The sequence below is a fragment of the Apus apus genome, chromosome 2 (genome assembly GCF_020740795.1).
Source record: "Apus apus isolate bApuApu2 chromosome 2, bApuApu2.pri.cur, whole genome shotgun sequence".
NCBI classification, from domain to species: domain Eukaryota; kingdom Metazoa; phylum Chordata; class Aves; order Apodiformes; family Apodidae; genus Apus; species Apus apus.
Genome location: NC_067283.1, coordinates 100540146 through 100684324, shown reverse-complemented (window position 1 = coordinate 100684324; position 144179 = coordinate 100540146). Strand labels below are relative to the sequence as shown.

Below are 144179 nucleotides of genomic sequence, written 5' to 3'. Positions count from 1 at the left end.
AGGGCAGGTGTCCTAAAAAAGAAGGCTCCTGACATTATTCTTGGCTGCACTTTTGAGTCAGTTTTGGTTGGTTTTTTTTTTGCTTTTGTTGTTTTGGGGTTTTTCTGTGTATGTTTTTTTGGGAAATAGTTAAGTTTTCAAGAGAATCGTAGTACCTTGGTAGAAGAGTGTTTTTGCAAGGTTTTGCAAATACTGTTGTTACTGTTAGTAGTACTACTTCTACTACTACCACTATTAAGCAGATTTGTTAAAGTACCAAGGTGTACATAGAAAAAAAACCACCAAGAAACCCACAAAAAACCTCAACAACAAACAAAGGTTTTTTTAAAAAATGAAAAGGAAAATTATCTTCTTTATAAACAATGCAAACTTGAATAATGTGCCTCCTAATTTAAAGTCAAGGAAATTAACTGAAGTTAAAGTGTCAGTGGTTAGTTCATTAAAATATGGCCATCCTCTGTTGCTTTTTTTTCTAACTGTGCAGCATAAATAATCAGCTCTGTAGCTAAGATTCAAGGGTGCTTTAATTTTGTCACTTTATGGCTTCATAATAAATGGGAGATCATTCATAAGGAAAAGGTTAGTTTGCTGTGCCTCAAAAAATGTATTAGACGTTATGTGGATAATGAGTGTAATCACCATACAGTGCATCTAGGTAATATTGCCTTCACAGATGAATAAACTGTTGCCACCTAAGGAGTAACAATAGATGGAATGAGTCAAATGATTATATATATATATATATATATATATATATTAATGTATTTATGTATGTACATATCTGTATACACATATCTCTCTGTATACAAAAACGTGAAATTATGCAGATACATTTACTCATACAGAGGAGTTTACCTGTTTCATAAAACAAATACCATTCGTTTGTCTTCTTGCAAGATTAAAATCTTGTATCCACTGAAGCTATTCTTCTACAAAAAAAAAAAAAAAAAAGTAAAAAAAGTAAAAAAAGAAGTGTTACATCATGATTTAATGATGGTTTTGTTAGCAGGAAAAACCTCTAAGCTGAAGGTAAAAATCTTTTTGGTAAGTGAAGTACTTCAATTCAAGGCAGAGGTGGCTTTAGTTAAAACAATCTGTTTATGGTTTGACATTGATTTATGAGGTGTAGCTTATTTATCCTCTTTGTATTGTATTTATCTCTTCTGGTGATCTGATATATTTTTAATATACTTTGTTTAGTTTGGGCAGAAAATTAAGTCCTCTGAGAATTAGTGGTGTGCTACACCCTGAATTAACTGCCAAAGATGCAATAATTTTTCCCTTTTGCTTAATTGTATTGTGGAAGCAATCAGTCATGCAGCAAAAGCAATTACATTTTTGTTTTTACTTATTTTATTTTATGATTATTTTGTTTTTAGCAAGATGCATACAGTGTTTGAAAACATGCTCTCTCTCAAGCACACTCTCTGTGAGAGTGAGCAAGCAAATTAAATCCAGTGGTCATTATATAAGTCTTGGTCTTGAGGTAGGGTACAGGCCTCTTCTCTGAAGTGAATAATGACAGGATGAGAGGAAATGGCCTGAAGCTATGCCAGGGGAGGTTTAGATTGAATATTAGAAAGAATTTCTTTACCAAAAGAGTGGTTGGACAGTGGAACAGGCTACCCAGGGAGGTGGTGGAGTCACCATCCCTGGAAGTTTTTAAAAGAAATGTAGATATAATGCTTAGTGACATGATTTAAGCAGTGAATGGATACATTAGGTTTTGGTAGGGGGATTTAGGTTATGGTTGGACTTGATGATCTTCAAGGTCCCTTCCAACCAAGATGATTCTATGAAATAAACTTTCATATGAGCAAGTTTTCATTTTCAAAAATGTTGCAGCAAGAATAAGATTTCACAATTTTTATAGGGTAAATTTATAATCTCTAAATAGTGTTTACAACAGGATTTTTAGACATATGAAAAACTGCCAAATTCAAAGAAAATTATATAAATCATCTCCTATTAAAATATCTTGAACAACAAACAGTTGTTAAAGCCTGTTTAGTATCCACAGAAAGAGATAAGCTCTACATTAGCCATGGAAACCTGATTAGTAACAACCCATTCATACACTATAACTCTCAATATGCATGCAAATAGTACCTTCTGTTGATGTCTCGAACTTTTAAACAAATTATAAATGTAATATATTTTCTTACATTTTGTATATTGCATTTAAAAACATCTTGTATACCTTATTTTTTTTGTACCATGGGATTAGATAGAAAATCTATTAATGCATTTACCAAACAATTCATTTGATAGATTTTACAATTTTTCAGAATAAGATATGGAAGAGTTTTTTAATTATTCCTTCAGAGTTTAGTATGTAAAATATTGCACATCTTTATATTATTGATTTTTTTTTTCCTCTAATGGAATACTTTGGTATTCAAATTAATATTAAATAACTTTCTTTAAAGCTCTTTTGCTCAACTCTTGAGCTTAAAAAGCTGAAATTCAATTTAATGGAGCAGAGAGAAGGGTGACTGAGCAGGGAGAACAGAATCACAGTGGATTTGGGGTGTGCAGTGCAGCTGTGTGGGACAGGAATGATGTTCTAGCACCTGGGTTTCCTCTTCCGTGCTTGGTGCACACTGTTGCAATACACTTTATTTTCAGGATGCAGCTGGAAAATGCCAAGTATCCAAAGCCATGCACAGCATGACTAGTTATCTTTTATATAGTTGAACTCACTGGCATCAGATTAAAATATGATTCTAACAAAATTTGTTTTAACTGCCTATTTCCTTAGAGAGTTAGGAAAAAGACCAGCTTGAGAAGCCACCTTTCTTCTTTCCCCATGCTTTCAAGATCCAGTTCTGACCAGAAGCCTAAAACAGCCTATAGCCTCACTGTACCAAAGAAGGTGATTGTGCTGCAGCGTCTATGAATCCAGCCTATTCCTGGGGTCTCCCATCCTGGGAGGCTGGCCCAGGCCAGAGTTAGGTCATGACCAGGAACTGGCAGATCTCTTCAACCTTGGGCAGGATACACTGGAAGACACATTCTTAAATAAGAAAATAGAGCCTGAAACAGATTAGGAAAGTGTCAAAGGCAAAGGTAAACCTGTCCGGGTGTTGTTTTTGCTCAGGGACCTGGACATACCTGGTGTGTGATGATGGAGGACAGTGAAGTACAATGGGTACCTCAAGGTAATCTGACCCCAGGGGAGAATCCTTAATTTGACAGCTGGTAAAGTACAGAGCCTATATGTAATATATGGTATGGAATAAGGGGTGGAATATCCTGGTTTGAGCCAGTATGAAGCCACTTTTCCTTTTACTGATTTTGTTTTTCCTTCCGTAAGCTGGGACTGACAACACCAGAATGTTTTTGTTACTGCCAGGACTCTAAGGTCACGTCTTTGTCCTGACAGCTCAGGCACTACCAGGAGACCTATGACCTCCCAGAAGGAGGCTGAATAAGACGGACAACAAAATTAGCCAGAGATATTCCATTCCATATATCTACGTAAGCTCAGAGGAAGGTCAGAGATCACAGAAGACAACTTCCTTCCTGCTTGTTCTTCCCTTCTCTTCTGTCCATGGCCGGCATCCGGGGAGGACTCCGTCCATCCAACACCATCAACCCCCAGGCTCGAGCTCTCCTGACCCTCATCACTCTGCTCTCTCCGGCAGCCCCAGGACTTTTCAGGACTGTTCGCAACTCAGGAGATGCTGTGGGAGTTGCTGGGGGTGGGGAGAGGCAATAGGGTTTTGCACATTCCTGAACACATTTGTATATAATTGTATATATTTTCTTATATCATTAGTGTTTAATTAAAGCTGTGTAGTTTAGTTTTCAATCCAGCAAAGTCTCTCTTTCATTCTCTCTCCTTCCCTACCTGGGGAAGGGATTGAGAGCATTGTTGTCAAGCCTGAGTCAAACTGTGACAACAATTAGTCAAACTGTGACAAGAAGGCTTTTAGTTTTGCTACTCACCGTTTGATTGGAATGCTCTGCTACATGCTAAAAATGAGGAAATAAATTACCACTGCACTTAAACATTCTATCTACCATCATGGCAGGAGCAGACCTGAGCTCTTGTCTGAAGCTACAACCAAAGTCATTCTTTGTTCATCCAAAGATTACAGAAATCACCTGGAAATCTCAGGTGCTTAAGACAGTGCGAAGAATAGCAAACGTATTCTTCACTGAAATGGTTTTTATTGAGCTACAACATTTGGAGATGCTGCAAAAGTGGAAATGAAAGGTAAACCCAATGTACCTCCGGAGAATAATGCAAATATGCATGAAAGATGATCTTATGCAGAATAGTAAATATGCCGCTAAAGCAAAGATCCAAGAGTTAATGAGTGTCAGTGTTGGTCAATGCATTGCTCTGCATGGGGTATGAATCAGGCCATACCTTGCCATGGTAAGGAAAATATAGTTTCAATTTGCCTCAAATGTCAACATGCAACAACTGTGAGGAAATATTGAACTTGTAATTACAATCACTGCATTTAAATTACTGAATAAATTATGTTGCATATAATAGTGAACTTGCAAATAATTTGCAACTTTCCAATGCTAAAAATAAAATTAACTATAAATTGAGAAAAAAAATAATCCAAAAGCATGCAAAATCCAAGGAAACTTGTCCTGTCTTGAAGATCATAATGATTCCGCTTAAAGCAAACAAGAGAATTAGAAAATTCATAACATGATAGACATGCTTTCTTTCTACTTACCTACCTTCTCCTCAATTCCTAGCTCAGACAGCCACAACAGGAGGGCAATTGGGATGACACCATCTGGCCTGTGTAAAACACTCAAAATATGAATTACATTGCTGAATAATATTTTTTCTCCTAGAATACCCATTCTGTAGTCTGAGCTAATACACTACTCTGAAAATTTAATATCTTTGCAATCATTTTAATATGGAACGGAACAAAACTATGCTGAAAGACATATTAAAAAAAAAAAAAATAGAGCAACCTAGTGAGTTTTTGAGTCTGAGATACAGAATGAATTGTGGGCCTGTGGCAACTTTATCTGAAAAGGGTTCAAAATAAGATTTATCTCTGAATTCTTGAGGGATGAAAAGAAAATCAGCAATGAAGGAAGGAACAGAGAAAGCTAGCTGTTTCACAAAGTAGCCAAACCTTTGTAAGGGCAGATCCACTGCATAATCCCTATTTACTGGAGTTTAAACTCTTGTAGGCAAATGTAAATATTCAGCACAAGTAATGTGTGCACAATGCAGACATTCTTTATTCCTTCAGAGCAAGGCCTCTTCAGTACAGCTCTCTGTCAACAGAAGATAGCTGTTTGTGCAGAGAAAAGAAAAAAACACATTGCTCACTATAAGCTCAAGTCTTTGCTCCAAAATGAAGGTTACTCTAAGTTGAAACAAGTCTTGGCATCAAGATATTTTCAGGCAATGAACATGTATAAACAAGCTCCTTATTATTACAAATTTCACAAAGGATTTTATTCAGATTTCTAAATAAAATTTTTAAGAAAAGCCTTTTTTGTGTGTGTGTTAAGGAGTTTCCACATTTCTTATGTCTGATAAAATTTGTAAAAAAAACACCTGCTAGGATTTCATTAAAATAATGCGGCATATAGAGACACTGTAAATTAATATGACCATGGGACATACTAATTTCTAGAATACATAACGTTTGGCAATCTTTTAGACTAAGCATTCTCTAGTTAATTGTGTTCATTCTGCATGTTGTCAGTGTGCTCAAGTGTTTTATTATTACAAAGTTTTAGTTAAGTTAATGGCCATTATACATCACGCAGTGTAAACAGCTTGAATGCAACAATAAGAACAACTGAAAAAAGGAGAAGAGGGGAAAAGGGAGGAATGTTTTAGAGCATGATTACTTAGTCATGTAAAAAGGTTTGTATGTCATATTTTGTCATTTGATAATTACGTGGCAATGCTCTTAGCAGAAATACTGCTTCCCTAGGTACAGATTGTCTGAATATTTCATTACTAACAGGAGCCTTCAGGGAAGAATGTCGCCTAATGAAATTAATAATTTTATAGGTTTACTCTTTAATAAGGTACTTTATAAGAGTTTGTTTCTAGATGAAATATATTACTGCAGATATACTGCTTTGACTGTAACCACAGTATATGAGAAAGGGATAGGTAGGAGAGAAAGAGGAAAGGAGAGGAGGAGGAAAAAGGGGAACAAAAGAGAGGAAGAGAAGAAGAAATAAGCTCTTCTCTGTCCCTTCCTTTTGCCTTGACATGCACTGGGAATCATTTGACCTCAGCAGATCATCTGACTATTGACCATGTGGTAAACAGGAGAGGACTACATGGCTGCAAAGTATGAAGACATATTCTACAGTGTTTGGTATTTTCTCAATCAGTATTGTGCCCCACAGGCTTCAATGCAAATTAGATCATCAAAAGTGTCCTGTTCCCATTTTATCCCTGAGAAGTTTTCAGGCAGATATCTCTATGCATATCTCTACGCAGGAGTCTTCTGGCCATTATTTTTGTTTTGTTTTTGCAAGATCAGGGAGCCATTGGTTCACTCATCTCTGCTTCAGAGTACAGGACTTAAGCTTTTGTTTGTTTGGTTGGTTGGTTGGTTAGTTTTGGTTTTTTAATAGTGCACTGTCTATTGATGTTGAGGTTACATGCAATGATGTCATTAGGAAGACCCTAGAATTAGAAGTAAAGCAATATAAATCAATTAATCCAACATTCAGGGTAGATAGAATTGCTTACAAAACCTAAAAAACTACTTCTGGTCAAGCTTCAGATCAGTCACTGGTGATGGATTTCCCTGAAAACTATTTGCTGATTTGCAAATATGTTTTGCTTCCTATCAAGTTGTCACAGACAGGAGGGGAAGGTCATAAAGGTTGCTCAAATAATCACTGACAAGGATATCAGGAAAAGGTGATTTTAATATGGATTTGTGAAAGTGCAGCTTAATAGAATTTAATGGTAAGGTCCACTCTATTACTTACTTTAGTGGAAGGGATGTGTAGGGGTTAAAACTGGATTGGAGTGATTTACCCAGTGATCAGAGGAAATTATTTATACAGGGACATGGGAGATTGAGTTTGGAATGGATTGGAGTGATCTGAACAGGGATCAGGGAAATGAATGAAGAAGGCTCTCCCATTGAGTCATGAGGTTGAGAGAGGACCCCCTTGCTTTCTCATCTTCTTAGAGAGAAGTCTAGGTGCAGATGTAGGGATTTCAGCATAGCCTTTGAACACCTAATCATGGGTCTGGTGTGATTTGAAATAACAGTAAATTAAGGTTGATTGACACTATTATAACAAATCACAAAATTAGATTATATGATTTTCTAGCATCTTAATCAATGATCAACTACTTGTGAAAATCAATACAGAGGTTCAGTTAAAAGCTTAATGGTGTTTCTAGATTGTGCACACCCAGAGAGCCACGCAGATATAGAGGTTAACTGATGTTATGATGTTAAATTTTGGTGCCCAAAGATGCTTGAATGGCATGAAAAGAAGTTGCAATATACCCCCTATTAACCCTATGGAATAAAATTATAACAACCTAATATAATTTGACCTTTACACTATATGTATGAGAAGTAGCTGGCTACTTTTTCAAATTGGATGAAACAACTTCCTTTATGATATGTGGGGCTGCAGCATGGTGTGATCCCAGGGAGCTCCAAAGAGCCTCTCTCATAGGTCCCATATTTATAGGGTCACAAGATGACTGACTTTAGTCAGTATTTTTCCATGAAGGCCGGGATTTGTATTAGGTCATCTTTGGCAATTTTCAGGGTGAGCTTGTGACCTGGGCAGGAGGGGTCTCAGGTGCGTTTCACAAATAAGAGTTTCAATTAGGGAGTGTCAAATTGCTGTGTTTGCACTAGAAATAAAATGCAGCCAATTATTTTGACTCAACGCCCCAGTAAGCAATGTAAGAAAGTTCAGGATTCTCTCAGCCTACACCACTTGCTGTTGAAACAGCAACAATGTTTTTCATGTTAGACAGTCTTAATGGAAAAAGCATATGGTGGACTATTCATTCTGTCCATGAATAGCACCTCTTGCAGATACCTATTTTTTTCTTTACTTCAATGTTTGTTCACAGAATTCACAATAAATGAACTTGTGAAGTGAAAACATGTTATACTCCAGCAAAGGCAATATTATGAATTTAACATAAAAATAATAATAATTAAAAAAAATTAGACAATACATATGAAAGGCCATGACATTCCACTTGGTGATACTGTTGTGAAACTAGGTTTAATTCACATAAATCACCTAGAGAACCATAGGCTTGGAATTTTTCTCAGATAAAGAACACAATCTGCAAAAGAAAGAAAGAAAAAGCAATTATTTTTGTGACCATAAACTATAAACAATCAAATTTTGTAATTTGGACACTAGCTCCACTCTGAAGCTTAGCCAACATTTTATAATTTAACAAGTAGCCCTGATAATCCTCTACACTGTGCACAATCATTGTGCTATTTCTAATTAAAATTGAAAAAAACCCTGAAACTTCCCTATACAAATGTGACAAGTTCAGAATAGCTTGAACTGGTTAACTATTTGGGATTGTACTTTTTAGAAGAGAAGCAACAATGTATAGAAATTATAAAAAGCCTGTGTAAACCACCAGAAAATCATCATAGACTTCTTATGATTATGTGTAAATTATGCTTACAAGACCTTTACCGTATAAGAAAATGTGGTGAAAGCACTATTTGCTCTCTAGGCGTGATAAAGATACTTTATGATGGAAGTGGGGTGTCAAAGAAAATTTTTGTCTCATATACAGTGTGAACAGAGCTGCTGTCTGGATGGCTGCTTGTCTGTTAAACTTTAAACTTCTGTTGCAAAATACAGTGTGTGCTAGGGCTCTTACAGACGACCTACTTAATCTTGATTGAGGCAGTGCTGGACCGCCTAATAAAAAGGCATCGTTTGATACCTCCTCCTCTCCTGCAATGAGACAGCATCCTTGTAGTGCAATAAAAGAGTGACTGGAGGGTGATGTACAACAGTTTGTAGATCAGGAAGCCAGAACCCTTCAATCTTCATCTGTACATTGTGGCACAGAATTCTGACAGTCCTCTTTTCCCTAACTGTTTGTGATCAAAGCTAGTTGTGTGATACAACTTATTTATAGAAAAATATCTTCACCTCCTTGAAGAGTTGTGCTGGTTTAGTTCGGTGTTTTTTTTGGTAGCGAGGGAAGGGCCCTAGGAGTGGCTCTGGTAAGAAGCTGAGAAGCTGCCCCTCCTTCAAAACCAACCCAAGAGCCATTATAGGGACAATAGATGCGCCTCAGTGATTAACATATGAAAGAACTGATGTTAACATCTGAGCAGAGGAGCCCTTCAAGAAAAAAGAAGAGGCAGAGTGGTGCTGGTGGTTGGTGAGAAAGAAGAAGAAAGTGCCCAAGCAGAAGTTTCCCTGCAACCCATGGCGAGATGGCAGCTGTCCCCCTGCACTTGTGGAGGAACGTGGTGGAACATTCCCTGAAGGCGCCAGGAGGGGTGAACTTGGCCAGTGGACTTGGATCTTGTGGCCAGTGGATTTGCTGCCAGTGGACTGATTGTGCAGCTTTGGAAGACCCCAGTGCCAGGGGAGTTCCCAAAGCAGCCCGTGACTCTGGGGGAAACCCAGGCTGGAGCAGCTCCAGACCTCGTGGGAAGGACTCATGAAGGAGAGGTTCGTGGAGGACTCTCTCCCATGGGAGGCACCTCATGGGGAAGCAGGGAAGGACTGTAAGGAATCTTTCTTCCTGAGGAGGAAGGAGCAGCAGGAACCACCAGCCTGTGAACTGACTCTAAACCCCATCCCCTGTCCCCCTGTGCCGCTGGGGGGATGGAGGGAGAGAAACCGGGAACAAAGTAACTTGGGCCCGGGAAGAAGGGAAGGGTGGGGTAACATATGCAAGCCCTGATCTGTGTGTTGTCTGTGTAGTGTGTGTGATTAGTGTGAAATTAAATTATTATTTTTTTTCCCAAGTTGAGTCTGTTTTGCCCGGGACCTTAATCAGTGAAGAACCCTCCTAGTCCTTTGTCTCAACCCATGAGCTTTGTCCTCCTCATCCCAGAGTGTGTGTGTGCGGTGGGGGGGAGTGGAGTGGGCAGCCATGGGGCTGTTCCTTTGTGGTCGTGTTGGGCCCAAACCACAAGAGTGCAGTCCTTAATGACCAATTTTTTGATGAAGAAATTGAAACGGGGGAAAAATATGTTACTAATATATACATATGCTGTCATGTGAGACAGTATGCATTTTGTATATTTCAGGAGATTAATTTTTCCTGCAGCAATGCAGTCCATCTCTGGAAGGTACAGAGTAAACTTCTGAGACTATGCATGGGTGAAGGGAGAAAGAGAATGGGGAAGAAATTACACTAAAATGCAGATCTGCACCTATTAGGGGTAGATCTGGGGGGTAGATCAAGGGGTATGTACAGATCCCCCCTATATTAGGGGATTTCTGGAGATAAATGTTGTTAACATCCTTACAGGCAGAGTACTGAAGCAGCTTTTGTAGAAACCTTTCATTCTGGAAAGAAAGTACATTTTTATTGCTAGTGGTTCTCTTCTGCTGTTTGAATCTACAACAGGCAATGCAGAAGCCCCAATCTTGGCTAAGATACCCATCTTGTGTTGTAATACACATATAATATAATAAAATGCACATGTTCAGTTTTAACGCAACTGTGTTCTTTGCATGTATGAGAAATTAGGAGATTTGTTGAAATGTGTGATTTTGCATTCATACCTTTAAGGACAATGTTAAAAAAACAACCAACCAAACAAAAAGTATTGGTCAGAATATTTGCTTGTGGTTTCTGAAAAGACTGATTTTTCTCTATTTTGCATTTGTGCCTTCACATGTGAAAATGAGGGCTAGGAAGAGATTTCTGTTTCCTTGAGAACCTAATGACAAAGAAATTGATTCAGAGAGAAGAAGATAGAGTTCTACATGAAAACTTCTGTGATTTAGAGTGAAGAAAATAATTGCAAAATAATAAAAAAAGTCCTTTCTCTGTTGTTGCTTCCTGATTTTGTGTGTGTGGTTTTATTTCCTGTTATAAATGAGTGAAGGCGGGAATTTTGAGAAAACAACTTCTGTTTGTTACTTTGAAACCAATTTACTTGTGAAAAGGAGAAGATACAAAAGTCCATAAAAAGTTATAGACTCTCAGATTTCCTAGTGCAATAAAATGAGTCTCTTTTTTATACCTGTTATTCCTTTAGACTGAATAATGCACCTGACCAAGCCTATGCTTTCTTATTTCCATCTTTGTTGATGAGATACATGAACAGCATTTATTTCCTGGCTGCCCTCTCCTTCACTCCCTCTCTCCCTCTCTTCTCAAGTACTTGGATTCATGTGTAGCATATTTTGGCTTCATGAATCTTCTTGCATGATGAAGCATCCGCCTGCAGTGCCGAAGTTACTGGCAGTGCCTGTGTTTGCCCCAGAGCACACTACAGATGGCAGTGTCATTGCAGATAATGATAGCCTAATATACTCACGGTTGCAACAGGGGACAGATGCTGTTTTTGTTCAGTTTTCAGTGGCAAATCCGCCCTGCGGACCAGGGTGGAGAGGGGAAAACACCTCTGAAAGCAAGCAGAGCTGACAATTTAGGTAATTGCCACTGGGTGGGGCAAAAGTGCACATCATAAAAAAAAAAAAAAAACCGCGGGTCATCTGTGGGAAACAACGGGGGAATCAAATCTTTAGGGTGGCCAGGAGATTCTCAAATATTTGAAAAAACAGTTACTACATATGAAACGCTAGACATTCCTCAATACTCTTATTACTTCCACAATAATCTACATCAAATTACACAGGAAACCATTTAAAAGCGTGTTGTCTCTCAAGACATGGATGTGAATAAATCACCCCTATAATCTGCCATCACCCCCAGTGTTTTTTCCAGGCGGTTTACACTTACCAGAGACTGAAAGTGTCTAAATACATCTTTTTATCTTTTGCCTTTGTGCAGCATAATTGGATGAGGAAAGCCTTACCAGACCATTAAGTTAAGTAGGAATTTAAATTTATCACTATTTTTATTTAGTGTAATAGTTTAACAAATTGCATTTGTCTTGTTTCTCAGTTTAGTCGCTTCAGATCCTAAAAGAAAATTTACTCTTTTTTTTTCATTATTAATGTGATTTTGGTGCAAAGCAGATTTTTTTCCTCTTCTAGTTAGCAACACTGAGAGCACGGACCTCATATTATCCATCATCTGCAGCCAGTGTATCAGAAGCATAGGAGGGAAGCCAGCAGCTGAGAAAATAAAATAATTAAAAAAAAAAAAATTACTCTGTGCATTAATTTAACTTCTTGTATATCCTTTTACTCATACTGAGATCTGCAGTGTTTTTTCTGCCCCTGAATGCTGACCTTGAAAAGACCTCTTCCCATAGAACTGCTTTTGTCTCAGTGTCTTTCTGTGAAAAGGAAAATTGTTGGACTGATTTCAACAAGTCCTTAAAAAAGAATACATAAGAATAAGAGAGGAAGCATTACAAACATTTCTAAAATTTTTCCCCAGACTTATTCCTGAAAAGTGACTGGAAAATAAACAAATAAACAAAAGAATCCCCATAGTCTTTATCATACAACTGCCATTTTCTGAATTAGCAAAGGAACTGATCTGCATGTGGTTGTTCAAGCACTAAAACCAAGTTGGACTATTGCCTTTTCTCATTACAGAGGGCCTTAAAAATAGATATGTATCTTTGTTTTTCCTCTGTGTCGTCCTACTTCTTCATGACTGTATCTGTCTATAATTCTAGAAAATCTCTCCCATGTATGAACTCGGTAAGTGTTATTACTTGTGTCATAAGGTCATTTAACAGGGCAGCTTATAACACACTATCATTTTCTGGTGGGAGAAAAGAACACTGTATCTTATATTCTGTGAAAAGACTGAGGCAAAGTGATAAAAGCCATTATATTTCCTCAGTCATTTAACTCCATGGCTGGTACCATTTTTCACTAACCTCACAACTCGCTCTCTTTCTACAAGCATCCCGATTAGAGCTACTTCTGTGACTAAATCAGATATTTCAATGCTGTGAGTCCTTCTGTTCCTAGAGAGCACTCTTTCACCCCACTCTTTTTAGAATAACTGACCCCCTGAAATGCTTTTAAAAAATGTCATTACTGATAGTACTTAATACTTAAAGGATTAGCCAGTGTTGTAGTACAACCACCAGTCAGACTGTATCTAGTTCTCATAGAATCAGAAAAGCTTGGGTTGGAAGGGACCTTAAAGATCATGTAGATCCAACCCCTCTGCTTGGGGCAAGGGCACTTCCCACAAGATCAGGTTGCTCAAAACCCCATCAAACCTGGCCTTGAACACATCCAGACGGGTGGCATCCTCAGCCTCCCTGGGCAACCTGTGCCAGTGTCTCACCACCCTCACAATAAAAAATTTCCTCCTAATGTCTAACCCAAATCTCTCCTCTTCCAGTTTAAAGTCATTGCCCCTTGTCCTATCACTACATGCCCTTATAAAATGTCCCTCCCCCAGCTTTCTTGTAGGCCTCCTTCAGGTACCGGAAGACTGCTGTGAGGTGTTCCCTGAGCCTTCTCTTCTCCAGGCTGAAGACTCCCAGCTCTCTCAGCCTGTCTTCACAGGACAGGTCCTCTAGCCCTCTAAGTCATCTTAGTGGATCTCCTTTGGACTTGTTGCAACAGCTTAATGTCCTTCCTGTGTCTGTCTTTGGTACAGTTGGCTTTCTGGGCTGCAACTGCACTTTGCTGGCTCATGTTGAGCTTCTCATCAACCAGCATTCCCAAGTCCTTCTCCTCAGGACTGTTCTCAATCCACACTCTGCCCAACCTATAACTGTGTTTGGGATTTCCCCTACACAGGTGCATGACTAGAGCTGCATCTTTTCGGGAAGCATTATAAACTGAAATATTTCAAACATATAGGTAATCATGCCCATACACAAATGAGGAGATTGAAATACAAAATTGGGATTTTCCTTCAGGTAACTTCACCACTACAGTACAAAGCAGAGTCTTTCAAATCAATTCCATTTTGAGGACAAATCTTGCCTTGAGCATACAGTAACTAAGTTTTCCAAGGTATCTTCTTCTAAGCATTACAAAGTCGTGGGTCACTTCTCTTCCAAAAATCAGTCATGATCTCAGTCTAAAGTAGTTGTAATTTCCCAGCCTGCACAGTGAGTACAGTGCAGATTTACATTTAGATTTTATACCTCATTGCTTCCCATCCTTGCCTTAGACTACGGAAAAACTCTACTTTTCATAATTGTATTGGGAATTAAATGTGTCAATGCATTCAACCTGGGTTTGGTATTCAATAAACTATTGTCAATAGCAACTTGAAATATTCATTTAGGGCCTAAGGTAAATTTGATAAAAGTTGTATAAGAATTAATTAACATAAAACAGCCAAACGCAAAACTAATTAAATAAACTAAAATAAAGTTCATGTTTTAATCAGCAAAGTCTTGTTGCTTAACAGCTCCTCCAGGCTTAATGTTCAGCTTAGTTTCTGGATCACATTCTTTCAAATTGCTCCATAGAGACATAAATCTAACTGTAGCTACTGTATGCTCTTGTGAAAATGAGTACATGTGTATATTTCTGCGTGGGAATTTAATATACAGTGTCCTGGTGCACTGCATGTGAATTAATCTTTTCTGTAGTAGGAAAAAATAGATTGCAATATTTTTTTTTCTCTTACAGAATGCTGTCAAATATTTTCAGCTTTCTTTTGTTTGGGTTATGCCAAAGAAATGCAAGAATAATGTTAGACACAATTAGACTGTATGAAAGCGGAGTAATTTTATTGAACTCAATAGAATTCTCTTGAATAGGCCTTCACATGTTCAAAATCTTATGCTAGCCCAAAGTTTCCTCCTTTGGAGTGCCTTCACTGCAAAATTTTTTTTCTCCAGATGAAATTAAAAATATTTCACAGTCTGTTAATCTGCTGTTCCAGGACACGTTTTTCAAAATGGTGTCCAAACTTACACATAAAACCATGCAACTAGATAAATTTTCCAGATTATGCCACACGTTAACCTGCTCTGTCTGATCTGTTATGCCTTATGGTGTAACCACCTAAATACTGTGAACACAGTGAGTGAAAATGCAGTTAAAGCTGTCTTTTCTCTCTTCATTCTCTTACTCAAGTTCAGAAAAACTTGACCACAACAAGCTTTAGGCAACAATACTTCACTCTACTTCTGCTAAAGACTTCTATTATGTAAGTTATCTTTAGTTCTCGTTCTTAATTTTCCCTACCTGTAAAATCATAATAGTACTATTCTGTATCACAATGATTGTGAAATTTAATAAAAGTGTCAGGAAGTGTTTTTTGAGCCTCAGGTGGAAAGTTTCACACAAGTGTGAAGTCTCTTTTATTTTCTGAATTCTACAAATAAATCTGCACCTCAGAGCAAGCTTATGAAAAGCAGTTCTCTGAGGCAAAATAGTTCACGTGATCATCTTGAAGACAAGCAGGTAGTTTCTGTTGGACTTATATGTTTCAAGTACAACTAATTGAATTATTGATTTTTTTTATGTGAGAGCAATTACTAAATTAAGTCATGATAATATTCATAATTAATATTAAGCCCAACTTTTTTTAAGCAGTACTGATTTCAAGTATCTTGTTAAATGACTGGAGACCACTATTAAAGAGGATGCCCCCTCACAGGCCGGTAGCCATCAGCACTATATCTGAAAAGTCATGCTTGAGGGAAAAAGGCCAGTCATTCTTCTACTGCTGATGTGATTTAGAGAGTCACAGCATTAAGTTTTCTAGGGTTCAATGGAAAAGATTTTTAAGGGAGAAATGTAATAATGTATTTGACAGCTGGGAAAAGACAGCCCCTCAGGTACATGTTTGATTTTAAACAAAGTTGCTAAGATACAACCTTTTGATGAGTGACATTTATAGTTTGAAATCTTTTATTTGGGACCAACAACTCTGCATCAACATTTAACTGCTAGACTCACACAGTAAAACTGATTTGACTTTGATCATGTGGAGGAAGATGCTCAGGCTTCTTTAGATACGATTTCCTATAGCTTCTCTTTGGTAAAACTTCCTAAAGGAATGAGGCCTAGTGGGTAAGCAAACTGGTTTAAAGGCATCACAAGTCACAGAAACATCATGAACAGCAAAGACTTTCCCTGCCTTATGCCCACTTATGTAATGTGAGTTGTTCCAGTAGAATCTCTTTTGATGGTTTGGTGGAAACTAAGATAAATAACATTCTGCCTGAGATAATATTTCTTGGGAAATTTTTGTTGCCTGACCACTGATATTTCCCATAAACAAAAAGGATCCTGTTTAAGGCATCCAATAAATTTTGGCAAGGGCTTAAAGTCTATTTTAAAGCAATTACATGCATTGAAATAGAGCAAGAATATCAGCCCAGGACCTACACATTGTGCACTCTCTTCATTGAGTTCATACACAGCATGCTGTTGCAAAGTGTGGCTGTGAATTTGTCAGCAGAATGCCCCCAAATCAATACAAAAATAAAGGTCAAAACAAAAGTGAAAGGGAAATCAGTTATTGAGTAATATCTAAAGAAAATGAAGGACAGGTTGAATGCAGTATATCAATCCTTTTTAAAGAGGAGATTCAACAAATTTATGGAGCTGCAGTCCTGATTCCTGGACTCAAGCAAATGAGGGCTGAGTGGAGAATACATTTTCTTCATATCAGCTTTAGCTGTTTTGCCATATAAAACTGATCCCATGGATGACTTGAAATACAGTTCTAGCAGTCATCAGATCTTTTGATTGGTCTGTTACTTTATCTGGGATCTCTGCCCAGTAGAACGTTGTATGTTTTGAGAGATTGTTCATTTGTTGTAAGGACACTTATTCAGAAGGAAGTGGGGAATATCTCTAGAAAAGAAAAAGAGGCCAATGTGCCAAAATATGACTAAATTTAAAACCTCTAATATCTAAGTTTAAATGCTCCCCCATCAGAAATAGCAGGGGATTTCTGAGGAATTGCTCTACTTGCAGAGTTTTTTCAATATACAAATTGCATATAACTCATTCATTTGAGAAGCTATATGTGCAGACTTGTGAATGCATGTTGTTATTCATAATGTATTCTAACTTAACCCTTCAACACTCATCTTCATAGCGCCTGTGCGGATTCAGCATCTACATTAATTCTGAATAGTCTGGTTTTATTGATTTAACTTGTAATGTCCCAGAAGATCAGTTTGATGCATTTTTTCCTCCAAACTAAGTGAATTGACTTGAAAACTGAATTTACATTTTGCTTTCTGATTATATCTCAGAGTTACTGACCAATATTAGATGAACCAAACAACTAACATAATTTGTCTGATTCTTGCACTCCTTATTTTCAGTGCATATTTAGATTCTGGGTTTTGATACTACACCTCCCAGATACATAGAATCTACTTTAAGAACTAAAGGTAGAAGAAACATAGTATTTAAATTTTAATACATTTATTTTTTAAAATTTAATAAATCAAATACTGTTTGCTTCTTTACAAACCTGTAAATCTTACAGTACTGCCATTCTTACTATGTCATCTGAGCATGGACAGCTTTGTTAGGGACAGATTGTCTGTACAAGTTTAAGCCTAGTGTTCCACATAGTTAAAAGTAGTTTTAATAATTATGATCACTGCACAATTTCAGCTGTGTGCTGAAATGCTCTTTCCAGCCAGCTATGAGGCTGAGAGGTGTAGTAGTGCTTTAGCGCTTTTCCAGTTTCCACTGATTATTATTTTATAATTAGGAAATTAAAAATTCACAGTGGATATTAAGGGGTTTACTTCTACACAATAAATAGAGAAACGTTAACTCAGACTCACTTTTTTTTTTTTTTTTTTTTTTTTTTTTTTTTTAAAACAGGGGGGTTTTTTGCAAACACAGACCACTGTTGGCTATTTGTTTACTGCACTGAAATATCTTTTTATCTCTTCAATATATCGCTATGCATATTTACTCCTGGTTTCTTCATTCCACATTACAGCAAAATAGATGACTGCATTGAATTACTTTTTATAGATTTTAGTGTCTGATAGATTACTAAGATTTTCAAAAGTATAGAAGGCATTTGATATCCAGTTCAATTCCTTCATGTGTCTAGGAAAGTAGTGATCTCACCAGACATCAGTTCTGTAGACTGTTTCTTCTTTTCATTTGAGAATAAATGCTCTTTTATAATGTATTTTCTTTTGAAGGGTCTTGTAGCAAGAAGTAGTGGATGCCCTTTGTCATAGTTTCTCTAATTAAAGCTCATCTTGGGACAAAGCTACCCTGTGTATTCATGGTATTTCTGAAGAGTAAATTAAGTTTGCATGGTATTTGGGACTCTTTCTGTGTTAAGATTGCTGTATTTACTGAACATAAAACAATTAGAAAAAAAGACTGTTTAGGTACTTTAAAGCTGAGTTTTTTTATCAATGGAAAATAACCATTAAAGTTAAAAAAATCTAGTAACATTTTAGCTCTTCTACTTCATACAAATACATCTTCTTAAACTCTATATAAAAATAATTTAGAATTCTCCTATATATTTCTTCAGTGACCAAACCCCAAATCCTGAATTCAATTTCAGGGAAATAAACCTGAAACTTATCTTAAATGCGTTTAACTGGATATGCAAAGTTTGCATTTTATTTTTTAGGACTTTCAAGTGATTGTGACATGATTAAACTATGGCTTATTCTTGTTGCCTTTTGATAGTTTTCTCCTGCTACATTATGTTCTACTATTCACATCATTTCTTCTGTGCTATTTTTCAAAAGGTAAGGACTGCTGTTAGACCAAATAACTGGACTGCTAAAGACCAAAAACTTTTGGATGTTACATTCAACCAGGTGGCATATCTTCAAGCTTAAGTAGCCTGGACAAGTTGGGGAACATTTCTTTACAGAACACTATCTTGGAGAGACATCTGTATCCTATATCTTCATTTTATGACTAGGACAATTCTTCCTGTCTTCACTGAGAGTTTTGTCTGTACAAGTGGCAAAGGAAATATTCCCATATATACATACAGATATATATATATATATATATATATAAGCACATACACACACAGATGCAGAGGGAAACATATATAAATATGGAATAGGCAAATCTCAAAATATTATAAATAAAAAAGAAGAAGGATAAAGAAAAAATAAAAATGCATGTCAGATTTTAAAACTGGTGAGGGTATCATTTTGGCTGCCAGGTAAGAACTGCATCTAAATTCAGCAACACTGAAATCCTTTTATTTCAAGATGTCATTGTTATTTTTTCATCAAAAAGGAAGGTGAAGACATTAGATGGGGTTTTACAAGGAATTTTTAGCATTGCTTTGCAGGATTGTTCAAGTAAAAGAGGTAAGGATAATTCACAAAGGAAAAATGGTGTTAGTATATGCTCTGTTGAGTAAGTACTAATTAGTTCATGCTTATAAACTGCTTTGATACACATTATTACATAAAAGGAGACGTATTTTCTACTATAATATCATGCAATTCCTCAAGTTATTTCCCACTTTCACAGTATATAATTTTAAGTTGTTCAGTAACTAATACAACCTTCCTTGGACAAAACTTGCAAGAAAGAGCTCATTGTTGGATTGTTCTACAAGGGTAAAGAAGAAGTGACACTATGTTAACATTAGATACACTTAGAAATATTCCTGAAAAGTAACAACTAGTTCTGTGACTGTCTTATTCTATTCTTACACAGGAATTGCAATGCTGATTCATATCTAAGGCAGAATGTCTCTCTGAGAAGGTGACTGGTGTCAGATGCTTTAAAGTCCTGGAGTCCTTTCCATAGGTACTTTGTGTCACATAGTCTGTCCCCATTTTTTACACTTTTTTGATTGCAAGCAGAGATTTAACTCCCGAGCATTACACATGTTAATATGTCTCAATACACAAAAATATAACACTTGACAGCTTATGTGCAAAAACCCAAAATTCTCCAGGTAGAGGTGAATGAAGAAAAGTTTTGGGCAGTTGTGCACAGAGGCAATTGAGTAAACCTGTGAGAGGATGCCATAACTCTCATAATCAAGTGAGAGATGTTCAAGGAATCATGTCGTGCGCAGGCAAACTCCAACCCTTGGATATTTTTAATTCCCTAAACCATCATCATCTACATTATCCAAAATCTCATTTTCAGTGAACTAATTTGCATCTATGTTCTTGTTTTACTTCTCTGACGTATTATTGCACTGTCTGGGGATCATAGTATCACAGAATCATATCATAGAATGGTTAAGGTTGGAAGGGACCTAAAAGATCATCAGGTTCAACCTCCCTGCTATGAGAAGGGACACCTTGCATTCGACCAGGCTGCACAAGACCTCATACAACCTGACCTTGAACACCTCCAGGGAGGGGGCATCAACAACTTCCCTAGGCAACCTATTCCAGCACTTTATTATCCTCATGATGAAGAATTTCTTCCTGATGTCTAACCTAAATCTACCCTCTTTCAGTTTAAAACAATTACCCCTTGTCCTGTCATTACCCTCTCTGATGAAAAGTCCCTCTCCAACTTTCCTATAGTCCTCCTGGTACTGGAAAGCCACTGTAAGGTCTCCCTGGAGCCTTCTCTTCTTCAGGCTGAATAGCCCCTACTCCCTCAACCTGTCTTCAAAGCAGAGGTGCTCCAGCCCTTAGATAATCTTTGTGGCCCTTCTCTGGACCCTCTTCAACAGCTCCATGTCTTTCCTGTGAAAAGGGCTCCAGAACTGGACACAGTACTCCCGGTGCGGTATCCTCAGGGCTGCTCTCCAGCCATTCTCCCCCCAGCCTGTATTTGTGCCTGGGGTTGTGCCAGCCCAGGGACAGGACCTTGCACTTGGCCTTGTTGAACTTCATGGGGTTGGCATTGGCCCACCTCTCCAGCCTGTCAAGGTCCCTCTGGATGGCCTCCCTTCCCTCTTGGGTGTCAACTACTCCACGCAGCTTGGTATCGTCAATAAACTTGCTGAGGACACACTCAATCCCACTGTCCACGTCTCCAACAAAGATGCTGAACAGCACTGATCCCAGTATTGACCCATGAGAAACACCACTTGTCACTTGTTTCCACTTGGACACTGAACCACTGACCACAACTCTCTGGGTGCGGCCATCTAGCCAATTACTTATTCACTGAAGGGTCCATCTGTCAAATGCATGTCTTGTCAGTTTGCAGACCAGTATTTGCTCTCAGTGAAGCCATGTTGGCTGTCATCAATCACCTCCTTGCTTTCCACGTGCTTTAGCAGATTTTCCAGGAGGATCTGTCCGTGATCTTGCCAGGCACAGAGGTGAAACTGACCAGCTTGTAGTTCCCTGGGTCATCTTTTTTCCCCCTTTTTAAAAATAGGGGCTATGTTAACTTTTTTTTCTAGTTGGCAGGAACCTTACCAAATAGTCATGACCTCTCAAATAGGGTGGACAGAGGCTTAGCAACTGCATCTGCCAGCTCCCTCAGGACCCATGGATGGACACCATTGGGTCCCATAGACTTGTGCACCTTCAGGTTCTTTAGGTGGTCCCAAACCAGTTCTTCTCCTAAAGTGGGGGGGCTTCATTCTCTCACTTCCTGCTTTCAGCTGCTGTGACCTTTGCAATGAGGCTGGAACACTTGCCAGAGAAGACTGATGCAAGAAGTCATTGACAACCTCAGCCTTCCCAATCACCTGTGTAGTTAGGTTTCCCATTTTCTTCAGGAGAGTGCCTACATTTTTCCTTTGTTGTCCTTTTATCTCCAAAATACCTTAGAACATTTTCTTATTGCTCTTTACATCCCTGACAAGATTTAATTCCATCTGGCATTTGGATCTCCTTACTTGATCCTCAGCTTCCTGGACAACTTCTGTAATTCTCCCAGGGTACCTGTCCTAGTTTCCACCCTCTGTATACTTCTTTGTTATGTTTGAGCTTTTCTAGGAGCTGCTTGCTCACCCATGCTGGCCTCCTGTGGCTTTTACCTGACTTTCTTAGTTGGGATGCATCAGTCTTGGACCTGGAGAAGGTGACCTTAAACATCAGCCAGCTTTTATAGGCCCCTCTGCCCCCTTTTATCCCGTGACACTCTCTCAAGCAGATCCCTGAGGAGGCTGAAATCTGTCCTGAAGTCAAGGGTAGTAAGCTTAATGTGAGCCCTCCTGTCCTAAGGATCTTGAACTCCACCATTTCATGGTCACCACAACCAAGGCTGCCCTTGAGCTTAGCATCCCTCAGCAGCTCTTCCTTGCTGATGAGAACAAGGTCCAACATCACACCTCTCCTTGTTGGCTCCTCAATTACTTTGAAAAGGAAGTTGTCATCCACCCACGCTAGGAACCTCCTGGATTGTTTGTGCTTTGCAGAGTTGTCCCTCTGACAGATATCAGGGTGGTTAAAGTCCCTCATGAGTACTATGACTTGTGAATGTGAAGATGCTCCTATCTGTCTGTAGAGTGTCTTGTCTATACTGTCCTCTTGGTCAGGCAGTCCATAGGCCTATAACTTTCTGTATATGCTAATCTTCTCACTCACAAATTCTTTCTTTATTCTGGACTTAAAATTAAATCAAGATAAAAAATCTTCATAATATTTTGGTCTGTGTTGCATTTGGATAATTTTTTATAGATCTTATAGATACTGTTCAAAGATCAAAAGGATACAGCACAAGTAAGAGTGAGTTGTACTCTCTTTGACAATATGACTGGAATTGATACTAAATCCTTGCTTATGGTCCTAATTTTTCAACATTTCCTTCTCTATTCATCGTGTCTCTCATCATGCTCTTTTAAATTTAAATTTAAATAAGATGGAGGACAGTGGATTCCTGCGCAGTAAAAGACTTTTTCTTTTGTTAAGAAGTTAGTTACCTGAGGCTCCTAACTTCATTAGGAGACTAACTGGAGTTGGTGGCCTCAAGGGCCCAACAGAATGAGGCTTGTCAACTAAACTGAGATAATGAGCTCTTATGGGGAGTGTGCTCTGCTGCCGGCATGGTGTTACATGGATCACCCATCCCTTCAGCATGGCCATATGTAAATAGGTATCAGAGGTTCTGCTTAGCAAATAATCATTTCTGAATGGAGTCCCATGAAAGGTTAGAAATGAGCACAATTTGCTCTGAAGGGCTCCCATGGATCCATAGTGGGCTAAAATTGAATAGTTGTTTAGTCTTCTTTAAGGTCCTTGATTTGCCTGAGATTGCCCACCTCCCTGAATTGTAGATGCCTCACATAAACAACAAATTATGCAGGTGATCATCTTGCATGACAACTGCATTTGGTGAAAACTGTGGCTTCCACAGGGAAAGAAGCCACTTCAGAGCTGAATACTCCCCTTTAGTTTCCTTTAGCTTTCTTCAGGTAGAAAATGAAAGACCATGAGAATGTTGTAATTTCCTTATAATTTCTTCCAGGTAAATATTCAAGGACAAAACTATAACACACTATATTCTTTGTACTGGAACATCACTGTATACCCAGTCCTACTGCAAAGGAAAGAAGAAAGATTTGAAACTGTTTTATTTTGTGTTGCCTTTTTTTTTTTTTCCTCCCTTTAATTTGCAAGGATACTGGAAAGCAATGAATGCAGTTTGGTACAAATAAGACTTGCTCTGGCACTGCTGTGGAAAGATACTCACTTCTGGGTTGTGAGCTGGAATACATTCCTACTCTGTTTTCTGTCTACTCATTAGTTTGTATTCCATAATATGACTGTGTATCATCACCTCTCATTGCTTGATATCCCCAAAAGAATAATTTTTTCAAAAGGCTCTTGAAATTCTAGATTGGTTATACTTCCCTGCCTCTGTTGTATTTTGTTAGCTATACCAAGAAGTACTAACCCTTTAACAATGTAAAAATCTCAGTTACAATATGCTTTGTAGTTTTTTTCCTTTTCATGTTGTACTCATCAGAGATTCTTATGTACCCTTGGTCAGTGATACCAATTAGAAGTTATTCACATGCAGCAGATCAGACTTAGCTGTGCACAGTTCTTCCCTGTTCCTATCCGTACTGAAAGTGTCTGGAGTACAATTAGTTTTCTATGGATCATACCCTTATTAAAACATGGCATAGCAATAACCATCCATGAATTCTTTCTAATGGTGAGGGTTTTAAAACTTTTTTATTTAGTAATGTACAATCTGCTTAAATTTTAAGGGCTTGAGTATTTGTGTTTTAGGCTACATTTTTCTCAGGCACATTATATATATATATATTACACACATACATATATATATACACACATATTTATTTGTGTATATATGATACTTTTTTTAAGATATCACCAAATAATTTGTGCACAGCAAGTAAGATTTGTTCCCTCAGAGTTAACATACGGGAACTGATTAAGGTTTTTGAAGAGCATTTGCTACCCAGAAAGGGCAGGCTTTTGGACACTCAATATTGTTCTTACTCACAGGAAAAAAACTGTGCAGACACCCAATTGACAGCTTACTTCCTCCAAAGCACAAATTCATTTTCTGTTCCCTGGTGCCTAGCTTACTGTAGTGCATATCACCTCGGACAACTGGCAAATGCCCACACACACACAACTCCTCAGCAGTCTTGGACATTGTCAGTCATTCATTCCTGCCTATGTGCTGTACAAATCCAGCAAGTGTATGCAGAAGCACACTGAAGTGACTTTGATCTTTCTTGTCAGATTAATCCCAGAAGGCCCCATTTCCATCTCCGGAACTTGCCGTTGAAGAGCTTGGTAATGTTCATTCCTTCCACTTTCTTGTTCAATATCTATATTTCAGGAAACTATGACTTGGCAGAGGCTTAGGAAAAGACCAGCAAGAACATACAACCCACTAGCAGAACAAGATGAAAAAAGACAACATAGCAGCAGATGTACCCAAATACGTTTCATATTGAGCTTCCCAGTGAAGAATGTACAATGTTTCTGAAGGAAACTCAAAGTGCAAGTTTAATTTTCTTGCTTCCATCCTCTCATGCCTATTTTATGTTCAGCATAGTTACATATGGACTTGCGCTGTAAAGTTGATAAGGGAAGTGATGTATATTAAAGAAAATTGATTGGGAACTTCTCTTTTTATTGCTTGATTCAAGCTGAAACATTGAACTGATCTATTTTACAATGTAGCCTTACACATGTGATGTCACCCCAGTTGACAGGACTATAAGTGGCAGCCAGGGGTATGAAGGAAGGAGAAGAGGAATGTACCAGCTGGCTTGGTTGCCAGTAACACTGAAACACACAGTTCAGTCCCTTGCCTAGCTGAAAACCATGTCTTATAAATGGGAGTGAGTTTTCAGATGCAGCTCTTCAAAAACTCATACACTTAGTACATCCAGTGCTTTAAATAAAGCTATAAGAATCTCTTTGAAGGATATTTCATGATGCACATCTTTATTTACTGTATTTATGGAAAATTTTCTATTGAGGATGCAGAACCCTGCATGGTCTTTTGTTTTAAAACATTTATTTAAACACACAGAATTTCTTTTATATTTTCTGTGTAAAAACAGCAGCAAGTAATACTAATAAAGAGAAAGTGAGATGCAGATCAGTTTTGTGTCTGTAAATCAAGGAATAAAAAGATTTTTTGTATTGTTTTGTGAAGTAATGTATCAGAGACTCTAGCATACCATTTGGACACTTTCTTTCCTATATTTCAATGTTTCTGAGTCAACAGGCAGATTTTTACATATATTTTCCCTTAGCTTCCATTTCTATACCTGCTAATTGAGTAAATAGTAAGATCTTTTTCCTTTATTCTCCAGCTTACTAAGCTACCTCACAGATAACTCTACTTCAAAGGCCACATGTTATACCCAGTCATTCCATTTAAATGCAGAGACAGAGTAAATGCTTTAATTCTTAATTTCCCCTGATCTTAAATCCACGGTTTTATGAATTAACATAAACATCCATTTTTTGGCCAGCCTGGTGAAATTACCTATATATCCGTAGAGATTTTGCTCTCCTTTCAGAGGCATCAAAGGGTGCTTCCTTTTGAAGTGCTAAGTGCTTGGTATCATGGCTTAATGCAGTACTGTATTGTTTTGTTTGGCGTCAGCCTCACAGAGCTGTTGGTCTGATCCTTCATACAGCAGAAAATACTGTGATCTGGTATCTGGGACTGAACCAAGTAATTGTAGGAGCTTGGCTGCACCAGGGGAGGGTTAGGCCTTCATCTTTCCATGCTAATTCCTGCTGTGTGCTCTTATCTCATTTGGTAGATTAGAAAGAATTTTAAAAGTGTACTTTTTTATTATTATTTTTTTTCTTCTAATTTCCTTTTTATTTTCCCTTGGATAACAGCTATGTAGCAGCTTCCAGTCTCTGAAGTGGGTTGATCATATGGTAGGAAATGGTGATAGTGATTATACCTTTCTGTAAATTGATCTCAGAAATAGTTTATAGAACTTGCAGACAATGTTTCAAAGAATATTGTGGGAGGGAGGGGACAACTGATCTCTAATCATGCTTGCATCAAGAATATTCTGCCAAAGGTTAAACAGCGTGATGTTTTCGAGCCTGAGCTGTCAGTGTTACTATTTTAAATGTTCCCCAATTAAATAATTAGGTGTAACTTAATAAATGTTTGAACACCATTTTCTCCCTCCTTCTTTCAGTCCAACTGTCTTGTAGTTTATGTCACTACGGCCTACTTTTCAGCAAGAGCATGTCTTAATATTGAGTGTATCAAATCTAATCCTACGGTTTATTGTGGGCAGCCCCAGTTGGTCCTGTTCTAAGGCTTTCCATCCCTTTCTGGTGAAAAGCACATGTACCATGGCCCTGCTGGTGGCCTGAATCACCTCAATTTGTTCTAGCAATCAGAGGCAGCTGTTCCATGTGAAAGGAGTGTGGACCACTGAACAGAGCATTAGGACTGACCTCAGGCTGAATGCAAAAGGCTCAGCCTTTTCTGCAAGGCCAGTCGAGCATGTGCAAACAGATTTGCTGATGTACAAAATGGTCCAGTGATTTAAAGCAAGTTTCTTCACTCTTTCTCTCTTTTTTCCTTTCAGAAATGAAACAGGATAGAGGATAGCCTGGGTGCAATCTTAGCAACATCTGTTGCCTTTCACTATGGTCTTGGCCAAGGACAATATCTATTCAAAGTGGTACTGACATTTTATTGAAAGGGGTAAAAAGCCTTAAATAGAGAAGCGTTTGGACATGTTTCCCAACACACACAGTTAGGCCTTTTTATGGGTCAGAATGCTTTTGTAGAAACACTTTTTCTCCCCTCTTTCTCCCTTTACGGTGAAAGTGTCAGAAAACAAATCTTCAGCAAATTACAGAACTGAGTGGCCTTATAACACTGAAGAACAGTTAAATTTTCCTTTGTTTTATTCTCTCTGAACTAAAGGGTGTTTTATAACCAAAATCTTAACGACATTTAATAAGAAGTGTGAAGGAATTTATGCTTAACATTGTATTGCATCTGCTACTATTTAATTTCCATATTTATTTATATTTTAAACCAACTATTAATAGCAGTGGGGCAGCTGAAGCATTTTAGCGCTATTGAGATGACTGATATTGTATGAAGATGCATTTTGTAAAGTTATTTGCTATGTTTGTTTTCCTGTGTGCTTTCTCCCTCACTATAAACATTAATTTCATCCAGCACTTAGGAAGAGGCAGTTACCTGTTTCTCTCTCCCTTTTTTCCTCACATACCTTTTCACAGACAATTTTGCTCTGTCCAACCATGACATGCCTTCATAAAAATGACAGATGAAGCAGCTGAGTAACTGGTGGGTATATTATACTCCTGCAGGCATCTGCTGCTCAAAAGGCACGTATTCTTTTGTTGGCCTTGAGACTGAGGGTGTATATTGCATTCCATATGTGAAGTCATTCTTATCAGCTCACCACTGTTTTGAAGGTAATCACAATAAATTAAATAAAAGCTACTCAAAATAAGTCTAGAAGAGTTATTCAATTAATTATATTAGCAATAAAGTATTATATAAATATAAAAATTTAGACAAAGAAGGTAGTGCTAGAATCCTCAAGAAGAAATCTGGTGGTGGTATTCCAGTTTTACTGAATTTTAGTTGATGAGGTAATGGTCATTAAATTCAACACAACACAAATACATATGGAAGCACACAAACTCCATTACATGAGGTGACTTAAAGTAGCTGGCTTATGTGCATATTGTGTGCATCATTGTTTGATAAATTATTAATATTTACCTGCATGGTTGTGCTACACAATGAGATCAGGGTGATTATGCCGTGAGTCCCATGATTGACCTAAAAAAAACCTTGTGTCAGAAAGTTCATAATAGAAATACCTGCGGCAAACTGCAGTGACAAAAAACCCCCAAAGCAATACTTCTGTCAAAAAAACAAGGCATGTAGGATAGTAACACTAAGGTCAGTGTTGCTGAATGATTAGACACAGCATCATAGTGACCCTTGTCTGATGTCTTTAAAGGTCAGACTGGAGGAAATAAGACTAAAAGAGAGAAGGGTATTGAATGGTGCCCTAGCATCTTGGTTCTGATGCTAGGGCACTATACCATTAGCCTGCTAAGTGCGGGAGGAAGTAGGTTCCAGAGAGCTGCTAGATGCTTTTGTATGCCTGCAGCTGTTTTTGTTGTTGTTTTTTTTTCCCTTACACATACAGGTAGGGGTAGAAGTAGGAGGAAACAGGAACTGATAAACCACTGTTTTTATTCTTATAGCATAACCATTGGTGTAAAACCTTGAGACCTGCATCTTCAAAGCAATGGGCAAAGATTTCTAACACCTTCTGTGGAAGTGGAGCAAAGTGCTGTGCTGCACGCTCTAAGCTAATTTTCTGCACCAAAATTACTTAGATATTTCATAAACTTTATTATTATTACTGCATCCAGATCTAGAGCCACCAACACAAGAAGGATGTGGAGCTGTTGAAGCATGTCTAGAGGAGAGCAACAAAAATTATCCAAGGGCTGGAGCACCTCTCTTATGAAGACAGGCTGAGGGAGTTGGGATTGTTTAACCTGAAGAAGAGAAGGATCCGGGGGTACCTTATAGCAACCTTCCAATACCTGAAAGGAGCCTGTAGGAAGGCTAGGGAAGAACTGTTTACTTAGGGAAAAACTGTTTACTAAGGCATGTAACAATGTAACAGTGAGACAAGGGGTAATGGTTTCAAGGTAGAAAAAGGTTTATTTAGGTTGGATATTAGGAAAAAGTTATTTAATAAAAGGGTGGTGGATCACTGGAACAAGTTACTTAGAGAAGTGGTAGAGGACCTACCTCAGAGACATTCAAGGTCAGGCTAGATGGGGCTTGGACCAATGTGTTCTAGTGTGAGATGTCCCTGCTTATTGTGGGGGAATTGGCCTAGATGACCTTTGAAGCTCCCTTGCAGCCCAAGACATTCTATGATTATCTCACTGAAGATGTTTTTCCACTGATTTTCATGAAGGCAGAATATATCCAAAGAACAAGTAGAAGCTGGATAGGATTAAGGGATTTATAATGTTTTAAACACTTTAAGTATAAAAGTTATGTCTGAGTTGTCATTCCTAAGGAATAAAAAACCTGATGGATACATTAGCTGGGTGGAAAAACTGACATATTGAATTATGTCTCCAGCACTCACACCAAGTAATTGTGAGAGTGGGCAGATCAAGATGATGAAGATAGTGACATTTTTCCTCTACCTCATTTAGAGGATATTTCCATCTGCTTCCTGTACAACTGTTTAGATGCCAATTTAGAATTATTTCTATATAAATATTCAGGTACAGGAGTTTAACTTTTAGGTTAACATTCAGACATGAATAGTTTGATTGCCTGAAGGTGAAAAAGAAAGGTTGTCAGTATGCTCCTTCCTTGTAGTTTTTCCTGTGCTTATAATGCTATGATTGTACATTTTGTAAATGTTTAGTGGTTAGGGGCTAGGGGTTCTCTTGGCTTGTTTTTGCCTTTGGTTTGGGTTTTTTGGGATGTTTTGTGTTGTTTTTTAATTTGGTGGTTGTTGTTGTTGTTTTGTTTGTGGGTTTTTTGGGTTTTGTTGTTGTTTTGGTTGTCTGTTTGTTGGTTTGGTTATTTTTGAAAGAGAGAGCCAGCTTGTCCAATTATTGCTGTGGTCAAGGGAAAAACATACAAATACATACATTTGCCAGACTTAGCTAATGTGTTTACACAGGGAAGGTTATGAGCACCTTGAATGCCAGTCATGACTTAGGCATGTACATAATTTGAGCCAATTATTCAGAAAAGTCTTCTAAAATTGCACCTGTAATCTCTGGTTTTGTTCATACAAGTATTCAAGCTTGCTTCGACAAGCTACACTGGAACACTGAGATCTGGTGTGGGTTTAGAGGTCAGTGGAGGATTTATCTACAATAGTTTTGTATAGTTGATGCAGAGTATAGAGTCTGACTTGAAATGATAGATCTTGCTGTGTACAGGCATTTACTGGTGTCTTTGTGTATATATTGGCATTTTTAACTGCAGATTTTCAGATGACTGCTGCATGGTAACAGCTCCCTGAAGCATGCAAAACTCCCTGAAGTCAATTGAACTTCCTATGTACAACTTTTCATAGAATCAGACAAATGGTTTCAGTCTAGATGGCAATTCCCTTGAAAAATTGACCATAGTTGTACCACAGTGTGAATGCCCTGAAGAGCTGAGCTTAATATCCACAAGAAACTTATCTAACCTAATTTTTTTTCTGCATATATCAGAAAAAAGGGAGTGTTGATTATAAAAATGGTGATAGTGCTTCTCTGCCAGCAGGATTTTGCTGGAATGAAACATTAATCTGAGACCCAATGTTTGTGAATTTATTTATTCACAATTTGAACTATTGTGTTCATCAAGAGAAACTCATAATGTAGCTGTGTGAGGTCTGTTACAGAGCTACTTTTTAACTTACTCAATACAATTACAATGTTAGTGAAAGTTAGTGACAGATGTACAAAGAGTTGGCACTTTGCACTTCTCAGAAATTCGATTTTCTTCTGTTCCTGTCCTGACTGTGCCTTTCCTAACATTTTATAAACATTCTTCTTCCCTTGCAATTTTCTGAAGTTGTGGCAGGGGAGGTTTAGATTGGATATTAGGAAGAATTTCTTTACTGAAAGAGTGGTCAGGCACCAGAACAGCCTGCCCAGGCAGGTGGTGGAGTCAGCATCCATGGATGTATTGGAGAAACATGTAGATAAGGAACTTCAGGACATCTTCTAGTAGCCAAGATGGTAAGTTGTGTGTTGTGGTGGGTTTGTTTGTTTGTTTGTTTGTGGGTTTTTTTGTTATTATTTTGCTTTGTTCTTTATGTTTGGACTGTGTGACAACAGAGGTCCTTTCCAACCATGACTATTCTGTGATTCTGATTCTGTCTTGTAATATCTCATTTCCTAGCTGTTATTCATAGGGTTTGGGGGTTTTTTACTCTATTTTTAAAAAAATAAATATAATGTTTTTATTCTCAGCACCCTTCTTTGTCTACTGCTGATTTTTATTTTTTTTCCTTCCCTGTTGGTAATCCATGCTTCTAGCAGAGGACTCAGTGCACAACAGTGCCAGCTTGGTGCATCCACTTATAATAGGATTAATAGCATCTGGAGCCTGGCCACACAGTCTATATTCTGGTTTTAGAGGGTTTTTAAGCCATCTACTCATGCTTGTACATATAGCCCATTCCTGTATGGCCATAATGAAATTTTCTCTTTCACTTTTCAGTCTCCTGACAGTCTACCTGCTATTTACCACTGTCTTCTTGAGAGGATTTTCAAAATTCTTTCCATGCAGTTGTTTTTCCATTGATTTCTCCTTGTGCTGTTCTTACTGCTGTGTGACTAATAAGCTACCCTCAATGGTAGAAATCTTTTAATTTTGCAGCCTCCTTATGATTCAATTAGTCTATCTACAACTTCTTAACTTTACAGGCTCCTTTCCCAAAACTCCCTCTCTTGCTTTTCCCTGTTCTTCCTGACAACAAAACCTCCATTTTTATCTGCATTCATAATACCTCAGGCAACGGTAACTTCAAGAGAAGATACAGAGGAACAAGAAAGAAACAGATGGAGCTATGATTGTAATGTTGAATTGACAAGGTAATTCTTCCTAAATTGAATGGGTGATTGTGGATAAGTAGAGAGACCTAATAAATTGACCAACTGAATCATCATCATTATTATTTGCTATAATTTAGTTAACACTATAATGTCTTTTGGGATGCCAGATTTTTGGAGGGTATTCTGTAAAATATCTATAAAGAACAGGTTGTTGAACTTTTGGGGACCATTAGGTATGTTCCCATATTTACTGTGGCTCCATAGGGAAGGGGGAAAAACTCCTTGAAAACAGGCAATGAGGTAGTTGCCTCAAAACCTTGATTTAATAGGGGATTAAGTCATAACTTGTAGGTCACAAAAAGGCAGAGACATTCCTGTGTTGAGTATCTTGTTAAAGGCAGAGAGATTCATCTGTTTCAATAGGGCTTCTGCTATTTGCAGAAGTGAGAATAAAAGAAGACTGAAGACAAGCAATGTTTGGTTCTAGATTTAAATCAGAGCTACTGTAATTGACAGTAATTTTCCATGTGATACAGAAGGTGAGAAATGTGCATCAGAATTACAGCTACCAGTAAATAATATCTCTGGAAAGCAGAAATCCCTACCTGAGAGTCACTATTACTTGTATAGGGAAACCATGTGCTAATGGTGGTGTTTTCATTTAAAAAAAGATCTTAAACTGCAAGCTCTCCTGCCTGCCTCATGAAAGCCTAATGTCCATATAAATTTTCAGGAAAAATAAGGGAAGGTTAGCCTTTTGACTCTGAGTGTAATACATTCTTCTATTGAATGCTCTGCAAGCTGATACTGAGTGCATAATGGAAGTTACTTCTGTCCACACAGTCAATGAGTTACCAACATTCAGGTAGCACTTACCAGATATTGCTTTTTTTTTCCCTTTTTTTTTCAGGATGTATACTTTGAGTGTACAGGTAGAAATGTTAGGGTTGAGAAAATATCAGTGTATCAGGAGTTCAAGGACAACTGTAAAACTTCTGTTTTCTGCCTCAGGTCAAAATCCTCCCTAGTATTGGCCATGAAAGCTGTCATGGTCTAAGAAATATTTGAGAGTATGTTTCAGAGCAGGTTTTGTGATCCTAAGTCTGCCTATGGATCCACTATACCAAACATCATCACAACTTGTACTGTGAAAAGTCATCCTTGATGCTTTAAGTCAAAAGATGGGAAAGGTGCCAGTACCAATGCACTCTCTGATTACTGCAGTCAGTTTTTACAGGGCCTACCTAAGAGACAGTGTAGCATGGTTCACTGTTTGTTTTTACAAACCATAGACTTTCCTCCAGAAATGGTACACCCATACCTTTCAAGATGACTTGAGGCACTACAAAATGTATTAGAAAGAAATACCACTGCACTGTAAGTGTGGATTACAGCCAAAATGATCCAATAAATGTATTGGAGTGGACTGACTCATTGGCAAAACCCCACCACTAAGACAGTCAAGAACAAATTGTATTAAAAAATATACATTTGCTTATGTTACTAAAAATGGTAGATTGCCAAATGTGACTAAGAATAATTGCTTCTTTATATTTCATTCTGCCAGTGCAACAAAATTACTTTGGTCTGCTTAGTCACACTTTTTGCTTGGAGCCACTGGGCTGTTGTGCTCCCATGAAAGTCAAAGGGTTTAATTCACTTTATTTTGATATGACAGCATAAACATTTAGAAAAATAATGAGACAAAAATATCTATCCTATTTTCAACACAGTAAAAATAAGTTGAAATGTGTTCACAGACATACAGTTTGAAGACAGGTTTTGCTTGAGAGGATACGGATTTTTGGAACACAAAAAACATCCTTGAGAGAGAGGTCTGTTAATTTAGTAAAAACATCATTAAACACTCTGTGAAGGTCTACATATGAAAGCTTTTTAATTGGGTGGTAATTGACTATTCCAATTCTCCATTAGTAATATCTGGATCAGAACAAAGACTAATGAGAAATAATACTTCCTTTGTAAAGATTTTAACCGATGGTAAAACTATTCAGGCCTATTTTGAACATGAAGATCAAAGAAACAGTTTGAAGATGTTCGGTAAAGTTTATAAAGCTCGTGACTTGTTGCAGATTATTTTTGTATCATCATTTGTATCATCATCATTTTGTATCATCCCATTCCCAAGCAATGATACTGTTTCTCTCTCTCTCTTATCTTTTTTTTTTTTTTTTTTTTTTAAACTTTTCTGTTTTCACTTTTGAAATCATAACTCTTTAATTAAGCAGGAAAAGATGAGGTTTCCAACTACTGGATACATCTCAGAATCAATTTAAAATAAGATAAAGCAGAGGTGTTGGTGATATTCAGTGATGAACGAAAGATAATCTGTCCTTGAACCTTGTCCTTTAAGGATCAGTGCAAAGAGCCTTATTTTGATTAACTTGTGAAAATGAATTAAGGATTGGGAGAAGGAGGACAAAGGAAAGAAGAATCCTTAATTACAAGCTTAAGCAACTGTGTGCAATCATGTTTCAGGATTTTCTTGCCTGAATACATCTTATTAACTTGTAACCATGCACTGGAGACATTTGGTAACTTGGAGAATGAAGATTGCTTCTGGTTGCTCTCTTTATACTACTTCTTCAATTCACAAATGCCATGATGTTGAATTGCCCCTCTCTGATTAGAAGGGTGACACCGGAAATCACATCTGAAAACAAAGCTAAAAGACCCGGAACACATAGCCATTACATATGACATATTAAAATATTCACGCATGCTTGCACTTGTGTATTCAAAGGCTACAAATAAGTCCAGATATTAAAATTATCTAAAAACCCCACACTTTTGTGAGCTAAACCAGTTGTTAGGTGGGCTGTTGTTTTGATTTGGTTTGTTTGTTTGTTTATTTGTTGTTTTTCTTTGGCTGGGTGGGTGTTGTTTGGTGGTTTCTGGGTTGTTGTTTTGTTTTGTTTTATTTTGTTTTGTTTTTTTTTAATAAGTGAGTTTATCCTCACATTACTTTTTTACTGTTAACACCACACTTCATAGTATAATGTATGAAAGGAATGAAAATCATTGCAAATGCACTTTAGTAGTTTGATCATAGAATGTTGAGAATGCTTTTCTGGTAAGGCTATGAATCAAAAGACATTGTCCAAGGCTCATTTCTTGCCCTTGGTAAGATCCTTTGTTCTAAAAAAAGTAGGTGTTAAAAATATTTTTGTCCGTGGAAAATGTCAGTTCAGCAGCTCTGCCAACACTTGGAACCTCTGCCTTTTTTTGCAGGAGGCGTCCTGACTTCTGAGCGATCATGTTTCAGTTGTAGACCTGTTCCATTCTGCAGACACAAAAGGCTTCAGCAGTGCCGAAATGAGGCAGAAAGTTTGTGCTGCCGCTTTCCCAGCCTGACCGAGTCCAAACAAAGCAGGTATTAATTTCTCAGAGCGGCTTCCCCGAGCAGCTTCGGGGTTGCGGGGCTGTGCGCAGATGCTGCCAGGCACCAGACCCAGCCTGATACTGCGCCTTCTTCCTCCTGCTGGTGCGCTGAGCCCCGCCACGGCCGCCTCTCTCCGCTGTTTATTCTACAAAGCACCTGGTTTATTTATTCTATGCATTTATTTACTTTTTTTTTTTTTTTTTTAATCCTCTCCTGCCCCCTTCGCACTCACACAAACACACGGTTTCCACAGGGTGTAATCAGGAGGGACAGCAGCACTGGGGAGGCGGAGGGCAGCAGGGGTGTGGGGTTTTAGGTCCCTTGAGCAGGTCGGTGGCAGGTCTGTGCCTTGCCCCAAGAAAGCCTCCCGCGGCCCTGGGACTTGGAGAGGGAGCCCCGGCCTGGCCCGCTCGCTGCCCGGCATCCTCAGCTTCCCCATCGCCGGCCAGGCGAAGAGGCCGGGGGAGGAGGTGTGGGTTTTATGAGTGGAAGGGAGGCAGGCTGGGGAGACTGAAAGGGCAAAACTGCAAAGTAGGCACCCCGCGAGTTCGGATTAGTTTTGCGACTTTATTTTCACGCCTCAGAAGCTCAGTTCATCGCGGCTTCTAGGACAAGTTGGGGGGGGGGGGATAAAAACAATTCCTGAACTCTCTCCTTCAGGTCCGAGTTTCAAATGCAAATCGGGAGATAGATTGACTCCCGCCCCACCCCCTAGCCCGGCTGCTGATTTTTATCCAAAGGACTCCATCTGTATATCCTGTCAAGGAGGAGAGGCGAGGGGGAGTGGGGCTGGGCAGGCTGGATGCTCCCTGGATTCCTTTTCAATAGCCACCGCTGGGTCTTCGGGAGGTACAAAGAGTCCCGGTGCTTCCTCCGAGCACCCTCGGAAGGAGCTGGCAGCCGGCTCCGGCAGCCGAGCAGTGATATCCCCTGCCCTGAGTACCATCTCCACCTCCTCTGCTTTCTTCCCTCCCTCCCCCCTCTTCCCTCCCTCCTTTTTCCTCCTCCTCCCTCAGCCACGATCCGCACCCATTCAGAGCTGGGCTTGGCACCGGCACCCACTTCTCCCACTGTGTGCCCAGCCGCTGGCCGTGCCGGTGCCGTGCTGTGCCGCGCCGCGCTCTGCTGCGGAGGAGGAGGAGCGGAGAGGCGGCGCTCCTGCCTCCGCGGCTGCGGGCGAGTGCGCGGGCGGGCGCGCATCCCCCATGCCAGGCGGGCGCCCCGCTGTCCGGTCCCCGCCTGGGAGCATCCCGCCAGCACTTCGCCGCGGAGGCAGCGCCCGCCTTGGGATTAAAATACTGCATTGGGCAGCCGAGGTAGAGCAGGTAAGTGCCAGCTGCACCTGTGCCTTTACCTCCTTTCTTTTCCCCTGTACCCTTCCTATGAAGGCAGAGGGAGACGGGAGTAGTTGCAGGGAAGGGCTGTGTGCGGTTCGTCGCCCCCGCCTTGCCCCTGTACTGCCCGTGCTGGGCAGCGGAGCCGCGGCCCTGCGGGGTCAGCAGGGCGGCGTGGCCCCGGGTAAGTTTCGTGTTGCCCCTGCTCGTGGATGGCGGGGAAGGGGCCGAGGGGGCGGCCCGGGCGGTGTCTGCGGGCGGCCGGGCAACGCGACTGGGAGCGGCGGCACCAGATGTGGCAGGGAAATCGTGGGACGTAAGAGCACTAATGCTATACGCGTGTGTCCACCTTCTGAAAACTAAGAGAATAATAGCACCTTTCTGACTCTTTGAAGAAGTCTCACAGGCAAGCAGGGAGGTCGAGTGGGGGAAGGGAGGACCACGGACTTCTGTAAAATAAAGGCAGCACTTAACTCCTATCTCAGTCCTTTCTGCCAAACCAAAGCGGCTGTCTTGCTTGATCTCAGAGTCCGGCACTGCTAATACAGAGCACAAGACTACTGAGGCCAGGAAATTTCCTGAGTTATTTCCCAGAGCTTTCCTACTTCTATGTCAAGGATGTTCTAGAGTTTGCAAATGTTGAGATGATGGGAGTTTATTTATTTGATTAGTATTCAGCCGGTAAGGCTAGCTCTGCAGTGCTTGGCTGTTTGATACTGACCCTTCTCCCTCCACCCTCTCTCCCCATCTATCCACATAATCCACACATAGGCATGTACTGCTTTCCTATAATAGGCTGTGTGCACTGATATCAAGTGGCTTGTGATCTGGATCCTCAGAATTCTAGTTTCTACATGGAGGAAAAATTATGCCTTTTTCAGATAAGATTTAGCCTTTATACTCCTGCTTTTGAAAGGTGAAGTAGTTCAGGTGAGCCAGGATTCTGCAGACGATGTCTTCCCTGGCAAATTGGGGGATTTAGAGAGGGATGGGAGACAGACACTAGAGAGACGCTCTGATTTTGGGAACTGAAATGTTGATACTTTAATCTTTTCCATTGCAAGGATGAAACCTTGTGTTCTGATAGATAACTTCTCAAGTCAAAGGAGGGACTTGAAAGGGCAGCATATACTTTATAGTCTCTCTAGCAAGACATACTGCCTTGCCATTTTTCAGCTAAAACTGAGGTGATTGTACAGCTTTGCAGACAATAAATCGCTTTTCCAGGACAAATAAGCAAATGCGTTCTTAAGAATGACAGTTTCTGAAACAGTCTCTCCTTGGCACTGATGCGTGACTTTACCCTTCTACCCTTATTACATTTATTATTGTGTCTCCGTTACATTACTTGAAGTTTTCAGGGAATTGTTTCTAGTGAAAGCTAGATACTTAACACTGTTTCTGAAAAAGATAGGTCTGCATAATCTCACGTGAAGAGCTATTGAGATGGGCAATAGCATGAAAGTTCCATAAGTAAATTAAGTTTGCTTAGAAAATAGCTTCTGAAGGTACAACAGGTCAACATATAAAGATTAGTTGGGAAATTATACTAGTTTGCTCTTAGCAATATTGTAACATTTTTTTTAAGATGCAATGTGAAGTAAGGATGTTTAGAAATAATACAACTGTGACTCATTAGAGCTAGTGTGATGGGTGTGTTACCATCGTTGGGGAAAAAAGAATAAAAAAAAACCCCACTTAACAAATCTAAAAGAACTATCTAGGGACCAAATGTGACATCCCGTTTTAAGTCCTTGTACACACTTTTCTAGCTCTCCAGCCTGCAACTACCAGGGGATCTAATCTAGACACACTTCTTTTTTAGGGTCATGATGAAAGGCTAAGCAAGATTAAAAAAACATTGCAATAAAAGCCACAGCAAGAGGGGAAAAGCAAAGGAGCTAAAGGCTGACTCTGACAACTTCTAATGTTAAGTATGTCAAATATATTTTGTTTGTGGACTTCATTTAGGTTAAAAACTACCTGGAATATTAGTGAAATATCAAAGATAAAAATCTGAGCTTTTGCTGCATGTTAGAAGCGTGCGTCAGTTAATGTGAATAAAAATACTAACATTAGTAATATAGACTATTTTCTTGAAAAAGCCGTTAAAGACTGAAACTTTAATCAGAGGGCATTTCACTCTCAAAATGAGAGACTTTACTGTAATTAAAGGCTGATGTAGGTCATTAGAACTGTGTTAAGAGTGAGATGGAAGCCTTGTAAGTCTCTTGTCTACTTTTTTTTAATTTAATAGCAAAGCCTCTTGATTATTTGCTATTGATTTATTAGCAAAGTGATTTTATCCTTCCATATAAAAGGGTAATTGTAAAGCATTTGTATAATTGCAAATTTTCCATGAACTGTATGATAAGAAGAATGGATATCACATCCATGTGATTTTCACCAGTCTTTTTTCAAGTACAACTATGTGCATGTGCGTATTTTGTTCATATCTTTGTTTGTCAACAGTCAGAGACCTGACTAAAGAAAATCATTAGTAATGCAAAACCTTAGGTTGTCCTAAGTCAAAGACCTACTTTGCTATAAACCTGGCTAAGCCTTTTCTCAAAAATATTCAACTCACAAATTGACTCCAATGTGCAATGAAAATAGGAAATATTTTAAACTTCAAGTTTGTAGATTGATATGTTGCTTGGGAGTCAGATTTAGTGACGGGTTGGTTAGTAAGTTTCTGTATATATTTTTGGCTGTTGGCTTCAATATCTGATGTGTTCAGCAGTTCTTCAATGAAGGCCTTCCTTGGGCCATTCAGTGCCCTTTAGATTATCAGGCACTTTTATTTTATTTCCCCACCTCCCCCAGTGTATGCTTTTGTGCTACTACTGAGAATTGTTTTCTTGTGGCAATAAAAATCATTAAATTCTATCTGAGGAAGAGTGCATAAAATAGATGATGGTTACTTCAGTTCTTCCTGCCAAATAAGGCTTAACTCTAAGCAGTAATGCAGGAGTGCCTCATCCGGGAATTAAGTGGTTCTGCAAGGAAGTCATCCCTTGGTATTATGTGAAGTTCCTCAGCTTAAATGCGGCTGCAGAAATTGAGCATGTGGAAATTTAAATATTTGACTTGATTGGTCACGGATATACAAATATCTAGTGTTTCTTTTCAATAACGGATCAAATTAGCATAATCTTTTCCAGCAATTTAGATCTATAAAATGTACCACAGCAAGGTGTAAAAAACAACAAAGAACTTCTACATGGAGGAAATGATAATAATTTAAAAAATGTCTTTCTTCTAATTTTTCTTGAGTGAAAAAAGAAACCTACCAAAAACCTGAACAACTGAGCTCTCTAGTTGCGTACAATCTTACGATCAGCTGTAGAGCAGTATGGAAGACCAAAAACTATTGTTTGGTTTTCTTTACACATTTTTTTAGCCATATCATTTATTGAAGTGTGGCTAGTGTTTTTCTATTGTCTCATCAGGTTCTTTCACCTGAGTCAGAGGGTATTGGAGCCAGTATAGTGTAACAGCACCATATGTTTGGAGCAGTGATAGGTTTTTGCTTGATAACCAGATGCGGACTGCAGGATGTGCACTACATTTACAGATTTCCCATGTGAATATTTAGGCCAGTTAGCGGCAGAAGGTTGTGGTCTGTAGCTGTAATGTCATCTGGCACAGGGAGTTAATAGGTTTCCTCATATCATCGCACTGCCTTGACTCGTAGAGCTTCATTTCATGGAAGAATCTCCACCTCACTTTCTCCAAGGCACCTTCCTTTTTTTCCTCTTTTTATTTTTCATTTTTTCTTTCCCTGAAAGAAATGATAAGCAGACATTGCAATCTACACCATAATTAGACAAGTTATCTTCTCTAAACCCTTTGTCTCAAGGATCACAGAGTTCCTGTGACTGTGAGGAAGTCTCCTGTGATAGTTAGGATATGTGACACAGAAGAGATGCAGGCTCATAACAAAAGGGAATTTTCTCTGCCACAGAAAGTGACAGGCTTTCCAATGGGCACTGTAAAACTGAATGTCAAAACATAAATATTTCAGTAAGGGTAGTTCAGCTGTCAAGGGGCTCACCTGCTGATTCCACTGTGTTTAAGGACTGTGGTTCAAGATCCAGTGGCAACAGTCACCCACAGAATTATATGAACACACAGGTTCCTATTTTATTGAATGACTAAAGTGGAGAAAAAAAACCCCACAACAAAACAAACATGCTATAGTTGTGCACTATTGACCAACCTAAAGCAAGATTTACTATCAGGTGTTGTGGGGCTGTACTTTTGGAGACAGTGAAGTCCAGGTTTATGTTGTAAATTTTACAATGGTAAAAAAAAATGAAACAATCTGATGAGAGGAGAATAATGGAGGGGAGGAGGTGTAGGGAAGGTAACAGGAGTGGAAAACTCTTCAGTTACACTTTCAGTAGATGACCAGAACTGACAGTGAGATTTCAAAATAGAAAAATATTATTCAGGATGGTGGAGTTTAGTAATGGAGAAAGTTTTGTATTTCCACTTCTTCCTGCTGAATTTTGCACATTGGAAAGACTTTAGGACAACATATGGTGAAAACTAGAATTCCCTGCTGTGTTAAAGAGGTTGACAGGAAAATGATATAGTTCATAGATTCAGCTGGCACTGTGACACTGTATGAGTGGAAGTCTGCAGAAATTTGTAGTTTGGCTGTAAAGGTTATCTGGTATGAAGCTGATCACAAGAGCCTTCAGCAAGGTTGTGGAAGTCTCAGGGGTGGGGAAAGAGGGCTTCCATGAGGATATCTAGGGAGCTGAAGACATGTTTTGCCCATAACTAACTGTACACACAAACAGCAAGGACTAGTCTAGATGCGTTGTTTTAGAAATTATGGAGCAAAGCAAAATATTCAGAGAGATTTTCAGTGGGTGTAAATTATCCTTAATTGCTTGCAGTGAGGGGAACTAGTCGTTACAGCTGAGGATCTTATTCCTGATCTGAATGTTTTCAACAAATCAAGATTGCCCCTCAGAGACAGTGCACAATAGTGTCTTTTTGACACTAGCAGATTGTTTTGGTGAGGGAGAGTAGTAACATTTTTCAGATTAGAAGTGCTCACCAGAACACTTCTGCTACTAGACTGTGTTTAAATATAGTTCTATATCTATGCAGCAGATGGGAGAAAAATATAAGTTTTATGGTATATACTGGATAAGGAGGTTATTATTTTTTTTTCAAATGTATATTCTTCAGTCTGATGTTCTATATATCAACCAGCTATTTAAGAACACAAGCATGAGAGAATAGATATTTAATGGATATTTTGGGGGGAAGATAGTCAGTATGTTAGTGCTCTGGTAGGACATACTATGTCCACAGTCCAGACCACATAACATACTTTTTGTATTACACACCAGTTTTTATGTTTATATTCTTCATATTTGTGATTGTCAAGACTATATACAAAGTTTACAGGGAATATAAGCTTAGATGTGAAAGGTAGAGTCTAATGATTTAAATATACCAGCAGACAAATTCATTTTATTTTTAACTCCTAAATTACTTTTTATTTAGGCAAAGCATGAGTGAAGAGACTTGATTGCATTTTGCTCCATCGATTACAAGTGCAAATAATTCTTAATTCTGTGTACTCTGATTCCTGTTTGTCCAGAAAGTGATTCCATTTTATCAAAGAGCACCTTTAAACCCAAAATACAAAATGGTTGCAGGTCAGTTTTGCCTTCACTTCACACTCAAGCCTGTAAATGCAGATGACAGAGAAGGCACTGGAATCAGAGCACTGCATTGCCTCTATTGCTGTCAGTGTTAGTCATATCCACTGCTGCAAGTGCAACCCTGAACACTGAAGTTGTGCCTTGATGAGGAAAAAAAGCCACAACAGTGTCTTTAGTTTTCAGCTTTATGAATGCTGTGATGCTGCTTATGTAGACTGCAGACTTCATACTTATGGACTTCATAGAACTAGTGATGTAGAAGTGCTAGTTACACTTGGAAAGAAATAGAATATTTTATTATTCTTATTTTTAAAATCCATATAAATTTGTATATCTGTATCAGTAAAAAAGGCAGTGAAATGCAATTTAATAAATAATTATTCACCAAACAGAAAATATTTTTAAATACCAGACACTTCTGCTTTGGGAAGTATCATATTCAATGTGTTGAAAGAACTATAAATAAAAACTAAAAAGGCTCTAAGAGGAATAGAAAGACTTATCCTGAAGAAGGGGAGGAAGGGAGGGAAGAGAGTTTCAGAGCAGAGAGTGCTGCCATGCTGCAATACAGCTGAGTAAAAATAATTGGAATTGTGGAGCCTGTGTTGTGAAAGTATTTGAGAACGAGTAAAAGGCAACAATTTTATAAATATACATATTTTTTTCAAGGGGGTGTGAGTATTCTGCTTTTCATCAGATTGTGCTGTCTAGCATATGGACTGTTCTTCACTTGGTATTTTTGGGTGCGTTTTTCAGTTCTGTGCTGTGGTGTGTGGCTGGGGACCATGGTACTCCATATGGTAGCTTTCATAGTTTCCTGCAGGTGTAAAAGAAAGGATAAAAGAGAACACTGTTCTAGATAAAGGTTAGAGCAAATCCAGGTCTGAAATTGTCTGTTCAGGGCAAGAACAAGACATTTCAAACTGCTTAGTATTAAGAGTCTAACATATTGTAAATGTTTTACCGAGATTTCTTAAGAAAATCCATTTTGTATTTTTATCTCTGTTAAATAACAATCTGCTGCCTCTTTTAAATAAAGTGACAGTTTATCAATATCAAAAGTCCTTAACCTGATATAATTTAGACACAGAGAGGGAAAGTAAAGTGTGCTTAAACAGTCCCTACTACAAACAACGCTTAGCTTATTTGAACTGAGTGATAGGAAGCGAATGTATCACTGAGGAATCACGTATCACCTACTCTCCTTAACACTCATCGCAGCCCTCTCTGATTTCCACATTACATGGTCATGATTTACCCAAAGGGCCAGATCAAAACTGAGCTATGACTAGTTTGGATTAGTAATTTTAAACTAGTGAGGATGACAACTGTGCATTAAACCTGCATTAAAAAGAATCTTGGTCCATGTTGTGGAAATTAGGGTCTTTAGGTAAGACATTGCCTATTATCTTTTTTTTTTTTTTGCCTGTAGGGAGACACTGGATTTTCACATGTGGAAGCTTTCAAATTGCTGCTGCTTAGCAAACACGCTCAGTGGGTTTGTGGTTTATCCCACCAGTCTCTAAGCAAAGCCTTTCTGATGCAGGGCAGTACCGCAGAAGGGATTACTATAAAAAGGCTTTAAATACACTCTGTAATCAGAAGAGCTTTTTATTTGTTTCATGTTTCTGCCCTCTAGGTACCTTTGGCAGCACAGTGCATAGGTGTTCTGCAGCTGGAAAAGCCTGACATACTGAAAACAGCAGAGATCACATTTCCCTCAGTTTTAATAGTAGTGGGTAGGGATACAATGATAATCTATCTAGAGCATTTAGCGTGTATGTGATTTAATGTCTAGTCTTTTTAGATTAATTAAATGCAGGAAGGATGAAATCTTCTTTTTTCAATGGCTTCCTAAATAGTAGCAGATCATTCCAAATGAATACCTTGTTATCTGTTTTAAATTCCTTCTCATTTTCACCTGGTGTTTGGCTCTTAAATACTTCTTGTCTGCCTCTCCGCTCATTCAGACAAGGAAGAGGCCTATTTCAGAGACAGCATTGCTTATCTTACGGGGTTAATGCAGCTGATTCCTCAGAAAGGAAAAGCTATGTTTGGTTCTGACTGATAGAACTTATACTTTTGAAAACATCATACTAAGTACACATTTCCGCTTAGCCAGAGAAGGCTTTTACAGTTGTAAAAGACAGAAAAAAAGACTTGTTTAAGTATTGAAAGTTAGGAGGTTTTTTGTATTTTATTTTTTTTCCTAGTGAGTTCTACCAGATTTTGAAGTAAAAAGAGACAAGATGCACAAAAAGATAAAACCTGTATGTATTACTGCTGAAAAATCATTCCTCATTAAATGAATGTTTCATTGAAAGCACAAATATCACATTATCATCTGATCTTTCTCAACATATTTGTGTATAAGTATATAAACTAGTCTAACATGCTTCTTACCATGCCTGACACTTGCTTTAGGAATGTATTAAAAATGAGTGGGGAGACTCAGGGTTTTTTAACAGGTCAGATTTAAATCAGAACAAATCATAACATCTGGTGTCCTGTGACTAAGAATCAATCTAATTGGTCTGATTCATCCTACATGCTTTTATTTTATTTGTCAGTTATCTAGAAGAGAGTGAAGGTAGGATATGTCCTTGTCATTGATACAACTTTCTGCCTGTAGCTGATTTGTAATTATGTCATGGTAATGGCAAGTAAAACAGATTGTAAGAGACAGAGGAGGAAAAATCAGACTAAGTAACTGAATAATTACACTTTTTTTGATTATTTTAAAGAGAAAAAAACATCAATTGTACTAGGAAAACCGGTGAATTAAGAGAACAGTCAAGAGAAAATTTTATAGCTACAAATACCAATGTATCAGTAAGAGTGATGCCATCCAAAGAATATGCTCTAAACTCCGAGATTATGACATAAACTCAACTGTGCTGCTGATGAAAAAAGTAATAAATAAACATTTTTGATGCATTATGAAAAAGCTGCAAAGAATTTACATTCTTTATGAAAAGAGGTTCTGACAACATCTCTTGTCATTCTCCTGTGTAGGTACCTGTTACACCATTTCTTTGGTGAAGGCTATTCATCAGTGGTGACTTCTTCCAACCAACCACTCCACAAATTATCTCTGGACTCCCAGCTGCCACCCTGCCGGAGGCTAGAGCTGCTGAGACAACTAGAATTCTACCCTCTCTCATCAAGGTTTTTTCTTTCACTGGAAAAAAAAAAAAAAAAAAAAAAAAAGGATGAAGTTGGGCGCAGTGGAGTTCTGCCATTTTCTGCAGATACTAGCTCTTTTCATGTGTCTTTCTGGGATGAATCAAGCAGAGCACTCAAGCTCCCAGTCAAAGGCCTACTTTCAATCAGGGAGGATGAGAACCAAACGCAGCTGGGTGTGGAATCAATTCTTTGTGCTGGAAGAATACATGGGTACAGACCCACTCTATGTAGGAAAGGTAGGGGATTTAAACAAATTTTGAAAGGTGCAGATGCTTGCTTTTTTATATGTTTATAACGGTGCAACTCAAAAAGTGTAATTCTGTCAGTGTGGTTGATTTAAACCAGGATGAGACAAAGTTTTTTAGTTTGAAAAAAAAAAAAATAGCACTTCAAAACAGCAACAAGATTACATTCCTGATTCATCTTGCAATTTTCTGTGAGACCTGTACACATTAGCTATGCTTCTTTAAAGTGATATAATCATGAAAGTGTTTTACCACCATTAATGCGAAGTCCATATTCTGTTACTCATATTAGATGTATTTTTTTATATAGGAATAGAGAAACACAATTATTAATATCCTTTTATAAGAGCTACCAGCTAGTCCCAGAAAATAGAAGTTCTGTGTTATGTTGTTCCCTCCCTAAAGATTGGCACTACTGAAGGCAAGAGAGAGAGAATCGGGAATCTGGAGGTGTGACAAGTAAAAAGGAGGGCATGTCTGCCCTACTGCTTTGTTTTGACATTGCCTGCCTGGCAGATTGGTACCTTGGGGGTTTCACTGCCCTCTGTGCATCCCACAGCCTTGTGGCTGTACCTTCTTTCTGATGGGCACCGGGCCAGTGCAGAGCAAGCTCTTTCATCAGGGCATCCCAAATGACTCTTTACACATGCCTGTTGCTGCACACGGGGCGCACTGAGCACAGCTGTGAATCCAGGCCGTAGCTCATCCACTACCTTGTGCTGGTGGGTAATACGCTTGCTTCAGCAATTATGAAAAAAAAACCCAACAACCCCAACCACCCCAAAAAACACCTCTTAGGTTTCTATGTGGCATTTGTATGTGATCATCTTATTGAAAGAAAACCGAGTTTTTTGAGGTAATGCCAGTATCTTTTCTCATTACAATAGAGCAAATGCATGCAAAACAAGTGAGTGAAAGTATTTGGCAAAATGACATGTTTAGAGAAAAGGAGATGAAGTAATCTGAAATCTCCTGCTTCAAATATACAAGCGCAATGAATATCATCTTACTTAATTTGTCCTACTGAGACAAAAAACTTGGTGTTTGTGTTAACATGGTTAAGCACTTAGGATTTAATCATGCCAACTGAATAATCAAGTTAAATGGCGAGCTGCTCTCCTTATTAAAGTTATAGTTGTGTTTTCTTTTCTGATCTGGAGCTGCTACTTTACACAGCTGAGCCCTTAAGAAGAAGAAATTTAATATTTTATTACAGTAATCCTAAAAGGTTTTCTTAAATTTTATGTTATTTAGCAATTTTCACTCTAATACCATGGAGCTGCACCTTGGCTTTGTAAATTTTGTCTTTTAGGCAAATTTGTTTTCATGTTGGAGCTTCTCTTGTGCCTCTGGAAAATGGCATGTTTGGCATTGTTGCCCAGTGATAAGAAGGGAAGTGTGGCTGACAAATTAGCATTTCTCTCCTGGAAAAGAAGTGTCTTTAAATACTCAACTGAAGACTGCTTTTGATCTGTAGCAATTCTCATCCTCATTCAGTTGCTAAATTATGGCCAAATATGCCGTGGTAGCGCTAGAGTACATGGTATTTGAATGTATGTCGCTATTTTTAGCTTTGCAGTCTGCTCTTTCCTGTCCTTTACAGGAGTCCTAGCATTCATAAGCAGATATCTCCCAAAAAGCAAACCCTTTTTTTCTGAAACAGTCTGTGCCCAGCCTACTTTTATATCAGCAGTATGAATTGTTGGCTCAAGAATTCACATTTATACCAGCAATTCATTTTGTAGGAAAGCAGAGAAAAATTTGCACTTGCAAAAGGAATCCCATCTTCCTGGAAACAGAGCCCTTGCTGAGCATCTTGTAAGATAAGATGTGCCCAGTTCCTAACCTTCTCACTGGAGAGGCTTTTAACTGTGTGGTTCCTGGGGTGCAATCATAATCAAAGCTGCATTCCCACGCAGGGGAGCAAAGACGTGAAGAAGTGATTTTCTTTCTGTATGTTAACATATAATATGTAGCACCATTCTCAAGTGAGCGGCAGTTGCCTTCCTCCCCCTCTTCTCCTCTGAAAAATATTACTAGTCTTGTTTCAAATCCTTTGCAGGCAGATAGGAACTGAGAAGACCAAGATTTGGATAGGAAGGTTGCACCTTTTTTTTTTTCTTCTTCTTCTTCTTCTTTCTGTTTGGTGAGGAAGATACAACAAGCAAAGAGCTGGCATAACTCTCATCAAGTGAAGTGGAAGCAGCAACCAGACACTGCCTCGTGTTCTGCAGAGTGCTCTGCTCCTAGGGAGGTCAGTCCTGAACTGCCTTACATTCAGGGTGCTTTGCAGGGTGCCAATCTAACTGCACATCCAGGACTGAGGAACTGTCCTCCAGATTTTAAGGGCTGTGAGATAAAAATGCTTCAGAAACACTCAGGCAAATGGAGCTTCAATAGGGAATATTTTCTCCTCCTCTCTATTCAATTTTACAAAGCCCTAGGCAATTCTGTTTGGAAGGCAGCATTCAGAGAATGTTAGGGTTATATGGTAGATCGTTAAGAGTCATGTAATACCAATGTTAATTCCATGTTCGGTGTTAACTCTGTCCTCCTGGGTACGTTCGTTCTGACATTTCAATTACATGATCATGCAGGGTAAAATCCTGTTCTTTTAAATAATGTAGCTGGGCTCCTATTCACTTCAGTAAGATGAATCTGTCACTTAGTATAATTTTTCAATGTTTTCATGTTTTTTTAACAAGACTTCATATCCATACTTGAGGTATATTGAAGCCTTCCTTCTTGCACCCTTGATATCCATTTATTCACAGAATGTTTTTTGTCTTGTGTTGTTTTGTTGCTGTTGTTGTTTGTTTTGATTTGGTTTTAATATCTTTATTTTCTTAAGATAGCAATGGTCTTTTTCTCATGTTGCTCTGGAGAAACCTCTGGAGGACTTCCATTACTTTTACACTAATAGGAGTCAGAGGTGACTGAGGGTTTTTTTTCTTTTCTAATGTAGGTCTTTCCTTTCCATGACATGAATTTTAATCATCTTGGATTCAATCCTGAGTAATTCTGAGGGCCTCTTGGGAGGTGCTTAACATGTAATCAGATTGTGGACTGAGCCATATACAATTTCTTTCTGTCTGTCAGCACAGCATATGTTATTTTCACTTAAAGGGCTGAATAATTTAACTATTTAAGCCATTTACCTGTTTGGGTAGGCACTGTTACCTTACAGAGATGCCATGTACGAGATGAGGGAGTTAACTATGATGCTAATTTAGCTAGAAGTATAGGTGGCTTCTGTTTTCCAGAAAATGTTTGCTGTTGCTTGGTGATATATTTTGTGAAATGATTTACTTTGCATTTTCCATATAAATGGCTTAAATGGAACCTATTTGGGCATAAAAATAACAGTACAGAGCAGTTTTAAATTATTCCATGCAGAAAAACTTAAATTAGGAAAAAGTGTATGCTCTTATATTTAATATTTGAAAAGCTGTATACAGTCTTGTAATAAAAGTCTGTATGGGTACACAAAGAGGTGTAGTTAAAGCAGAAATTTAAAATTGAGTTGATATCTTTTTTTTGGTTTTGTTACCTAACTATCAGACATCCAGTGTTTTGGTGTTGTTTGTTTTTGTTGTGTGGTTTTGTTTGTTTTTGTTTTTTTTAATTGTGTGGAGTTTTTTTCTTGCTGTTGGATTTTTTGTCTTTTGTTTTTGATTTCATTTTACCTACTCTGCTGCAAGGGTGTCAGTCTCCTCAAAAGCATTATAATGACACAAGTGTCAGTCAGTTATCCTGTCATTTTTCTTACTACAAAAAAATAATCAACAATCAAAAGAAGCCAAAAATAGACCTGAAGAATTGTTATAAGGTTGTGAACTCCATGAGAGATGCTGGCTGATGCCTGGCTTCACTGTTTTCATTTGGATTCAAACCAAAGCTCTTTTTCCAATGGCTCTAAATTTAGGTATAGTTGAAGACAGAGACAGTTTCAAGCTCTTTGCTGAGTTCAAACTTTTTTTTTTTTTCCCTCACTAAGATATGAAGGACTGAAAATGAAAAAGACATATGCTTGATTGACCCCAAACCCAAGAAGTCAATATTTAACTTTGAGAGGAGCACTGGTACTTCTCAGAAAGAACTTAGAATATGCCCTGCATGTATTTGTTATTTATAATGTATGGGGAAGGAAAGTATAAATCCTAACTGGCATTTTCTAGATGGTAAAATCAAGAAAAAAAAGGTTAAATAAGTGGACTAAGGGTATGTAGCTTGTTAAAGCCCAGAGTCATTGCCTTTCAATTTCTTTTCACCTGCCTCTTCATTTTTCTTTTAAGATAAAAAGACTTGTTGGATTCAATTTTCAAATATGTACCAAAGTACATAAAGCTAATATTTGCATGATTTTTATTTTCTACAGTAGAACAGGAAGAGTGAAGCATAAAAATACCTAAATGCAGTGAACTTAAAAAAATTCCTAGAAAACTGGTTCGTTTAAGAGAACGTACAAGTTTGTGCCAAGCTAGAGTGGGGAAACAAGAAGCATATGTTATTGTCAGCATAGGGAACAGGTTATTTTTTCCAGCCTCTTCTCTTTGGAGTGAAGGAGGCTGGACTGGGGAAGCCACTGTTGTTAGGGTTTTTTGTCTGTGTGTTTGGGGTTTTTCTGTGCTAGGGTTTTTCTTTGTTGTTTTTCAAAGGTGTTGGTTAATTACTCACATACGATATTTTGCTTTGGTGTGACCTTCTATCAAGCCATGCACATAATGAAAAGTAGGGCTCTTTTTCTAGATTATAGCCTGACACTTTGAGATGCATCTGATGGTTTTTGATTGACTTGGATGATAAGTGTCTTTACTAAAATATTTTCAAGTGGTGAGTACTGTGGAGGTCCTGGCCACTCAGTCAAACTCAAAGCCATACGAGGGAATACCAGCTGCTGAGAAACTGAAGGAACTTGATAGAATCATAGAATGAGTAGGGTTAGAAGGGACGTTAAATACCATCTAGTTCCAAGCCCCCTGCATGGGCAGGCACACCACCCACTAGACAACGTTGCTCAAAGACCCTTCGAACCTGGCTTTGAACACGTCCAGGGAGGGAACATCCACAACCTCCCTGGGCAACCTGTTCCAGTGTCTCACCACAATTACACTAACAAATTCTTCCTAGTATCTTACACAAATCTACTGTCTTCCTGCTTAAAACCATTACCCCTAGTCCTATCACTACACACCCTGGTAAAAACTCCCTTACTAGCTCTCCTGTAGGCTGCTTCAGGTACTTGAAAACCACTATAAGGTCTCTTCAGACCCTTCTCCAGACTTTCATCTGTGATGAAAGAGCTGAGGACCTCTGAATAGATAGTGCAAATAGCTTTTATTCTCTCTAGAAACTAGCTACAGCAGTTTTACTGACACCTTAGGAAATGGAGAGTGGATGGGGTGAAATTACAAAGGCTAAATGTAGGTAAAAAGGACTGCTCATTTGCAGATAACAGAGCAGGATGTGTGTTGGGTGCAATTCCCTGGATGGCTCTGTCCCTCTTGCTGCTTCTGGAGGTATCCCACTGGGACCAGCACTCTCTGCCCAGCCTCAGCCTGGAGTCTTGCCCCTCCAAGTGTCCAGTGCAAGATAAATATTCACATCTGTTTTGCAGGTAAGCTCCTCTCCAAGGGTAGCTACAGTTCTGCACAGATTTCTTTTTTTTTCTTCCCCCCCCCATTTATTTATTGGGAAATAAAAACAAACAAACAAAACAAAACCAAACACAACCCAAACCAAACCAACTATTCTTCATTTGTCTTTGTAGACACTGTGTGGAAAGCAAAGATGTCAAAATAACTCAGAGGGAAGCTTCCCCTTTGTTATGTTTTTTGTTCCTTTTCTATTTATATTATCTTTACTTTTAGTATAATCTTTGAAAGAATACTGTTTTATATACTCCCAAAAGGCCATTTATGAAAGTGAAAAAGCAAATCATATAAAGTTCTGATATTTATCCACCTCAGGAACTCTTTTTTTGTTCTGTGCTAATGCAAATTGATAACAGCTGACCTTGTGAATAAAACGGGACATGCAGTTCCTGTCAATGTTTTACTACAATAAGTGCTGTAAATGAAACAACATATGCAAGCCAAAATATTCAAATTCTGCTTACCTGTTTTGTGCATCAAATAGGTTTTGGTGAAAGAATGCTTGAACACTACAGCAGTGGTATGAATTTACCATCTCAGCTTGTACTACGCTGTCACTAGTAGCACACTTTTCTTCACTGGGTAGTTGCTGTGGGCTTTGCAGTATTTCATGCTTTACTTTATTTGGATTTCCCCAAATAATTGAGAGCTGACTGACAATCTGAGTGTTTCCTATTTAGCACGCAGGACTAAATTGTCTCTGGGGAGAACAGTGAGATTAAGGCACACAGAAAGAATTATCCAAAGGTGTAACCTAAAGTCTACTGCCTTTTCCTGGTTGATTTCATTAGCCTGCACAGCTATAGTGTAATTTCCTCTTTCTCTCTTTATAGGAAGTCATCTTCTCACACAGCTGAGTAGATACAGAAATGGGTTTTATGCTGCGGATTTAAAGTCATGACAATTTTACATGCTCAAGCACTAAAAGACAATTTGTATGTAATTTCATTATTAGAAGTGATAATAGAGAGACTTATGATTGGATACTAAACCAGAACTTGCAGCTTTTTGATCCTTTAGTATAATATAAAACATTGATCCTTAACATGTGACATTACAGAAGAGGAAGGTTATTGAAGGTGATGACAACATCCATAAATTAAATAACCCTCATAACAGCTTTTTATTCGATGGTACTGCCATGCTATTTATGTAATCCTGTAATACCAGTTCTGTATTTCAGTAGACTAATAGGCTCTACCTGCAGTGCTCTACTCTGAATTTCCTTTGTGCATTATTTAAAACTACATTTTATGAGTCTCTGACAAAATACAAAGCAAGAGTAAAAGCTAATTTTACAACAATATGTAGATGCAAGTCTCCTGTATCCTTGGCTGGTTATCAGAAAATGCCTTCTTTCCACGAGAGCATGAGATTTACAGTTTTCATGTCAGTCAAGCTCATGGTCCTTCAGCTGACTTTCCTTAACCATGTTCTAACATTCCTTCTCCTCATCCTCGTCTGCCAAGTTTCTTTTTGTCCTCTAGTTCATGCCATTGACTGTCACTCAAAATCCAGTTTTATTTCACCCTCTAGTCTCACAGTTGTGTATTAGTGACATTGGAAACAGAGCACTGTAAAACTAGATCTACCAAGAACTGTGAGTATTTGCATTATTCTAGGGCTAAGGAAGCCCAGTCATGAACTGAATTCTCACTGTGCTAGGCACAGCGCAAATAAACACAACCCTTGCCCTGAGGCAGTGGTCTTGTAAGACAAGAGGCAATAGCAGATTAAGAAGCAGTGACAGAATCCAAATAAATATGGAGATGTTAGACGATAGTTCACTATTGTTCTTTGCTATGAAGGGAGACTATTATTGGTTCTGAAAACTAGAATCATGCAATGTTTTTAAACATTATGAAGAGATAACAGGAAGTTCTTTCTTATATTCATTTTCCATCTTTTATGGATGACAAGTTAGTTGAAATTCCTAAGTGCAGATCTATCCGACATCTATGTTATGTTAGTACGAGGCTACTTCTTTTAGATCAGTGAAGTTAAAACCATTGTTTCCAAAAGATCAAACTTCATATGCTTTAAAGTTTTACATCTTGTATCCTGCTTTCACACTATCTTTTCAATGTTGCCTTTTTTCTTATACCTGTACTGTTAGACATAAGTATCTGTCTGCAGACTCATTTGGCATTCATTCCATGTATTTAGTATTTTCCATGTGTCACAGGCTAAAATGCTACCAGGACTATTGCTGCTGAATTTCTTCTCTGCTCCACAGTATTGGGATTTTTTTGGCATTTTTGTTTGGTTGATTTTTTAGTGGTTTTGTTTGGGTTTTTTTTGTGTTTTGTTTTGTTGTTGTTTGTTTGTTGGGGTTTTTTTGGTGTGTTTTATTTTTGCTTTCAATATCTCACTGTATTTCTTAAGTGGTTTTTTTTTTAGTAATCACTTAATTCAAATAGTACCTGTGTTCACATGCCAGTTTTCCAGTACTAAATTTACCAGTTAAGGGAAGTACATGGGATAATACAACTGGAGATTCTGAAAAAAACAGGGATGGTTCCTTCCTGTCCAATAAGTATACTGGTGATAAGTTCAGGAAAATCTCTGTAGTATAATTTATTTTTTTTTTTCTGTCAGTGTTATGCATTGTCCTGGAAGAGGTGGCTGAGCTAAGTGCTAATGATGGAAATGCTGAGAGATGAAAAGAAGTTAACGCACTAGGTTGCTCATTTCTCTCAGAATTACTATTAGCTATCTTTTGCTACCAGCATCTTCTCTGTCACTTTTTCACTGGAAGAGAGATACTTAGTGTCATGTAAACTAGAGACAAGTAGCTCATAGAAAAAGCAGTGTCATTTATTCTGTTAGGAGAACTCTCAATTCTGTCCCAACTGTCCAAACTATGGTTGTGGTATAAATACCAGCCTACTACATAAGCAGAAGTTTTAGAAGGTTACATTTCTTAATCTCTCATAGCTTCAAGGCTGTCAAAAAGAATATAAACCTTTTTAAAATTGTTTTTTTTTGTTTAGATTATATGAAAAATATGTTAACACATAACTATAGATTAATTAACCTCCATCTATAAATGGTAACAGCCTTAACCTTCTGAGACTAAGTGTAAACTTCACCAATGAAGAAACTCCATTGGCAATAGAAGAATATAATGAAAAGATGCCTATCACCAAAATAATTAAATATACTCATATAAGTATACAATATAATTAGGATGAATTATTGCAGATATTTTTGACTGAGATAAAAAAAACTACTACTGGCAATAGTTCCTTCCCTATTAGAGTATTTACTGGTTCTACAGCCCCGTGCTTTTGCAAAAGTAATATTGTTATTTACATGGGTGTAAAGCACTCAGTACAGTAGTAGTACTCTATAAATTATAAACAATATAACTAAGAATAAATATTTTTTTTTCTTTTAGATAAATAGGAACTCCAAGACAAATATAGCTCTTTTGCATATAGTTGTTAATCTGCAATTATACATGTACCCAAAAATACAAAATATGTCTTGCTGACTCAGTCTCAGGCTTTCTTTTTCAGGATGCTCCCCTGGGAGGGGAAGGTAGTTCTTAGTATTTGAGAAGTCAAAAGTTTTTTAATATATGCTGTTTATTAAGTTTTGCTGTTCATAGAGTAACTCAAGGTTTAATCCAGAGTTCTGAGATCAGTTTTATTTACCCTAGTAGACCATTTGAGAATACTAATTTTGGAATGTAACTATTTTGAAATTCAATTTTTTACTGATATTTTATTCTGTAGGTTAGTAGAAGAGGAATACTGAGGACTGATTTAGAACAGGTAGCAACGTATTCCATATTTTGACATTTCAAAAATAGTGCCTTCCTTTCAATCATACCTAGTATTCTTGGAACACTGAAAGCCTGCATTATGGTGCTTCATACGGATGAATAGAGTATATGTTGAGAACAGCTAAGAGAGGTCTGACATAATGTTCTACCTATATTGCAGGAGATTCTTTGGCCCTCTCTGAATAGAAAAAAAATAAATTTAATGTAATTTTCTAGGTGATTTAATGAGAATTTGCTGCATTAATTCCACAAAATATTCTGTAGTCATACTGTCCCATTTAATATTCCTGTTTCTGTAAATCGTGTGAAATTACCTTGGGGACTATAGAGACATGCAATTTTGTTGTTGCGGAGTGCATGCAAGAATTGAGCCCAAAGAATTGTTTTCCATTTGAAATGCTTCCAAAATACAGAGAATCTGGTACTTGGATACATGTGTAAGGATGATAAGCTGCTTAAACACTGCACACTGAGGTACCAAATCATAACTGTGCTGAGTAGACAATCAAGTAATTCATTTTTCTTAAAAGGTAGGCAGGTACTGTATTAGGCAAACTTTAGCTTGTTATTCTGTAACAGTGAAAAGTTTTCAGACACAGCTGGGAAGAGCAGATGATAATTTCTTGTTTCCAAAATCATGGCATAAATGCAATGCCATAAATTAGGAAATTGCCTAACTTGTCTTTCAAATATAATTTACACACATTATACGGACAGAGTAGACATTTAAGAAAGTACTTGGCTTATTTTTATCTTGCTTTTTTAACCTGCAGTATATAACGCTGCATAGTATTTATATTAAAAACCATTACATTAATTCCTCTCACTCCTCTTATGTTAATATGCATGCATATGTAAACTGTTGTCCTCCCCACCTTTTACCTTTTAACACTTAACTGTAGCTTAGCTAAGCAATACTTATTTTACAGTTTTAAAAGTTTTCCTCATTAGTCAGCAGTGCAGTCCTGTGTTAATCTTTACAGAGCTTTTATTAATTTCCTCCATTTTTTCGATATTTTTATGACCACTGTATTAAACCTTCAGATAAACAGGAAATAAGCCAAATTAAACTTTTATTTCCTGTTTCATTTTATGATTCAAATTGCACAATTCATGTTTGTTTCTTTTTGCAAGCCCATGGCCATTACTACTCTGAGGATCTTAAAGCCCTATTGCTTTTCTGTTGTATTCTTTCTGCTGAATCAAGTGTACTCCTGTGTGCAGCTTAATCCCTCTTAAAAAATTTGAAAAGCAAAGGAAATAATAGTTGTTTAAAAAGTTATTTCAGTTTATCTGTTTATGAAAAGATAATTTACATTAAAGTATAACAATAATAGGTATATGTCTTGATTCCTTTTACTAAAAATGCTATATGCATGTATAAGGGGCATACATTGGCTTAAGTCATCAACCCACCACCTGGGTTTGCTGGAAATAAGGCCTTATAGGTAGTAATGCTAGCTGACTTAGTTATGTTAACACAGATGGGAAAGGAGGGTACTTAGTCAGAGATCCAGTAAAATCCAGGTTTGAGACGTGGAGAAGACTATGTCTGTAAACTTACAGATGTTGTTGAAAGGGACAGAAAGGTGCGTAAAACTCATTTGTAGTTAAAAGAGGAATAGTTCATGTACAACAAGGTAATCTATGATACAAGACAGCAGCAAAACCAACTATCATGAAGACAAAAACTAGTAGAAAAGTGATTTTATGTTTCTTTTCTGGGAACAGGTTGCAAAGGATAGAAACATTAAAAAAAAAGCAAAATTATAAAACTTAACTGGCAAGGGCTAGAGAACTCAGAATTTGTTCAAGAAAAGCCTAAAACATGAGCAACATGGTGCCAAGCAACATAGAACAAGAAAAAAAGGCTTCCTTCCACAAGGTTGCAAGAATTACTCAGTCAAGATAGAGTATGGATAAGCAAAAAAGCCACATAGAGATCTGGAGGAGTCCAAGCAAGTTTGACCTCTCAATAGATGGACGAAAGGGTGTGAATATTACAGAGCAGCAACTGGGCCATGTCCAGGTCATTTCCAAACTCAGAGCTGAAAATCAAAAAGATTAATGCTCTGGTCTACCGCTAAGGAAGGCAGCCTGTCCATACCTTACAAAGTGAATACGTATTTGGAGTTAAGGGGATGAAATAATGACACTTGGGAGTTTTCTAGTCTTGCAGAACCTCAGTAGACACTTTTCCTTCTAGACTGGTATTTCTACATTCTTCATTTCATGTAACTGCTTCCTCTCATCTGTTTGCAGGCTACATGGGAGTTCTTTCCTACAGACTAATTTCAGTGTCCTGTCAAAATTTGTTTTTGTTCCATACTGTGTAAGCCACGGTATCGCATTCAACAATTTCCCTTCATGTATTATTTTAGTAAGCACAGCTGGGTAGAAGATGATGGTCCATTCTGTTAGTCTGATGGCAAAATCATCTTTCCAGAATGTTTTTTTGCCAATTTTTTTCTTCTAGTAGCACAAAACTAAATCAATTACTGCTTTTCATATGGGATGATACAGAGCTCAGGTGCTTTGTCTTGCTTCCAAAATATCCAGCAAGCAGGAAATGAGGCTATGAAGAAGAAAGAAAGATTAAGATGTCCACCTTGATGACAGATCCTTCTGATACCTTGAGACAAATAAGGGTCTGTATCTGCAGGCTAGACTAAAAATTCAAGATATTTACCTTTGTTTCTGAAATAATTTTATCATCTTCTGTGTTAGATACAGTGGACCACCTTCCAGTTTGGATTATTTCATGCATGCTTTGTACTATGCTTAAAATGCAAATATAAATTTGGAACAGAGTTTTGGACTGTAGCAGGATGAGCTAACAGGTTGTGGATCAAATTCAATTCTCCAGAAAATTACTTTGTAAGGTAATTAACAAGATACAGGGCAAAACATGTTGCAGCTTAACTATCAAGGTCAGAAGTTAAGTTTATTGCAGTGAACAAAGTGATCAGCAATATTGCAAATTTTCCTGGAGTCAAACACTCTGGCACCTGTGAATAACTTTTAATGATAACAGAACTCTGACTGAACTGGTAAGAGTGCCATTGTAGAGAGTAAGGGGTGAAACCAGATCTTTTTTTTTTTCCCCCATAATTACCTGCATCTGTTGGAAATGTAAATGCATTTTCCTAATTTATTTTCAAAGCCAAATAAGAGTTATTCTGTTCTTCATACTCCTGGAATTGTGTGCCTCATTATTCAATAGACCATTCCTGACATTTTGTTTTAAACTTGGGCTCAAGAAAAACATTCAATACTGTTAATTTTTTTACCTCAAATGAAAATTTAAATGCCTTCAGGGTGGAGTGTGGGGCTGCCAGAAGAAGAAGCAGTTTGCTGCATGGAAGAGAAAGCTCAGGGCCATGAGCCTCCACACTGGCTTTGAAATCCTAGGTGTCTTCACTAAATACAACACCATGGTCTAATATGTGTCTGATTCTTTACAGAGTACCAGAAAATTTGTTCTTAAAAGTTACTGTATAAAATTATACTTTGTTCCTCAGTTTTTCAATGTGTGAGTCACACCTGCCTGTTCTGGTAATATTTTTTTTTCCTACTTATTATTGCTATTAGTCCTGCTGAGCTAACACAGCTGAGAGACTGAAAACTGCATTTTATTATGTCTTGAGTGTCATCCACAGATGTGTTTGTTATGTTCCGCTGACTTACACCTGCACAACCCATTTATAAGCTACAAGACCATACATTTTAACAATGAGAAAAAAGTCTGTAGATAGCAGGGGTTTTACTTACTTATGTAACCAGAGGCATAATTCTTCTCTTGGAAACACATAGGTTGTCTTTACAAGACTCAACCAAGGTTGCAATACAAGCAGCTTATGTTTGGCTTGTCCACTGAGTCTATTTGAAGTGCAAGTAACATAAAAGCACTGCTGGTTTTGTACTACCGTTTTCTGTCTTAATGCCTTTTTTTTTTTTTAATGATCAAATTGGTTTACTTAGTTAATTCAGTTAGGTTTTCTGCCACTTAATATCAGATTCACTAGATTCACCTATACTGTCATTTTTATGTAAATATGGGCACAACAACATGGCTCTATTGCTGAAATGGCATACTTTTTCTTTGATAAAAATTGGAGAATTTAATAGTAAATTTTGGTTCCTTCCTTTATTCTCTTATACAGCCATTGTCTTTGCCTTCCAGTCTTCCACCTGTTTTAAAAGTAGCTGCAGAGCAGACTGAAGGGTATTCCTTATCATGTACTGTTGTGAGCACTGACCACTGGTGTTTGATCACTTCTGTGAACAACATGCTTCAAATTTCTCACAAATTAAAAAAAGAAAAACCCAAACAGTGTTTTTGTCTTCTCATAAATTTTGTTAAACAAATACCAACAGAGATTCATGGACAGAACAAAAGAGGAAGAAACAAACAAACAAACAAAAAACAAAAAGGATGGAAAATAATAAAATAAAATAAAATAAAATAAAATAAAATAAAATAAAATAAAATAAAATAAAATAAAACAAACCAGTATTAGTCAACCACAAACCCTCAGAAGAGCAGAGGATCTGTCAGATTTTTAGGAGGACAAAGAATTTGCCAGTTAGGAATTTGAGGAATAGAGTACAGATGAAGAAACACAATTACCTTTGAAGATGTATTTAAACTAGAAACAGGTGGGAATATATATTCCACCTGTGAACTACAAATGAGATTATTAAGTAGCACTTTATATTCACTTCAGAAATTTCAGTTTGAATATTTGAAATAAATACATCCTTATTCTCATTGGTTTGACTGATCTTGTGACTTTTCTTTGCAGAACTTTTATTTATTTGTGTAATTTTCACAACCTGGATTTCACCTATTCATAAGTAATATAACTTTTTACTAAACTGCCATATTTAAATATCAATTTGACTATTTTTAAGGGAAAAAATACAGAAAAATAACATAAATAAGATATTTCTGTTTCCTGTGCCAGAAGAGTTAGTATTTGGAAAATGTTTACTTGATTAAAAATAACATTTTCCTTTTAAAAGCCATGCATTTTTGGTAGTATGTATTATTGGACAAGGCTCAGATCTTGAATATGGATACAATTAATTATTTCTTTTATCTTAAAAATATAGAAGCAGATCCTCAATGAATGAGAATTGCTTTCTCCTTCTAGTGCACAGAGCCGTGCTGATTTACACCAAGCTGTATAGAACCTCCCTGGGGGGGGATATTTAGTACAATTTGTTAAATTAAGTGATCTTTTTAATGAACCACACAGAAGGTGTGAGACGAAAGTGAAAATGCCTTCAGTATGAAGTTCTGAACTTGGTGACAGAAGGCCGATCAATGAGACAGTAATCCTATAAAAATACAGAAAGATCAGATTGCTTGTCAAATTATAATTGCTTTAATATGGATGAATGCAAGGGGATAGCAAAGGAGCTGGAAACTTTCCATCTGCTTTGTATACAAAGTCATTAGATTGTGATCACTTAGGCCAAGAGGATAGAAATGATGCACAATTCTGCCAGGATGAGACATGCAAATTGGATCAATTAAGCTTTGAGTGTGCTCAGACAATCTGGTAGAGAAGTTTACATGCTGCGTCAAGTGAAACTCAGCAAAGATCAGTCTTGAATGCTGGGAGCTAGTATTATAGTGTTTTAAACTCTAATCTCCAAGAGTAATTCATTGTTTTCAGATTCGGTTACAAAACCTATCAGATACTATAATAAAACAATCAGATACTACAATAAAAGATTCCTTTAGGAGATGTTTGATGGCATACACAAGAAGTATGACAGATGAATTAGTCGCGGTCATCTAAGCTGAAATATTTGAGGTAGATAAAAGTCAATTCAGATGACTGACCTTGTTTGCAGTTACGGGATACACAATACTGATAACTCTGGTACCTGTAGGTTGACCACAATGCATCAGAAGCAGGGAGCATCTCATAAAGGAACTCATTGTGTGTTCTATTTTTATTGAATGAGAGCTCACTCAGAAGGGGAACAATGTGAAAATTATAATTAGATAAGAGTGCTCTAATTTCATCCATGATCATCCAAGAATTTGCATTGTGTACCCTGTGTGGCATCTTTTATACCTGCAAAAGGACAAGTTGTTTTAGATTATCAGAGGGGACTTTATGTAAATCAGAAATTTTCAACACATGCATGTGAAGCATTGGAACCTTCAGAAATAAGTTTCTGAATTAAGACCTTGAACACTTTAGTAGAATGCAGATGGTTTTCAGAATTAGAAACAGGTCTGCACAATTTGAATTTTAATGTAGATTCAGCAAGTATACATGACCAACATAAAATGAAACCTGCCATTTCAGTATTTTCTCATAATTTGTTTATCAGTGGAACATAAATTGATTATATTACCAGCTTTTAATGACAGTAAAAAAACATCACCACAAAAAACCCTCCAAAAAAACAACCCAAAAAACAAACAAACAAAAAACAGACAAAAAATCTGGGGTTGGTATCAGCATTGTACATGACAAAAGTCCTACCTATGTTTTGTGTTTTTTTTAAGAACAATGAATGAATTTCAATTTTAATCCATAAATATCTCACCATTTGAAATGTCAAAATATGATTTAGAGCAAACAAGGTGTAATGACTGCATGGGAATCTGATGAGATTTTCATTATTAAGCACTCATCATTCTCACCAGAATAAGAAAAGGCACCAAGGGACCACTGCCTTTTACATACAGCCATTTAAATCTTTCTTAGCTGGAAGGTTTTACAAAGAACCTAGTATTGTTCATGTTAAAGCAGTTAAAGTATTTATTCGTGAAGGATCGCTCTAAATGAACGGAACAGTTTAGGGCAGACTTTCAAATATTCGTATTTACTGTGCATGCTCAACTTCAGCTTGTTCTGAATACTGAACAGCTACAGTGTGAATTTATGTAATGGAATCACTTAAGCTTTCAGTTCTGCTTCTTACAATTAGTCTATGTGATGCACATTGCTGTTCATTAAAACACCCTTCCTTTGCACAGGGATTAAGGCTCTCTTTCAGAAAGGCGCTTAGACATATGTTTAGTACCAACTTTCATGACCATTAAGCAAGTACTGACATACTGTACATGAATAAGGACGATTTTTGTGACTTAAAGAATTCTAAAACAGAGATTTAATTTGATGTAGCAGAGGGTTAAATTTTCCCTGTTTTTTGGACTGCAATGGGCTGTTAATTGACTAGCTAGTCTGTACAGGTAGATGGATATGTATTTTAGAAACAGTTTTGGGTGATTACCAATGTGATAAACCATCTTCAATGAAATACCAAAGAGTAGGGGGAACAAAAAAAAAAAAGGTTTTCCTATAGCTTACTGAAAAAAAATAACAACTTATTTGCTATTCAGTGTTTTACCCTTACTGAATTGCCGTCTTACTAATTGGTCATAGTAGTTAATAGAAAATACTACAGAATAGTTAAGGTGCTTAATCAAGCCAGACTAAAAAAGGAGTTCTAAATTAAATGTAATCACACTGACAACAGTAACTTATGTTTTAAGATAAGTTAACCAAGAGATTCTTCTCCATTTAAGTGAACTAATTTTAAGACACAAGTATCTACAGGAAGATAACCAATACTGCACTTTATTTGGGCATGCATTGGTGATTCAAGTTATATTGCCATGCTAGCAATGAAGCTGTAATGCTTTGCTATGGATTTTGATTGCTGTCCTTTTCATATGAAGTAGTTTGCTCATAGTTAAATGTTATGGTAAAATTTTACATTCAAAACTCTTTGTTTGTTTCCTTGACCCACTGTAAACTCTTAATAAAGCCTTTGACACTGTTTCCCAGAACATTTTCCTGGAGAAACTACATATGGCCTAAACAGGTGTACACTTTGCTGAGCTAAAAACTATCTGAATGGCTGGGCCCAAATAGTAGCACTGAATGGAGTTAATGTTGGGGCCAGTTCTGTTTAATATCTTTGTCCATAATTTGGACCAGATGATTGAGTGTACTCTCATTAAGTTTGCAGATGACATCAAATTGGGTGGGAGTGTTGAACTGCATGAGGATGGGAAGGCCCTACAGTGAGTGAGATCTAGACAGGCTGGATCAATGGACCAAGGCTAATTGTATGAGGTTCAACAAGTCCAAGTGCCACATCCTGCACTTGGGTCAGAACAACCCCATGCAGCCCTACAGGCTTCAGGAAGAGAGGCTGGAAAGCTGCCCAGAGCAAAAGAACCTGGGGATGCTGGTTGACAGCTGTCTGACAGAATCAGAGAATCTTAGGGGTTGGAAGGGACCTTGAAAGATCACCTAGTCCAACCCCCCTGCCAGGCAGGGTCACCTAGAGCACATCACACAGGAACTTGTCCAGGCGGGTTTTGAATGTCTCCAGCAAAGGAGACTCCACAACCTCTCTGGGCAGCCTGTTCCAGTGCTCTGTCACTCTCACAGGAAAGAAGTTTTTTCTGATGTTTACATGGAATCTCCTGTGTTCCAGTTTGCACCTATTGTCCCTTGTCCTATCATTGGACACCACTGAAAAAAAGCCTGGCTCCATCCTCCTAACACTCACCCTTTACATATTTGTAAACTTTGATGAGGTCGCCCCTCAGTCTCCTCCAAGCTAAAGAGACTCAGCTCCCTCAGCCTTTCCTCATAAGGGAGATGTTCCACTCCCTTAATCATCTTTGTGGCTCTGCACTGGACTCTTTCAAGCAGTTCCCTGTCCTTCTTGAACTGTGGGGCTCAGAACTGGACACAATATTCCAGATGCGGCCTCACCAAGGCAGAATAGAGGGGGAGAAGGACCTCTCTTGACCTACTAACCACACCCTTTCTAATGCACCCCAGGATGCCATTGGCCTTCTTGGCCACAAGGGCACATTGCTGGCTCATGGTCATCCTCCTGTCCACCAGGACCCCCAGGTCCCTTTCTCCTACACTGCTCTACAGCAGGTCAGCCCCCAACCTGTACTGGTGCATGGGGTTGTTCTTCCCCAGATGCAAGACTCTACACTTGCTCTTGTTGAATTTCATCAAGTTTCTCCCTGCCTAGCTCTCCAGCCTGTCCAGTTCTCACTGAATGGCAGCACAGCCTTCTGGTGTGTCAGCCACTCCTCCCAGTGTAGTGTCATCAGCAAACTTGCTGAGGGTACACTCTGTTCCCTCATCCAGGTCACTAATGAAAATATTGAATAGTACTGCTCCCAATACTGACCCCTGAGGGACTCCACTGGTCACAGACGTCCAACTAGATTCTGTCCCATTGACCGCAACTCTCTGACTTCTTCCTTTCAACCAGTTCATGATCCACCTCACCACCTGATCATCAAGACCACACTTCCCCAATTTATCTACAAGAATGCTGTGGGAGACTGTGTCAAATGCTTTACTAAAATCAAGATAAACCACATCTACCACCCTACCATCATCTATCCACCTAGTTACTTCCTCATAGAAGGCTATAAGGGTGGTCAAACATTACTTCCCCTTGGTAAAACCATCCTTGATATGCCTAGAGATAGTGCCAAGAACAAGTTGTTCCATCACCTTTCCAAGGATGGAGGTGAGGCTGACCGGTCTATAATTACCTGGGTCCTCCTTCTTGCCCTTCTTGTAGACTGGAGTGACATTTGCTATCCTCCAGTCCTCAGGCACCTCTCCTGTTGCCCACGACTTACCAAAGCTGATGGAGAGTGGCCTCCCAATGACCTCCGACAGCTCCCTCAGCACCCGTGGGTGCATTCCATCCAGACCCATCGATTTATGGATGTCCTGATTGCTCAACTGATCCCTAACCCAATCCTCATCTACCAAAGTAAACTCCTCTTTTATCCTGACTCCTTCTGGGACTATAGGGATCTGGGGTTCCTGGGGAGAGTCTGCAGCAGTAAAGACAGAGGCAAAGGAGGAGTTCAGTACTTCTGCCTTCTTTATATCCTCTATCACCAGGGCACCCACCTCATTCAACAGTGGGCCTATATTGCCTCTTGTGTTTGTTCTATCTGCAATGTATTTGAAGAAGCCCTTTCTATTGTCTTTGACCTCACTTGCAAGATGAAGTTCCAAGGAGGCCTTAGCTTTCCTAATTGCCTCCTTACATCCTCTGACAGCAGTCTTATATTCCTCCCAAGTGGCCAGCCCCTCCTTCCATGATCCATAGATTCTCTTTTTCCACTTGAGTTTGCCCAGCAGTTCCTTGTTTAACTGTGTGGGTCTCCTGGCTCCCTTACTTGATTTCCTACCCATTGGGATGCTCTGATTCTGAGCTTGCAAGAAGTGGTCCTTGAATGTTGACCAACTATCTTGAGCCCCTTTACCACCTAGTACCCTTTCCCATGAGACTTCCCTTAAAAATTGTTTGAAGAAGCCATAGTTGGCCCTGCGGAAGTCCAGGCTTATGGTCCTGCTAGGTATTCTGTTCCTCCCACACAGGATCCTGAACTCCACCATCTTGTGATCACTGCAGCCAAGGCTGCCATTGACCATCATCGCTTCAACCAGACCCTCCTTGTTGGAGAGTATGAGATCCAGCAGTGCTCCTCTCCTTGTTGTTTTCTCCACCACTTGTATCAAGAAATTATCATTGATGCATTGGAGGAACCTCCTAGACTGTGAATGGCTGGCTGTGTAGTCCTTCCAGCGAAAATCAGGGTAGTTAAAATCCCCCATGAGGACCAAGGCCTGTAATTGCAAGGCTGCTTTCAGCTGCCTGTAGAAAGCTTCATAAACTCCTTCATCCTGATCAGGAGGTCTGTAATAGACCCCCACAACTGTATCATGCATGCCAGCCTGCCCCTTTATTTATACTCACAGACTTTCCACTTGCTCCTCATTGGCCCCTGTACAGAGCTCAATACATTCTAGTTGCTCTCTCACATAAAGAGCAACTCCACCACCTTGCTTCTCTGACCTGTCTTTCCTAAAAAGGACATAGCCATCCATGACCACATTCCAGTCATGTGAGCTGTCCCACCATGTCTCTGTAATTGCCACCAGATCATGATCCTTAGACTGCACACAAACTTCTTCTAACTCCTACTGTTTGTTCCCCATGCTGCCTGCGTTAGTGTGCAGGCATTTCAGGGAGTGAGTTGAGCACACTGGTGGCAACCTTGGGAGGTGGGAGGCCTTCTGGTCTTCATTAATACTAGAACAATGTCCCCTAGTTCAAATCCAGCTACAACCCTCTCCCACGTCAAATCTACTTTAAAGCTCTGTGAATGAGCCCTGCTAACTCCTGCCCTAGGACCTTTGTCCCCTGTAGGACAGGACCTTCCCATCCAATGCCAGCAGGACCACTGTCCTGTACATCAAGCCATTCAGGAGTTTTCTTCCCTAACTCCTTCAAGTCTAGTTTAAAGCTCTCTCAATGAGTCTTTCCAACTCCTGGCCAAGAATCCTTTTCCCCCTTGTTGATAATCTAAGCCATTGTTTGTTAGCATACTTGGTGCCCTGTAAACATCTCCATGATCGAAAAACCCAAATTTCATCTGACAGCACCAGCCTCTAAGCCATTCATTAATCAATTGTGTTTTCCTAGTCCTTTCAGCTTTTCCTGTCACTGAAGGAACTGAGGAAAAGACCACCTGTGCTCCTGATCCTGCAAACATTCGGCCTAGTTCTCTGAAATCCCTTTACATCACCCTGGGACTTGCCTTGGCAACCTCATCAGTGCCCACCTGCATGAACACTAGTGGGTAGTAACCAGAGGGCTGCACCAGGCCTGGGAGTTTCTCAGTAACATCGCTAACCCGGGCCCCAGGGTGGCAGCAGACTTCCCTGAGGGTTGGGTCTGGCCAGCATATAAGGCCCTCAGTTCCCCTTAAAAGAGAATCTCCCACAACAATTACCTGCACTCCAGCAGGTCAGCCCCCAACCTGTACTGGTACATGGGGTGGTTCTTCCCCAGATGCAAGACTCTACACTTGCCCTTCTTGAATTTCATCAAATTTCTCCCTGCCCAGCTCTCCAGCCTGTCTAGGTCATATAAGCCAGCAGTGTGTCCAGGTGGCCAAGAAGGCCAATAGCATCCCAGCTTGTATTGAAGACAGTGTGGCCAGCAGGAGTAGGGAAGTGATTGTCCCCCTGTACCCCGTACTGGTAAGGCCACACTTTGAATACTGTGTTCAGTTTTGGACCTCCCATTACAAGAAGGACATCAAGGTGCTGGAGAAAGTCTGGAGAAGGACAATGAAGTTGGTGAAGGGTCTACAGTTCAAGTCTTATAAGGAGGGAAGGTTGAGAAGAGAACTGGGGTTGTTCAGCTGTGAGAAAAGGAGGTTGAGGGGAGATCTTCTAGCTCTCTACAGCTACCTGAAATGAGGTTGTAGAGAGGTAGGGATTAGCATCTTCTCCCTAGTAACAAGCAATAGGACAAGAGGGAATGGCCTCAAGTTGCACCAGAGGAGGTTTAGATTGGATACTAGAATAAACTTCTTCATGGAAAGCGTAATTAAACACTGGAACTGGCTGCCCAGGGAGATGGTTGAATCGCCATCCCTGGAAATGTTTAAAAGACATATAAATGTGGTGCTTAGGAACATGATTTAAACACTGGACTTGGTAGAGTTAGGTTAATCATAGGTAGAGTTAGGTTATGGTTAGACTTGATGATCGTAAAGGTCTTTTCAACCAGAAAAATTCTGTAATTCTTTGATTATCATCTGTGTACATTAAAAACAGAGATGTGGACCAACATGTAAATTCTGCTTCTTTTTAACTGTTTCATAAATTTTATTTAAGAAGTCCTTAACTGTTTTCAGGGAATTATAGGTTAGTGTGGCAGTGGACCCAGTTAATTACATTTTTTCTGCATTGTACAGCTTTCATTATTAAAATTATCAGATCGTGCTGTTTTCTGTAGTCCAGTGTTTTCTAAGCTTCTGCAGACACTATTAGTCACAGAAGTTACTTCAACTCCTTTACAGTTTCCATTGTCTTCTAGTGTCTCAGTGTTCCAGCACTTTCCACAAACGTAAGTGGATTTTTAGTAGCATTAAGCTTTCAAGAACAAATGAAATTTGAGGAATTGATACAATACAAAACCAAACAAAAAAAACAATGGAATAAAGCTCTACACCCTCTGGGTATCTATTCCTTGGTGCTAATGTTCTTGGGAATCAGGTTCCTATGAGAAAAATCATTATCAATCAAGCAATGCTGCAAACTCTTTTGGGTAGTTGAAGCAGAAACAGGATATTCAGTCTAAACAATAGATCAGTGGTTTGACAAGGAAGAGACTATATAGGAGGTAAAATTTCCACTTTAAAGTAAAGAGATTCAGTATCAGTACATATCTCAGAAAAGCATTTAATAACAAATGAATATTTCTTTGTAAATTTGCTATTACAGATATGATAGTCAAACAGGAAGTGTGCATGATTACTTTTCCCGCTCTGTGCTTTTACAGATAATTCTTTAGATTACAGAATTAGATATAAAAAAAACAGATCCTATAATATTCTCTCATTTTCTGTTCTTGAAATCCTAGGCCTGAATTATCAAGGCTAAATAGAAAAAGCAATATAGGAGAAACAACTTTTCAAGTATTCTTTTTTTCTTATTTTAATTTCATGAACAGGGAAAAAGTAAAAGAATTCAGTTTGCAGTATTGCAGGTATACAAATTCTGCCATTGTCTTTCTTGCTTTGTCTCCCCTCTTTTGGTACCATAAAGCTAGGTGAATACATTAATTCTCTGCTCATGAAAATAAACAAACAAACAAATAGATAAATAAGACTTTGAAATAAAAAAAATATTAACAAAAGGATTAAAATTAAAAAAATTATAAAGTGGCATAAGAAAGAAAAATTTTCATAGCATTGTAATTATATATGTATTCATGCATACATACATACATGTAATTAATTCAAGAAAAATGTATACTCGGGAAGCAGTTCTTTACTGTATGTATATTAATAATATGCAAACAAAGACTTTTTCATGTTGAACTAAGTTTGTTGAAGGCCCTGTTTCTGTAAGCTGCTACAGGTGCATAAACTTTTCAAGTTAACCAGAGATATTTGTCTATGAAGTATGAAGGGTTCAGGGATTATGTCTATGAAGGGGTTTTGGTATTTATTTTCCATGCTAAGTCTTCTAAGCCTGATCACTTTCACAGAAGCTGTATGTGGGGAAGGCAGGGAGAGAGCACACTCAAACAGTTTTATTACACTGCTGAAATATAAAGTAGTGACTTTAAGATAATTTTGTCTTACAGCTTCAGTGATTCTTGGCAACAAATAAATTGAATCACTGGACCAGTAAATATGTTGGTTTAGTATATAACAGCAAGTAGTATGGTGCAGTATGAATAAATATGGATCATGTGAAAATACTTTTTGTATGGAAGTCTTGTTCCTGGAAAACAAGTAAGTGCAGAAACCCAAATACAGTTGGTAAGAATAGGCATTTAGGGATTTGTAAATAGAATTTATCTCCAGTGGTATTTTCAAATGTTTTAGTTTTTTCAAGTGCTTGTATAAATGAAGTTTGAGTCATTGGTATGTTTAATCAAAAATTAAATGTAATTGGGTAAAAACAGAAGCAGTTTTTATATGGTAAGTCAAATAGCAAATCCACTACTCAATGGCTTGGTTTGCCAGTTACACAGTTTTGCTAGTGAAATACTAAGAATGAGTACTCCAAGGAATAAATATTGATGGACTGAGTGGCTTGGGGAGAAAAAAAAAAAAAAAAAAAGCCAACAGCAAAATCTGAACAAGCAAAAAAGAACAAAACAAAACAAAACAAAACCAATAAAACCCAAAACCCACAAAATTGAATATTGAACAGTCCTGTAAGGATTTCAGTGTGCCTATTGTTTATAAACATTCTGTTCTGTTTCCCTATTCTAAATTCTTGCAAGATAATTTCTGAAAAGCTTGAAGTATATGTGTGAGGGGAAAGCAGGTCTCTTTTCTATTCTGAACATGTCATGTTGCCTGCAGGCTCTTGGTGGTGCTACAATACAGTATTGCCATCCCCCCGCCCCCAATAAATATTATGCAATTAGTACGTGATGATGCATAGTATACAGATGGCTCTTAGCTCCCAAAGCTGCCAAACTGTCTTTTTAAGAGTGTGAATGACAAATAGTAATTTTGGAGACTGACATGTCATGATGATGGCCCATTAAAACTCCTCAAGAATACATATGCCCACTCAGCTCCATCTACAGCAGCAGCTGCTTCTGTGTTCCTCCTGTAGCTGAACTAATCTTAATGGGCTGCCTGCACAATTCCCTGTAGCCACAGGGCATTGTGTGTTCTTATTAAAACTGGGGGGAAGAAGGCACAGATTTTTGAGTATAGCATCTGCAGAGAGGAAAAGAAGAGGACAGAATAAGGAAATGTGCCTCTGTGCGTGTGCGCACATGAGTGTGTATGTATGTATACATACATACTTAAATGCATGCATATATTGTATACATGTGCAATCACTGTATGTGGTGTATATAAAGAGCTAAATATGTACAGAGAAAAAAACTATAGACACAACAGAGTGTTATTAAGAGAAAAAAATGTCATGAAAATGTGACACGGTTTCTCTTATCACATCCGGTTTTCAGTATTCCCTATTAATTATTCAACTCACTAGCCTTTAGATTACAGTATCTCTTATTCCTAGAGAAACATTTCATCTGAACTTTGTCTTCCATTTTACTTATATACTAACTGGAATGTTATGAAGTGTAAGTTTTATAATTATAGTACTTCTGTTTTGATTTTTGTTTGAACAATAACCATCAAAGAACTAAATAACTTTCACTCTTCTCTTTCCTGTTTCACATTCCTTTTTCAAAAGTCTGGGAAAATTAAATATTCACTTCACATGGGTGAGGTGATACGTTTATTATCCTTCTGGAACACTGATCAGTCTCTTGAAAATGTAACAGATATATACTTTTTCACTAAAGTCTTCCACCAACATTTCAGAATCTTTTACTGGAGAAACAAGACAGGGAAAGAAAAGGATAGTAAAGCCTAACAGTGTATTCCAAGTTTCATCATGGAAGATAATAAGTCTGAGTAAATTAATAAAAAATCTTATTATTTTAGTTTATTCAGCACAGAAACATAAGTTCTGTAATAGCATAAAAAAAAGGTTCTGAAATGACAATAGGGAAAATAATGATTTATTTTTTAAAAAAAGAATAACTAGTTCATTCAGAACAAGCTGACACTTTTGCTGCTCTCCCTGCCCATCATTCATGTTTCTTGTATTTGCTTCTCTGATTCCAATACTTTTAAAATCAATTACAATATATATTGCACTCTTTTATTTATTTTTTTTCCTCTGCAGAGTAGGTTTTTTGGGTTCTTTTTGTGAATTTGGAGTAGTAGAAAGTAGAAATACACACACTCAGCAAAATTAAATCTGACCAGATTCAGGTTATGAGCCTTTCTAATTCCTGTTTCATTAAACACAGCATGAAAAGAAGATTCTGGTAAAGTTATACAGCTTTACTTTGAAATCATGTTCTTGCTTAACACTATCTGTCACTGAAGATCCGTCCCACTTACTACTTCAGGATTTTAATTTCATTGTTACTTGTTTTTCTTGCTGTTTCCTCCTATTTCAACTCGTCATTCTTCCTCTTGCCTGTCTCCTTTTGTCTTCCTTTTGCCCCATCTGCTCTCCATCATCACTTTCATTGGAGCACTTTCATCAGTCTGCCTCCTGTTCCAGTTCTCTTCTGGTCCTTCAGACCTGTCCATGTTCTCATCCATTTTGTCTTTTTGGTTTTTGAATATTTTAACCTTTTTTTTTTCTTTTTTTGGTTTGTTTTTGGATTTTTTTGGTTGGTTGTTTACTTGTTTGTTTGGGGGCTTTTTTGTGTGTTTTTGTTTTTGTTTTGTGTATCTCAATTTCCTCTCTTCTCTCTTTATCTTTCTTATTTGTTTTATCTCTTCCCCTATTCTTTTTAATCATGCACCTGGATGAATACCTTGATTGTAGATGAAGCTTCGTTCTCACTAGCTTTATATACACTGTTGAATATGAAGATCTTGGAGGTCAAAATACATGAAACTACATACAGTTTGCCTGTGGAAGGGCTAATAGGGACAACGTGTGGGGTGACATAGCTGGTACTCCCAAAGAGATGTGCCCTGGTTTGGAGGTGAAATGTGCTCATATGATAGGTAATCTCTCATCTTGTTGCCTTTGTGGTGATCCTGGGTAGATATATTGGCTTGTGGTCATTTGTAGGACTCTGGTATTAGCTGAAGAAAGACAAAAGAGGATTTGGAGACACTATGAATTCAGACAGTGTGTAAGAGCAGTGTTAGATGTGAAGAGATTTCTTGGACCTCAGTTGTCTCTGCAGCTCTAAGGTCTTTTGTCAGCTCTGAGCACTCTGGACAAATTTTTGGGCATTTTAGATCAACAGAGAACAGAAGTCTTTTCTAGGCTGACTGGGTTTTGAGCAAGCCTGTCACCAGCTGCTTGCGTTAGATAAATATAATGTGGTTATACTGTGATCTACAGCATGGGACCTTGTTGTATTCCCACATGGCTATCTCTGCACTTGCCTGACAAGGAGAAAGTCTGGAGGCAACAAAACAGTGCATGAAATTGTTAGTATGTCAAAGTGGCAAATTGTGCCACTGTGGCACAGTTGTCTATGCTTGTTCCCTACTATGCTGACAACATTGTTGAGACAAGGAAACTCTGGCAGCATTACAAGCATATTTCTTTTCAAACTCTACTTAAAACTGTTAAGGTCTTGGGTGTAGCCATTTGTATTTACTTAATCTCTTGTGCTCAGCATTATCTGTTATGCTGAAAGCACATTTCCTTCTAAACCCAGGCCTCTACTCTAGTTTTACATATTTATTTTTTTTTCTTGCAAAAAAGAAATATATATGAAAAACATTACCTGCTGAATAATACTTTCACTAGTGCCTGAGTGTGAAGCCAATTATATGAATCACTAGCCTTTGCTGACATCAACAATCGGTTTCTGTCTCACATGAATTTTGTAATGAGAACGAAAAGGAAATTTAAAAAAGATGTCTCAAAACTGTTGATGTTGAAATCTAGTTACAATTCACAAGAGTGAGAATTTCATAGCTCCCTCTGAAATTAATTGTATTAGTAACTAATTGTTTGTGAGACCCTTAATTATTGCAGAAATGTGACATGTGGACGTTGGATTTTACTTAAATGTTAACTCTACTGACTGTGATAAATTTTAAACATTAGTCATTATTTGCATTGAAATTGTTCCAAATTAGCAACATTAAACCCTTAGTTATCCTGATAGTTAACAAATACAGTGTTATATTTAAATAAAGAAAAAAGAAGAAGAAAAAGTAATACAAATATCTAGGACTTTATGAATCATCACAATTCAAGCCAATTAATAGCAGTAATAATCTAAGGGGAAAAGAGATTTCAAAATTTTCTGGGTGCAGCCACAGTAATTACTGAATCCAAGAAAAGACGAGCAAGATTTAATAGAAACAGCCAAATTAAGTCTTTGTTTCAAATCACCCACTTTCTTTCATCTTCTGGAAATAACATGTTTAATCTCTATACCTCTGACAAGTTCCCTTTTTAAGTCTTCCAAGAAAGTGGAAAGGCATGTTGTGTATGTAGACAAGTGTATTCCTCTCACAATTAATTTTCAGGATTTTTTTGATAGCAGCTTGTGATTATAAAATGGACAAGAAGCTTGCTCCTGGCTTGTTATTTCTTCTTTTTTGTCCTTTTTGACTTTTTTGTCCCTCCTTCCTTTTAGCGAAGAAGTACAGTGAGAAGGCAGGAATAAAGCTGCAGTTAGTGTCAGTTCCATATCATCAAGAACTAGTGATGCCTGCACAATCATGAAGAGGCAGCTTTCATTCCTTTCCTCCCTCTATAGTTACCTGCTCAGTGAGAAAGGAAAGGGTGTAGGCAAGGTAGTTCCTCCTTGAGAAAACTTACAGTCTCAGGGAGCTAAAGAGCTAGGTTGTATTGAAGCATCTCTTGTTTGCTCTGTCGGTTTCTTTCTCACCATTACCGTTGTGATCCTGCTGGTACTGAAAACCTGGCAGCTCCTGATGTTCTCCCTGTGCTTTTCCTCTTCACCCAGAATCTCTAAACTCTGCAACAAAACGTTAGCCATGCGGCCACAGGGAGGGCATGTGAACATTGCATCTGCATGAACTGAAAACAAGAGAAAGAGCAAATCTCTAATTCAAGCCTCAAACAGATTGGTGGTGGCCAGATAAAACTGCGTTTAATGCAGGGCAGTCCCTCTTCTTACCGATAAACATTCTTCTCTATTGAAAATACTGCATTAGCATACTTTAATGACAAGAGATACAAAATTACATAATGTTTAGTTGTACAGATCTGTACCTACAAATAGACAAAGTCCAGAATATATTGAGTATTGAAGATCTTGAAGGAAATGTTTTATTTAAGTTTCCCTAGAATACTCAGCATTCTAAGGGTCCACAAAAACATGAATGCATTAGTCAAGACCCTATGCTAAGCTACATGACTGCAGAGCCAAAAAATGTGACTGAAGACAAAATTTAATTAATTAAAGGTGTTAAGGTAATAGTGCTTTTGCTGCTGAGTGAAGCTGACTGCTTCTTTCTCTCACATGTATCCAAACAAGCACTTTAAATACAGAGAAGAGTTTTAGGAGTTGAGTCTAGGGTGATATAACTGCCTTCTTTTTAGGCTGAGTTCAGAGACAGTAGTGAGACTTAGTAAATTATCTTCTAAAAATATATATATGCACCGGCCCTCTCAGCCTCCACAAGACTTTTGTGGGTTTTCTTATGAGATTTTTTCACTCTCTGTGAACTTCCCTAGAACATCAAAAGTTGTCCTCCTGTTAAAATTGCATCATTTCTCTGCAGATGCTTGCTGCTTCTCTTTTCTGTTGTCATGTACTCTTTCTTACACGTAGTGTAATGTAGGGAACCCAACACCAAAACTAAAAATCTTAAAGTTAAATGTATGTGGAATGTAACCAAGAAACTATAGGCTTAGCATATAATTATTATTAGATCATGAATCTCATGCTGGAAACAATCTCATGCTGAAACCCAAAGCAAACTGGAAGGTGGCTGTCACGGACATTGTGTAGAGGCATCAATGGATGAAAGGAATTGAAAGTATGCAATCATGTTTACCTTAGTATTCCTTCTTCAGAAAACAGAGGGAGGAATTTTATGTACAATATTTGTTGCAAACTACTTCTGAATGAAAATTTGTCTGGGATATTCCAGAATGGGATCAGATCAGATTTATACAGTGAATCATTGAATCCTCCATGTCTCTTGAAAGAGTAATTTTACACTCCATTTGTCTTGATCGTCTCTACTTCTAAAGTCGTAGTCCCCATGTGCAACTACATATGGAGTTGCAGTTCTGTCTACAACATGCATGTCTCTGTAGAAAGTGTGAGGAGCGATGGACAAGCTAGTAGATGGCATCTCCATAGGTGTTTTCTGGAGCCTTCCTGTAAAGTTCCATTGTCCTGAGGACTAATATAATTCTATATAGTTGTTGCCAAATTAATCATAAGAACAACTAAAAATCCCAAGTTGCATTCTTAAATGTACTTCTTCCTAAAAAGATGAGAGGGAGGGAAGGGAGACTCACACTCATACAAAACCAAACCAAACCAAAAAACAACAACAACAAAAGAATGTTCAAAGTGTTTTCTGAAGCAAACATGAGAAGGAAAATATTATTTTTTCACTTCCTAGAAGGTTAAACTAAATAGCTGTCTGTATAGGTACTTTGAAGTCACATTTAGTAATAGCAGAGCTGTAAATATGGTACAGAATTGCTGCATTACAAATTTTGCAAATCACTGATGCCTCTATGTTAATGACTTTGAAGATCTCTGGAAGGATTATACAGGGTGGAACTGGACTGAAGGTGATCTGAAAACTGGACCAAACATACATTGAGATTCTAATTTATTTTTGCATTGTTCTCTTGTATTACACTTTAAAGTTATCTCAGATTGACAGTAAAATGCACATTAAAATATTGAAAAAAAACCCCAACATTTAGAATGCTTTACACAGAACTGATGGTGTTACAGTGTCAAGGATAAACTAAACATTGAGCTGTATCACCTTCCTGGTGTAAGTAGGTAGAGAATGGTCTTTTACTAACTTGAGCATGGGCCAGGATTGTGTTTTAAAGGCTTAGTAGAAAAGTTTTAATAAAAGATACAAAGAAGTTTACTCTCTCAGAGCCTCAACCTTGGAGTAACAAAGGTTATTTCTAATAACTTTACTAATCCATGCAGTAGCAGTTTTCTACCAAGGCATTGTTCCAAAAAGTGGCTTGTGTTCAGCATTTCACTGCAGGGCACCAACCACTGTACTGTAATACATTAAGAGATTTATGGACCTCAGAGTGGGACTCTTTAAAAAACAGTGTCTTAATCAGAGAGCCACTGAGTGAGCAAATGGGAAATGCTGAAGCTACAGAATTTCTTCTTTCTCTGGGATGTGAAAGCCTGACTCAGCACATCTTTGAGGATTTACACTTTTGGCCTCTTCCGTGAAGGTCTCTTTTCTTTTAAAACAGTGCTAGAAAGTTATTCAAGGTAGAACGGGATCTGAAAACAAGGTGAAAGGGAAGATGTGCAGCCCTATGGCATAAGCTCTGGGTGTGAATGCTACACTCCGGTGTGCTGATGGGCTCGACTTCACCCCCGTGAGTGAGCTCTGTGTTGCTCTCAGCAAGCTGAGACATGGGATCCCTTCCCTTCTCTGCCTGAAGACATCTACTTGCACATCTCTAACCTTCAGAAGTGTCTCTGCATGACAAACTGCTGGGTATACTGGTATCACCTGCTTTTCTCTCATCCAGCACATACTTAAGGACACCACAAAATGTGTAATAGCTTTCACAAGAAGAATGGGAGAGTCTCAGGGACCACAGAAAAATGAATGCTCTTCTAGAATATGGGATATGGAGAAAAGTTAATCACTTGAAGAAGACAAAGGCATTCAATCTTTGTACCCCTTAACTTCAGTTCTTGGGTAATGCGATGCTTAGCATTTCAGTCTAACCTGTAGGATTCTGGCCATGTAGGGGGACCCACACAATGCCTCTGTAGCCCACAGAAGACTTTTGTACCCTGAGGTAGGCCTTAGAAAAAGTAAAAAGGGTGAAAAAGGTAAACCAGAATAAAACACAAGCCAGACAGGCCACTGCTTCTTTGTAGGGCAGAGGGATATTTCTTCCATCAAGCTTGAAAAAGCAGCAAGAGCCCCAGCTGCCAGATTTGTGAGGTGGACAGAGATACAGTTTATTGAATAAAACCCCAGCCGTAAGGGGTAAGGAATATGAGGTGCTGCAGATCTTGAAAGAGCCTGGATATGAATCCCATTTTATCTTGATCAGCTCACAGTGTCAGCATTTGCTATTCCTGAGTGTGCTGAGAAGTAGGACTTTAAATGTTCAGGGAACTTCACCAAAGAAATCTGAGGCTTGTTTGGCTGCCTCAGGAGTTAGGTAGCAGCAGAATGGGGTTAAGCCATATTTTAAAATAAGGTAGCTAATCTGATTTAGGCACCCTAGTTCTGTTTTTTGATCCAGTCCAAAGCTCAAACTCCATTTCTGTCTTAGAAGAGAGAGGCAGTGCATTGTAATTGCAAAAGTATGAGATAACCAGACAGTGTAAGTGAAATAATGTGTAAGAAGTAGGCAGCTCTTTATCCAGCTGAAAAAATTCAAAACTGATCATGAATACTTCCCTGCTGAAATAGTAAAGGTTTTGCAGCTGTGCTAAGTTATGCCTGAGATAGCAATTTTCTGCGTGTGTTCTGGAAGTGATTACTATCTCAGTGATATTCCCAGCGGAGAGGAAAAAGAATTTGGAGAAAATTATGATGATGACAGTAGGGTAACCTCCAAACTCAGTATGACATGGAGTTAGGACAACTACAAAGTAGGTAGTATACATAAAGTATCTGAACATCTTGAACAGTTTCCTCAGCTATTTACATGTAATAATCCACCTTTCAACAAAGGGCATGAGTGCTTTGAATTTTATTGATGTTGTTTAACTTGTACCATAAATGTATCCTGTGTGTGTGCATTACTTTAATATCCAGATGAACTACATTGGTGACACAGGTGTGAAAAGTATATGAGAATTGTTTGAGTCAGTGTTCTGCAGAACAGAGCAGTTACAAAACCTGTAGAATCTTGCTCCATAACTTAAAAAGCTTTTGTGATGAGGAAGAAAGTTTCTTTCTGTAAATCTTTCTTGCAATTCTAATGGAAGATACATTTTGACCTGCTGATCTACATTTGTTCTCTGCCTGCTACAAGGATTCCCAATGAAACTACACCTGAGTTTCAATGCTCTGTAGTTCAGGGTGCTTCTTGTTTTTTCTCAATCTGCATTTTCCTGAAGCTGGATAATGGAAAACAAGATATGGAAATGAAGTTACCACCCCATTTAAATCTATCAACTGATCCGTTTCAATTAACTTGATATGTTTTACTGTTTTACACAGTAAACACAGAGGAATTCTGTAGGTCATTTCCCATACGTACACAGGAGCAAGCACACACTGACATTAAGTTCATAGTGACATTTGTTTGAAGTCTCACCCTTCAGCAGGATAATAAACTGAAAGTAACAAAACTTGAATTCAAATAGGAATAAATCAATGGTTATAATCTTGTGTGCGTGTGTGTATGTGTGTGGCTATGTAAAACTTGGGTATGAGAAGGCTGTAAGACAATATCAAATGCATTTAAAAATGAGTTTGTTTGCAGGAAAGAATGAAATTATCTTGCTCAAAAGGGCAAGCTGACAGATTCTAATGTTCCTCACATGCTGTGCATGATAAACATTCAGCTTATCTTTCAAAGAACAATAAAATTTCATGTACTGGTGCTCGACATAAGAATTATTTTTACATATCTCCATGCCACTGACTCTCTTGTAAGTTAATCTCATCTCTCATCAATTTTTCACCAGCTTCACTCTGATGTTGATAAAGGAGATGGTTCCATCAAATACATCTTGTCAGGTGAAGGGGCAAGTTCCATTTTCATTATTGATGAGAACACGGGGGATATTCATGCTACAAAGAGACTGGATCGAGAAGAGCAGGCCTACTACACACTCCGAGCACAAGCACTAGATAGGCTGACTAATAAACCTGTGGAACCAGAATCTGAGTTCGTCATTAAGATTCAGGACATCAATGACAATGAGCCAAAATTTCTGGATGGTCCTTACACTGCTGGAGTTCCTGAGATGTCTCCTGTGGGTAAGTGTAAAATACAGTTTTGGTGTTGTGGGAAATTTGTTCCTATTGCCTTTCTAAAAATTTCATTATTTTTTTACTGCATCACACTAAGCTACTTAATTATCTATGGGGCACCTGCAACAGTTAGATATTTCAAGACTTAACTGGAAATAACATGCTAGATTAACTATTTACTCTTTCAAGAATATTGTGAAACTGAAATAGCTATGTAGGGATTCAGATAAGCATTTTATGGTGTATTTCTCATTACAGTGCCCAGAGGCTTTGTTTTATAATTCTCATTAGCAATAATAAGTTTCACACCTATCCTGTGGTACTCAGAAGCAATAGTATATAATTTTGTTCAAATAAAGTAAGTTCTTAAAAAACTCTTCAAATTTCTGCTTGTGCATACTGTAGTTCTTTTTGTAGCGTTGCATATATTGGTAGCAGTTTACTTTGCATCTTTCTTAATACTGAAATGTCACACTCTGGGGAATACATGCAAGCGTCAGGGACTGGGGTACAACTTGAGACAGTTTCAAAATTCCAGTGGAATCAGAGAAGAAAGGTTTTTAGAGGCTCCAAAAGGAAAGCATCCTGCATTTGAATTATGGAAGAATTTCAACATCAAATCCACTAAGCCTTAATTTTAAAGAGACTAAATGCTGATCTGTTGTCAGGTGCCACTGTTCTTTGGAAGCTGACTGATTCAGACCAGATAGGAGTTTTGCTCAGACAAATTTTTGCAAATTTTACATTAATATGAAAATATAAATGCAAGCATGAAGCTCAAAAAAAGCACAACTTGAACTACTACAATGGAAATGTGTATATGGGAAGTCTCACATCAGATTAAGAGAGATATACAGTAGTCAAAATTAGGAATTTCTTTGCTAGACTGATTTTAAACCACAATAAAGTTTGATATTCTTACAGTAAGACTGCCCATATATAATTTGATATAGTTTCCTCAATACCATCTCCTGTGTTTCTGGCTTTTAAACAGTGTCTCTAAATGAGAGATAGAGAAAAAGAATCTTCCCTGCCTAAGTGCCCTGCAGCAATCATTAGTCAACATTGCTTTTATATTTGAAACTCAGTTTAGGAACCAACAGAAGATAAGTAAAACACTGCTAATTAGTTTTCTATTTATTAATTTTACTAAGCAGTGAGTATAGACACTATTTCTCATTTGACACTTGCCATGATTTTATTGTCACTTGAACAATATGTGAATGGCTGAAGAGGCAATAGTATCCTTGGAAATAAAGATTTGAGGAGTATCTGGGAGGAGATGAAGCTGTGATACATTGCTGAGAACTTTTTACTGCTGCACTTTGTAAAACTAAATATTCAGCACTTTAAAAATATATTCTGTAAATATATATGTATATTTAACTGCTGTTTTTTTTAGAATTAGATTATTTAAGTGAGTTGCAGCATGCAGCAATTACTTGATTTTTGCACTATTGTCGTTTGTCCTGAAGAGCACAATCTCCATATTTTGCTTTTGCATGAGCTACCATATCTTGTCCTATGCTGGCATATTGACATAATGACAACTACTACAGGTTTATGAGGTTTGTCTACACACACAAATCCATACCTCTACCCCTCATCCATGTTCCATTTGTCCCAAAAATATATTGTTAATCCATCTGTGGGGAGTACACAGTGTGCGAGTGTGCAATAGAGAATATAAGGACTATTTTTCAAAATTAACTGCTTTTGCTGATTTAGTTGAATCTTTACCAATAAAATGACTGAAATTTTCTCCCATATGAACTGTAGCACCAAATATATGTTCAACTTAGGTGGAATATTTTACAAAACTGAGACTTGTCATTCCCTGGGATTTGTGTAGACTAAGGTTGGCTTCATCTTCACGAGCTTCCTGAAATGACATTTTAAATATCTTCATGGTTTTGATCACACAACTACGGAATACTGCATTGTTACTGAATGAAGTATTACCATGAAATGCCTGTGTGGCACTTGTCTTACATAGTCACATTGATTCATAGTTTATTCATATAACATAATTTTTAATTAATCACTTAGAACATTCATGAAATGTTAAGGAGGAAAAAACAAAGTATATCTCTCTTATTTTGCTTAAAATTATATCCATGGTGAGGATTTTTAATTGGATATTGAATAAAATGGAAGAGATCATAGGATTATAAATCCAAATTAACTATAAAGATAAGAGAACTATAATTTTTAACCTAAAGAGTGGTTCTGCAAATATAATTATTCTGTATTTTATTTGACACATATTTTAGGACACTATCAAAAGCTAATTGAAGTAAATATTTTCTGTTATTTGAAATTATTTCAGGTCAAGGTCAAATTATATTTGGGTCAGGCCCAATTATATTGACTATTCTCAATAGGGTAAATATCTTAATGGCTTATAAATTCATTAACAGCAAAAACCTCAAAGTTATGGCTTATCTGAAAATGACAGGGCTTTTATTTATGTCTCTTACTTTAAAAAAATCTAGCAGTGTTACATTTCAAAGAGAAAAGTACACTTTACAATTAAGAGTATTCCTGGAATGTGGCCAAAAAAAAGACCTGTTGTAAGATATAGACACATCTGGTTTATAGTCAAGGGAACTGGGGATAAAAATATTGAACATGGTTTTGTTTTTGTTTAATCTTCTCTACTCTCCAGACATATCAACAACTTCACTTGTTACCAAGCACAACAAATATATTTCTTGTCATGTTTATTAATTCTGACTGAGATGAATAGAAACATATTCTTTTTTTTAATGTACCAACGGAAAAATAGTAATAAAAAAAAATTAAAAAAGACATTTATATCATGCTTAAATCTTTGGTACAAATGGGTAGTGGGTTTTGAGAGCCTGAATGAAGTGACAGTGTCCATCTCCAGTCAGAAGTCCCCTCTGCTTCACTTTCTCTGACCTCTCTGACCTCTGACCAGTCTTGGGCTTTGTCCCCAGGTGAAGACTATCTAATTAGGCTATGGGGGGTTAGGGAGGAGGTGAAGATGGTAGAACCTTCTCCCAGGGGCTGTCACTACCCCTTCACATTCCTGGAGGGGAAAAGCCATGGATGCATTGCTGCATCGGTTCTGGATGAAGGCCCATGGCAGAAGCACAGAAATACCAGGTACTAAGGAGCAGAACAAGGCTGGGCAGTTGCATATAAGGATTAAGCAGGTATTTTAGATAATTTGATAGTAAAGGCATTTAATGTTTCTATTAGCAGCTGATATTACATAGAAATGTGATGCCATCATGGAACTGCTTTGTGTATTACACGTTACACACCACTAATTTATATCACTTAATGCCTTGAATAACTGACCGTCTTTAAAGGTCTATTTTTAATTTGTTAACGTGGCTACAATTCAATTGATAAGGTTTTGTGCAGTTTCAAAAATAAGCATTTGTCAAGTTCATCTGGTTTTAGAAACCAGTTTTTCCATGATTTCACCAATGTTAGAAACTGGATTCATGCAAGCACTTCTCACACAAACTAATTAAAAAACTTCATTAAAACACTACACAAGTTAATAGCAAGCCTATTAAAAATCTTTGGGCAGAGATTTCTAAAAGAATGAACTCAGAAGTTTAAAAGGATCTCTTTGGAGGATGTCCAACTCAAAATAAACTTCAGCAATCAGTTTATATTTCTCTAACCATGTAGGAAACAGGCTGAATCTTGACTTGGGTAAATTAAAGTGCAAAATACTCCTCTCTTTCTTTTGCTGTAATATCAAATTTTTAAATAGGTCAAGTTCTCAGATTCCTGTGATTCTGTAACATCTGCCAATATCTATTAAAGATTAGATTAAAAATGACATCTTAAACATTCTGAAAAAATGCATAAACCTGTGCCATCCACATCAAATTCAGTGTGTTATTAGTAAAGAAATATGTGGAACACGTTTTGATTAGCAGCGTGAATTTTCCCTCTGAATTTGCTGCAATTGCTGAAAAAGTTTATGAAGTTGCTACATGCAGAATTCTTTTTAATGAGCTGATATTCAGGCTATTTTACAAAGACATAAGTGTAAAGAAAAATAATTGTAAAGGAATCCATATCTGAGGGGGAAAGACACTTTTTTTTCAGTAAATAGCCCCCTTCTTTTTTTTTTTTTTTTCCAATGCATATTCTTCAAGAGAAATCTGCTTCCTCTGGGAAAATCCCTGGAAAACTTCACATACTTATCTTTCAGTGTATTATATTTCCTTGGAACAGATCTCCTACACATAGGGCTTTTCACATAGTTAGTATACATTATGTTAGCTTTCATATTCTTTTTAAAAAATATATAGTGCAAAAATTGGTGTGGGACTTCTGGAAGCTCAAAGTTTTTGTATGCAACTGGTAAAGAAATAATGACTAGATGTTGCTTTAAAAGATCTTTACTCCATGAACTTTGAGAGAAGTTAATTGACACAAGGGGAATAGAAAAGTATCATTGTTTTTTAGTTACACTCAAGTGGGATGAGGGCAAAAAGATTTAGTGTTAGAATTCCTACTTTAACAAACCCACAACTTTTCTGAAGGATCTCTGTGTGTTTTAGGAGACAACAGATTAGCTTCAGATACTGGCTTTATTCATCTCATGGAATGTAGAGGGTTTGTTTGCTACATCAATAAATTTTTACAACAAACAAGCACTTCTAAGCTTGCTGGATTTCAAAAATGTCTGTGTTAAGGTTGCAGAGCCTGTAATTTCTTTGATCTTGTTTTGGTCTAAAGTCCTTATAAACTGCAAGAGCAAGGAGCAAAGATGTAACTGTATGAGGTTTATAAGCACTTTTGCCAATATTTGCAGACATTGTAATATTCATTGGCAAGGCTTAAGGACTTTGTAAATGTGGTAAGCCTGGCTTTCACAAAGAACACAGGATGTCAAATAGTCATTATGATGGCTTTGTACTCAAAAGCCGGAAAGACTCTGGCAAGTTTAAAATAGGTTCCTGTATGACACTACATTATAGAGTAATCTGTAAAATCATTTTGACATACTGATTCAAAGCTCTTAGTTATTGGTGAACAGAAAATGGATGTATTTAAAGTCCCATAACTGATAAATGACTTGATGGATTAACAACCAATTTTCTTTTGAAACTTTCCATCTACTTAATAGTTGAAGGGGAAAGTTCAGGTTGAGAATAACCTTTTCCTTGTCCAAAATATTAGATAGTCCACAAGAGAGAAAAATTGCATTTAAAATAGAATTACAATCATAATACTTTGTCATGGATACTTCAGGTAGAAGGATCAGGAATGTGGGTTAGCTAGACCATAACTTAATAAAGTTCTTTTATAAATGATCATTTCTGGTTAGAATTCATTCAAGCAAGTCCCACCCATCCTTTGCAATCTGTATCCCTTTGTATAGGACTGCACTTAATCCTCTCTCTCTCCAAGCCATCAGTCTGGTCCCAGAACTCATTTATGATCCTCTCCTTAAGTGAGAATTCAAAAGCTGAGGATGATATCAGACATGAAGAATTTCAGAACTTTCTCCCACCCATTTCCTGAAAAAAAACCACAACCCAAAAAAACAACAACACAACAAAAACCAAGTAAAACTGACCTCAATACAACTTATGTTGACCCCAGACACTTCCTATTGCAGTTTTTTGGGGTTTTTTAGAGTGATTTCTAGACTTGCAGCTCTAATTTTTGCATTTAGAAAATGTGTTCATTTGGAAATATGCTTTTAGCAAATGCATTTAACAAAAGCTTTTCTCTAATCTTTTGTCTAAATCCAGTTTATGAAGGTATCTGATCCTCTGTTGAAGACCTTTACTGGGCTTCTGCCAAACTGTTACAATATTAATTTGCAACCTAACCTCCAAATGGGTTCCTGAGCTGTTTAAGGGATGGTCTCAATATTAGATAATCTGCCAGAGAAAATAATCCTTTCTGGCTTTCAAAGGCTTGGTGACCATGGCCAAAGTCCTGTCTCCCAACTGTTGTTTTATTCTGCTGTCAGCATATATCAATGAAAGCTGTTGTACAGAACAAAATAAATGGGAACTGACATGGAGAATATAATGAATAAGAGCTGAATGCAGAATTAGTTCCTCACAAAATACACCTTTCTTGCTCGCCAGTTAAGCATTTCACTTCCCTATTGCTGTCAACATAGAGACATTTCTTGCTCATGAAATGTTTATACAGCAGATTATTACCAAAACTGATACTAAAGTATTGCGGAGTATTGAAGCAAATGATACTTTTAAAAGGAATTTAGAGAAAGCTCTCACCAGGTTTTTCCTGAGCTGAAGCAGAATTTCTTCAGCCATGTCTTTATAAAAAGGCAAATAATTGTATAGGCTAAAATTAGTTGTATGCGTATATGTTTACAGTTATAAAAATATATACTTATATATTTATGTATATTTTAATATTTAGCTACTCATTACAATTTTGACAAGCTGACTTCTCTTCAAAGGGCTACTATGTAGTACTCGAGCATATTTCAGAAATCACCACCACTTAAGAAGTACTGTTCCCATTCCCTCTACCAACCAAAGGCAGAGAGAGAGAGGGAGAGCTACTGAGTGAAATGGTTTTAATTGTTTTGAGTCAAAGGCTGAGACTATTTGGGAAGGTGGAGCTCAGTAATAGCTGATAATACTGGTTGACAAAGAGGACCTTAGACTCTAATCTGGATCAGCATGGAAATTATGAACAGTTGTGAAAAAGCCAGCTCATACTGTTCCAGGTATATATTGACATAGCATATTGAATAAATGTGGTTCAGATTTTTGGGTCTTTTATGTACAATAGTCCCTTAAACATTTTGCAGGTACCTCCGTGGTTCAAGTGACAGCCACTGATGCAGATGATCCTACTTATGGCAACAGTGCTCGAGTGGTTTACAGCATATTGCAAGGACAACCTTACTTTTCTGTGGAGCCAAAAACAGGTAACTTCCCACAAACGCTCTGCAGTAATGCTGAGAAAAAAAGGAAATGTGAATTAAAATATTCTAGGAACTTATTAATGTGGTTTGTTTGTTAATTGAATAAACTTGTATATTATTTATTTTTAATTTCTTATTCTTCAGAATAGATTATGAAAACACACATCTGAGCTGTGTGATAAGGAGACATTGCTGGAATGGGAATTTTTATCTTGTCATTCTAACAGACCCCTGATCTGCTGCCTGTTGCTCTCTTCACAATCAAAGAAAATATCAAGATGCTGTGAAAAAGTTTTTTTGCAGACGCTTGTTTTAGAAATGGCTAAATGTCATATAGCCCGATTTCCTTTAGTATAGATTCAAGGCATGATCACCTCTCCATTCTACTTTTTTAAATGGAAGTTTTATTGTAGGAAATGTGTCTTTTCTTTATTAGTTTGAAGAAGAAAGCACTGTGCTTACTATCCTCATTGGATATAACATTTTGCTGCCACTTTCAAAACAAATTACTGTTTCAGTTTTTTGGTACTATTTTAATGAAGTTTTGTGAGTATTTGAAGACACACCAAGATGCAGTATTTAATCCTCTGTTGGTTTAATAAACACTACCCATTCTACTCTATCATTTAATAGAGTAGGAAAATAAGTCCTGACTCTACTCAGTTCAGTTTGGTGCCTGAGCCTTCACTTCCGCCAATATGTAGAAGAGTTATAATCTTCATTTCAGAGATGAACAAGACAAAAGATTAAAAAAAACCCTATTTACTCTATTTATCATAAGCAATCTCTGATGTGAATCAGACTGGAATCCCAATGGCTATGACCAAAAGGTCACATTTTGTTTATAAACAACATCTACATTTGCAGAAATAAGTACTGCCTTTATCTTCATATTGCATCAAGTCCAACCTCAGCAGGGGTATATAGCACTTTTTTTTCCCCGAAATGCGTATGAGCTGTAGTGTTTCTCTCTTTCCATGCAAATGTATGTGCAACTTATATTGTCATAATGACTGCAAACATCTCTTGAACAATATGGTAGTTCCTGATAAATGAAAATCTTTAAAGATTCAGACTGAAATGGTTGAGTTTTCACTTTGATGTGATACTCAAATTTCCTTTGTGCACGGTAATTTGCTTCCAAATGATTGGGTAACGTTGCCTAGCAATTTAACAAACAGGCCAGAATAAGCAATGTAGAAAAAAAATATGTGAAATTGTATATTAATTGTATTTTAATATGTCTTGTAAAATGTGCAAAATAGTGCCAAACAGTTTGTTTGTGAAATAGTGTTTCAACCCAGAGATGATTAATGGCAACCCCTGCATTCATAAGGGAAGAAAGAAATAAAACGCTAACTAAACATTCAACAAATATCTGATTAAGAGATATGTGTCTCAGTGTGCCTCTCCTCTATTTAGTTTGTTTATGCTTCCTTTGCTGCTGACACTAAGTGCTGATGGAGTAAATGGCTGCCTCTCTGGAAATCAGAGTGAGCTCTGTAGTGTGTACTAAGCATTAAATATTCATAAAGTCATCACATTTTGAGAAGGCATATTTATTTTCTGGTCTATATCAACATAACAGAAAGGATGAAACAGAACTTTCCTCTGGTTTTCATTTTGAATCAACTAATTACAAATTGTATGCAGATCATCAAATGGATATAACAAAAACTACTTCAGATATTACATTATTTCCATAAATAAATATAAAAATCTCCTAATTACTCTAATATTTTATAAGTGGATATTGTTAAAGCAAATATATGGTAAACTAAGATAATTTCATTTTTATGTGGAGTGTGGCATGATATCACTACAAGTGAGAGATAATGTGGTGAATGACTATTCAAGACATTGTGAAATTGCTCTTGATCTTGGAATCTTAAAATGAATGCAGAATATTCTGTTCTTCCTTTCTCAAGAAGAGTAGGAAATCAAGTGCACAAGATGATATTTTCCAGGAAAGGGCATGTTACCCAAGACATCATGAAGTTTATAGTTCAGGGAGAAGATATTAGGAAAAAAAGCATTATCCAAAGAGACTTGTACTAAATAGAAATTGGTGAGTTTGGTGACTACTTAAAATAAGCTTGTAATATGTCAGTTCAATTCCGAGTCAAAAAATGTGACATTAGCAATGCAATTAATTCTTCTGTCTCTTCTTGCAATCATTGATCTGCTGCTACCTTTTAAAGGCAAACTCAGCTTTCATGGCAAGATATCTGCTTGTGCAACCGCTGACGTATCTTGTCTTACTGCAGGTGTTATCAAGACTGCCCTTCCGAATATGGATAGAGAAGCCAAGGACCAATATCTACTTGTTATTCAAGCAAAGGACATGGTTGGGCAGAATGGTGGATTATCAGGGACTACATCTGTCACTGTCACCCTGACTGATGTTAATGACAACCCACCCCGCTTTCCACGACGTAAGTTACATTGTAAAAAATATGAGTGGTAATATTATTTGTAAACACTGTTATTTTATTTACATGACATGCTATTTCTAAACAAAGAACAGAAGTACTCAGCCTCCATGTTAAGTACTTTGAGAATCACTGGCAGCAAGGTGTATTATTATAATTATTACCATAATTATAATTATTGTAAGTATTATAATTATCATAATTATCATTATTACTACTACTACACTGGAAAAATAATTTTTCTTTTTTTAATATGTTTCAGATCAGTTGAAATGATGCTCTGCAAATGCATATATTAATGTAATTTACTTCTTCTCTATGAATAAAAAGAAAAAGAAATATACACCTTAGTAGATACTTAGATCTTGCCAGTTGCACTTCAGGATGCATAGATCTTTAACTTGACACTTAATACTTCATACTGCTTTGGCATTTTAGCAGGATTTCTCTTGGGCATACGTTTCCTAAAGAGTTACTCACAAAAGAACTGGCAAGTCATCTTCCCTCCATCTACTTTCTTTGGCCAAGGTGGCTTTCACCTTAACCAAAGAAAAGCCTACACAGTTGTACACTCAAACCTGAAGAGCTGTTTTTATTAATACCATTCTGTCTGGGGAGCTTATTTCTTAGGGGGGTGAGGGGGGGGGGAGGAAAAGAAAGAAAACAAAGGTGTTTGCTAAGTTATAATGTGAAGAATATATTCACATTCACTTTAGACTCACCCCAATGATACAAAAAATTAGAACTGCACGTAATAGATTTACTGTTACTTCAAGACACCAACTGGTTGAAATAATAACAGTATAAATGAAGTTATTTTTGAAGGTGTTATTGGACACAGACTACACTCAGACACCTTTTAGACAGCATATATATCATTTTCTATTGAAATTAAAAAGCTGGAATTTTCAAGAATGCAAATGGTGCACTTACTGTTAAAGAAATGAATATGTCAGTTTCCAGTCTACCTAATAAGGATTCACAGCTATAAAAGAATAAGAGTTTATATTGATGTTATGTGACTTACTTGCTTTTCTTCCTTTTGTGGAAAACAAAATTTCTGGATTGGAACTCTGCAGCAGGCATTCATCTCATGATTTTGTACTTCAGTTTTGAATTGTGTTTTTGCATCTTTGCATTGTACTTCTGTCATTGTAGGAGGAAATTATGCCCATACTACTTAAAATAGAGTCAATCACAAGGAAAACATAGCAAAAAAAGAGTAATTCTATTTCAAAGTGAATATATTTTGGTAGCCTGAATAAAAATATACATTATTTAAAGGAAGGTAGATTTTAAGAAGGCTAGATTTTTTTTTTAGGCTACAGTCCCAGAAAACTCTCAATTGATTACATTTTTAAATTTCACAGGATCTTATCAGTATAATGTCCCTGAGTCTTTGCCAGTGGCTTCTGTGGTAGCCAGAATAAAAGCTGCAGATGCAGATGTGGGACCTAATGCTGAAATGGAATATAAGATTGTGGATGGTGATGGTTTGGGAGTATTCAAAATTTCTGTTGACAAAGACACGCAGGAAGGAATCATAACAATTCAGAAGGTAAATATTATTTTTCTCAGTTATTCTGTGTGGATCTGTGCAAGATAAAGACAGGTAATAAGACTGAGCATCTATTTTTAACAGCCTTATCTACTGTAAGATTTTTCATTGGTGTATTTAATCTTGACTTCTGTGTGTCCGTGCTTGTGTGTGATTTTGAACTTTTTAATGACTTAGACTGAAAATTCTTGTGAGTTTTTTTGGCAGTAACTACATTGTTTTGATGAGTTTCATTTTAAAGTTCCTGCACATAAAATTTTGGATGGAAATGTAAGCCCTAGTCTTATATGTCCTCGAGTTAAGCAGAAAATGTGAAAATATATCTTACAGTAACAATGCAAGATCCAAATGCAAAATAGATCCCAAACATAATTTTACAACAACAACAAAATACTTAATTGTCTTTGGCTGATGTTGTCCTACTCAGATATTACACATCACTAACATTAAAATTTTGTATCAGTAAGAACAGTTGTTTTACAGGATAATATATTATTTTAAAAATACAAAGCAATTTAAAAATGTATATAATTTATTTTTTTCTTCTCAGCTTTCTATCTGTACAGTTAGAAAATTATAATTTTAAAACTGAAAAATCATGTTTATATAAAACTACTAAAACTCAGCATTCTTACCTTGCTACAATACATTTTAAAGAGTATCCTTTTACAAAATAAAACTATCCTGAAATATTCTGCAATAAAATTTAAATTTTGAAGAGAACAAGAAAAAAACCCAGCAGAAGAATCTCTTCTCATATAATTTCATACTCTTAATGTGTGACTGTTTGGGAATGACAATGCTGAATCTATGGCCTTAACTCTGCTGAAAACTTTAAAGCCCTCTAAAATGTGGGACTGACTTGACATTTTAGAATATGTGCAAGTATTTTCCTGAACACACAATGATGTCTGTAGTTAACATGATTCCATAGCAGATTTTTCTTCCCTATAAGCTCTTTAATCTCTGTAAACTTCACCTACCTATTGTGGTTGGTTGTTTGGGGCTTTTTTGTTTGTTTGCTTTTATTTCATCCTCTGGTACATCATTTTTTTTTCTAAAGTGATATACAGTATCTAAAGTGATATACAGTAATACTCCATATTTCCAATCAATGGGGTAATTATCTGATGCCTGAATACCTGCTTAGAGCTGGTAAGCATTCATAAATGTCATAGGAAATGGAGGATGTTTAGCACCCTTTAAAGATCAGGCTTTAATATATGTAATGTGAATAATATTTTTTCGAGGCAAAAACATCCATCTGAGGCTTCTTGCAAACTCTGCTAATTTCTGCTTAGCACATTTAAAATGTGACAAAAATTTAGTTTTGTCATTTTTCAATGGCCAAATTCAGTGTGGCTCCTTCAGTTTGCTCATTTAAGGCTTTTGAGGAAAGATCTGCCAGAGTATGCCTTTCCTACAGGGAGATATTTTATCAGGACCACAGTGAACAACACTGAATCAGTTGGGGGCTTCAGCATTCTAATTTGAGAACTCATTAGTTATTTTTAAGTTTTAGTATGCTCTTGTAGTCATGTTGTTTTTTCCTGGAATATCCTGATTCTAATGTTGTACAGTAGACCAAATAATTGCCTTTAAGATATCTATAATCACTTTAGCTAGGGAGATGAATCATAGAACCGTAGAAAAATAGAATATGCTGAGTTGGAAGAGACCCATCAGGATCATCAAGTTCAACTCCTATCCCTGTGTAGGTCACCCCAAGAATCACACTGTGTGCCTGAGAGCATCATCCAAATGCTTCTTGAGCTCAGGCAGGTTTGTTGCTGTGATCACTTCCCTGGGGAGCTTGTTCCAGTGTTTGACCACCCTCTGGGTCTAAAACCTTCTCCTGATATCCAACCTAAACCTCCCCTGATTCAGCTTCCTGTCATTTCCCTGAGTCCTGTCATTGGTCATAGGAGTGAAGAGATCAGTACCTGCCCCATCTGTTCCCCTCATGAGGAAGCCATAGACTGCAATGAGATCACCCTTCAGCCTCCTCTTCTCCAAGCTGAACAATTCAAGTGACCTCAGCTGCTCTTCATAAGTCATCTCTTCCAGACCCTTCACCATCCTCATGGCTTTCCTTTGGATGCTTTCCAATAGCTGATGTCTTTTTAATATTGTGGTGCCCAACATTGCACTCGACTTCCCAATACTGAACATTTATCCTGAGAAGTGCTATATGAAATAGCTGTTGGACTACATTAAAAATGTCACAAAATTTTGACCTGATGAGATACTCCAATTTGCTAATAATTTTTAAACCTAGATGCTGCTATATTTTGATAAAGGAATTCAGACTTTTGTCTCTGTAGTGATAGAACTTTTCTCTCATTTTCCTACTATGACTGACTTTCTTTCCACTGTCATACACAAAGATGAGTCCCCATGCTGAGGGACATCTCCCAAACCTTTGAATGCCCTCAGCTCTTCATTTGGACTGTAGGGAACTTGGTGCCTTGCCCAGGCCTGAAAGATCCTCCCTTCCAGCTCTGCAGAGAACATTGGCTAGGAAAGAAGAAATTAAGTGAAGAGCTCAAACACGGTGTCAACAGACGACTGCACTTTGTTCCTCTCTGCAGAACAACCACATAAAAGACCATTAATGACAATGTATGCAGGTTAAATGGGCTTCAATCACCAAGCCTTACCTGCTGGATCACTATGGAGTCAGGCAGAGATTATCCTTCTGTGATAATCATAGAATCGTTTTGGTTGGAAAAGACCTTTAAGATCATCAGGTCCAACTGCTTATGTGTTTGTTAGTAAGGAATCAGGAAAGAAATTAAATCTGTAGCTTGGAATCTGCCTAAAACTTTTACTGTCCTGCATGTGACACTGTGTACATCTCTGAGTGCAATTAACTCTTTCCTTCTGATGCTCGTGAAATCAGCTGAGGCATTGAGAAAAAACTCAGCCTCTGAATGCACACCCATCATTTTAAACTCACGTGTATATGTATGTTCAGATGACATGTCTGTGTACACATCAAGTGGTAAAATGCCAGGGCAATGACTTCTGAAAAGGCACACTTTGGTTCTAAATACAAATTCATGTTTAAGCATTGCATATTTTATTACATTAATACATACAAAACAGCAGGCTAAACATGAAAAATCACTGCCAGCATTTCTGAGCAGCTAAAAACACTGCTCCTCTCACTTTTGTTCTGGATGCTGTGGACAATGTCTGGCACCTAGTCATCAGAGTTCCACACATAAACTGAGGATTTATGTTCAGGTTTTAGAAGGGTAACCATTTTGAGACAATTTGAAAAGTTTACTTCCTCACTAAAAACTAAGACTTCTTTTTAACACATAAGGAGCACATGGTTAAAAAAAGAAAAAAAAAAAAATATTGAGAAGTGAGATTTAAGAATTCAGTTGCAGAGCAGGATTTTTTGCATGTCCCAAGCGGATGCAGTATGAAAGAAAATGACCATGGATCAGCAAAAATTGCAAATAAATTATTGTTTATATATAAATTCCGGAAGATTATAAAAGGAGCCATACATGGCTAGTTATTTCACAAGATTACTTGTGTATAATGGACTTGACTAACACATGTATTGATTTGAAAGGTGGCAAAATTAGTGAATGAGATTTGGGTGTGTTTAATATTCATCCAAACATAGAGTGTACTCATCTCTTATATCTCTTCTGCATTGCTAAATCCAAATATCTTTTTAGCTTCCATGGTTTATTCAGGATGAATTTGTCTCTAAACATCTTGAGATCAGTGCATTTTTCAAATCGTAATAGTAGTTCTGCTCATAGTTTTTATTGCCATGGCAGGAGTGGGGGGTTACATATTCCTGTACATGTCAGTACTGTTGCTGTCTACTGTTTAATGGCAGTATATACTAGCTACTAGACTAAACCTCAGCTCAAGGTAATGTTAAGACAATAGGTTGGTTCTCTTATAATAATTCCCTTGATGATAGGGAATCAAAGAAAGAAGGAATACTTTCTCTGTGTTTTCATTCACTTGGTCTTTATCTCTCCAAAGTGTACCTTATGCAGCGCTGCTAAGGAGCATGCTGTACCACTGCTGTACAATATTTGCTCCTATATGGTTTCACACCTACTTGTGGCACCTTATTTTCTTTTGTCATATTTAATATGCTTACATCAGAATTAAACAAATGAGATGTGATGTTCACGTATTCCAGGAAGTTGCTTAAGTTCATTCTAGATTGGAAAAAACCCTCAACTTTTCAAAAATTTTATCTGGGACAAGGACTAACTTTTGTTCGTTACTTTATGGCTTAAATAGTAGCAAGAGGTGAAGTCTGAGTAGAATTGATTTTTTTTTTGTGAGGTAGTGAAGCTAGAACTTCATCTTATGACAGGAGCTAGTTAAAACAGTATTGAACTATTTACTTGGTCCAATAAAAACACTTTACACTAAAAAATAAAGTCTGCCTTCTTCTGTAATACATTAACTGAATTTGACTGAATTCATATGCAAAAATCTTATCCAGCATGTATCTAAGATGGTATATAAAAGTGTGTAAATTGTTTTTAGGACATCACGCTCTGTTTCCAGCCAATAGGATATGAAAAATGCTAGGCCACAAACTTTATTTTTCAGCAGCTGGTATAAGCAAGTGAATGGGACCCATTAGTACAGTTTAAAGTAGTATTCTCAGTTTACAGGAAAAGTGGGAAAATGGTGGGAAAATTAGTGTGGGTCTTTTCCTGCAATCTGCTATGTTCATATAATTTGTTGCCTAGTAGTTTCAAGTCACTGAAAACCTTTCTGTTTTTTTTATTTTCCTACTTTCTCTTTTATTAAATGATAATAACAAATAAATGAAAAATCCTAACTGGTCAAATGAAAGAGAAGAAAACTCTTCCTGTATTTTTATCCCATGCAGAACAGTCTAAAGATACCGTGTACTCAAACTTTGTGTTAAGAGTTCTGATGTTGCAAGTAATGGAAGAGTTTGGCTGTTCTCGATCTCTTAGGCACGCTCTCTGTAGTGAATTCCTGAGAAAAGCTAATTTTGATGGGTCAATTATGTTTAAGTAGGATTTAGGAAAACTTCCATCCTAGATGATCTTTTCAGATGTATTTGAAAATGTTGTCCTAGTTCACACTGTGATGCAGTTCTCCATCTGTAGAGTAAGATCAATTCCTTTCTGTGGTTTCGCTTGTAATTGACATTCTGCACTCAATGCTCTGTTAGTACAGATTCAGACCATTTGCATATTTGCATTTCATAGTGGTGAGGGTGTTTGGAAGAAAAGTGTAAATTTTTTAAAATATATTACAGTTTTAAATAATGTGTTGGATTTGGCTCTGCAGTAGCAACCTTGGAATTGAAGAAAAATTCGTGCAAATGAAAGATGATTCAGTCACTTAATAAAACAAATTGTGGTCTCCATGAAAACCTGTGCAATTTCAAAATGAATTCATGTTGACTGTTTGCAGAATCCTGATTGTAATACACATGAATGGAATTTTAGTTTCACTGTGTAAGCAAAATAAGTACACAAGTCCATATTTTTTTGTAGTTTCCAAAGCACTATTCCTAAAAATAGCATACTGAAGCAGGCATCATATAAATACAGATCACACAAAGTTGCAGGTTATGCTTAGACTTCCGTATTAATAATAGCTTAGTGGCAGCATATCTTAGGATAAAAACCTGATGGATGATCTGTATCTACCTATACCTTATTCTAAAACCTGAGTTCATTCTAAGAGTAATACTGAATTATAAAAATGGGGTGTTAATGCATAAGCTTTTGAGTGAAAAGCTATCTATTACTGTTAACTTTTCACTTTTTTTTTGAGCTAGAAAATTTTCCTTCAATTCTATATCAGAGTTTACAACCTAAGAACTTGAGGCTTCAATGGTTCCTTTGAATACGTGTATTTGTTTGATGTAGTATGGTTTTCAATATAAAGCCTAAACTCAGTTTAAAAATGGGATTTTCATCTCTGAAAAGTAAATTATTACCAAGTTACCATACAATAAAAAATGAACATTACAAAAATGGGCTTCTTGTGAATGATAACTTAATATCCAGCCTCCTTAAAATAGATGACTTCTTTTGTAATTTCCTTCAGAGAGGATAAAATTTTTGCCCCTTAAAATAAAATTTAAAAAATATATTAAAAATAATTTTAAAAAAGGAAGAAAGAAACAGTGAGCCCATAAATCCTCAAATGAAAGAAAGATGAATGGATCCTGCTCAGGATCTATTCAGATAACACTAATGCACATATATTAATGAAGCTGTCAAGCTCTGTTCTCTGTACTGAAGGACTGAAGTGTACATTGTCTATTTAACCTTCAACAGTGATGTAGTGATTTGTAGTCTGTTGACTTCGTATTCCATTATTGGAATCTTGTGCTTTTTATATAATAGGAAATAATGAAGGCATGTTCTGAAGGCCATTTAAATAATGTGCTCTCTATGTCAGACATCAGTGATAATTAGATAAGAAGAAACTATATAAGGAAATATTTTCAGGTCACTTTCTCTGACTTTCATTAGTGTCTGTAGTATGTAATGTTTTTATAAAATTATCTACAAATTGTTGAAACATTCCCACCAAGTCAAGAACTCTTGAATAATAATCTTAACTTAGAAGTTTTCTTTATTTTCCCATAATATATTCTTCCTCGAATCCTGGTACCCATGTATTCACCATAGGATATGAGGATGTGTATCTTATATGAATAAACTGGAGATGATGACTGTAGATTTTGTAGACATTGTCACACTTCACAAGAGACAAACTCTGCTACAAAGGACTAAAATCAAACAATATTACTGCCCCTGTATAACACAATCCCATTTGATGTTGTAAAGGCTCTTTGCCAATCCATACTTCCCCTCTTCTGAATGTGAACTGCTCCCCACTATGTATGTATATATGTTCGATTTTTAGATGTTTACTTTTTCAAGTTATTGAGACTCCCTCACTAGTGACTGGTGACAAATTTGCATTCATAAGTAGATCAGCTGATTTCTTCCCTAGAAGTATTTTTTTACACTCACAGTAACCATCATATGGTGATTTTCTCCGATATACATGGTTATGTTCGAGAAGGTGATACCTGCTTTTAGTAAGCAAGCCTGTTCAGAATATGCATTTATACCATGGCTAGTTTTGCATCCTTCTCTATGAGGAAATACCTTTCTAATGAAAGTGTGTTTTGTTTATTACCTACTCAGTCTAACATTCCTGTAATCCAGACAAATAAAGAATGGCCTCCTTCTTCACTACAATAATGAAATACGAAGATTTAAAAATGTGTGTCAGCATCCAAGAAGACAAAAAGAAATATTCACTCACAATGATGAAATAATTATGGAGAATTTGGTTCTCAGACAAGTAACAGCAAGTTTTGTCATTAGCTCAGAGAATTCTTGTCCTACCTAGAGGTAGGACTACCTCTACTGTTAAAGTCATTGGTGAATATTCACTAGCAAGGCACTGCAAATAGTGTTGTGAGAAAGCTAAAAAGTAGGCCATCCACTATGTTTTGCCAATCAAAAGTGCTGTTTGGATACAAACGGCAAAGTTTATTTTGTATTTACTGACAGCTGTAAGTGAAACAGTTTTGTGGCAACATCACTGTATGATGAAATTTCCTAATAACTTCACCTGTATAGGAGCTGGATTTTGAAGCTAAGACAAGCTATACCCTGAGGATAGAAGCAGCCAATATGCATGTTGACCCTCACTTCCTGAGTCTGGGACCCTTCAGTGACATGACAACAGTGAAGATAATCGTAGAAGATGTTGATGAGCCCCCTGTATTTGCTTCACGTTTGTACTCCATGGTGGTGTCTGAAGCAGCAAAGGTTGGCACTATCATTGGAACTGTAGCAGCCCATGATCCAGATGCATCGAATAGTCCTGTCAGGTAATTGTAAGATATATTAAATTTTAAATTATTTAACCTTTGTATTTCAATTGTTTATTTTTTTGTGAGAAGGTCTTTGGTTACAGTGAAAGCAATTAGCTTTTTCCTCTTGCAGGTGGAGATTGAGATGTTTTCAGAGTATGCATATTTTGAGCTTTATATTCCTGAGCTACAGAACATTTGAAAAAATAATATATTTAGAACTCTGTAAAGCAAAGAAAAGCATCATAGAATCATAGAATGGTTTGGGTTGGAAGGGACCTAGAAAATCATCTAGTTCCAACTCCACTGCAAAGGTAGGGATACCTTCCACTAGACCAGGCTGCACAAAGCCCTGGCCAACCTGACCTTCAGCACCTCCAGAGAGGGGACATCCATGACTTCCCTGGGCAACCTGTTCCAGTGTCTCACCACCCTCATACTAAAGAATTTCTTCCTAACATCTAACCTAAATGTACCCTCTTCCAGTTTAAAACCATTACCCCTCATCTTATCACTACACACCCTGGTAAAAAGTCCCTCCCCAGCTTTCCTGTAGGACCCCCTTCAGGTACTGGAAGGCTGCTATAATGCCTCCTTGGAGCCTTCTCTTCTCTAGGCTGAACAACCCTCGCCTCTCTCAGCCTGCTGGTCACACTTCTTTTGATGCAGCCCAGGATGCAGTTGGATTTTTGTGCTGCAAGTGCACATTGTCATCTCATGTTGAGCTTTTTATTGACCAACATCCCCAGGCCCTTCTCCTCAAGGCTGTTCTCAGTCCATTCTCTGCCCAACCTGTATTTTTGCTTGGAGCTGCCCCAACCCAGGTGCAGGACCTTGCACTTGGCCTTACTGAAAAGAGTGTATAGTTTAAAGATTTCAAAGAAAAAAGCCCTCAATATATTAATAGCATTCGTCTCTTAAGTTTGGGAAGAATTTATTATTATCTATAAAAAGTTTTGTTATCTTAAATCAAACAGGACCAAAATATCTATACATATATATAAGTATATATGATATATAAAAATCTATATAAAATTATATGTAAATATATATAAATATAATACATATAGTTTAAAAACACATCTTTCTCTGTGTATGTATGCATAATGATTCATATTCTGTGTACACTATGCACAAGAATGTAACAGCATGTACACTCTTGCATGGTAAACCAGAGCTGAAGTCCCACAGAAGAAAAACAAACAAACAAACAAACAAACAAACAAAACCAACCAACCAACCAAACCCACAACAAAAAAAAACACAACAGGTTTTTTGGGAGAAATGGATGGAAAAAGACAGGTCTTGTCATGGTCAGGATGGTTAAATGCAATAATCTTCAGGCTTTTGTAAAATCTGCTGCAGCTAAGAATCTTCTGTTTAAATGGGGAGAGGTATGAACATTAGAGATGCATGAAAACTGCCAAAGACCTCTTCCTTTGCCTTCAGTGTGTGAACAACCTGCAAGTCTTCTACAGTCTAGTGTCCAGTATCATAAAAAAGCCATAGGAAAACAAAAAGCATCAATCTGATGTTTGCCTGTGTATAAAGTCAAAGCTCAAGGACAAAGACTCACCACCTAAACGATACCAATAATGAGTTACTTGTTACTTTTCTTATGCAGAGTAGTGATGTTAATTTTCAAAAGAACGTACAGAGGATCTAGAGGGCAATACTTCTGAATTTTGTGAACTTAAATATCTACAGAAGGAGGAACACATACACAGTTAAAAGCTAGTACTAAATTTCATCTGTTATTATTCTTAGTTTAGAGCACTTCAGAGATATATAGAACTCATGGGTATGTAGTCTTTTCTGGTGAACTTAAATTTTATTTTCATGCATTGAAGCTGAGCTTGGTATTCTAGTGTAGCTCTATAATTTTTAAAGCAGCAATCTTATATTGAAGAAGTAAAGCATATGTTTCACTCCTTCAGGTGATGTAAGTGTTCTCTTTCTCCTTTCCTTATATATTTGCAACATATTAAAAATAGCTTATTCCTATCATGTATAAACAACACCTAGATGGCTGGCTGACATGGATTTACTTGTGAAAGTTATCTTTGCTGAGTTCTTCTTTGCTGTGGCAGTGTTTTCTGGCACTGTTGATAACATCTGGTGCATAATATCTGGTTTAGCAGAATCATATAGAGTAGGTTAAATCCAGTTTCATAAATGGAGTCCATAATCAGAATTATTTTGACCCCTATGTAAAGATAAGAATTAGTTTATTGGCCTTTGTCTGGTTATTTTTTACAATTCCAGCATTTTATATGTATATGTATGTGTGTATAGATATATATCTCACTGGCTTAACTAACATCATGAAGGCTCCTACTTAAGAGTTTCTGGAATTTGAGACAGAGGGGACAAAGAAAAACAGTGAGGGCATATATATATGTTTATGAAGATTCTGTGTACATAGTTGAGGGTACCAACTGATCATATAATTTAAAGCTGTTCTGCATCTGCTGTGATATACATCAGAGCCAGGTTCACCTAAAATTGAAATGTGTTAAGGAGGATTAATGCATAATACTTTTCATGATCTAGTAAAGAAGTTTAAATTATTAATCTCCAAATAAGTATTCCTAACTCTGAACATTGGATTATATCAATATTGTTTAAAATTAGATTTGTTGCAATTCAGAAAATGTTGAAATTACAAGATCAAACACAATTAAAACCTTGACAATGCTAAATATTGTCAAATAAGACAATAAATATTGTCAAAATAAGAGGTTTTCTCATAAGGACCAGAGAACTACTGATGTCTGAACTAGCTTATCAAAAGGGTTTAAAACTCCTGCAGCTCAAAGATTTTCAAGTATTAATGGCTGCAAGGAATTAAAGGATTAAAAGTATTTAAAATATTATATATATATATATATATATTTTTTTTTAATAGGGTACAATGCTTGTAAATAAGTAAAGGCAAACTGCTTGCTTCCTATTAATAAAAAATCTTTTTCTTCCTGTTTTATAAGTCTGTCATCTGATTTATATAACTTGTTTGATTCCTTTCTCCTCTCCTTCCTTCCTTCCTTCCTTCCTTCCTTCCTTCCTTCCTTCCTTCCTTCCTTCCTTCCTTCCTTCCTTCCTTCCTTCCTTCCTTCCTTCCTTCCTTCCTTCCTTCCTTCCTTCCTTCCTTCCTTCCTTCCTTCCTTCCTTCCTTCCTTCCTTCCCTCCCCTCCCCTTAACCTTCCCTTCCCTTTTTCCTTTCCCTTTTTCCTTTCCCTTTCCCTTTTTCCTTTTTCCTTTTCCTTTTCCTTTCCTTCCCCTTTTCCTTTTCCTTTCCTTCCCCTTTTCCTTTTCCTTTTCCCTTTCCCTTTTTCCTTTTTCCTTTTTCCTTTCCTTTCCTTTCCTTTCCTTTCCTTTCCTTTCCTTTCCTTTCCTTTCCTTTCCTTTCCTTTCCTTTCCTTTCCTTTCCTTTCCTTTCCTTTCCTTTCCTTTCCTTTCCTTTCCTTTCCTTTCCTTTCCTTTCCTTTCCTTTCCTTTCCTTCTTTCCTTTCCTTTCCTTTTCTCTGTTTCTGTCTTACTATATATATATTTTTATTTTTTTTTTATAAGGTCTTTGTCTCTTCAGATTGCATAGTGATATTCAGATTCCATAGTGATAGTGTTGATAACTGGGAAATTTAAGGGCTGGCAAGAGATTGAATCCCAGCTATGGGTCCTGCCAAGATGGACTACACAGAAGAGGTGACAGACATAGTCTCCTGGGGCAACTTGCCAGCCACAAATCTGCTGAAGAGCACTGTTAACCAACCAAACACCAGTATTGGCATGAAATAAAGCAAAAAATGAACGACAGATAATATAAAATGGGGGGGTGGGGGGTGGGGAGGGGGGAGGGAAGTGGAAGAAGGAGACCCTCAATCCATGAAAATTGGTGTTACTGTTGTTGCAACTCTTTACTCCCCTCTCACTCTCAAAGTGACATAATACAGTATAACAATTCTAATTATGTGACACATCTCTGCTCTAAGGTTTTGCAGCCAAGTTGGATAGATAAAAACACAGTAATACAACAAAGTATAAACTGGTATATTATAACACAGAACAAACAAACTGTGTAATTAAATCTGGGAAGCACCATAATTATTTCCTTCCATGTTGTTCAAAGGATTCATTAAATGTTATATCTCTAATCTAATATACTATCAGTGTAGTGGTCACACATGGTCTGGTTTGGACATTCTAATACATCCTGAGTGTAGAGAAATGTTCTGGAGTACATACTTCACTTAAATAACAGCACAAGGATCTGACCCAATATTAAATTGAATGTCAGGAATATTTCAGGTGTAAATCTAAATCTGACGAAACAACTATCCCTTTCTCTCAAAAGGGTTATAAGTGAGACATCTACAGGCAATTTGACCTTTTCTGTTGTGCTATTTTCTGTTTTCTAAGGAGATCGTTTCCCCTTCCTGAAACAAATTCTGAAGTAAAAGATACATTAAGCCAAAGATTTAAGTGCATGAACCTGTTTTTGTCTAATGACAGTAAAGCACTGGGAGCTGACAGTGATGACATGCAAACCCTTAACCTACTCTGCAGCATCTCTCTCTTCTTTTCCCTGCTCATGCAGCTCTGGGTGGTACAGGGGATCTTCTGCTGGTGATAGAAAGCTCAGACTTCCAACGTCATGGAGCTAGTACAGCCATGTAGCAAACTTTCAACTCTCCTTCTCCTTAGCTGAGGTTCAGGAGGATGCTATTACATGAATAAATAAACATTTGGCTTACAGCAGAGAGGAAGAAAGAAAAGTGAGGGGAATACCTATAACCTCACTTCATGGGACACTGAGGGAAGAGAGCCCACCACTTTTAGCACAGGTTACTCTGTAACTGTCTTGCCTTTGCATACAAATTTACTTCTCTCAACATCCCAGAGAAACAGGACAAAACCAAGCTCAAAATGTGGAGACAGGAAATTTTTCCTTTCTGTTAAGGAAATGAGTTTTTTACAAGCTGTAATTGAACATAAATAAAACATTTTCTTTCATCCTTCACTTAGGTACTCAATAGATCGAAACACAGACCTGGAGAGGTATTTCAATATTGATGCCAACAGTGGAGTCATTACAACTGCCAAGTCTTTGGACAGGGAAACTAATGCTGTTCACAATATCACAGTTTTAGCTATGGAGAGTCGTAAGTAACAATTTAAACATTTTATTGTCTCTTTATGTGTATAACTTCAGGTTTGGTTGAAATCAGCTGCATTGAGAGAAATTATTACAGTTTCAAACCATGGCAGGTAAACATAACTTCTCACTCAATGTAAAAGAAACTTATGTGCAAAATTAATAAGCACAGCAGATAAAGTATTTGCTCTTTCCTTTGCTTCACACCTTGTGTAGTCTTTTGGCTTCTGAAAAGAAAGGAAAAAGGAACATGAAATATGAATCAGCAGCCTTAGACCAAGCATCATTGGAGGAAAAGTGACATGAAGTGTAGAGGAGAGCAGTTAGCCCATCATAGTGATGGCACTCACCTAGAGCTGATTGTTGTTGGTCAACCACAGCATTCTTAATAGGTATGAAGGAAAGGGATTGTGAATGCTTGTCTGGCCACTGTCATAAGGGACAATTAAAAAAAAAAAAAAAGTTTTTCAAAATACAGTAACAATAAAAAGAGAGCCAGTGAGAATCTCCATCCCTTATTGGGTGCAGGGGGAACATTGCAACCAAGGATAAGGAAGAGGCTGAGATACTTAATGCCTTCTTCACCTCCATCTTTAATAGTCAGACCAGTTCTCCCAGAGTATCCAGTCTCCTGAGCTGTAAGATAAGGACAGAAAGCAGAGTAACCTGCTTATGTGGTTGTGGGTTTTGGTGTTGTTTTTCTGGTGTTTTTTTTTGTTTTGTTTTTTTTTTTGGGGGGGTTGTTTGGTTTGGTTGTTTTTTGTTTGGGTGGGTTTTGTTGTCTACCCATCCACTGAGGGGGATGGTTAGACTAGGTAATCTTAGAAGTTTTTTCCAACCATGACGATTGTGTGGTTTCACTTATCTGACTCAAAAGTAAGTTGCAGAGGATGTTTTGTACTTGACATCTTTTCTGGTGTAAGATTAAAAGTATTGAAGAATCAAACCCTTCAAGCACACATAATAAGAACTCATGTTTAATTCATATAAAATCCTATAAAATCATAGAATCAGTTAGTTTGGAAAAGACCTTTAAGATCATCAAGTCCAACCATAAACCTAACTCGACCGAGTCCAATGCTAAACCATGTCCCTAAGCACCATATCTACATGACATCCAGGGATGGTGACTCTACCACTTCCCTGTGCAGCCTGTTCCAGTGCTTGACAACCCTTTCTGTGAAGAAATTTTTCCTAATGTCTAGCCTAAATGTCCCCTGGTCGAACCTGAGGCCGTTTCCTCACATCCCATCACTTGTTACTTGTGAGAAGAGACCAGAACTTGCTCTTTACAATCTTCTTTCAAGTAGTTCTAGAGAGCAATAATGTCTCCCTTCAGCTTCCCTTTCTTCAGACCAAACATCTCCAGCTCCCTCAGCTGCTTCTCAGAAGACTTTTCCTCAATACCTTTCACCAGCTTTGTTGCCCTTCTCTGTACCTGCTCCAGCACCTCGGTGTCCTTCTTATATTGTGGTGCCCAAAACTGAGCACAGAACTTAAGGTGTGGCCTCACCAGTGTTGAGTACAGGCAGACAGTCACCTCTCTACACCTACTGGTGACCCTGTTCCTGATGGAGGCCAGGATGCTGTTGGTCTTCTTGGCCATCTGGGCACGCTGCTGGCTCATATTCAGCTGGCTGTCGATAAAGGCCTTGATGAACACAACTTGTTCAGCTCTGAAAAAAAAACCATATATTTTTGCTTTATAATTTGTTGCTACTCAGTTGGACTATTAAAATAAAAGACTTATTTGTTCTCTGGCCTCTATTTTAAAAATCCTCACTTCTTGCTTCAGTGAGGTTAATTTGATGTTTAACCTGAAAGCTAACATTTATCCTTTTGTGTCTGTATGAATTTATCTTGCATTCTCAGGATTTTGGTCTAGGAGTCCAGCATGGAAACAAAAAAAAAATTACTGGGTAGCAATAGAACCAACAAGGTAGCTAAGGTGCACACTTACAGGAGTGAGAGTCTAGAAGCACAAGTAATACTTTACAATGCTTTAATTTATGTTCATGGCCTGCTTGGTTTTCAAGAAGCTTAGATAAGCAGAGGAAAAAGTTGATGTCCAAATTGCTCACTTCCTTGGTATTTCAAAATATGGAGTAACAAAGCAAAACAGTTCATGATCTACATCTGGATACGTTGCTTTAAATACTTACATTTCCTAAAATGTGATTCTAGTACCCTGTAAAATGACAGGTACATATTTGAAGGTTTGTACAGTTTTTCTGCTGCCCTGCTCTTTCACTAATATTGCCACTTGTGGTACAAAAAAAATAAATAATGCAATCTCTCTTTTCCCTGTTGTGAAACAGAACTGTTGGCTAGCAAAATAAGTGTAGTCTACACTGATGTCCTTCATGATTAGTCCAAAATTTTCTACTGTTAAAGATTAAATTATGCCATTGGACCCTGAACAGATTAATATTTTAGTTTAAGAATGTGAATCATATTTAAGGTGTTCAACATGTTTATGACAGTGTTGAAATTTTTAGTTGGGTGTGCACTTTAAGTACCTTGGGACTTGGGAACACAGCTTCTACTTCTTTTTATGTTATACACAGCTGATGGAATTCTGTTTTTGACTTCTTAATAGCTTGATCAATCTGAATTTCAGCAAAAATTTATTTCACCCATAATCACACTATTCACAATATAAATAATGTTGTTCTGACTTGCTATACTCCTTGGCAATCATTTTACATCATCTTGTACTCATCTTTCCTTATGATGTGATTCAATGCTGTGATTAGTGAGTTAGATTTCAGTTTATCCCTGAGAGTAAAATCTTAGCTTAATTGTAAGCAGCTGGGAAACAATAATTGTTTCTACTAGGCCCAGAAGATCAAGCCAACATCTTGCTTTGCCTTTCTAGGAGGTGTTGTAATTGATTTGAAACATATATGCAAAAGAAGGTAAATTAGAAATGTGCTGACCCAAAAATATTGCAAGAAACTTGCAAGGACCTCCTCTTGATTGTTTTGTTGGGTTCTTTTCCTATAGAGAATCCAGCACAGATTGGTAGAGGCTATGTAGCCATTACTATCCTTGACATCAATGACAATGCCCCTGAATTTGCCATGGAGTATGAGACAACAGTCTGTGAAAATGCTCAAGCTGGTCAGGTATGGCTTGATAGGTTTTTTATGTTTATTATTTTCCTTATGAAAGCCCGACAGCCTTAAGATAAAATATAATCAGCTTATGGCATTAAAAATTATGTTTGATGTGCAGCACAAGCAAATATCAATTAAACCTTAACATCTTCATCATACTTCTGAAGAGAAAGACTTAGGTGTAAATATTACTTTTTCAAGATACTGTTAAAATCTCTGTCTTTCTTACTCATTTAATTGACACGTTTTGCTAAACTGACCTAATTTTGTCTAATATTAAGAATACCTACTTCCTCCTAATTTTGCTGGGAAGTGAGAAGTCATGACATGGAATTTATTCACAGACTAATGGCCTACCATTGCTAAAATGATTACACAATTTCATCTCCCTAGGGAGGTATGGGCCATAAGGCCACTATTTCACAAGGGAGTTGTATTCCTAGCTTTTTATTTTCCTTGTGATCTAGGCAGAACTGTTAGCTCTTATTGTTAATCTTTTTATTTTAAGCAATAGTGACATTTTTAGAGGAAGATTTTGATAGATGTTGAGAAAATAGAATTGGAAAAAAATATAATAATAAAAAGAAATAATCAGAAATATTAATATAATTATGAATTGGCTTTTTATTTTTCACAGTATTAAAAAAAAAAGTGAATTAAAATCCTCAAACACATAATCACCTCCTTGTGAAAATGTACAACGTTGATTGCCACCACTGACAACTGCATTAAGAACCCTCCAGAAGATAACACTTCTTCCACTGCTTTGCAGTTTAAACTCTGAGCTCTGGTGAATGACAGGACCTGATATTCTCATAGGTCCTGCAGATCATTGCTTTTGGACAGTAAAGTTAGTAAAGGGAAGGTAAAGGGTCAATGCACATTTTGCTTTTAATAGTGTCTATACAGGCTTAGGAGATTAGAAAATCAAAACGCAGTATAAGCAGGACTTAAGAGAGGGTTAATGCTTTCATTAGTAATAGAGGGGTTATACAATTTACATGTGTTTATATTTCTTACCATTCCAAATAATGAAACCCTAATGAATCTCAAAACAGGTGATCCAGAAAATCAGTGCAATTGATAAAGATGACCCACCAAATGGCCATCAGTTCTACTTCAGTTTAACGGCAGAAGCAGCTAATAACCACAATTTTACACTGCAGGACAACAAAGGTAAGGATATTTCATTTGGGTAAATATTCACCACTATATCTTTCATTTTTAATATATCATGCTTATTATGACCTACATAAACTTCTGTTCTGGTAAGGGCATAAACTACAACCATTCTGCAAAGTAAGTTTATCTGTAGATTATTTGTGAGGGGAATTAAGCTGTTGTTTGAACCATTTAAACCTTAAGCCAAACAGAGCAGCTTCAAATATATATATATATATTATTTTTTTATTATTATTTTATTTTTTTTCCTAAAAGTCACTCTTGTCACATTTTTTCCTTGTATTTATAGGTAGCTATCTAAATAAGGTTTTGCCTTGAGACAGTGACTGAAAAATGTCTAGGAAGTAATGTCTTATGAATATAACTCTGGGCATAAAAAATGAGTGCTCGGTAAATCGAGAGGGTTCTTTTGGTTTTGTTTGTGTGGGGATTTTTGGTTTGGTTTGTTTTTTTCCTTTTTTGTGTGTGTGTGTTGTTTTGTTGTGTTTTCATTTGGTTTAGTTTCATATGGTTTGGTTTGTTTTTTAGAAAAACACATCTTTTCAGTAATTATACCACCTATTTGAAGAATGTTTTTGATTTTGATACTGGAATCTGCCTACAATATTTACACACACTTCTTATGACTATGTCCCCAAAGACTTAGGCAAGGACTCCCACTGACATCACATTTCTATTAGTTAAAATATCTGAGAACATACTTGTAATTAGTGTTCTCATTAGTTGCACTGCCTGATACAGCAGCTGGGCATGTATCAGTCAGTTTAGCTATTAACTGAAGCACATAGAGCTATATAGACACTGTGTTACTCTTGAATTGGTCTTTTATGGATCAGTACTAAACTAGAAAGTCATCCTTATTAATAAAACAAGAAAAACAGACATATGGTGAACTAAAAGATACTGTTTGTACAGACCGGCTTTGAACAACGTTCAGTAAGTACAACATGGGACTTGATGAAGTTCTCTCACACAGCTATTTACTGCCTTACCCTGCCTGTAGTTACCCACATGCTTAATTTTCTTCATATGAGCAGCTTGCAGTTCAGCACTGAAGAGTGCAATAGCAATAATTATCAAAATAATAAAAATGCATCAGAATAAGTCTCAATTCAGAAATCTGACATTGTTGCAAGCAGTGTAATGTATTCATGAGAGAACAGGTCCTCTTGTGGAGGCTGCATAACTTGGAAAAGATAGTAATAGACTTTTGCAAGGCCAGTAAAATCACTGGAGTTAAAAGACACAGCAGTGATTGCCTCTTTGGATAATAGTTTTATGCATATCTCAGATGATGCTATACAAAGAACTGCTTGAATATTTTGCCAGATAGGTAATAATAGATGACACAGTAAGACAAATTTACAGGATTATCTATACAATTGTGTATAGATAAATAGACAGATAGAAAGACAGACCTTCTCTATACATTCTGGGAGATGTAACTCCCTACCTCTCAGGAGCTGTCAACTTGTATAGAACTGTGTTCTATACATAGATAGAACTGAACACATATTTTCTGAAAGACATGGGTTTTTTAAGCACCCAACTCAGAGCAGCACCAAATCAAGCATTTTAGATTGATGATATTACTCATCATGACCCTCAGATGAGACTAAAAACAAGTGCAATGACCTGTTTTTTGCACCAACTGCATATTTTACATTAAAAAAAAAATAAAAATCCTTTATCCTCAGAACTTAGTATCCTATTAGTATGTTTGTCCCTTCCATTAATATGATATCTATATCTGTAAATAATTGAAGTAGACAAGTATGAAGATACTTAATCTGATCACTGAAGGGTGATTTTTTCCCCTTTTTTGTAAGGATTTCATCTTCAACTGTTAACGAAGAGTGTGAAACTGTGAGCTTAATTAAAACCAAATAGACCTCTGCAATTTTGAAACAATCTTTCAAGGGAAAAATAAATCTTCCTTTTTAATTTTGTATCATTTCTCAGCAGATCCTATCTCTGCAGCTTCAAAAATATATTACCAGGAAAGTTGTTAAAATGACCTGCTAAAATTATATAAATGTGTTTATGAAGTCTTTTAAGTGAAAGACACTTATTTAGAGGTTTGTGGTTTAGAGAGGTCATGCATTTTATATTTATCTCTTTATTCCTGTATCTAGATAACACTGCAACAATATTAACCAGAAGAAATGGTTTCCGAAGACAGGAACAGTCTGTTTTCTACTTGCCAATATTCATTGTGGACAGTGGATCACCTTCACTTAGTAGCACTAATACTCTCACCATCAGAGTCTGTGATTGTGATGCAGATGGTATTGCACAGACATGCAATGCAGAAGCATATATCTTGCCTGCAGGACTTAGTACTGGAGCCCTGATAGCAATATTGGCTTGTGTCTTGACACTGCTAGGTACGTTTTCTTCCTTTTACCCTTACTTCCCATTCAATATATAAGGTATATACTTCTATATGTATATAAGCTTCAACACCACCACCCAACACCCCAGTTTCTGTAAGCAGGGTCATCTAACACTCCAGGCAGAACAGCATTTTACATTATGAGACACACAAAACCTTTAGTTTTGGATTTACAAGTTCAGATAATTTATTTCTATGTCAAGCTGCCTCCAGGCTTACAGATAAAATAATAGTAACAAAGATGACTTGCCTCAAATGTGAGAGATAAACAATGCAGCTTATGGAAGTATTTAGTTTCGTTTATTCACCATATAACCTGCATCAGTTTGTGAACCTTTTTCATATGTACAGCTGTTTTTGAAGATGTATTGATTTGCATTGAACGAAAGACAATCAGAAAATATGACAGATGTATTTTACTGATGGGAATCAACATATTTAATATAACATCTTCTAAAGAGTGATCTTTTGCTGCCTCTGAAACTGGCAGCACACTTGGATTTTATGCTGTAGAGTGAACTGCAGCTAGATCAAAGACAGTGGAAACCAGTGCAACTATGTCAACATCTTACCTTGGTCAGCATTTCTCATATCATGCCTAGTCCTTAAACAAAAGTACTACATGGCAGTAGTAAAGGCCCAAACTGAGGAGTAGAATTGAAGGGTCACCCATCTTGTGCAATTTTGCTTATTGTCAGAAAGATCACATTTTAGCAAGAGTACAATTTCAGAACCACAGAATCACAGAATTGTCACATTTGAAAAGACCTCTGAGATCACTACGTCCAATCGTCAACTCCACACACCGCCCAGCCCCCCTCAAAAAAAAAAAAAAAAAAAAAAAAAAAAAAAAAAGGCCCACTAGAGCATGTTCTGATGTTCTGAAGTGCCTCATCTACATGTTTTTCAAATACCTCCAGGGATGGTGATTCCATTACCTCCCTGGGCAGCCTGTTCCAGTGCCTGACTACTCTTTCAGTAAATAAATTCTTCCTGATATCTAGTCTAAACCTCCCCTGACACAACTTCAGGCCAATTGCTCTGGTCTTATTGGTATTCACTGGAGAGAAGAGGCCAACACCTACCTCTCTACAACCTCCTTTCAGGTAGTTGTACAGAGCGATGAGGTCTCCCCTCTGCCTCCTCTTCTCCAAACTAAACAATCCCAATTCCCTTAGTCTTTCCTCATAGGAAAATTCAACACACAAGAATTTTCTTAAGTTTTACCAGTTGAGAGATTTTTATTTTCCCTGGCTGCACAGGTCAGTCTAATGGGAAGGGGAAGACCACAGCCTCCTCAGAATAGTGTAATCTTAGTGGTCATTTATCTGTCACTGTTACCCAAGTAATTTGAGTAGGTCACAATAAGAGACTTTTGTATACACTGGTTCATGGCAGCATACAAAAAAAATATAGATTTTTCTTTCTATCGACTTTGACTCAGCTCACTCTAAACCATTAGAAGGAAATGTGTCTTTTGTGACAAACGTTTCTAAAGGACTCAAAAGAGGAAATCCTCTTGGATTGTTGTTACAGAGTTCTACAATGAAGCCAGCCAATTTACTCAATAGCTATTTAGATTCTGGTGGCATTTCCAGAGTTTTCCATCTTTGTGACAAAAAAAACCTAAAAACATAAGATTTAAGATTTTTAAATTCTCTCAGCCCATGGATATGCTTAGGTTTAAGGAGAAGGGAATGTTTTAATGAACATTTTGAAAATACTACTTTCATAGTAGCATTTCTAAGCCATTTATACACCAAAATGAACTTGGTTTGGACATGAAGCTAAACGGTAGATTTCAAAAAGTTATACAACAGTTTTGCTGGCATGTGACCTACTCAATTGTGCCTACCAGGCAATAACTTGTGTATTTTCCTCAGTACACCAGGGTTCGAATACAACCATTAAACCAAGAAACCTGAGGTTTTATTCTGGTCATTTTTAGAGTGTGCTCAACAAGTATTTGGCAAAGAACAGAAGATAAGCTCTCTTAACATAATGTTTGAATAATGGATTGTACACTGAAGAAGCATCTGGCATATGACCACCTTACCATTTATTTTATTTGTCAAGAATTGGACTTCCAAATACAACCGTCAGAATGTATCACCACTGTTTATCCAAATAGACATTTGTATGTGCTGTCATCACTTCCAATCTAAACTGGTCCTTTTGGGTACTGTTCAAAGCTGCAGGCACAGTTTTGGCTGCATTTGTATGCTAACCCTGGTTTTGAGTCCTGCATTTTGGTACTTCATCCTGCTGCTGCTTTGTTCTAAGCCAGGTGCCAGTCTTCACAAGAGAGATGTGCCTAAGCATCACTGCTTCCCAATGAAACCCCAGTCAAATGTTGGTGCTTGTTTGGTCCCAGAGCCTTTCCTTTTCTCTTATTCATTGCCAGAAGACATTTTGTGGGATCAGCTGAATGGTAGTAATGTTAGAAATTTACTTTCTCCTTTTTCCCTTCTTCTTTTCACACCCATTCCTCAGAAAAAATCATGAAGATTAACTTATATAGAAAAAAAAATAGGCTTCAACTGTTGGCAGGTGGTGCCAGGGATGTGACCAAAGGATGCATCACTTTATGTTAAGAGTTTATCAGTGAAAAGAGGAAACAGGCTACCGGATCAAATATTTTTTCTGACTCAAGATTAACACTTAGTGCAAATCCAGTCAAATTAATGTAATTTAAATATGAGTGCTAGTTGTAGAGTGGATGAGGCATGAAATGTGCATAAGTATAATTGATAGATTAATTCTGTCACTGGTTTCTCAATAAGCTCTTATCTTCTTAAAGTTAGTGTGATGTATTTTGGTATTTGTTCTTGCCCCATACATCCTGTTGTCTAATACATACCCGCTTGTCTTGACCAAGTCCTCCCAGTGGGATTTCTTATTGTTATTATTTTTACTTAAACAATCCATCGATTTTAGATAAGAACAATGTTTTCACTGACACTTAGAAGGAAGAATGTTAATAAATGATACTAACTCATTATAATTGTATATAACATGGTGTAGAGTGTTTTTTCAAACTAAAATACTTTTTAAAAGTTTTTAAAAAATTACCAAATATTTTTTCTCTCCTCATATGGAAATAAGATTCCAAATTTTATTCCACAAGAAAGTTTCAGCACTTTGTTAATTACTCGAGACAGCTCTACAATTATTCACTTGGCAGTGAACCTTTTTTAAAGAAAATGAAAAATTTTCAAAGCATATGAAAAGCTAGTTTGTATTCATTTTAGACTACATAATTTTTAGAGAAGTAAGTAGGATTTTTTAACTCCTCTAAAAATTTTATGGTAATTTAATTCAAGGTAATTTGTTTTCCAGTTAGCATCTTTCAGACACAATAACTGCTTTTGTAACAAGTGTTTAGCACAAAATGTGTACATAGAATCACACAAAAAAGAATGTTCACCTGTAGATGAGGCTAAAGATTTCTTTGTATTGAAACAATGGAATGGTAGATTTTCATAAGGCATTTATTTTTTTTTATCTTCCGTACATCTGAATATAATCTGTTAGTACTACCTATTTTCTTAGGAACAGTGAAGACAGACTCCTATTAGTATGGTATTGGAGTTTATAAGTTACTAATACATTGATTAAGCTTCAAAATACATACTTAAATTAATTTTCACTTGAAAGATTAGGAATTATTTATTATCATAATAACTAAAGAATATAATTAAGTCAGTGCAAAAGTATCTGATTCATAGACAATGAGAAACAGTCATAGATATAAGGATCTTATTCTCTCGATAGGGAAAATGTGTACAGAACATGATTGTAATATGTGTAAGGCTTTTTTCTTGCAGTTTTGGGGTATCCAAGTTAAGTAAAATGTGGTTGAGTATGGGATGCAGAGCCTATTAGGGTCACTCAGTGTGGGCATTTAAAGGTCACAGTCACTTTGCAAATATCAATCCAAACTGATTAAATAACAGTTATGTATGATGCTTTCAAACTGGGAATGAAATGCAGGTTTCCTGAGTCTTTGCCTCTTTAATCTCTAAAACTGTATTGGCAACTGCAAGGTATAACTACACAGGTCATAAGCTTTCTGCTTAGATGGCTGAGGATTTCCAGTCTTCAGCTTTATATATCATGACACACCTAAAGCTTAAAAACTGTGCAGATTTTCTCACAGCTGATGTGGCTTTTTGCTATAGTAAATGCCAGGCTTACGGTGTAGTATATATAAGACATGATAATGCTTCTCATTTAGCTCTGTCCTTTACTGCATAGCTCTACATGTGGTCTTCTCCCTCAGGTTGCCTCAAGTGTTTTAAGGTTTCCTTCCAATAATGTTGCAGTTCCATGCAGTAAAAAAAAGGAGATTAACATAAAACACAGACATGTGACCTAAACCTGACTTTTTACCAGATCATACCAAAAAGAAAATTTCATAATAATTCCATAAAGCACACTGCAAAACTGCAAAACAAAAATCCATTATTGTATTCAAAGTTGTTTAAAGATTGATTTAGGTGAACTGAAACTACTGGTATTGTCATTACATCTATATTGACACAAGGATAAAACTACATATTATGATACATAATACAAATATAAATGACATTTTCTCTTGGCTATTGTATCTGTTAAACAAAATCAACATTTATAATAATTCAGGTAAATCAGAACAAAATGGTTAGTTTAGATCTATTTTTATTAGTTCTGTTTTTTCAGTCTTCATTGGTTTATTTACTTGTTAAATCACATGAAATCAGTATTGCCATCTCATCTCTAGCATTGGTTTGGACTACAAGTATAGAGCCAAACTAGTGACCTCAAATGTGCAATACATGTATCTTTAAACCTTTCCCATTGTGTTATTTCTTCTCTGAAAAGCTCAAAATTAAGTCTTCTATATGTTCAACCAGTCAGTAATTAGTGACTTAATCTGCTTTTGTGACAAATGTAGGGGAAAAAAACCCACCATGACTTAATGAGAAATGGATAAGCTTTCAAATCATTTGCATTTAATTTAGATATTAGTGAAATTTTTTGGGGTGGGCTTGTATTAATCTCTGCAGTTTCTGCAATGCAGCTAAAGCTTTATTCATGTAGAGGTTAAATTTTATTCTTCATACCTGTTGAAAAGGCTAGAAATCAATAATCTCAGAAACCCATCTAACTGCTAAAATACTTAACCTTTAGAAAGACTTTTTTTCTTGGCTTCAAGCAGGTGTGAGATGTACAAAGAATACTATATAAAACATTCATTGTATCTTGATTTTTATTGTACCTCTAGGCAGACTTGCCTACTAAGTTTCATATTTTTCACTTATTAGTGGGTATTTAACTTTCAAAATGAAGTATGTTAAGAGGGACCGTGGTGTGCAAATGCTTTCACACTTGAGTAAAGGAAATTGCCTCATGCAGCAATAAACATTATGGCACTAAGTGTTAAAATAATTATTACAAAGTTATGTTAATACAATATTAGCTTAAATATATATATATATATATATATATTTACTCTCAGCAAGCTAATTTGTATTTCACTTTTATAATAAGGAAAAGATAGAAGTGGAGTGGAATTTTTGTCTCTATGATGAGTATTTTGTGTTCTCCCCTATATAATGTACAGCTCAATTTGTATTATACAAATATCAGAATGTTTTGAAATTTCATGAAAGCCACTTTAAAGGTCAAACATCTTACACTGTTGAATTGCTTATGTAAATATTGTTCAAAGAAAAATGTCCCAAACTAGTAGCTTATTAATTCAATACATAAAGCATGAATGAAGGAGATGCCAGGAGCAAAAAAATCAATGGTGATGGTGCTGGTTCAGTAATATAAAGTCACAGTGCATCTGGTAACAGATAAATCATTACATGTGTACCTGGTAGCTACTGAAAAAAAATTGAAAAAATATTGCCTAACATATTTGTAAAGAAGTCTGGAAAATTTAACTTTAAAAATTTAACAGCTGTATCTTTAGATTACTCTAAAGGAAAAGAGTTGCAGAAAGTTGACCTTTGAAGTAATCTTATGCTTTAGTCAAATTCGAATGGTACCATAACATCTGAAGACCTATGATAGTCTTCTGCATGTACCGTGTCTGAATGATTGTTTTATTCTAACCAGGTGCTCCCAATATTAAATCATGCCTCATGATGACTAGATTGATAGTGATTTTTAGAAGTCCTCCATTAAAAGAAGGGTTTTCAAGAATGGCAGTCCTACATCATGCATTTTATGGAGGCCATTTTTGAAACTACCTAGGAAAGCTCAAATTTTATTTTATCTGGTGTTTTGTTTTGTTTTTTCTGGATGTTTATACAGCATTTAGTTGGCACATCAAAGAACTGTAAGTAAATACTGTAAGCTTTAGACATATGAATATATAGAATCACATATTCTTAAGATTAAAAATAAACATAAAATCAGAAGAGATTAATTTTATGTGGAATGACACTTAGTTCTCAATGTACTTTTATTTTTACAGTCACAGTGACACCTGTTATTTTCTAGGAGTATCACTAAATTGGCAAATGTTATCCAGATACTACAATGTAATATTAATAATTTTCTAGTAGGATGATTCACACTCCATCATGTCCCACAGATCAGTGCAATATTGGTGTTATTGGTTCCATATTTTATGTGTCAGCAATGATGTTTCTCTACCAAAACTATATTTGAACAAGAGGAACCTTGAGTTAATTTCTCTCTGTTCTTTTGGCTGTCACTGAAGTTTAGTGTTAGCTTTCAATTGAAAATAAACTTTAAAGATTAAATTTAAAAAATAATAATAATTAAAAAAAAAAAGAAAAATTACATTTGTAGTGCTGGCTGATCCAATAAACTCCAGCCCTAGCAGTTCTCATTAGATGTAATTCATAAACATCAAGTATAACACTTTGCACTTTATAAGACAGTGGGGCCTTCGATAGAGATACTTTTAATCCATGAATTAAGACAGTCTTATTTTGCACATTGCTTAACAATTCAGTGTTCTCCAATCTATGTTTTTTTGTTTTGTTTTGTTTTGTTTTGTTTTGTTTCAGTAGAGATTAGCTATATATTTATTTTAGTCACTTCTCAAACCATGGCCATTAAATTCTGTTCAGGCACTTTGTGAATGTACTTTTATCACTTGGGCAATTAAGAGTTCAGGAAAAGGTCTTTTTTTATTCATGGCTGTAAAATTGTAATAGTCAGACTGAACCAGTCCTAAAATTTATGGTTGGCAGACAGCATGTGATATAGAATTAGAGATGAAAGCATTAGTCCAAAATGATATTGGAAATAGATTCTTTAAGACCTAAAAATCTTCTGGTTTAACAGCTGTTTCAGAACCTGATAGGTTTCAAATCTAACTGCATGAATCACCTGCTACTTCCTTGGGTGCTTGCCTCATAAATGTATGAGTATTCCACCACTAAATATATATATATATATAAAGAAACTTTAGCATTGCATAAACTCCAGTCTTTCTGTGTTCCAGTTCTTGTCTTGCTGATTGTCACTATGAGGCGACGGAAAAAAGAGCCCCTCATTTTTGATGAAGAGAGAGATATCAGGGAGAACATTGTCAGGTATGACGATGAGGGTGGTGGAGAAGAAGACACTGAGGCTTTTGACATGGCTGCCTTGAGAAACCTCAACGTCATCCGAGACACCAAGACCAGAAGGGATGTGACACCTGAGATTCAGTTCTTGAGCAGACCAACTTTTAAAAGCATCCCAGATAATGTCATTTTTAGGGAATTTATTTGGGAAAGACTAAAAGAAGCTGATGTGGACCCATGTGCGCCACCTTATGACTCCCTGCAGACATATGCATTTGAGGGGAACGGCTCAGTGGCAGAGTCACTCAGTTCTTTAGATTCGATCAGCTCAAACTCTGACCAGAACTACGATTACCTCAGTGACTGGGGCCCTCGTTTTAAAAGGCTTGCGGATATGTATGGGACTGGACCAGATTGCTTATACTCATAGCCTTGGAACCTTTCTCTGAAAATGCACTGATGAATACTAAAACAGAAAACTCAACCTTACAGACTGAAGAAAGTTGTAAATATTTCTCCGTTTTTAACCTGTTAGGGTTTTTTTTTGCCTTGATGGAACATATCTTCATTAGACTTTTCCTAGGGACTGCACTGACCACCCAGGATATGAGCATTTGGTGGCATTTTTGATAAAATGAAATGCTCAGCCACATTCAAATAGATAGCAACCCTCTAATACCTTCAGAGGCAACTCACTTTCAAGAGTATGTTATGCACTGTGACCTCAATGAGCCAATGATACTCTGTAGATGCCTTTGCAAGTATTGCTATATCTAGAGCACACAGTCTCTGGTATGAGATAAGTGTAAGAAGAAGAAAAAAAAGCAAATATAAAATACAATTCAATACAACATACAATAATATTTATAGATGCAGGGTTATTTTTTTAACTTGTTTGTTTGTTTGTTTGTTTAATGGTGTTGCATGCAGCTTGCTAGGCTAAAAGCAGGACAGACATGAAAGCAAACAAAAAAAAACCTCAGCAGATCATTTTTCTGCTTCTCCCTGTTTGTTCTCAGAGCTATTTGATTAAAGTCTCTGTAATTTTCTGTAAAAAAAATATGAAGAATTACTGGTTTGTACTAAGAAATTTCACAATATTTGTCATCCACTTAATGGAGTATTTTACAAACTACATTAAATGAGAAATAAGGAAGGGTATTCTTGTGGTTGAAAAGTTTTGTGATGCCTATGTAGGTATAGAAAAGATGTTGCTATCTATTTGCTATTTTTTATTATCTCTTCTGATTTGTACAGGAGAAATGATCCTTTTTTATTATTATTTGACATAAAATGTTATATTTATTTCGGAGTTCCTATCTCCATTAAATTCAGGTCCATTTTACTGCCTCATGGTATTAGACTTGTCAGAACATGCTGATTTTTCTCTAGTCTCAGATAAATGTAGGAAATGAAGCATGGAAATGGAGAAATTACACTAAAGCAATCTCACCCGCCATTCATCTCTCAGAAAGGAAAGCAGCTACAAGGATATGCAGTTGTTCTTCTGAACCATTACAAAGTCTGAGACATTTAAATAAAATATTTGTACATTGAATTTCTGGAAAGAAGAATACAGAGGTATCTGGGAGTGTCTTTAATGCAAGATTTAATTTTCAAGGTTAACCATGATATATGCTTCAAAGACTGTAAACACCTTACTCTTCTGCTTCTCCCCTTTTACTGCTGATGAATCAGAGTGAAAGACTATTTTCAATTTCTTTATTATGTTAAGAAATGTAGTGCTATTAACTCCAGAAGTCGTCTTTAGATCCTGCTGCTCATAAATACTTTTCCCCGAAGGTAACTCACTACACATAATTTCTGCACTGGTTCAGAAGTGCCAAAACAGAAGGACAACTGCTTTTGGTTGAAATATTGTATGATTTTGAAGTAGGATTTCTTAGAATAAGACAACTTTTTTATGATTCTGACAATATTTATACTTCGTCTTTCATGATTTATTACTAGATAATAAGGAATATATTCAAGTAAAATAGTGGTTTTTAAGTATTATTTCAGATGGTTTTGTTTTAGATAACCTGTCAGAGAGTTCCTAATTAGACTGCTCCTGCAAACGTTTTTGCTTGTACCTAACATAAAATTACTAGACTTGCCTGCAGTTACTGAAAGGCATACAGAATTGTATGCAAGACTGTGTTTGTGAACAGAAGGTACTCCACAGATGATGATGCTTACTCTAAAAGTACTTATTTCAGCAAGAGATATCCTTGTAATAAAATCATAATGTATGGGTGACACCAGGTTGGAAGATGGGAAATTATCATTAAGGCTTTGTAGTTTTTGCCCAGCATTATCAATTAATTATGTGAAAGTGGCCTTCAGCTTCATCAGAGAAAACAAAATTAATCTAATAATCTTCACCATATTTGAGTTACATTTTGGTAGACAATCATAAGTTCATAAGTCAGTAGATTTGCTTCTAGTTGTATTATATACATATAAATAGGTATATATATATATGAAAGATTTTGTAATGGAACTGAAAGATACCACCCATGACTTTTAGTCAAAAGTGTAAGATTTTCAATAAAAAAAATTAAAATAAATAAAAAAGAAAATTAACCGCGTGTATGCCATTTAATGAGATCGAGATATGCTGCAGGAGCTAAGCAGGTATTAAATCAGCAAGATGCTGAAAGAAGAGTTTTTGTTAATCATCTTGTTGTTTCTGGAAAGACGATTAATGCATCTGGTTTAAGATGTAAAAAATGTTGATTTTAGCACATAAAACTCAAAGGAGATTTAAACATGATTTAGAGTAAACACCACAATTCTCTTGCTTTTCTGCCTTCTATGTCTGTGAAAACCCAAGAAGCTCCCCTATTATGAAACTGTTAGGGGTTGTTTTTTCTGCTGTGTTTTCTATGGGAAGAAATATGTTTTACTCTAATGCCATAAAAACTCTCGCATATACTTGTTTTCTGCCTCATAGATATAAAACAATTAAGTAAATTTGTTGTTATATTATATATGCTTACCTATTGATTATACTATTGCAGTAAGAAAGCTCGAAACCCCTTATGTTTGGTGCCAGATGTTACTATAGCAGATACACATGGTCTGCATAATACACATACTTTGTAATGCTCTTCATGAGTTTCCATGGCTATAGATTTTCACAGTTTATAATCTGTTATTTATATAGCATAGCCTGATGTCATAAAGTATATTCTACTGAATAAATAGTGTAAAATATATAAAATATTTTCTCTATGCTGGAAAGGTTATAAAATTATTTGAGCAAATTAATTAGAAAGGCCTTTAAAAAAGACTTCCCAATTTATTTATTTATTTAACTTTCTGAAGAGCTCCAGTATCAAACATTGCAACCACTCCCATTTGATAGTGAAATGCCAACAGCTCTTACCTTCCACCATATGACAACTGAATAGGCTTATTGTAACTTGAGATTTCCAAGTGCCTTGAAAAGTGTATAGTTTGAGGAGTGCTACTAAAAAAATTCACTTACAGCAAAGATTTAAGGTAAGACTCCTTACTCTGCTTTGATTGGTCTAAAATGTACTAAATTCAACAGAGTTAAACAGTAGGAGTTATGAATTAAATTTCTTATTCAAAAGAATTAACTTAGTGTTACATTATATTATTAAATTATCACACCACTAGGACATGGCACAGGCCTTCCTAAGCATACTAATTCTGATGTTAGACTTCATACAATCACTGCAGGACTCATGAAATTGGATACTCTCAACTGAAACCTCTACTCCCTAAAATAAGAGGAGAAAAAAAAAAAAAAAAAAAAAAAGGCTTTCTTTTTACTTGTTTTCTTTGTTATGTTGAAATGGGAATTTCTTTTTAAAGTTAAGGTCTTTTCTCAGTTAATTTAAACTATTTACCCTCCAGGTGCTGGCACTCATAAAAAAATATTTCCTGTTTTTTTCCTTTTTAGAGATTTTGGATGAAAGCATGTTATAAAATATAAAATGGCAGCATCTTATTTTTATGGACAAATAATCTTGTAGAATATAAAAAAAAATAGTGGTAGTTAGTCATTCTGAAAGAGAAATAAATGTACTATAAAACATAAAATTACACTGACTTTTAAGGTTATTACAGAGATGAAAGGTGAACACTTAACAATATCAAATATAGTAATAAATTTAGTAATAAATTATTTATCGCAGCCTGTCGTGTGGCAGATATTATGTTTCTATATGTAGAATTTTAAAATCTGTGTAGAAAAATACTGCTTTGAGACAACATTATATTCAATTCATTAGTGACAGTTATATGGGATCAAGTATATTTTTATTGGTCTGTTATTCTAAAAGTGAATTGCTTAAGATAGAAATGCCATTTTGTTTATTTGACAGAAGTAGGAAAGTTTACAATAATAACCAGAGACCTACAAGGTACAGTCTTAGCTATGACATCACTAAGTTTCCCAGATGGATATCTAAGATTTCCAGATATATCCTCAGATATAGTTACACCCCAGGTACATTTCTTCCTAACCAAGAATTCTTCACTGCTCAATAGCAATGCAGCTAGAAAAATGTTGTATTGCTTACTAAATATTTTTTTCTGGTTATGTACTTGCAGTTTTGTTTTTGAACTAGGAGGTCAATGACAGAAAACAACAGGAATTATTTATTTCCTAAATTAAGGAAATGAAAAAAAAAAATATATATCCATGCATGGATGCTATACTTCGTTTTATGACTATAGTTTATAATTTCTGACAAAAGAAGAGAAGTTACCTAAGTGTTATATCACACAAAATTGTCTTGGGATATTTATAAATCTAATCAAACACACTAAAAGCAGAAAACAGTGTAGGAATTTATGGAAAATAATTTCTAGTTTGAAGCTACAGTGGTGAATCATACGCATACTTCTTCTCTTATCTCATATGTGAACACATATTTCCTAAAATTCTATGTATTAATATATACATATATGTAACATTCCATCCACACACTAGTTATATTAAAATACCTTATTTACTGTTTAATTCAGGATCAGCAACTAAACCAATGACAACAATGCTCTTGATGCCCTCCTCCTCCCTCCCAGGTACGGAAAAGAGAGAGAGAATAAGACATTTCTGGATTGAAAATTAAACCAGACAGCTTTAATTGAATACTAATGGTAACAGAAAATATGTACAATTATATATATATAAATATGTACAAGAATGTGCAAAACCCCTACTGCCTTCCCCCACCCCCAGCAACTCCCACGGCACTCTCCTGAGCTGTGAGCAGTCCCAAAAAGTCCTGAACTGCTTCTGGAGATAGTAGCAAAGCAAACAGGAGCTCAGGACAGAGACATGAGGGTCAGAAATGCATAGGCCTAGGGTTCAAAGGAGATGGAGGAATGGAGTCATCCCTGGACGTTGGCCATGGAGGGAAGAAAAAGGAAGAAGGAGGTCTTGACTTCCATGATCCCTGAATTTATACTGAATGTCCCATATATATATAGATGGAATAATCTCTTTGGTCGATTTTGCCATCTGTCTAGTCTGCTCCTCCCTACAGGAGGGTTGTAGATGTGACCCTTCTGCTCCTTTAGTGTCCAAAGCAGCAGGTTCAACAAGCAAAGCAAAATGTCCTTGGTCTCTTGGCAGCCATTACCAGTTCACTAGCTGAAAAACTTGATGCTACTTTGACCAAATGTGCTGCTTGAAAGAGAGTTCACTGAAATTAAAAAAAAATCAGTAAAAAACCCAGGACATTTACCCAGAGAATATGTAAAATAAAATTAACCCTACTCTCAAAAACTTTGTCTATCCCCATTGACATCTCATGGTAAAAAAAAGTAAAGGATTTTATGGTCTGTTTCTACCCCCCACTATCTCTGCCAAAGTAAAAATTTCTTTTCATTGTACATCAAAGACAATTCATGTTGAGTCTAAGTTAGACACAGTAGGGAATTGGATCTCAGTCTCCTCACAAAGGCTAAAAATCTGCTTACTAGGTCATTCTATTAAATTATTCCCATCTCATGATGTCTTGACTCCCAGGTCACAGCACCTGAGACCTGTGAAGCTATTGGCTTTTGTTCTTTTTTTTGATATTGTTAAAACTGATATTCTTGGTGAAAACCTTATGTCTGGATGAGCTTTTTATCATGGGATTTTTTGTTTTTCTTTTAATTTGGTCAAAAACATACCAGCCAGGTATACCCTGACTTTTCTTCAGTTTTGACTTCAACCCTACATTTTTCTCTTCTACTAATAACACAAAGGTCCTGAGATGTTTCTTTGATGTCCAAAAAAGATAAACACAGAATCAACAGACTGCAGTGAAATTAATCTGTCACTTTCTCTAAACACAAGCTCACTAACACTACAGTTAAACTGCTATTAATACTAGTCAAATAATGATCTGGGTCTAATCTTAAAACTTTAAAATATACTGTTATTTTCTAGGACTACTATCAGCAATTTTTTCATGTTTAGCAAAATCAAATTTTAGAATTGTCAGGGTTCATTACCTGTATCTCAGTTTAATCACTGTATCGTGGTATTTATGCACAGAAAGAGGGAAAAGCAACAAAAGTAAAACAGCCCAAGTCCAAATTTCCCCTATATGTACTGATTTTTAATGCAGTGCTCCCTAACACATTTATATATTTTCCTTTTTTTTATGTCCAGCCAGACATTCAGGCCACATTAGACTCTTTGGGCTTCAGTGAGTTCTAATGTCCTTCTATTGCCCTAATGATCAAAACTTCCTTTATTTATCACACTGTTGAAATTATATGGAGAAAGAAGTATATAAAAAATGCTAGGTTAAATACTGATCATGTTGAAGCATTTGGCAGATCTTCCTATGGCTTTCAAGAGGTGTCAAGATTTATGTACTGTTAGGGGAGACTGATAAACGGCCACCTATAGCATCAACATGTGAGATTGTTGATTTCAGATGAATACTCCTTATTCTTACAAAATCTCTTCTATTCACTCTCCCTTTCTATTGGCCACAATCTGCATCTCTTAATGGTGGTGCAAGTTACTTAATAGGATGCTTTTAATAAACTATTTTCTCAGTGTAATTATAATACACATAATCTTTGCCATAATAAACAGTACCATCGCTCACAAAGAATATTTCTTTGCATATGTGAAATGCAGACAATGTTACAATAGGTTTGGACTTGATGAACCTCAAATTATGACATATTGACTGGAGCAAAAAAATCCAAATATCTCTTTCCCTAAAATTAAGAACATACAGAATTTTCTTAGTTATAAAACCAAATAATTGTACTTTTCCTCAGGCTGTGTGACCATTTGTAGCTTTGCTGATTTCCATTACTATAGATACAATACAAAAGAATCATAATTGTCCTGTTTTGGAGTCCATTATCTTGCTGTTCCTTGAGATTTTATTAACACAGAAGGGGCTAGAGCAACAAAATGACAGACAGATTAGGGATACCAAGCTTTTCCTGGTGTTTTTATTGCTTTGTACATGACCTAATGATGTGAAAAATATTTTACCAGAGTCTACTGGAATACAGTTCCTCTGAGCTAATAATATTTCCTTCCTGCGCAACAATATCATCCAGTCATCTATATTACTTGTCCTGGTGTCATATTCTGATTCAAATATTTTAAAAGAACTATTAAGGAAAAAAGATTAAATATCTAAGTGATAAATTTAAGAATTTTTCTAATCCTCAAAGCACTAAGTTTTCCTAGTTTGGGTACAATTAACACATCAATTAAACTCACAGGACATATAACTTGTCAATGAAGATACTATTTCTGGCTTGATGTGTATTTATTTTTTTTTTCCCTTTCAGTTTCTAATAAGAGTTTGAGTGTTAAACATAGAAAACAATTACTGTCATGAAAAATTTCATTATATTTTCCTTCAAGGACACCGTGAAGATTCTAACAATGTAAAAATTAATGTATTTAAAACAGACTAATGAAAAGATGAACATTTTGTCATCTCCTTTCTCTTCCTTTCCATCATCTCTCCCCTCAGAGATAATATAATACAAAAGCTTTTGCCAATTTATCATTTTGCTGTCTTGGGTACACATTCATTATCATTTGTAGTAGTCACATGTAGAAGGTGAATGGAGAACAAACCTGTGTCAAGGGCAAAGCTTGAGAATAAGAAGAAATATTTCCTACTCTCTTTATATGACCTTGACAAACTAGATTTGAGGTAGAACTATGATTTACATTTAAGTGTACATTATTACATTATAAGAAAATAAGATAATATGAAAAATTGATACTGAGTAACAGCTGATCGTGAGAAATATATTTATATATTATGTATTTTTTTATTTTTTTATTTACTGTGGCTTAGCACAGGTCAATATACTTTATTTGGACTTGAAGATTAATTATACCATCTTAGCTCATGCACAAAGGACTTTCACGACGGGATTTTTATTCAAATAGCTACTGTGAAATGTGGAGCTATTTCAACATTCAAAAGCCAAAGTTCCTTGGAAATTCACCTGGAAGATGATTAGGCCTTCTAAACTGAACAGCAATATATAATTAATGATGCTTCTGAAAACAGACATTTTATTCATCTTGGAATCATAGTATTGAGTTATCTTCCCAGATTTGTCACTGATCTGTTCTGTGACATTGGTTGATTCAGATCTCTTTGTCAACTGTTGATATAAAGAAGAGGAACAGAGTGTGTTTAATATTTTGGAAAATGAAAATAGTACAGTAACTTCTACATAAATGTTTTTGTTTGCTTGTTTTCTCTTATAAATGGAAAATATTAAGTATGCTTGTAAATAAAATTCAGTCCTGGTGTAAGTCTGGAGTAAACCATTCCTGAGCTAATCTCATCAACAATGTAATTTTAGTGTTGTATATGGAATGGCAAGGAAGTGTGAAGAGACAACGAGCAGCCCCTGAAAATTATGTGGCATCAGCAAGGCGTGTGAATGCAATATATCAGGGGGATGTGATGTTGTAGAATAAAAAAACAAAACCAAACCAAACAAAAAAAAAAAACAAACCAACAAACAAATAAAGGCTGCCAATATTTTAATTTAATAAATCTTGTGTTCCATAGAGTTTCAGACAAAGAAAGACTTATTTAATTTGCTTTTCCATTCTGTCTATGAATTCAGAATTCTTTCAAATCCATGAATTATTTCAGTGGCATATGAATATATTGGAAGGCTAACATACATTGTTCTGAGGTAAAAGAAAGATTTCTATCCTTCTGATAAGCATATAAGTAGATAAAGACAAATATTTAATTGGTGTTTTAATATGGAAGAATGCATATTTGCAAGTAACCAGGATAGGTTTTGAGAATGTGCATTCTTCTCAATGAATTTACTTCAACAACTGAAGCTTATTAAAATGCATTCCTGAAGTAAAACAAGTGTCTTTGTAAATTTTATAGGTTAACTAATCTGATGTTAATAAATATAAAATTTAGTGACATGAAAGCTCCATCTGAGGAGGGTAAGTTAATTCAATATTCTTGCCATTCAATCATAAAAATACCCAACAGTTTTGTAAATTTAAAATACTATCCTTTCTTTGGAAAAGCTCCATCACTAGCAAGTTGTATTGGCAAAGCAATGTGTGGGAAAAGTTAATAGTCTTGAAGGGACTACCTCATTGAATAATATCTCTAAAGCTTATCTGCCATGTGCATCAGAGATCAGTGCTCTGTTAGAAAACCAAAGTGAAAGCAGTTCAGGTAAGCTATCATCACCTTCAGTAATAAAACACTTTATCTCTGTAGTGGATGGAAATTATTTAAACCATACTCTCCAAACATATTCTGTGAGAAATCATTTATCAAGATTCTGTAATCTGAAAGTAATAAAACTGCATTGCTCAAATTTTTGCTGAGTGATTTATAGAGGATGCCAATACTCTGATAGCAAAATTATTTTGTAAACTATATGGGATCACACAGAACACGTGTTCCATTGTATGCTTTCAGCATGTTTAAATGAAAAAAGTCAGTAAAACAGAAGACATAAGGGTTCAAATAACTCACATAGGACTTCTTGTAACTACAGCAGCTGTTTTATTTGCCATCCAGTAGATCAGAATTTGTGCAATATGGTGCCAATAATTTGCACAAGAGCAGCAGCAAATTGACACAGGGAACAAGGCATCTTTCACTGTATGAATCCACAGCCACATCTTCAAAGGTATTTAGGTACATGATCAATAACAGCACGGCTGCTAAACACCTCTAAAAGCCAGGATCAGAACCCTTCCCTCAACTTCTAAACACACTGGAGACCACACATCTGAGCACAACTCTTTTTAGACAACGGAAATATGACAAGACAGTCTACCTTAGGAAATCTAGTTTTAAGAGAAAAAAAGTTCGTATATAACTTTCATCTTCTTATATTTTGTTATTATAGTGAAAGAGCTCATGCCAGTCTTTTATCTAGAAATGACCAAAATATTTCATGAAACTTTACCTGCACAATTCCCATTCAAACTGCATAAGCTATATTCTTTAGAAAGCCTCTGTGATTTTTCTTTGTAATCTCTGGTAGTTCACAATGAAGTCTTTTGTAATTTCTAATAATTTTTCAGTTCCTATGCCTTCTGTCTCTACCTGCTGCATGAACCATACAGTAGGTCAATGACAAAGCTGCTCTTACTACTAATTGTTGGGGTTTTTTTAATACAATATAGTCTTTTTACACTCAATGTGAGCTGATATATAGAATCAGATTATCTTGTGTTTAAAAGAATAGCAGGCTCGCTGAGCTTAGGACAAAACTGTAATAGCTCCTAAAACATCCTACTCTTTTTTATGATTTTTCTATAAATAAAATTCTATTGACCTTTACATTACAAGACAGAAAGTGAATTTAATAGCTTTTATACATATTACCCACAGAGCTGAAGACATGTAATTTTACAGCCAATAGAGTGAGTATGTGCAAGATGACATGATGTTAGACTAAAAGGATAAAACTTTAACCAGCTTAAAAATGGGACATCTTGACATCTTGTTTACAATAGAGTGTATTCATCAGAGAGCTGTTAAGCATGAATTATTAAACTTAGTGCACTTCAGAAAATGTAGTTTAACACATGAGACAAAAAATATAAATTATAATCTGCAAGCAAATAAACTTAACATTGTCCTAGTTCTAAAATAATGTGCAATATTAGCATACAATTTAAAGGTCAATTAGTGTCAATAGTTCATCAGTATTTTGTAGGTTAGCCAGGTTGGCAGCTTGAAAAATAAATTAAGTTACATTATTTTATAAACTTCTGTTACTTCCACACTCCTTCACCTTTCTCTCTTACATTCCCTGTCTTCATTCGCCTTCACTTCTTTCCTCCTTTAAGAAATAGATTTTATTTTACAACCTCGCGTTCTCTAAAGGTTAAGAAATACCAAATACTCTCACTATATGGGTTGCAAAATGAGATTGCAATGAGTTTCTTAATCAGTGTTTCTGGTAGCTCTGCCTTCTACATCCACCTAGAACAAAATTCTCCAGCAGTGTTTACATATGTTCAGGACTCTGCTGCTTTCTTATAGAAGACAGATGAAAGGCACAAAATCGATTCCACCTCCTGATGTCTTCTCCTCCTGCCTATGTAATTTATGAATTCTAAAAGAAAAACTTTTCAGGAAGCTGTGGTACTGTGTAGAGGAAATAACAGTAAGAAAAGGGTATTAGTTTTTCAGGAAGTTAATAAGGAGTTTGAGTCTGAAGGAGATGATAGTAATATTTGAAAGACATTGCATTACTCTCAGCTGGCTATGAGAAAGCCTTTGTCAAAATAATTGTGTTTTGAAGCTAGGTCATAGAGACTAAGTCTTCACATAACTGCTGACCAGTAATTCCACATCTTTGTTGGCAGTCTCAGTAAGGACAAAAAGTACTGAATACACACACACACTAAAACACCCTCTCTTTCCATCTGATTTCAAAATATTCAAGTCACTTTGCTGAAGAAAACCTGTACTAGTCATTTGTGGAGATCTGGCCTCTGAAAGTATGTCTCTCACTGAAATTGACTGTAATACAGAGACGTAACAGAAGAAATAAAATTAAAATAAGGGAGAAACGGTGGCAATACTGCGGCGCAGGGGCTGCAGCTGGGACTTCATCCTGAGCTGCACGTGGGACTGAGAGCTGCAGCCTAAGCCTGCACAGCAAGGAAGGCCAGTAACGATCGTCTGTGGGTCATTACCACGCCCATTGCCGCTGCTGCTGGTACAGGAGAGGAAGACAAAAGAGAGAGGAGAAGAGAAGCCAAATGAAAGGAGCTGAGCTGAAAGCAGCCTTGGCTGAGACCTCCACAGGCCGTGACTTTGCCACCAGACCCGGGTCCAGTGAGGAAAACAGCGTCAGACCCCTCGCCTCTCCAGCGCTGCTGAGAGCATCGGAAGAAAGCTCTTAAGGGCCATAGCGGTGAGTGACCCTGCCGCCCGTGCTGTGCCCAGACTTCAAAAAGAGAGGTCCCCTGTGTCCCCAGGCACACGGCAGCTTGGCTGCCAGAGGCACCAGAAGGACGAAGGCAGCAGCTGCTGCAGCCACCCCTGCTGTCCCCGCTGCTGGTGCCACCTGCGCTGGACCTGCCACCACTGCCACAACTCGCCTCACCCCCCAGTTCCAGGAGGATGGGAGCACAACATCCAAACCTTTCATCTCTAACGCCTTCTCCCCCCGGATGTGTTACTGTCCCCTACCCACACGCACCTCATCGACTCTACAGGGAAAAGGCTTCTGGCTCTCTCTACCCCCAACTATAATAGTCTTTGTTTACTGACCGGGTACATCCAGTTTTCCCTACACACACGCTTCAAAACTTTTACAGTAAAGTGGTATTTTAAACACATAATCTCTGTGTGTGTGTGTGTGTGTTTCCGAGAGGAGCTGATCAATCAGTTCTATATCTGGGGGAAGCAAGCCGGCCCCAAGCCAGGGACGGACCCACTGAAATAATTCAGAAGGATATCCTGCATATATAATTTGGTGTCAGAAAATCCTGATAAACAAACAGGGCAATTGTGCCCTGAGATAAAGCAGCTTCGACCCAAAACCAGGTTCGGACTGTGACACCATTACAGAACAAGATTAAAGAATCTTCAGAAGTTAATGGACTGTTAATTCAGCATTTTTATAATAGCATTAGAAACAAAAGAGTGACCAAGCAAAGATTATTCAAGTTAAGGTCAGTCATAAACCCTTTATGATAATAAAGCAACTGTCATGCTTAACTTTCATAACTTCTAGCAGTTATGTTCAAATCAGATCAAAAGTCATCATTAAACAAGGTTTGTATTTAGATATAATTAGGTCTCATTTTTGGCAACAGATGTCTTCCTTCTTTCTTACATCTTTTTTTCTTACGAAATTCAGTATTTAATAAACTCAGTAAAATTCCAGAAGCAGTAAGTATCATAAATGATGAAACACTACAAATTTCTAGACATCTGTTAGGAAATAGATATCATAATAACTGAAAGGACAAGATATTCTTGTACATGGAGCGGGCAGATATCTCTACCAAATACTTAAATTAAACAGTGAAATAAGTTCTTTTAGACCACAAAGTGTTTTTATAACAGAATTAGCCTCAGAAAGTAATCTCTGACTGCTTGAAATGCAACAAAAAAAACCACCCAAACCTCTGTCTTTTTAGTTTCCTGTTTCTCATGGATAATGTTGATTGGCTTGAATAAAGAATACAAGAATTGAATGTGGAACAAAGAATTATTTTCTGTAAATAGGGCATATTTGAACAGGATATTTTATTCAAAGCAGAAGGACAAAATGAAAAAGCCAACAAAGTAACTTCAAACTGGTCCAAAAGAACATCAAGAAGGCAAGCACAAATTATGGAAAAAGAAGCTGCAAGAAAGATGGCTATGACATGATTGCAAAGAAGTACAGAAGTAAAGTGAAAATATTCAAAATGTAGCTAAGTGGAACTTTTTAAAGAAAATGACAACTGTCAGAGACAAAGATAAAATTAGAAAAGGGTCAGCAGGGATAGGAAACAGAAGAAAAGTGATATTGGTACATGCTCAGAAAGGAGTAAAGATCAAGATTAATCCATTCCAATTGCCCAAGGACTATTTTTTACTTGTTATTATTATTATTTTTAATTATTTTTAATATGATTGCTATACAGAAAAAATAATGGTAAGGTACCATATAAAACCCAAACGAACCAACCAAACAAAAAAATCAAACCAACAAATGAAACAAAAACCAACCAACCAACTAAATGAAAAACAGTGCAGAAATAAGGATATCTTGAATGGAAACAAAGTTTAAACTATATATTCTAACAAAATCAGTTCATTAGTCTCTCTCTACCCTTAAGGAATATGTTCATTAAAAGAACCAACACTTTAAATTAAAAGTCAAGTACTACAAATGAATTATGGCAATGCTATTTGTATGGAGAGCAGCAAGTACAGAACAGCAGGCCTCAGTGCTGTATAATTGCTTAGGATATATTTTGGAAAAAAAATCACCAAACTCATGGAACTCCACAGATCCTTGACTAAGTTGCAAAGCTGTACTAAAGACACTTCACTGAGTGAATCTAATTATTCACTCCATGTGGAAAAAAATTATGAACAAGTTATAAAAGGGATAACATAAAGCAGAAATACATCAGTGCTAATTCTCAAGAGGGAAGATTGTGTATTCAACCCATTTAAACTTTTCAAAGGCTGTTGAAATAAACTTAGAGATTTCATTGATAAAAAATATGGACCTTATTTATTTAGTACTACACAGAAGTTACATGCCACTGACTTTAGATGAATAAATATTCTTTTTTTCTTTTATCTTTTTTTGTGGTCTGTTTTTTACTCTCCATCCTGAAATCACTTGGAAACTGATCACACCTTTTAGGTTCACAAGTAGCCCTAGCAATACTGAAAATTTTCAAGTCCCTACATGGTATTTCTTGCTTAGGATCATCACAAATCATTAAATTAGTAGTCAGAAAGTCATGCCAGACAGACTGGCAGAAAACATCAGAGAGTTGTTTTAATTTGCTATGCAGTGCCCTTACCTATGTGATTTAATCTAACAAATACTCATGTTCTCCCAGGAATCTGGGACAGTGTCAATGCCCTTGATGTTCTCAGTTATATTTACTTATATTTGTGTAGCTATTGATCTGATGTTGAAATACTGAAGTATTTGGTTTGTTGAAAGAACATAGTGTTGTGACTTGTGAGATGTTCAGCTAAGATTTGTTGGTGCCTATCCAAGTAGCTGTTGTTCAGCCTGGCTCTGTTGCTATAGTTTTGCAATTGGAATATCTGAAACTACTTATTATATTCCCCTACTCTATGTTACTCAAGACCACTTTCCCGGTAGTTAACCAGAAAAAGTTGACTCACCCTGGAAGGATCTCATCTCATGGTATTTGCACACAGGAGTCTTTATCACTCAGTTACCATGACTCATGGTGCACTATGTATCAGTGTACAGAGAAGAGTGAGAAATTCAGACGGATTCTCCAGCATTTTTCTGTATGGTGCTCAATAAGAGAAATGGGATGAAAAATAAAGAGGTTTTGCTAGAGAGAAAAAAATAAAAATTAGAAATTGAGAGTAAGAGAAGGGAAATTTGAATTATAGTACTGAGGAAGAAACATAAGGTTTTCATAACTTCAGCCATCATCAAATACAAAAATAAACAAAAGTAGATCAGTATGGAAACAGGTTTGTATGGCAATATTTTCTTTGTTTCTTAATCTTTGTCTTCTCCACTGCTTTCTCCACTCTATCATGACAAGCAAGTAGAAGAAAATCATAGATTACAGTTTTTCAGTACTTTAGTTTTCTGTTTTAAAGCAGTGTTCAGTAATTTATACATAATAGCTTTACAAAGTACGTTTTTGAAGTAAATATGATTCAACTAGAGAAAGCAGAATGCCTTATAATATAGATTTACTGATAGCTGAATCATGCTGCCTTTAAATCACTAATGCAATTGTTTCCCCTAATTCAGAAAAAGTCAGTGTAGAATGAGAATAATAATAATGATAAAACTTTATATTATATGTTGTGTGTGAAGAATTCAAAGTATTTTTCAAGCTTAAGAACATTTAGCCAAGTATTAGAGGTCTGTTTACACAGAGAACCTAAAAATCAAGGCAAAGACAATTTAAGGAACTCATCCAAGGCCACACAACAATTCAATTTCAGGAACAAAAACAGGATTCCATAATTTAAGTCTCCTTTTTTCCCAGCTACAATTAATTCCTGCCAAGCACCTGTCTTACAGAAAAATACCCTTGTTCTCAATGATGAAGTCAAATTAAGGGAAATGAAGTAACCATGTGTGATTTTATTAGCTGACCTATTTTGATGAAATATCGAATTGTCTAAAGATGGTGCATAGCATTTATCTTTCTGGCCCTAAATATGTTAATAATATTCTTTTATTATTTCTTCTGTAGGAATTTTGGATATAACAGAAATGCCACAGTCTCACCGGAAGTGCATCCGTATAACACCTTCTTTTGCAGCTGGGTAGACTTAAAAGAGAAGAGATATGATAGCAAAGGACTGATTGCATTAACAGCTTAAATAAAAAGTAAATGGCATAGAAGACAGAAATGTGAAGGAAGCGAAATACCTTCTATCTAAATATACACAGCTGTTTCCGAGGTAACACAGTGTGCCTTTCTGAACAGTAATTCCCAAAGGCAGGTGTGACTTTCAAGGGATGAGTCAGTGCAGAGAGATGTTTAGACTCAATAACATTTCTAACACCAGCAGTTAGTTACTTCATGTGAATTTTTCCTTGTCTCAGGCTTTTATATAATCACTAGGAAAAGTTTGCCACGAAAGTAAGTGCAGTCTTCTGACAATCTCTATATCTGTTTCCTGTAGAGGGATCTGTGCTTCTGTATGTGAATAAGAACAAGAAAAAAAGAAGTTGGTAAGAAAGTCAGAAGGAGCAAGAAAGAACTGTGTTTAAGGCATCACTGCCGACAGAACTTCCAGCTATAAATCCTTTGCAAATCTTTTACCTTTTCAAAACTGGGCACTAGCCAGTAGTGTGTTACATTCTGTATTCTTCTTTTCTATTTTATCATATATCCTGCTTTTACATGAGCGGAAAACAAAACAAACGAAAAAACAAACACCCTAAATAACCAATCCAAGTATGGTCCCAAAACATTTGTTTCACAGAGAACGCTTTCCAGTCATAGAGGTTTACAAGAAAGAATGATGAAAACTGAAGCACAGCCAGAATACAAACAAGTTTCAAAAGTATGTTCCTTAAGAGAAGTACTGTTTTCAGTTTCCACTTTTTGCTTAGGCATTTCCGTGATTCAACTCTGAATAATGTCCATGGCATGATCCAAAGGCACTGCAATCATAGTGACTCTGCTTGCCTTGGAACGTGCCATTGATAACCAGATGTATGCACCAGGCACAGATTTAACTCTGATGTCCTGAAGTTGTCTTTTTCTATGCAGAATAAAAAATGTAGATGAAAACAAGAGAGCACTTGCAAATCTGAAATTAAGCTTTTTAACCAATGAAACAACAGCAGAAGCATTCCCCAGCTGTGCTTATTACTACTGCTCAACAGTGATAATTACCACATTTCTGTATTTATAGAAACCTGATGCCTCATAAATATCCAGCTGCGCTTTTATCTAAGTACAATATGTGTTTCTTTTCTATAAATATGGACGTTTGCTAGAAGCATTTTGTAACTGTTAAAATGTAGGATTAAGTTATAGGAATGTTCAGTAATTCACTTATTTATTTAATTTGATACAGAAAAAAACACTGCCATTCAGGAAAATCAAAATGGAGTCTCCTTCTCTGGAGACATTCAAAACCTGCCTGGACGCCTTCCTGTGTGATGTACTCTAGGTGACCCTGCTCTGGCGGGGGGGTTGGACTAGATGATCTTTCGAGGTCCCTTCCAACCCCTATGATTCTATGATTCTATGATAATTTTCAATGAACCAATCACTGATCATTAGTGATTTTTGACCACGAGGACTATACAGGTTTTTTTGGTTTTGATTTTTCTTTTTTTTTACCAGTATGTCTTTACAAGAAAAGAGCAGATTAACAAAGTTTTCAGTCATGATGGCTAACAATTATGCTGGCTATAATGCTGGAAACATTGGCACAAACAAATCCATCAGTGGTGTGGAGCTTTACAGAAAGAATAAAACAGAAACATTGATTCAGAGGAGAGAGGTGGAACATTTCAATTATTTATCTGCAAGCAACCACAGCAGCTGCAAAACCCTGACATAACACAAGATGGTTAACTTTGAACTTGGAATAGATCTTACAGTCACCAAGGTACCTCAGAGGCAGAAGGCAAGTTGTCAGTAATTAATAGCTTGTGGATTTAAGAAAAAAGCAGGGTGTCAGCATTTATGCAGTGAAGGGTAGGAGAGTACGTGGGATCAATCTATCTGACAACTGCAGGGAGTTTTGCAAATGTTTGCAAGTGGCTTCTTAAGAAATATTCATTTGAAAATGACTATAGCTACAAATGGATTAAGGTATCTAAAACTCCATATGCCTTTTATTGTCAGTTCTAGTTGCTGATCTTCGTCCATCTGGTCTAATAAGATTTACTTCAAAATGTGTTTCCTATTTTAACAACAGCAGCAGCAGCTGAAAAGATCAAAAACAACCTACCTCCTTTTTATGTCAATGAACCTCTTTCTTCTTATTAGTCCAAATGGTTCTAAAAAATATATTTTTTTATATAGTTATGATGTGGGTGTGTCTGCAGTGGCTATATATAACACAAGTACACAAAACTAGGAAGTTGAATTTTAGTTTACTGCTGATGAGCTGCCTCCTTTTAGCCCTCTTCCCTCCACAAAATAAACTGCTAAGCTTTCAAATGCTATCCTGCCTCCATGTAATCGCTTGACTAAAACCAATTTTTACCTTTTCACCTGTTAAAGGTCTTCTTTTTCAAACAGCATTGAGGGAACCCAAAGCAATAAAAAACTGGCAGAAGTCCCAATGTCATCCAGAGAGGGGAGAAGGGAGAGCTCAGAAAACTAAATTGCTGCTCAAAATGTCAGCAATTTTAATTAATTGAAAATAATTAAGTAACTCCCATCTTCTTTTTCCTCTTTAGTGTTAAAATAATTTTGATATTACTACTATAATAACTTCACACTCAGGCTGAAAACTAGTTGGAAGTGATCTGCAATTTCATTCCTGATCCTTTGCAGGAGTGTGTCAGAGTGCTGAGGGGCTGGAGGGCCAAGTCACAGCAGGGCCTGTCCCACCACCCCAGCCAGGAGCCCTGGGCATCAGGCAACTCCCTGGGGACAGGATTGGGACAAGGCTGGGCTAGAACATAGGCCTGTGGATGGGCTGTGGGGACAGGTACAGGCTGAGGTCAGTCCAGGGTGTCCTCACAGGATATCAAGAACTCTCCCCAGAGCTCCAGAGGGACTCAGGTGATCTGTGCTCCGAGTCCTGCTAAATGGTGCTCCTATGACCATTTCAATGAAAGGCACATCTGTACAGAGGCCTTTAATTCATGGTCCAGGCAGGTTTTCCTCCATCCCTGCTTTAAACAGGTGTGATGTGGGCCTTCCTTTTCCCATTTGCTCTCCTCCACCTGTGGAATGTTCAGACTTCCAAGACAAGGCCAGTCTTTGCTGGTCAGAGGTAGCTGCTCCACATGAAGGTCCTTGGTGCTCAGCAGAACAAGGACAGTGCAGCTGTAGTTTTTTGTTCCAGCCCATGGACTCCCACCTCTGTAAAAACCCACATATGGAAAAGCAGAAGCTTTCTGGGAAATTACATTTCAGAAAGTTTTGGTAGCAAACATATTTTTATCTTATGAATTATGAGAATTCAAGTGCAACCAAGATATAGTCATAACCAGGAACTTGTTCTCTTCACTTTTAAAGCTAAACATTTTTCAATCCTTCTGTTTTCCAGATAGGATTTTAGCAACTTAAAATCAAATACTTGTTCTGAAATTAAAATAGGGGAGAAGGAAATAATCACTTTCTATACTAAACATTTTCCCTGTTCAGAATTCATAAGGTTGGCATGGACCCAGTTCTCGAGCCTGTCAAGGTCTGTCTGCATGGCCTCCCTTCCCTCCACCATGTTGACCCCACGACACAGCAGGTAGTCTCCAGCAAACTTGCTGAGGCTGCACTCAGTCCCATCGGCCATGTCACTGACAGAGATGTTAAACAACACTGGTCCCAGTACTGACCCTTGAGGAACTCCACTCATCACTAGTTTCAATCTGGACTCTGAGCCATTGGTCACTACTCTGGGAGTGTGACCATACATCAACTCCTTATCCATCGAGAGGTCCATCATACCAGGGTGTGTGGGACAGCATTGAATGCTTTGCACAAGTCCAGGTAGATAATATCAGTTGCTCTTCCTTTGTCCGCCAGTGCTGTGACCCCATCATAAAAGACCACCAAATTAGTCTGGCACAATTTGCCCTTGATGAAGCCATGCTGATTCCTACTAACCACCTCCACCTTTTCCACGTGCCTTAGCAGAACCTTCAGGAAGATCTGCTCCATGATCTTGCCCATCACAGAGGTGAGACTGACTGGCCTGTAGTTGCCCAGGTCTTCTTTCCTTCCCATTTTGAAAATGGGGTTGTGTTTCCCTTTTTCTGGTAATTGGGAACTTCATCAGGCCTCCCATTTCCTTCTGGAAAGGGCACTCATCTTTCCTAGTCTCCCTTTTATCACTGATATACCTCTAGAAGCTTTTCTTGATACATTTGGTGTTTCTTGCTAGATTTAATTTTATCTGGGCTTTAGATTTCCTAACCTGATCCCTGGCTGCTTGTACAATGTATTTGCATTCCTACCAGGGTACTTGTTCTTGTTTCCACCCTCTGTAGGCTTTCTTTTTGCTTCAAAGAATGTCCAGGATTTCCTTGTTCATCCATGTAAGCCTTGTGATATTCTTGTCTGCCTTACTCTGGTTTTGGGATGCATTAATCCTGGGCTTGGAGGAGGTGATCCTTGAATATTGAATAGCTTTCCTGGGCTCCTCTGCCCTCCAGAGCTTTATGCCATCGTGCCCTACTAAGTATATCCCTGAAGTGGTCAAAGACTGCTCCCCTGAAGTCCAGGGTAGTGAGCTTGCTGCACACCCTCCTTGTTGCCCTAAGGATCCTGAATTCCACCATTTTGAGGTCACTGGAGCCAAGGCTGCACTTTAGTTTCATGTTGTCCACCAGCCCCTATTTGTCACTGAGAACAATGTCCAGTATAACTCCTGTTCTCATTGGTTCTCTACTACTTGGAGAAGGAAATTGTTGTCAATGCTTTCCAGGAATCTCCTGGATTGCTGGTGGCTTTCTGTGTTGTCCCTTCAGCAGAAATTGGGGTGTTTGCAATCCCCCATGAGGACCAGGGCTTTTGAACTTGAAGCTGCTTCTGTCTGCCTATAGGGGTCCTCAGCTGGTCAGTCTTTCTGGTCAGTTAGCCTGCAGCAGGCCCCCACTGTGATATCACCCACCCCTGACTTACCTTTAACCCTGACTTAAAAGTTCTCGATCAGCTTCTCGTCCATCTCCAGGTAGAGCTCCATGGACTCCAGCTGATCATTGATGTAGAGAGTGAAACCCCCACTTCTACCCTGCCTATTCTTCCCAAAGAGCTTGTATCCATTCATTCCCATGCTCCAGTCCTAGAAGCGATCCCATTATATCTCAGTGATGCCAATAAAACTGTAGCCGTGCAGGTATGCACACACCTCTTTTTTTTTTTTTTTTTTTCCCCTGCTATGTTTATTTGCATAGATGCATTTAAGTTGGGACTCCACTGTAGCAGTCTTATTGGCTGGAATTCAATTCTTCTGCTTTTCAGGTGCTCTCCTGCTGGCCTGTGATCCTTCTCCAGGTCTGAGGCATCTATTGCTGGCACTGGCCACAACATGGTAGCTTCAACCACCCTGACATCTGTTAAATGCCAACAATCCAGGAGATTTCTAGAGTGCAAGTATGATAACTTCCTTTTCCAAGTAATTGAGAAACCAACAAGGAGAAGTGCTGTGCTGGATCTTGTCCTCACAAACAAGGAAAGGCTGGTGAGGGATGTTAAGCTCAAGGGCAGCCTAGGTTGTAGTGACCACAAAATGGCGGAGTTCAAGATCCTTAGAGCAGGAAGGAGGGCTCACAGTAAGCTTACTACCCTTGACTTCAGAAGGGCAGATTTCAGCCTCTTCAGGGATCTGCTCGAGAGAATTTCTTGGGATAACATCCTGGAGGGTAGAGGGGCCCATGAAAGTTGGCTGATATTTAAGGATCAGCTTATCCAGGCCCAAAAGCGTTGCATCCCAACTAAGAGGAAGTCAAGTAGAAACTCCAAGAGGCCAGCATGGATGAGTAAGCAGCTCCTAGAAATGCTCAAACTTAAGAAGGAAGCATACAGGGGGTGGAAGCTAGGGCAGGTATCCTGGGAGGATTGCAGAGAGGTTGTCCGAGCAACTAGGGATCAGGTTAGGACAGCCAAATCCCTGCTAGAATTAAATCTTGCCAGGGATGTTAAGAACAATAAAGAAAGCTGCTTTAGGTATGCTGGGGAGAAAAGGACATCCAAAGAGAGTGTAGGCCCTCTCCTGAAGAGAATGGAAGAGGCAGCAACACAGGATACTGGGAAGACTGAGGTCCTCAATGACTTCTTTGTTTCAGTCTTCTCTGGCAAGTGCTCCAACCCCAACACAAAGGCCACAGAAGGTGAAAGCAGGGATGGAGACAATGAATTACCAACCACCATAGGTGTAGAGCAGGTTCATGACCATCTAAAGAACCTGAAAATGCATAAACCTATGGGACCTGATGGGATTCACCCATGGGTCCTGAGGGAGCTGGCGGATGAGCTTGCTAAGCCTCTGCCCATCATATTTCAGGTCATGGCAGTCTGGTGAGGTTCCTGCTGATTGGAAAAAAGGGAACATAGCTCCTATTTTTAAAAAGGGAAAAAAGGAAGACCCAGGGAGCTACAGGCTGGTCAGTCTGACCTCTGTGCCTGGCAAGGTCATGGAGCAGATCCTCCTGGAAAGTCTGCTAAGGCACATGGAAAATAAAGAGGTGATTGGTGACAGCAAACATGGCTTCACTAAAGGCAGGTCATGCCTGACCAATCTGGTGGCCTTCTACAACAAGACTGCAGAGATGGTGGATGGTGGCAGAGCAACTGACATCATCTATCTGGATTTGTGCAAGGCATTTGACACTGTCTCACATGACATCCTGGTCTCCAAACTGACAAGGCATGGATTTGACAGATGGACCACGCGGTGGATAAGAGATTGGCTGGATGGCTGCACCCAGTGAGTTGTGGTCAATGGTTCAATATGCAAAAGGAGGCAGGTGATGAGTGGTGTCCCTCAGGGGTCGGTATTGGGACCATTGTTGTTTAACATCTGTGTTGGAGACATGGACAGTAAGATTGAGTATATCCTCAGCAAATATGCTGATGATACCAAGCTGCGTGGAGTAGTTGACATGATAGGGGGATGGGACACAATCCAGAGGGACCTTGACAGCTGGAGAGGTGGGCCATTGTCAACTTCATGAAGTTCAACAAAGCCAAATGCAAGGTCCTGCACCTGGGTTGGCACAACCCCAGGCACAAATACAGGCTGGGGGAAGAATGGCTGGAGAGCAGTCCTGAGGAAAAGGACTTGGGGGTGATAGTTGATGAGAAGCTCGACATGAGCTGCTGGTGTGTGCTGGAACCCAGAGAGCCAACTGCGTCCTGGGCTGCATCAAAAGAAGTGTGGCCAGCAGGGCCAGGGAGGTGATTCTGCCCCTCTACTCTGCTCTGGTGAGACCCCACCTGGAATAGTGTGTACAGCTCTGGTGCCCTCAGCACAAGAAAGATATAGACCTGTTGGAAAGGGTCCAGAGAAGGACCGTGAAGTTGATCAAAGGACTGGAGCACCTCTGCTACGAAGACAGACTAAGAGAATTGGGGCTGTTCAGCCTGTAGAAGAGAAGGCTCCAGGGACACCTTATAGCAACCTTCCAGTACTTGAAAGGGGCCTACAGGAAAGCTAGGGAGGGGCTTTTCATCAGAGAAAGTGATGGACAAGGGGTAATATTTTTAAAATAAGAGAGGGGAGATTTAGGTTAGATATTAGGAAGAAATTCTTCACTGTAAGTGTGGTGAGGAACTGGAATGGGTTGCCCAGGGAGGTTGTTGATGCCTCATCCCTGGAGGCTTTTAAGGCCAGGTTGGATGACATTTTGTGCAACCTGGTCTAGTGGCAGGGTTCCCAGCTCATGGCAGGGGGGTTGGAACTTGATGATCTTTAAGGTCCCTTCCAACCTTAATGTTTCTATTATTGTATGTTTCTGTGATTTTATTCTGCAGAACATGGAAGGCTAATTAACCTAAGAAACATTAAAAAGTGCACTGGAGAAAAGGTGAGAGGAAATGCACACAGCATAAAATAACAGCCCTATTGATTTTTATTATTAATATTCAGAGGAAAACAAAAAATATTTTCATAGGGAAAAAGTTGCTCTGAAAATGAAAATAAAATAAAATAAGAAATTACTAAAGATAGCTCTGGGTTAGCACTTGACAATATATATATATATATTTAATTTTTAGTTTTTGTAATTTTCTCAGTGTTCTATTGTGGCTAATATCTTTTCTCCAGATGCTCTTGTTAAGGTTATGCTTTTGCTGGCAACAAATGTGGAGTGCTCCCAAGCAGTAGCTTATCCTCAACCTCTTGCTTTTTGAGATGTCTGGGCAACAGATTTCTCTACTTAATACTTGCTGTCTCATCAGGTCTTCTTCACTTTTTAAATGTAAACTAGTTTCTTCTGCCCTTTGATTCCTTTAATTTCTTTCCCAAATTTCATCTGACTCAGGACATTTGCACCGATCAAGCTGTTATGCTGCTGGGGTTCTATTTCTTTTGCATACAATGTCATTTAAAGTTCCCCTTGTTAGCACAACTCTCAGCATTACAAGACCTGGTTGTGTGGCACAAGACTTCATTGGGCAGTACAGGCTGTAATCTAAGGTCAATTACAAGTATAGTAGATTGGTGAAGGTGGGCTAAGCACCCAACCTTCCTCAATTCACCAAAGATATAGGCATAGATATCGATATAGGTATAGGTATAGATATAAGACTTATTAAAAGATTGGTCTTTTAGCTCAAGCTGTTGAAATTCATATTTATAGTTCTGGAATTTCCCAGTCTGTCTGCTATCATTACTGGTATCATTACTGACAGTTTTCCAGAACTCAGCTGGACAAGATTCTCAGCAACTTGATCTCAGTTTGAATCGAAATCTGCTTTCAGCTGAAGGTTAGGCTAAATGAGCTTTAGAATTTCCTTTGAACAGAAACTTATTTGTGTTTCTATAAAGTAGGATTAAGTTGATGAGGACATGCCTCTGTTCAGTAGTGAATTTAATGCTCATGCTCAAAACCTAGTGACCTTTGCTCATTTTAAGTTATTTTTATCTCAAGTTTGAAACGAGTTACAGAAATTCTACTGCATTTTACATCTGGTATTTCATTTGTTACATTGTTTTCTTTTGATTAAAAAGTAGGTGAAGAATAGAATCAAGGCAGCAATAACTGTTATATTTACCACTTTTTTCTTTTTCTCTTTTCCCATAATTTTATCACTTAAACATTTTTCCAGGTTTCTTCCTTTGACCCGAATACTGCCATTACTGTTTTTGTGAGCAGCCACCTTCATTTCATCAGTTACTGGTGACAGAAACAGCTGTCATTCACAAAATCTTCCAGAGAGAATTATCCTTTGAGAAGCTAACTGACATCCCAACAATTTTTTTAACAAGCTACTGATTTTCTTGTGCTTTTCTCTCCACATCAGACATAGAAGCTTCATACTTTTGAAGACATTGTAACTACGAAGGCAATGCAGCAGGAATTTTTTGCATCAGATTTCTCCTTCAACATTTCATTTTTATGTTTCTGTGAGTTTTTCAGCACTATCTTTGCCAATTAAGTCTCCTTTGAATGCATAAACCTTTAAAAGCCCTACAGATGCTGAAAGAACATTAACAACTTCTTTTAGGACCTGCTTATAAATCACAGTTTAGGGTTATTATCTAAACCTTTTTAAAACTGGAGAAAATATGCTGAAGAATCAAGTTAGGAGAAAATAAATCCAGGAAGAAGTAATTAATTTATTTCCCAAAACAAGAATATTATATAATGTCATTTGGTATGTTTTAATATCCTATGACACAGAGCAGTTAACTAGCAAATGTTTCATTACACTCCTAAAGAGACAAGAAGAAAGATAAAAAGACAGTTCCTTAGTTGGAGAAAAATATTGAAGAGCTTCTTTCAGGTGATCTGGACATGAAGAAACCCTCAGTGAATATAGAATTAGTAGAAATCAGTGTTTAGTTTCCAGTAAAAGGTCTAGGATGAATACTAATCTTCAGCGAATACCAAGATGATTAGGTTTCTCGTACTTCCCAGTAACATCAATGGAATCCAAAATTTTTGGTAAGCAG

The 144179-nt window shown here is 37.1% G+C and overlaps 1 protein-coding gene across 3 annotated transcripts; it reads left to right on the top strand.

The window, feature by feature from the left end:
• Positions 1 to 36616: 36616 nt before the first annotated feature.
• On the top strand, positions 36617 to 120278 carry LOC127381514 (cadherin-7). Of its 3 annotated transcripts, none has more exons than XM_051611934.1 (12): positions 36687 to 36713; positions 45428 to 45834; positions 79237 to 79531; positions 86325 to 86444; positions 88709 to 88876; positions 90244 to 90431; positions 98075 to 98328; positions 103333 to 103469; positions 106469 to 106590; positions 107640 to 107757; positions 109899 to 110150; positions 117630 to 120278. In XM_051611934.1, exons 2-12 carry the CDS (start codon positions 45625 to 45627, stop codon positions 118121 to 118123), a joined length of 2358 nt encoding a protein of 785 aa, XP_051467894.1. In that variant the 5' UTR covers positions 36687 to 36713; positions 45428 to 45624; the 3' UTR covers positions 118124 to 120278. The 3 variants fall into 3 exon arrangements, with proteins under 3 accessions (XP_051467896.1, XP_051467894.1, XP_051467895.1); XM_051611935.1 differs by lacking the exon at positions 36687 to 36713 and adding an exon at positions 44661 to 44682; XM_051611936.1 differs by lacking the exon at positions 45428 to 45834 and having other exon boundaries at positions 36617 to 36713.
• The last annotated feature ends 23901 nt before the right edge of the window (positions 120279 to 144179 follow it).

Excerpts from the sequence above, each read along its gene's own strand:
- LOC127381514 (XM_051611934.1), top strand. The coding sequence starts at position 45,625 with ATGAAGTTGGGCGCAGTGGAGTTCTGCCATTTTCTGCAGATACTAGCT. Across the intron at positions 106,591-107,639 it reads AAAATGCTCAAGCTGGTCAG|GTGATCCAGAAAATCAGTGC; the intron begins GTATGGCTTGAT and ends ATCTCAAAACAG. Across the intron at positions 107,758-109,898 it reads TACACTGCAGGACAACAAAG|ATAACACTGCAACAATATTA; the intron begins GTAAGGATATTT and ends TCCTGTATCTAG.